The sequence below is a fragment of the Mytilus edulis genome, chromosome 10 (genome assembly GCF_963676685.1).
Source record: "Mytilus edulis chromosome 10, xbMytEdul2.2, whole genome shotgun sequence".
Lineage (NCBI taxonomy): Eukaryota > Metazoa > Mollusca > Bivalvia > Mytilida > Mytilidae > Mytilus > Mytilus edulis.
Window position 1 is genome coordinate 7,395,733 of NC_092353.1, and position 121,896 is coordinate 7,517,628.

At 32.3% G+C, this 121,896-nt stretch overlaps 6 protein-coding genes and 1 long non-coding RNA gene across 9 annotated transcripts; 3 read left to right on the top strand and 4 right to left on the bottom strand.

The window, feature by feature from the left end:
• Window positions 1–32,464: 32,464 nt before the first annotated feature.
• LOC139493267 (uncharacterized) lies at window positions 32,465–47,007 on the bottom strand. Of its 3 annotated transcripts, none has more exons than XM_071281500.1 (8): window positions 46,931–47,007; window positions 42,195–42,390; window positions 41,752–41,922; window positions 39,107–39,295; window positions 36,779–37,058; window positions 35,530–35,700; window positions 33,810–33,985; window positions 32,465–32,747 (listed from the first exon to the last, which is right to left on the bottom strand). In XM_071281500.1, exons 2-4 carry the CDS (start codon window positions 42,225–42,227, stop codon window positions 39,110–39,112), a joined length of 390 nt encoding a protein of 129 aa, XP_071137601.1. In that variant the 5' UTR covers window positions 42,228–42,390; window positions 46,931–47,007; the 3' UTR covers window positions 32,465–32,747; window positions 33,810–33,985; window positions 35,530–35,700; window positions 36,779–37,058; window positions 39,107–39,109. The 3 variants fall into 3 exon arrangements, with proteins under 3 accessions (XP_071137601.1, XP_071137602.1, XP_071137603.1); XM_071281501.1 differs by having other exon boundaries at window positions 46,924–46,961; XM_071281502.1 differs by lacking the exon at window positions 46,931–47,007 and adding an exon at window positions 44,678–44,801.
• Window positions 32,606–39,010, bottom strand: LOC139492300 (2'-5'-oligoadenylate synthase 1A-like). The gene is made up of 5 exons (XM_071280520.1): window positions 38,960–39,010; window positions 36,779–37,058; window positions 35,555–35,700; window positions 33,810–33,985; window positions 32,606–32,747 (listed from the first exon to the last, which is right to left on the bottom strand). The coding sequence occupies exons 1-5, from the start codon at window positions 39,008–39,010 to the stop codon at window positions 32,606–32,608; spliced, it is 795 nt and encodes a 264-aa protein (XP_071136621.1).
• Window positions 47,008–58,826: 11,819 nt separating the features above from the next.
• LOC139492332 (uncharacterized) lies at window positions 58,827–64,766 on the bottom strand. The gene is made up of 3 exons (XR_011656796.1): window positions 64,700–64,766; window positions 60,230–60,323; window positions 58,827–58,899 (listed from the first exon to the last, which is right to left on the bottom strand). It is a non-coding gene; the product is annotated as an uncharacterized lncRNA (long non-coding RNA).
• A 550-nt stretch (window positions 64,767–65,316) lies between these two features.
• On the top strand, window positions 65,317–97,276 carry LOC139492301 (ATP-dependent RNA helicase DHX58-like). Its single transcript, XM_071280521.1, has 19 exons — window positions 65,317–65,389; window positions 67,652–67,951; window positions 75,491–75,760; window positions 76,872–76,940; window positions 78,594–78,692; window positions 81,166–81,231; window positions 82,706–82,780; window positions 83,867–83,932; window positions 84,919–84,984; window positions 87,101–87,271; window positions 87,656–87,738; window positions 89,000–89,272; window positions 89,684–89,846; window positions 90,493–90,588; window positions 90,883–91,073; window positions 92,959–93,103; window positions 93,604–93,837; window positions 95,581–95,748; window positions 96,471–97,276. Exons 1-19 carry the CDS (start codon window positions 65,317–65,319, stop codon window positions 97,088–97,090), a joined length of 3,228 nt encoding a protein of 1,075 aa, XP_071136622.1. The 3' UTR covers window positions 97,091–97,276.
• Window positions 97,277–99,273: 1,997 nt separating this feature from the next.
• On the top strand, window positions 99,274–102,481 carry LOC139493268 (toll-like receptor 4). The gene is made up of 2 exons (XM_071281503.1): window positions 99,274–99,440; window positions 99,928–102,481. The coding sequence occupies exons 1-2, from the start codon at window positions 99,392–99,394 to the stop codon at window positions 102,300–102,302; spliced, it is 2,424 nt and encodes an 807-aa protein (XP_071137604.1). The 5' UTR covers window positions 99,274–99,391; the 3' UTR covers window positions 102,303–102,481.
• Window positions 102,482–107,504: 5,023 nt separating this feature from the next.
• LOC139493269 (toll-like receptor 4) lies at window positions 107,505–110,621 on the top strand. The gene is made up of 2 exons (XM_071281505.1): window positions 107,505–107,590; window positions 108,093–110,621. The coding sequence occupies exons 1-2, from the start codon at window positions 107,542–107,544 to the stop codon at window positions 110,465–110,467; spliced, it is 2,424 nt and encodes an 807-aa protein (XP_071137606.1). The 5' UTR covers window positions 107,505–107,541; the 3' UTR covers window positions 110,468–110,621.
• Window positions 110,622–113,576: 2,955 nt separating this feature from the next.
• On the bottom strand, window positions 113,577–119,624 carry LOC139493270 (tumor necrosis factor ligand superfamily member 11-like). The gene is made up of 4 exons (XM_071281506.1): window positions 119,105–119,624; window positions 118,683–118,746; window positions 116,398–116,478; window positions 113,577–114,685 (listed from the first exon to the last, which is right to left on the bottom strand). The coding sequence occupies exons 1-4, from the start codon at window positions 119,336–119,338 to the stop codon at window positions 114,246–114,248; spliced, it is 819 nt and encodes a 272-aa protein (XP_071137607.1). The 5' UTR covers window positions 119,339–119,624; the 3' UTR covers window positions 113,577–114,245.
• Between the last annotated feature and the right edge of the window lie 2,272 nt (window positions 119,625–121,896).

Below are 121,896 nucleotides of genomic sequence, written 5' to 3' on the forward strand. Positions count from 1 at the left end.
AATTCAAAATAAGCTATTCCTGAATGTTCTCGCGTATTTCGATATTTAGGTCGTTCGTTACTTCTCTAATATGCGTTGCAGAACTTGTTGAATGTAAACATTTTGTTCCCATCGAAATAAGCTTTTGAATGAGGTATAAGGTCTATAATTAGGGGCTAAAGGGTAGCAGCAGTCCATTCCATTATTCAAAATATCCATTTCATTATTCAAAATTGGCTATTTCATGATTTTCATGCGTATTTTGGCATTTAAGTCCTCCGTAATCCCTCTAATGGTCATTGCAACACATATCATTTATACTCAAGTTTTTCCTCTATCAATAAGCTTTAATTTGGTGAGAAAATTTGCATTATTAGGTTCTGAAGGGCTGTAGTAGTCCATTCCATTATTCAAAATAAGCTATTTCTTAATGTTCAAGCGTATTTCGATATTTAGGTAGTTCATTACTTCTCTAAAATGCGTTGCGGAACTTGTTGACTATATACATTTTGTTCCTCTCGTAATAAGCTTTCGAATGAGGTATAAGGTTTATCTATAATTAGGGGCTAAAGGGTCGCAGCAGTCCATTCCATTATTCAAAATATCCATTTCATTATTCAAAATTGGCTATTGTTTGATTTTCATGCGTATTTTGGCATTTAGGTCCTCCGTAACCCCTCTAATGGTCGTTGCGGCACATTTCGTTTATACTCAGTTTATTCCTCTATCAATAAGCTTTAATTTGGTGTATAAAATTTGCCTTTATTAAGGACTAAAGGACTGTAGTAGTCCATTCAATTATTCAAAATTGGCTCTTTTTGAATGTTCAGGCGTATTTCGATATTTAAGTCCTTGGTTACTCCGCTAATATGCGTTGCGGAACATATTGACTATATACCTTTTGTTCCTGTCTTAATAAGCTTTTAATCGAGGTATAATATATATCTGTAATTAGGGCTGAAGGATCCTGCTAGTCCATTCCATTATTCACAATATCCATTTCATTATTCAAAATTGGCTATTTCTCAATGTTCAGGCGTATTTCGATATTTAAGTCCTTGGTTACTCCTCTAATATGCGTTGCAGAACGTATTGACTATATACCTTTTGTTCCTGTCTTAATAAGCTTTTAATCGAGGTATAATATATATCTGTAATTAGGGCTGAAGGATCCTGCTAGTCCATTCCATTATTCAAAATATCCATTTCATTATTCAAAATTGTTTTTTTCTCAATATTCAGGCGTATTCCGATACTTAAGTCCTTGGTTCCTCCTGTCATATCCGTTGCGGAACACATCGACTATAAACCTTTTGTTCCTCTCTTAATAAGCTTTCGATCGAGGTATAATATATATCTGTAATTAGGGGCTGAAGGATCCTGCCAGTCCATTCCATTATTCAAAATATCCATTTCATTATTCAAAATTGGCTCTTTCTCAATGTTCAGGCGTATTTCGATATTTAAGTCCTTGGTTACTCCTCTAATATGCGTTGCGGAACATATTGACTATATACCTTTTGTTCCTCTCTTAATAAGCTTTTAATCGAGGTATAATATATATCTGTAATTAGGGGCTGAAGGATCCTGCTAGTCCATTCCATTATTCACAATATCCATTTCATTATTCAAAATTGGCTATTTCTCAATGTTCAGGCGTATTTCGATATTTACGTACTTGGTTACTCCTCTAAAATGGGTTGCGGAACATATTGACTATATACCTTTTGTTCCTCTCTTAATAAGCTTTTAATCGAGGTATAATATATATCTGTAATTAGTGCTGAAGGATCCTGCTTGTCCATTCCATTATTCAAAATATCCATTTCATTATTCAAAATTGGCTCTTTCTCAATATTCAGGCGTATTCCGATATTTAAGTCCTTGGTTCCTCCTGTCATATCCGCTGCGGAACATATCGACTATAAACCTTTTGTTCCTCTCTTAATAAGCTTTCGATCGAGGTATAATATATATCTGTAATTAGGGGCTGAAGGATCCTGCTAGTCCATTCCATTATTCAAAATATCCATTTCATTATTCAAAATATCCATTTCATTATTCAAAATTGGCTCTTTCTCAATATTCAGGCGTATTCCGATATTTAAGTCTTTGGTTCCTCCTGTCATATCCGTTGCGGAACATATCGACTATAAACCTTTTGTTCCTCTCTTAATAAGCTTTCGATCAAGGTATTATATATATCTGTAATTAGGGGCTGAAGGATCCTGCCAGTCCACTCCATTATTCAAAATATCCATTTCATTATTCAAAATTGGCTCTGTCTGAATGTTCAGGCGTATTTCGATATTTAAGTCCTTGGTTACTCCTGTAATATCCGTTGTGGAACATATTGACTTCATATCTTTTGTTCCTCTCTTAATAAGCTTTCGATCGAGGTATAAGGTATATCTGTAATAAGGGATCAACGGGTCACAACAGTCCATTCCAATATTCAAAATATCTATTTTATTATTCAAAATTGGCTATTTCTTAATTTTTAGCGTATTTTGGCATTTAGGTCCTCCGTAACCTCTCTAATGGTGATTGCGGCACATATAATGTATACTCAGTTTATTCCTCTATCAATAAACTTTAATTTGGTGTATACGATTTGCCTTTATTAGGGACTGAAGGGCTGTAGTAGTCCATTCCATTATTCAAAATAAGCTATTCCTGAATGTTCTCGCGTATTTCGATATTTAGGTCGTTCGTTACTTCTCTAATATGCGTTGCAGAACTTGTTGAATATAAACATTTTGTTCCCATCGAAATAAGCTTTTGAATGAAGTATAAGGTCTATAATTAGGGGCTAAAGGGTAGCAGCAGTCCATTCCATTATTCAAAATATCCATTTCATTATTCAAAATTGGCTATTTCTTGATTTTCATGCGTATTTTGGCATTTAAGTCCTCCGTAATCCCTCTAATGGCATTGCAACACATATCATTTATACTCAAGTTTTTCCTCTATCAATAAGCTTTAATTTGGTGAGAAAAATTGCATTATTAGGTACTGAAGGGCTGTAGTAGTCCATTCCATTATTCAAAATAAGCTATTTCTTAATGTTCAGGCGTACTTCGATATTTAGGTAGTTCATTACTTCTCTAAAATGCGTTGCGGAATTTGTTGACTGTATACATTTTGTTCCTCTCGTAATAAGCTTTCGAATGAGGTATAAGGTTTATCTATAATTAGGGGCTAAAGGGTCGCAGCAGTCCATTCCATTATTCAAAATATCCATTTCATTATTCAAAATTGGCTATTTTTTTATTTTCATGCGTATTTTGGCATTTAGGTCCTCCGTAACCCCTTTAATGGTCGTTGCGGCACATATCGATTATACTCAGTTTATTCCTTTATCAATAAGCTTTAATTTGGTGTATAAAATTTGTCTTTATTAAGGACTAAAGGACTGTAGTAGTCCATTCAATTATTCAAAATTGGCTCTTTTTGAATGTTCAGGCGTATTTCGATATTTAAGTCCTTGGTTACTCCTCTAATATGCGTTGCGGAACATATTGACTATATACCTTTTGTTCCTCTCTTAAAAAGCTTTTAATCGAGGTATAGTATATATCTGTAATTAGGGGCTGAAGGATCCTGCTAGTCCATTCCATTATTCACAATATCCATTTCATTATTCAAAATTGGCTATTTCTCAATGTTCAGGCGTATTTCGATATTTAAGTCCTTGGTTACTCCTCTAATATGTGTTGCGGAACATATTGACTATATACCTTTTGTTCCTGTCTTAATAAGCTTTTAATCGAGGTATAATATATATCTGTAATTAGGGCTGAAGGATCCTGCTAGTCCATTCCATTATTCAAAACATCCATTTCATTATTCAAAATTGGCTCTTTCTCAATATTCAGGCGTATTCCGATACTTAAGTCCTTGGTTCCTCCTGTCATATCCGTTGCGGAACATATCGACTATAAACCTTTTGTTCCTCTCTTAATAAGCTTTCGATCGAGGTATAATATATATCTGTAATTAGGGGCTGAAGGATCCTGCCAGTCCATTCCATTATTCAAAATATCCATTTCATTATTCAAAATTGGCTCTTTCTCAATGTTCAGGCGTATTTCGATATTTAAGTCCTTGGTTACTCCTATAATATGCGTTGCGGAACATATTGACTATATACCTTTTGTTCCTCTCTTAAAAAGCTTTCAATCGAGGTATAATATATATCTGTAATTAGGGGCTGAAGGATCCTGCTAGTCCATTCCATTATTCACAATATCCATTTCATTATTCAAAATTGGCTATTTCTCAATGTTCAGGCGTATTTCGATATTTAAGTCCTTGGTTACTCCTCAAATATGCATTGCGGAACATATTGACTATATACCTTTTGTTCCTGTCTTTATAAGCATTTAATCGAGGTATAATATATATCTGTAATTAGGGCTGAAGGATCCTGCTAGTCCATTCCATTATTCAAAATATCCATTTCATTATTCAAAATTGGCTCTTTCTCAATATTCAGGCGTGTTCCGATATTTGAGTCCTTGGTTCCTCCTGTCATATCTGTTGCGGAACATATCGACTATAAACCTTTTGTTCCTCTCTTAATAAGCTTTCGATCGAGGTATAATATATATCTGTAATTAGGGGCTGAAGGATCCTGCTAGTCCATTCCATTATTCACAATATCCATTTCATTATTCAAAATTGGCTATTTCTCAATGTTCAGGCGTATTTCGATATTTAAGTCCTTGGTTACTCCTCTAATATGCGTTGCGGAACATATTGACTATATACCTTTTGTTTCTGTCTTAATAAGCTTTTAATCGAGGTATAATATATATCTGTAATTAGGGGCTGAATGATCCTGCTAGTCCATTCCATTATTCAAAATATCCATTTCATTATTCAAAATTGGCTATTTTTTTATTTTCATGCGTATTTTGGAATTTAAGTCCTCCGTAATCCCTCTAATGGTCATTGCAACACATATCATTTATACTCAAGTTTTTCCTCTATCAATAAGCTTTAATTTGGTGAGAAAATTTGCATTATTAGGGACTGAAGGACTGTAGTAGTCCATTCCATTATTCAAAATAAGCTGTTTCTTAATGTTCAATCGTATTTCGGTTGTTCATTTCTTCTCTAAAATGCGTTGCGGAACTTGTTGACTATATACATTTTGTTCCTCTCGTAATAAGCTTGCGCATGAGGTATAAGGTTTATCTATAATAAGGGGCTAAAGGGTCGCAGCAGTCCATTCCATTATTCAAAATATCCATTTCATTATTCAAAATTGGCTCTGTCTGAATGTTCTCGCGTATTTCGATATTTAAGTCCTTGGTTACTCCTGTAATATCCGTTGTAGAACATATTGACTTCATACCTTTTGTTCCTCTCTTAATAAGCATTCGATCGAGGTATAAGGTATATCTGTAATAAGGGGCCAACGGGTCACAACAGTCCATTCCATTATTCAAAATATCCATTTTATTATTCAAAATTGGCTATTTCTTAATTTTCATGCGTATTTTGGCATTTAAGTCCTCCGTAACCCCTCTAATGGTCATTGCGGCACATATAATGTATACTCAGTTTATTTTTCTATCAATAAGCTTTAATTTGGTGTATATAATTTGCCTTTATTAGGGACTGAAGGGCTGTAGTAGTCCATTTCATCATTATAAAAGCTATTCCTGAATGTTCTCGCGTATTTCGATATTTAGGTCGTTCGTTACTTCTCTAATATGCGTTGCAGAACTTGTTGAATATAAACATTTTGTTCCCATCGAAATAAGCTTTTGAATGAGGTATAAGGTCTATAATTAGGGGCTAAAGGGTAGCAGCAGTCCATTCCATTATTCAAAATATCCATTTCATTATTTAAAATTGGCTATTTCTTGATTTTCATGCGTATTTTAGCATTTAAGTCCTTCGTAACCCCCCTTATGGTCATTGCAACACATATCATTTATACTCAAGTTTTTCCTCTATCAATAAGCTTTAATTTGGTGAGAAAATTTGCATTATTAGGTACTGAAGGGCTGTAGTAGTCCATTCCATTATTCAAAAAAAGCTTTTTCTTAATGTTCAAGCGTATTTCGATATTTAGGTAGTTCATTACTTCTCTAAAATGCGTTGCGGAACTTGTTGACTATATACATTTTGTTCCTCTCGTAATAAGCTTTCGAATGAGGTATAAGGTTTATCTATAATTAGGGGCTAAAGGGTCGCAGCAGTCCATTTCATTATTCAAAATATCCATTTCATTATTCAAAATTGGCTATTTTTTGATTTTCATGCGTATTTTGGCATTTAGGTCCTCCGTAACCCCTCTAATGGTCATTGCGGCACATATAATTTATACTCAAATTTTTCCTCTATCAATAAGCTTTAATTTGGTGTATAAAATTTGCATTTTTAAGGACTGAAGGGCTGTAGTAGTCCATTCCATTATTCAAAATAAGCTATTTCTTAATGTTCAAGCGTATTTCGATATTTAGGTCGTTCGTTACTTCTCTAAAATGCGTTGCTGAACTTATTGAATATATACATGTTGTTCCTCTCGTAATAAGCTTACGAATGAGGTATAAGGTTTATCGATAATTAGGAACTAAATGGTCGCAGCAGTCCATTCCATTATTCAAAATATCCATTTCATTATTCAAAATTGGCTATTTCTTGATTTTCATGCGTATTTTGGCATTTATGTCCTCTGTAACCCCTCTAATGGTCGTTGCGGCACATATCGTTTATACTCAGTTTATTCCTCTATCAATAAGCTTTAATTTGATGTATAAAATTTGCCTTTATTAAGGACTAAAGGACTGTAGTAGTCCATTCAATTATTCAAAATTGGCTCTTTTTGAATGTTCACGCGTATTTCGATACTTAAGTCCTTCGTTTCTCCTCTAATATGCTTTGCGAAACATATTGACTATATACATTTTGTTACTCTCTTGATAAGCCTTCGATTGAGGTATAATATATGTATCTGTAATTAGGGGCTGAAGGGTCATAGCAGTCCATTCTATTATTCAAAATATCCATTTCATTATTCAAAATTGGCTCTTTCTCAATGTTCACGTGTATCCCGATATTTAAGTCCTTTGGTTTCTCCTGTCATATCCGTTGCGGAACATATTGACTATATACCTTTTGTTCCTCTCTTAATAAGCTTTCGATCGAGGTATAATATATATCTGTAATTAGGGGCTGAAGGGTCCTGCCAGTCCATTCCATTATTCAAAATATTCATTTCATTATTCAAAATTGGCTTTGTCTGAATGTTCTCGCGTATTTCGATATTTAAGTCCTTGGTTACTCCTCTAATATCCATTGTTGAACATATTGACTACATACCTTTTGTTCCTCTCTTAATAAGCTTTCGATCGAGGTTTAAGGTATATCTGTAATAAGGGGACAACGGGTCACAACAGTCCATTCAATTATTCAAAATATCCATTTTATTATTCAAAATTGGCTATAGCCTAATTTTCATGCGTATTTTGGCATTTAGGTCCTCCGTAACACCTCTAATGGTCGTTGCGGCACATATCGTATATACTCAGTTTATTCCCCTATCAATAAGCTTTAATTTGGTGTATAAAATTTGCCTTTATTAGGGACTGAAGGGCTGTAGTTGTCCATTCCATTATTCACAATAAGCTATTTCTTAATGTTCAAGCGAATTTCGATATTTAGGTCGTTCGTTTCTTCTCTAAAATGCGTTGCAGAACTTGTTGACTATATACATTTTGTTCCTCTCGTTATAAGCTTTCGAATGAGGTATAAGGTTTATCTAGAATTAGGGGCTAAAATTCGTAGCAGTCCATTTCATTATTCAAAATATCCATTTCATTATTCAAAATTGGCTATTTCTTGATTTTCATGCGTATTTTGGCATTTAGGTCCTCCGTAACCCCTCTAACGGTCATTGCGGCACATATCATTTATACTCAAGTTTTTCCTCTATCAACAAGCTTTAATGTTGTGTATAAAATTTGCATTATTAGGGACTGAAGGGCTGTAGTAGTTCATTCCATTATTCAAAATAAGCTTTAATAATTTCTTAATGTTCAAGCGTATTTCGATATTTAGGTCGTTCGTTACTTCTCTGAAATGCGTTGCGGAACTTGTTGACTATAAACATTGTGTTCCTCTCGTTATCAGCTTTCGAATGAAGTATAAGGTATATCTATAATTAGGGGCTAAATGGTCGCAGCAGTCCATTCCATTATTCAAAATATCCATTTCATTATTCAAAATTGGCTATTTCTTGATTTTCATGCGTATTTTGGCATTTATGTCCTCCGTAACCCCTCTAATGGTCGTTGCGGCACATATCGTTTATACTCAGTTTATTCCTCTATCAATAAGCTTTAATTTGATGTATAAAATTGGCCTTTATTAAGGACTAAAGGACTGTAGTAGTCCATTCAATTATTCAAAATTGGCTCTTTTTGAACGTTCACGCGTATTTCGATACTTAAGTCCTTTGTTTCTCCTCTAATATGCTTTGCGAAACATATTGACTATATACATTTTGTTACTCTCTTGATGAGCCTTCGATTGAGGTATAATATATGTATCTGTAATTAGGGGCTGGAGGGTCATAGCAGTCCATTCTATTATTCAAAATATCCATTTCATTATTCAAAATTGGCTCTTTCTCAATGTTCACGTGTATCCCGATATTTAAGTCCTTTGGTTTCTCCTGTCATATCCGTTGCGGAACAAATTGACTATATACCTTTTTTTCCTCTCTTAATAAGCTTTCGATCGAGGTATAATATATATCTGTAATTAGGGGCTGAAGGGTCCTGCCAGTCCATTCCATTATTCAAAATATTCATTTCATTATTCAAAATAAGCTATTCCTGAATGTTCTCGCGTATTTCGATATTTAGGTCGTTCGTTACTTCTCTAATATGCGTTGCAGAACTTGTTGAATATAAACATTTTGTTCCCATCGAAATAAGCTTTTGATTGAGGTATAAGGTCTATAATTAGGGGCTAAAGGGTCGCAGCAGTCCATTCCATTGTTCAAAATATCCATTTCATTATTCAAAATTGGCTATTTCTTGATTTTCATGCGTATTTTGGCATTTAAGTCCTCCGTAACCCCTCTAATGGTCATTGCAACACATATAATTTATACTTAAGTTTTTCCTCTATCAATAAGCTTTAATTTGGTGAGAAAATTTGCATTATTAGGGACTGAAGGGTTTTAGTAGTCCATTCCATTATTCAAAATAAGCTATTTCTTAATGTTCAATCGTATTTCGATATTTAGGTAGTTCATTACTTCTCTAAAATGCGTTGCGGAACTTGTTGACTATAAACATTGTGTTCCTCTCGTTATCAGCTTTCGAATGAAGTATAAGGTCTATCTATAATTAGGGGCTAAATGGTCGCAGCAGTCCATTCCATTATTCAAAATATCCATTTCATTATTCAAAATTGGCTATTTCTTGATTTTCATGCGTATTTTGGCATTTATGTCCTCCGTAATCCCTCTAATGGTCGTTGCGACACATATCGTTTATACTCAGTTTATTTCTCTTTTCATAAGCATGAATTTGGTGTATAAAATTTGCCTTTATTAAGGACTAAAGGGCTGTAGTAGTCCATTCAATTATTCAAAATTGGCTCTTTTTGAATGTTCACGCGTATTTCGATATTTAAGTCCCTCTTTTTTCCTCTAATATGCTTTGCGAAACATATTGACTATATACATTTTGTTCCTCTCTTGATAAGCCTTCGATTGAGGTATAATATATATATATATATATCTGTAATTAGGGGCTGAAGGGTCATAGCAGTCCATTCTATTATTCAAAATATCCATTTCATTATTCAAAATTGGCTCTTTCTCAATGTTCACGTGTATCCCGATATTTAAGTCCTTTGGTTTCTCCTGTCATATCCGTTGCGGAACAAATTGACTATATACCTTTTTTTCCTCTCTTAATAAGCTTTCGATCGAGGTATAATATATATCTGTAATTAGGGGCTGAAGGGTCCTGCCAGTCCATTCCATTATTCAAAATATTCATTTCATTATTCAAAATAAGCTATTCCTGAATGTTCTCGCGTATTTCGATATTTAGGTCGTTCGTTACTTCTCTAATATGCGTTGCAGAACTTGTTGAATATAAACATTTTGTTCCCATCGAAATAAGCTTTTGATTGAGGTATAAGGTCTATAATTAGGGGCTAAAGGGTCGCAGCAGTCCATTCCATTGTTCAAAATATCCATTTCATTATTCAAAATTGGCTATTTCTTGATTTTCATGCGTATTTTGGCATTTAAGTCCTCCGTAACCCCTCTAATGGTCATTGCAACACATATAATTTATACTTAAGTTTTTCCTCTATCAATAAGCTTTAATTTGGTGAGAAAATTTGCATTATTAGGGACTGAAGGGTTTTAGTAGTCCATTCCATTATTCAAAATAAGCTATTTCTTAATGTTCAATCGTATTTCGATATTTAGGTAGTTCATTACTTCTCTAAAATGCGTTGCGGAACTTGTTGACTATAAACATTGTGTTCCTCTCGTTATCAGCTTTCGAATGAAGTATAAGGTCTATCTATAATTAGGGGCTAAATGGTCGCAGCAGTCCATTCCATTATTCAAAATATCCATTTCATTATTCAAAATTGGCTATTTCTTGATTTTCATGCGTATTTTGGCATTTATGTCCTCCGTAATCCCTCTAATGGTCGTTGCGACACATATCGTTTATACTCAGTTTATTTCTCTTTTCATAAGCATGAATTTGGTGTATAAAATTTGCCTTTATTAAGGACTAAAGGGCTGTAGTAGTCCATTCAATTATTCAAAATTGGCTCTTTTTGAATGTTCACGCGTATTTCGATATTTAAGTCCCTCTTTTTTCCTCTAATATGCTTTGCGAAACATATTGACTATATACATTTTGTTCCTCTCTTGATAAGCCTTCGATTGAGGTATAATATATATATATATATATCTGTAATTAGGGGCTGAAGGGTCATAGCAGTCCATTCTATTATTCAAAATATCCATTTCATTATTCAAAATTGGCTCTTTCTCAATGTTCACGTGTATCCCGATATTTAAGTCCTTTGGTTTCTCCTGTCATATCCGTTGCGGAACATATTGACTATATACCTTTTGTTCCTCTCTTAATAAGCTTTCGATCGAGGTATAATATATATCTGTAATTAGGGGCTGAAGGGTCCTGCCAGTCCATTCCATTATTCAAAATATTCATTTCATTGTTCAAAATATGCTATTCCTGAATGTTCTCGCGTATTTCGATATTTAGGTCGTTCGTTACTTCTCTAATATGCGTTGCAGAACTTGTTGAATATAAACATTTTGTTCCCATCGAAATAAGCTTTTGATTGAGGTATAATGTCTATAATTAGGGGCTAAAGGGTCGCAGCAGTCCATTCCATTGTTCAAAATATCCATTTCATTATTCAAAATTGGCTATTTCTTGATTTTCATGCGTATTTTGGCATTTAAGTCCTCCGTAACCCCTCTAATGGTCATTGCAACACATATAATTTATACTTAAGTTTTTCCTCTATCAATAAGCTTTAATTTGGTGAGAAAATTTGCATTATTAGGGACTGAAGGGCTTTAGTAGTCCATTCCATTATTCAAAATAAGCTATTTCTTAATGTTCAATCGTATTTCGATATTTAGGTAGTTCATTACTTCTCTAAAATGCGTTGCGGAACTTGTTGACTATAAACATTGTGTTCCTCTCGTTATCAGCTTTCGAATGAAGTATAAGGTCTATCTATAATTAGGGGCTAAATGGTCGCAGCAGTCCATTCCATTATTCAAAATATCCATTTCATTATTCAAAATTGGCTATTTCTTGATTTTCATGCGTATTTTGGAATTTATGTCCTCCGTAATCCCTCTAATGGTCGTTGCGACACATATCGTTTATACTCAGTTTATTTCTCTTTTCATAAGCTTGAATTTGGTGTATAAAATTTGCCTTTATTAAGGACTAAAGGGCTGTAGTAGTCCATTCAATTATTCAAAATTGGCTCTTTTTGAATGTTCACGCGTATTTCGATATTTAAGTCCCTCTTTTTTCCTCTAATATGCTTTGCGAAACATATTGACTATATACATTTTGTTCCTCTCTTGATAAGCCTTCGATTGAGGTATAATATATATATGTTCCAGACCGTATGAGTATTTGGACCGTACGCGTACGGTCTGGACCGTATGCGTACTTTTTCGAAATACTCATACGGTCGGACCGTACGCGTACGGTCTGACTAATATCAAGAAGTTGGTCAATTGTACTAGATACAAATACATATAACAGATCAACATAACTTAACTCTCAAATAAATAGAAAAAAATATCAATTGTAATTGAAATAAAAACTTTACATTTTAACTATTTAAAAAATTCACGCTAATTAAATCTGTAAATCTCTAGTATTTAGCAGGTAGATCAGTAATACATAATACACTAATAGTCCATCAGCTGGTAAGGTAAAATTTCAGTTCTGTGTTACACCCCAGGGTACCGCATTTTTTTTGCATAAATCTAAAGAGTAATGTCTGGAGAATATTTTAAGAGGTGTTAGACTTTTGAAAAAGTGTCCAAAAGGGGTTAAAAGGGGTCTTATTTAAGAGTATATCAAAAATTTTATTTAACACATTTATACAGAAAAAAGAAAAAATAACCAAGTATTTGGTACTTTTTCTCTTATTAAATTGAACAAATCATATCTTATTAATACGGAGGCTAATTTTTACTTAATTTTTAAATCGCATAGGACCAAGAAAAAAGGGGGAGGGTTATATCTAAAATCCATGATTTTGAATGAAACAAAGCATACATACTAGTTTTCTTGATAAAAAAGGTATATTTTTTTACATTGAAACATGGAGCATCAAGTAACTAAAGGCAGTTGAAAAAAATTCAAAGGTAAGATAGGGAACAAAACATGGAATCAATGACAAACACAAACATAAGCAATGTACATCACAGTCATTAAAAAACACACAGTACTAAAAAAATAAAAGATTTGTCAGGGTTTCAAGATCTATATTAAAGTTCTTTTAACAACAGAATCACCACATTTTAAGGTCATGAAAAAGGTCAATCCATAGAATGATCAATCATCTTCAATTTCGTCAATGCCATCTACCGAATTATCATCACCATCATCTTCATCATCTTCGTCGTCATCGTCAGCCATATCAACGATTTGATTATTCTTGTTGCTACAAGCATTCGTACATTTGCAGCCATCTGTCCAGGACAAACCTTGTCGAACACATGAACATCTTTTGGTGGCACAACCAGTTTTTCATGAACAGCTTATCAGTATCAATATAGCATCTAACGCTGGCAGTTGATCTAGCCAATGGATCAAATCGTTCTTAACAATCCAACCATGGTTGTTTGGCGATGGAACTGTGTTGTGTTGAAGAGCAGATTTCCAAATCTTTGCCTGAAAGTTGGTTCGTTTGATGTGCTTTAACATTGCATCTTTTGTTGGGAGCAATAAATGACAATGAATGTTTTTTGCATTGCAAAAAATTCTAAATCTTAATTCATTGATATTATTATTCTCGTAGCCATATATAGCACACAAAAACCTCTCGAGTGTTTTTGACAGTTCTTCGCCTATCTCTTCAAAAGTTTCACCAAGACGGTATAGACCTTCTGAAAACTCCACAGAACGTGTCAAAACGCCGAATGCTTTTCTTTTACCTTTACCGGACAAAGCACTAACTGAATCACAACCATTAAAAGCGTGAAGTCCTGGCAGTGCTCTACAAACATTCTCCCCAAATGTTGTGTCGGCTTTTCCCTGTTTGCTTTAAAGCTCAGTGCGCTTTACACTTGTCACTTTTTCATTTTCAATAGAAATTTTGTGGCACATACTTCCATGTGATACAAATAAATCAATTCCTTAAAGTGTAAATCTATAGGATTGTTTACTCAATTCTGACACAAAGAATTCAAATAGAGCAACTTTGTTTCTACCAACTGACACAAAGTTCTTCCATTGCCTAGGACACGATTGTGATGGTCTCGAAATTATTTTTATGATTTGCCCTCCCAAGGACCTGCGATCCCGTTTTAAATTTTTTTATGGATAATGTGGGATACTGATCAGTGACAAAATCAATGCGGGGAGCTCTTTTTGAAACTGAAAGGATGGTTTCAAAAACAACATTTGCCAAATCAGAAAAAGTACTTGGTATCCTTGTGATGGATTGAATGACTGCCATGCCATCAAATATCCACATGCTTTCCTCACGAATAGCTTGCATTTGTTCAACGCCCTTTTCTAAAAGACCAGCCAGGACAGATTTATTTGTCTTTACAGGTGTACTATAGCCAGACTATTTGCTGGGTATTAAAATGAAGATTCAAGTCGGTATAAAGTTTAACAATTTAATAAACGATCCAACAAGAATATAAACGATGTTACAATATTGAGTCCGGTGTTGACGGTTTAAGAACCTATCCAAAACTGAATATAAATTATTTTTAAGAAGTATATAAAACAGAATAATTTAGAAATACATGTAACAACGGATTAGGCAATTATTGTCCATTGTTCAGATAATCTGCTAAAACTGTCTTTGACACGTAGATACGAAGTCCGTTATCGGATTAGTAGAAACATACATTTTAAACCAAAGATAATTGTGTGGGAATGGCTAAAAATGACAATTGAAAGATATAGTAATTAAAGTCAGAAAGATGATAGTCCAAATAATTAGCATGCTTTTCGTCCGGTCATATATGCCCCTCTCGTCCAGAATCACGTCCACGGGATTTGAATTTTCATAACTAATATCTTCTTCCACGGTATTGATAGTTACGCCTGTTTTGATGATAATTTCCTGAATTTGTTCGAGTGTTGTTATTTAATTGTTCTAGTTCATGTTCGTAATTTTTGCAAATTGCCTTTAAATCAAGTTCACTTTTTCTAACTACATTGTACATTTCTGAAACATCACTACAATGTAATTTCCAATTTTCTTTTTCTTCTTTTATCTCAGTGATATAGTCTGTTATTTTGTCGTATCCCTTCTCATATCTTTGTACAGTGTTCTCCAGTTCGATAATTTTAGCGTCTCGAATTTTAATTGTTTCTCGAAGCTTCCGAGTATTTTCTAGTTCTCTTGTCAATTCCATTAATGTAGACGAATGGATGAAATTTTCGTCTTCCAATTGGGTTTTTAAAGTTTCAATTTGGTCCCTTAGAAAACAATCACTATTGATAATTACAATGAAGACAGCATTCCCGGTTTTGTTAAATGGAAGTTCCTGAAGTGTCCGTTTTCGATCAAAATAATCCTGAAGTCTTTTAGAATCTCTTTCCTTTTTCTTAATTGATTTCTTATTGTTACAATTTTCCGTTTGTGTCGAAATTGAAACAGTTTTAAGTTCATTCTTATGAATTTTAACTCGGCCAACACGAGTGATGCACTGTCGAGCAAAATGTCCTGGTTTTTGACATTTGAAGCATTTTGAATTTCAAGCGGCACACAAACTCTTGTTGGTATGTTGCTTTCCACATTTTCCACACATTCTGATAAACTCTCTTCTTTCTGGATTAACTCGATACGGCATATAATTCCACATCCATGCTGGTCTTAAGGAATATCCGTAATAATCCATTGTATTGATATTACTGTCCAAATATAGTTCGTCCGAAATATAATAATTCTGGGGTAAACTAGTCACTTGTCTGTAACTTGTCCTTGGGGAAATTTCGCTTGGCTGCGGAGGTAACGGAATCTTGTGTTGATCTATAAAAGATAACACTCACGAATCTCTAAACACCATGTATAGCCAGACTATTTGCTGGGTATTAAAATGAAGATTCAAGTCGGTATAAAGTTTAACAATTTAATAAACGATCCAACAAGAATATAAACGATGTTACAATATTGAGTCCGGTGTTGACGGTTTAAGAACCTATCCAAAACTAAATATAAATTATTTTTAAGAAGTATATAAAACAGAATAATTAAGAAATACATGTAACAACGGATTAGGCAATTATTGTCCATTGTTCAGATAATCTGCTAAAACTGTCTTTGACACGTAGATACGAAGTCCGTTATCGGATTAGTAGAAACATACATTTTAAACCAAAGATAATTGTGTGGGAATGGCTAAAAATGACAATTGAAAGATATAGTAATTAAAGTCAGAAAGATGATAGTCCAAATAATTAGCATGCTTTTCGTCCGGTCATAGTACCATCAACGTTTGCAAGAGACCATGGAAGAGAACCTAATTCAAACTGGAGGACCTCTCGCGTATCCAACTGTCTTGTTGGGCTATTACAAGCAGGCGACCAAAAATATTTCTATCTGCTTTCAATGTGTTATTGTCCTTATCAGCCATTAACTGCTTACCTTTTATTTCCTTTGTTGAAAATGTAAGCAATGATTGTCTTTTGATTGGTTTGAAAATGTCGATTGACTTTTGAACAAGCCGTCCACTGATAACATTGTCTGATGCCAACTTTCCCCTTTCATACGCGTTCAGAAGGTCGCACATTTTCAGAAGAAGCAACAGTACCCGAGGACAAGCCTGCTAACTGCTCAGATGTCTCAAATGGATTTGTCCAGCTTTGCAGTGTTTGAACCAATATCAAAACGTCAGTTTTATCTCGCTTCATTTGAGTTTTGCTAAGTTCTTTTTGTGTGGATGTTTCAGGGTTAACTTTTCCTGCCAAATCTCGACATTTTGATGACATTGAAGCTCTTTCATGTGCATTTAACAACCAACAATTAACAAAACTTTTATTTAAACTGAAACCAACAATGCCCCTCTTGTTTTTGTATCTCTGTTCAATTGTTACTCGATTTTTTGGTCAACTGGAGATCTAGAAAATCCATGATAGCTTCTTTGAACACAAAAAACAACTAGATGAAAGATATTGATGCGCATCAGGATGGGTATTTGGCAGATTTTGCATATGAAGCAAATAGACTGACATGTATCGGAAATAGTTTTAACGGTCATATGCAAAAAACTGAATGCAAACAAAGTAACAAAATCAGTTGACAATATGTGCAAAATTTATAAAACAAGACTAAATTCATTGAACAGTGAAGCAATAAATCCAAGTAAGAAGGAAAGAAAATGAGAAAAAACACTATCAAATGAGGAACAATGTATACATTACGAAAAGCAAATAAATAGTAACCAGATGGTATGTCAAATCGACATATTTTTGTGCCAAAGAAAGTAAAAAGTCTGAACAAATTCCCCAACTGACTATTAGACCTTCGTTCAAAGCAATGTTTGTCGATTGAATGACTTTACAATCTTAACTCAATCACCACATAACTAAAACACAAATTGTACACAAGCACACCTTTATTGAGTTCGATAGAGTGCACCCTTTCAGAACGCAAAAATTTAACCTTAATTTGTCATTTTTTCATAAATGTTTTTATTATACATTTACTTTATTAAATAATTTGTCTCACAAAAACAACATAATCGGCAATTCAATGTGTGTTTTCAGTTGCAAATTGATAAGCTTGAAGTGCTGATGTGTGCACTCAGGTATGAATATATTGTCGACTGAATCGAAGACGGTAATGTGATGATTTCCGGTATTTTACGAGTATTTGCACGTACATATGTTTTATTGAATAATTCATATCGTAGACGATATATAAATACTGCAAATAGTTTAAACATTGCATACTGGTCAATTCTAAAGTTTTATTCACGAATACGGGTAATTGTATTACGAATTTCTTTATGAAATGAGAAAATATGCATTAATTTAAACCAAAAAAATCGGATTGTTTGTAATGTAAATAAACATTTTTTTAAAACAAAAAATCGTCAGTGTTACATTAAATAGGATAGTTTTATATCTGTTTTAGTTGTTTATACCTATACTTTAATTTTTTTTAATCGCTTTATATTTAAAATATTAAACCAAAATTACTTAGTCGTGATAGCTAAATGAGGGGACCATTGAAAGGGACGTTTTCAAACTTCTTTTGGACACTTTTTTTTTAGTCTAACACCTTGTATTTTATCAATAAGATAATGAAGTTGAATTCTATCAAAAAAAATCGCGGTACCCTGAGGTGTAACACAAACTCCTTAACTAGAGCGCTTTTGAAAACTAGCTGATGGACTATAATTGAATTATGACAATTATTCTCACTGAAATTGAATGCGTATAATGTGGGAGGACAATTGCTTTAGAATATTTAGCAACTTTAAAAAAAAATCCTAATCGAAAGGAACATGCATGAACTGAAAATATGTAATATGAAAAATACACTTTTGGTAGCGAGTGTCACCTTTGGTGAGAGTTTCAAAATAGGATTCAGATATACAATTAAACAAATATCTAATTTAAATTGTTAGGCAGTTCATTTTATCCATCTTGTGTAATAATAACAATTTGTAAAACTAAAAATAAAGATTGTGATAAATGTTTGTATAGATGTAACCCATATCATCCAATAACATGTATGGTCAGCTCATACTGGACCATACGCGTATACTCATACGGTCCGACCGTACGCGTATGGTCGGACCGTACGAGTATACGTATACGGTCCGGACCGTACGCGTACGGTCCAAATACTCGTATGGTCTGGAACATATATATATATATATCTGTAATTAGGGGCTGAAGGGTCATAGCAGTCCATTCTATTATTCATAATATTCATTTCATTATTCAAAATTGGCTCTTTCTTAATGTTCACGTGTATCCCGATATTTAAGTCCTTTGGTTTCTCCTGTCATATCCTTTGCGTAACATATTTGCTATATACCTTTTGTTCCTCTCTTAATAAGCTTTCGATCGAGGTATAATATATATCTGTAATTAGGGGCTGAAGGGTCCTGATAATCCATTCCATTATTCAAACATCCATTTCATTATTCAAAATTGGCTCTTTCTCAATGTTCAGGCGTATTTCGATATTTAAGTCCTTGGTTACTCCTCTAATATGCGTTGCGGAACATATTTACTATATACCTTTTGTTCCTCTGTTAATAAGCTTTTAATCAAGGTATAATATATATCTGTAATTAGGTGCTGAAGGATCCTGCTAGTCCATTCCATTATTCACAATATCCATTTCATTATTCAAAATTGGCTATTTCTCAATGTTCAGGCGTATTTCGATATTTAAATCCTTGGTTACTCGTCTAATATGCGTTGCGGAACACATTTTTTGTTATGTCCCCCTGGACTGTATGGACATGTCTGTTTGGCATCTCTTAAAAAATGATATTTAAGATGTCTTCAGGAGTGGTTGGTTGCTCTATTATGAACAGTGTACGGTAAACTTATTTAACAGACCTAATGGAACATAAAAGAAGGGTAACAAAGCTGTAACCAAAAAGAAAACGTGTTCAAAGTAAAACTGAGTGTGGTGCGTTTGATTCCTCCGCCATTCTTAATATGTCACAAACAATAACAAACTCATCTTGTGGTAATGTGATGCCAACGGTCAATTTTGCATCATCACAGGATGCAAATCCATTTAGTATCATGTCTCATCATTATCCTTCACAGCATGCATCGCATACCGGAATGACCGGAATAAATTTGTACCCCCCTCCTCCTACATCGTTCAGCAGTCCACCCCCATGGATGTCCGACCTGATAAATAAAATTGACAATCTTAATTTGAGAATGAATTCCGTTGATGATATAAAGTCATCAGTTATAAGCATTGACTCTAAGTTAACGAACATGGGAGCAGTTGTTGATGGTCTTGTGAAACGAGTTGAGGTCGTTGAAAATAGTCAGCAGTTTATATCTGCAGGGTTCGAACAAAATAAATCTGACATGGTTGTCATTGTCGATGATATAACTTCATTGTGTGTTGTTAACAGGAGTATGGTTGATCAGCTTGAACAACTACAGTGTGAAAACTTGAGGGACAATCTGATGTTTTTTGGTATCGAGGAGGAGGAGGGCGAAGACTGTATTGATTGCATTAGAAGCATATGTGCCTTATCTCTGGACATTCGAGAACCAATCAAAATAGCATCTGCCTTTAGGATGGGAAAGAAATTCGTGAGCAAGTCGACTCGGAATGTGCGTAAGCCGCGCCCCATAATTGTCAAATTTATAATTCGTCAACAAAGGGACACTGTACGTCAAAACTCTCGAAAATTAAAAGAGTCAACCATTTCAATTTCTGAACAATTTCCGAAAGCTATACATGAAAAACGCAAACTATTATTTCCTGTGTATAAAAAAGCAAAGGAGGCAGGTAAACGAGTTTCGTTTAATAAAGATAAACTTTTTATTGCTGGTGAGCAGACTGTGGTTAAATCAAACGAGCTAGTCAAAATTACACGTCGTGATCAGTCAGGTGATAGAATGTCGGATACATCGTCGGGTCCAGGGTTTTCAGTGGCCAAAAAAACACCGAGCGTTTCAAGTATAAAACCTAGTAAATCTTCAGTGAGTGATGGCTCGTCTAGTGGATCCCGCTTTGAAGTGTTAGCAGATACGCACACAGGTCCAGACTAGGACACATCAAGAAGCATCTCCTTTATTAACTTTTTGTATTGGAACATTAATGGTGGTTTACATGATAAACTTATTAAGCCAAATTTTTTATCTTACATTAAAACATATGATATTGTTATTTTGTCTGAGTGTTGGATTGATAAGTCATTTGATGATATTGTAGATGGTTATATTTGTAAGCCAGTCCCATTACTAAAAAGTAAATATAAACAAGGCGGTGGACTATATTTGTTAATAAAAAACTGTTTTGCAAAGTATGTTGAAGTAGTTGATATTCAGAACGATACAAATATATGGCTCAAGGTGTCAAAGGATATATCAACTTGTGGGTTTGATTATTTTATTGGATGTGTATATTTGCCTCCTGCCTATTCAAATTATTATAAAATGTATAATTGTGATTTATTCTATGATTTGTTAAATTCTGTTGAAAAATATTCATCAGAAACGTCAAGGGTATTTTTACTAGGTGATATGAATGCAAGAACTGCTATAGTTAATGATTTTATAATAAATAACAATGTATGTGGCCCAATTTTTGATAGTTTCAACCATATTTTGGGGTATGTAAGTGACACATATCTACCAGTAAGAAGAAATCCAGATCAAAGTACTAATGAGTTCGGGTTAAAATTGTTAAATCTGTGTAGAAGCACTGGTCTACGTATTTTGAACGGTCGGCATAATGATGGCTTAGCTAATGACTATACATTTTGTGGTTCCCGGGGAATGAGTGTTGTGGACTACTTATTGGCTCCATATGACTTTTTACACATTATAGACTAGTTTATTGTGTGTAAAATCACTTCTTTTAGTGACCATGCGCCTTTACATGTTCGTTTGCGGTGCATATTGCACGATTCACAAGAGCCTGAGCGTAACAGTGGTACGCCAAACAACTCATATGAAAGTTACCGATGGAAGGAATAGCTAAAAGATCAGTTTTATGAGTCTTTAACTTTAAACAGTGGTTCACTTAGCCAGATAGTATTTTCTGATACTGAAAAATCCCAAGATGGTATTGACAATTATGTTGAATCGTTTACTTCCATTTTGTTGGACATTATTTCACCATTCTTTTGTAACTCACATATTTCAAATGATACTTGTGACCGTACCTGTAGTAAGACGACCCGATATAAAGATGACAAACCATGGTTTAACTACGAGTGCAAAAGACTTCGATCTATCTATACTAGTTCTTTGTATACATTTAATAGAGACAAAAATGTTGAAAATCATCAAATATTGATTTTGTCTAAAAGATAATACAAGCGTTTAGAAAATAAACTAAAACGAAAATATAAGCGTCAAGAGGGTGATATGATAGCTGCATTGCGTAAAAGCGACCCAAAGAAATATTATAAACTTTTTCAAAAGAAGAGAGCCAAAACTTCTGATGTGTCACTTTCTGAATTTTTCGAACATTTTAGAAATTTGGTAACAAATAATGGTATTAATGTGACAGTCGATACTCCAGAGTCCGTTTTCGACGTAACATATGATGTACTTGATCAAATTATTACACAAGATGAAATTTTGAAGTGTATTTTATACCTAAAACGTGGTAAAAGTCATGGTATTGATGGTACATTTAACGAGTTATTCATTGAATTTAGGGATATTCTGCTACCGTTCCTAGAGGAAATATTCAACAAGATATTAGCATCAGAACATTTTCCGAAATCTTGGGCACTCGCAGTGTTGATTCCTGTTTTTAAAAAAGGCGACTGTCCGATCGAGCGAACTATCGTGGAATCAGTTTAGTCAGTAATTTAGCGAAACTATTTACATCTATTATAAATTCAAGACTAATTAAATGGTCTGAGAATAATGATATTATTACAGATGCGCAATTTGGATTTCGCCCGGGTTGCAGCACTGTTGATGCAATTTATTCTTTGTTGACACTCGTTCAGAAAGCACTTTTCAAGAAAAAACGTTTATATTGCTGTTTCGTTGACTACAAAGCGGCATTTGACTCCGTAACCGGACTTAACTTATGATTGAAACTGTCAAGAGTTGGTATAGCAGGCAAATTACTGTCTGTTTTAAAATCAATGTATTCTACAGTAAAAGTATGTGTGAAAGTTGATGGTTTTTATTCTGAGCAGTTTACAAGTTCAGTTGGTCTTATGCAAGGGGAAGTTCTTTCTCCTATACTTTTTTCGTTATATGTAAATGACTTTGAAATGGAATTTCTACGTAATAGTAATATACCATATGAAGTGCAAGACCTGTCATTATTTTTACTTATGTATGCTGATGATATGATTTTATTTTCTGATTCATTTATTGGCTTGCAAGATATGTTAGACACATTATTATTATATACTTGTAAATGGGGTTTGACTGTAAATATTGCCAAAACAAAAATTATGGTATTTAGAAACGGAGGTTTTGTAAAAGACGAAGAAATTTGGTATTATGATGGCAATGCTATTGACATAGTGGATGAATTTTGTAGCCTTGGTGTACTGTTAAATTTTAACGGTAAATTTGTTAAAGCTCAAAAACATTTAAGTGAGCAAAGTAGAAAAGCTGTTTTTGGTTTAAAGTCGAAGGTTTTGTCATTATATTTGAATGTTTTTACATATTTGAATTTATTTGATACTTACATTAGCAGTATTTTATGTTATGGTTGTGAAATATGGGGCTTCCATAAAGCTCCAAATATTGAAAAAAATACAAATTGATTTTTGCAAAAACATATTAGGTGTCAAACAATGTACAACAAATGTTATGGTTTATTTTGAATTGGGTAGATATCCTTTGATATATTTTAGAATGTACAAAATAGTCAAGTACTGGTTAAAATTGTTATCCACAAGCAACTGTATTCTTAAAAACTGCTACAGGGAACAACTGTTTAATTTCTGTAATATTAGAAGCAGTTGGATTTATCAACTACAACAATTATTATTTAACTTAATTAGGTATAACCAAGACAATTTGATTATTGATACAAATTTATTATTATTTGTAAAAACAAGGATATATGATCAAGCCAAACAGACTTTGAATGATCAACTGAACGTTTCATCTAAGTGTTATTTACATAAATATATTGTCAATAATGTATGTTTACAGAATTATCTAACTAAACATATGAATTTTAGAGTGTATTTAACTCGCCTTAGATTGTCATCTCATAATTTGTCTGTTGAAGTAGGCCGTTATCATGGGGTAAATAGGTTAGATAGAAAGTGTACTCTTTGTACTTTGAATATCACTGAAGATGAATTCCATTTTGTTGTACAATGTGAAAGCTATAGAGACTTGAGGAGACAGTTTATTAAACCTTATTATTTAGTGCAACTTCTCAGCACTGAAAATGTAAAAGATTTGCATAATTTGTGTCAATTCTTGTTTAATACACTTAATCATAGGATCAAACTGTTATTGGTCAATACTTGATATTTATTTGCTTCTCTGATGTATTATGTCATGTAGTGTTATAGAAATGATGTATTTGTATTCATTGCACTGATAAGCATAATGTGCTTAAAGTAATACAGAATTGAATTGAATGTTCAAGCGTATTTCGATATTTAGGCTATTTCTTGATTTTCATGCGTATTTTGGCATTTAGGTCTTCCGTAACCCCTCTAATGGTCATTGCGGCACATATCATTTATACTCAAGTTTTTCCTCTATCAATAAGCTTTAATGTGGTGTATAAAATTTGCAATATTAGGGACTGAAGGGCTGTAGTAGTTCATTCCATTATTCAAAATAAGCTATTTCTTAATGTTCAAGCGTATTTCGATATTTAGGTCGTTCGTTACTTCTCTGAAATGCGTTGCGGAACTTGTTGACTATATACATTTTGTTCCTCTCGTAATAAGCTTTTGAATGAGGTATACGGTTTATCTATAATTAGGGGCTAAATGGTCGCAGCAGTCCATTCCATTATTCAAAATATCCATTTCATTATTAAAAATTTGCTATTTCAAGCTTTTGAATGAGGTATACGGTTTATCTATAATTAGGGGCTAAATGGTCGCAGCAGTCCATTCCATTATTCAAAATATCCATTTCATTATTAAAAATTTGCTATTTCTTGATTTTCATGCGTATTTTGGCATTTAGGTCCTCCGTAACCCCTCCAATGGTCATTGCGGCACATATCATTTACACTCAAGGTATTCCTATATCAATAAGCTTTAATTTGGTGTATAAAATTTGCCTTTATTAGGGACTTAAGGGCTGTAGAAGTCCATTCCATTATTCAAAATAAGCTATTTCTTAAAGTTCAAGCGTATTTCGATATTTAGGTCGTTCGTTACTTCTCTAATATGCGTTGCGAAACTTGTTGACTATAAACATTGTGTTCCTCTCGTTATACGCTTTCGAATGAGGTATAAGGTTTATCTATAATTAGGAGCTAAATGGTCGCAGCAGTCCATTCCATTATTCAAAATATCCATTTCATTATTCAAAATTGGCTATTTCTTGATTTTCATGCGTATTTTGGCATTTATGTCCTCCGTAACGCCTCTAATGGTCTTTGCGACACATATCGTTTATATTCAGTTTATTCCTCTATCAATAAGCTTTAATTTGGTGTATAAAATTTGCCTTTATTAAGGACTAAAGGGCTGTAGTAGTCCATTCAATTATTCAAAATTGGCTCTTTTTGAATGTTCACGCGTATTTCGATATTTAAGTCCTTCGTTTCTCCTCTAATATGCTTTGCGGAACATATTGACTATATACATTTTGTTCCTCTCTTGATAAGCCTTCGATTGAGGTATAATACATATATCTGTAATTAGGGGCTGAATGGTCATAGCAGTCCATTCTATTATTCAAAATATCCATTTCATTATTCAAAACTGGCTCTTTCTCAATGTTCACGTGTATCGCGATATTTAAGTTCTTTGGTTTCTCCTCTCATATCTGTTGCGGAGCATATTGACTATATACCTTTTTTTTTCTCTCTTAATAAGCTTTCGATCGAGGTATAATATATATCTGTAATTAGGGGCTGAAGGATCCTGCTAGTCCATTCCATTATTCACAATATCCATTTCATTATTCAAAATTGGTTATTTTTCAATGTTCAGGCGTATTCCGATATTTAAGTCCTTGTTTTTTCCTGTCATATCCGTTGCGGAACATATTGACTATATACCTTTTGTTGCTCACTTAATAAGCTTTCGATTGAGGTATAATATATAACTGAAATTAGGGGCTGGAGGGTCATACCAGTCCATTCCATTATTCCAAATATCCATTTCATTATTCAAAATTGGCTCTTTCTGAATGTTCTCGCGTATTTCGATATTTAAGTCCTTTGTTACTCCTCTAATATGCGTTGCAGAACATATTGACTATATACCTTTTGTTCCTCTCTTAATAAGCTTTCGATCGAGGTATAATATATATCTGTAATTAGGGGTTGAAGGGTCCTGCCAGAGTAGTAGAGAGAGAGAGCTGTTTGAGGCACCAAAAAAACGCTAAGGCGCTGACGTCATATGGACAGTATGACTCACGTAGAACTTTGCCAATTCCATGAGTCACGACGGATGGACGCAAGTCATATTTGGTCATACGCGGTGCAACCATGAATTTGACTCACTACATGAGTAATCAGGATGCAAGATCAGGGCAAAAAATCTAAAATTCTAATTAAATCAGTAAAGATAAATATAATTATGAAAATTGAATTTTAGCGTCACATAATGACTTATGTATTTTAGAAAATTAACTGAAATAATGTTGCATGCACATGTTTATGTTTGCGTGATAATTAAAGAATTGACCTTTCTAAGAAAAAAGTAAAATCACCAAAATATTGAACTCTGAGGAAAATTTATAACGGAACGTCCCTAATCAAATGGCAAAGTCAATGGACTGTCACATTCCTGACTTGGTACAGGCATAGTTTGTGAGATATCGACTAAAACTGGATCAGGTCAAAGGTCTAAGTCAACATTAAAAACCTTTAAAATACACTAAAAATCCTTTAAATAAAGTCAAAAACACATAATTCGCTATCTGGGTATTAACGTGACCTTGATCTTTGACCATGCGACCTTTGTCAAGGTCATTGGTCCCGAATGTGTTTTTGTCATTGCTGAAGACCCCATAGATCTAGGAACTTTGGTTATATAGTAAACGCTGATTATTTTTTTTAAGAAACCTAAAACAGGGTTATGCCCCTTACAGAAAGGTCAAATCTCTTCGGTCATTATGTAACAAAGTTGCGCATTCTTGACTCAAACATTTTCCACTATTCAATACTTCTGTAAGTATTAAGGTTGCTGAGATTATCTCATAACAAGGGTTAAGGTCAAAGATCAAGGTCAAGATACATTTGACCTTGAATTTTTTTTTCTTATTCACATGAATTGATAATGATTGGTGAAGATCCTAGGTGTCTACGACTTACGGTTTTTGAGTTTTGGTGGCCAACCAACTCTGGTTAAATTTTTAAAGGTTCATAACCCTCACAGTGAGTCGTTGAATCTTTTCGATCCAAACGTAACGAAGAACCGGAGTCTGGTCCTGAACAAACTTCACTCTTCGCTTTTTTATGCCCAACCTACGATAGTAGAGGGGCATTATGTTTTCTGGTCTGTGCATCCTTCAGTCTGTGCGTCCGTCCCATTTCAGGTTAAAGTTTTTGGTCAAGGTACTTTTGGAAGAAGCTAAAGTCCAATCAACGTGAAACTTAGTACATATGTTCCTTATGATATTTTCTTTCTTATTTTAAAACAAAATTAATCTTTTGACCCCATTTTCATGGTCCACTGAACATAGCAATTAAAAGTGTGAGTTTCAGGTTAAAGTTTTTGGTAAAGGTAGTTTCTAATAAAGTTAAAGTCCAATCAACTTGAAACTTAGTACACATGTTCCCTTTTGGTTGATCAATTTACTTTTAAGGCCAAATTAGATTTTTTACCCAATTTCACGGTCCATTGAACATGGAAAATGATAATGCGAGTGGGGCATCCGTGTACTTTGGACACATTCTTGTTTTCGAATATTACGGTTACGGTGTTGGAACGATAACAAGGCTTTTTGGTTTCGGTGTGATTACTCCGAACCGACATTTTTTTTTTCGACCCACAGGGTGAGTTCCAGACATTTTAATTAGGAGATTATAAAAATATGCACTTTATAACTACATGCAGGTTAATCAATTACATAATAAAGGAAATAAAAAGACGAAACAGAATATGAAAATAGGGGCTAAAATGTTCGGTACTGCAGAAACAACTACTTGAACTTATTTTCAAATAAGACATCTCCTTTATTTTGTCATAAAAACAGAATTACAAAATAGCGATAAGACTTAACTTTTATTTAAAAATGAAGTTATCATCCAGAAAACTGCGTTTGAAGATAAAAGATCAAAATATGTTTTTATTTATAACATGCATATTATGAATCTTTTATTGTTGATGCGTTTTTCTGTGTATATCGTCATTGTATCACTTTTTATGCAAGCTGCAGGAGTATTCCTGAAATGGAGCCGACATATTTTCATTTGATTGTGATAATATATTCTCACCTTTTAGACTTCATCTGGTCTGTATTTTCCCTTTACATTATTCTTTATAATATCACTGACATTCTTGATGACACTTTTAAATACTGTTCTGTATGCATCACTCGTTTCAACATGGTTTCTAATAAATACTTCTAAATCATGTTCACTCCGAATAGAATCCATTGGAACATTTGCCACTGCCATCGTGTACTAGATTTGTTTACATTGAAAAAGAAAACACGATAAAGATATAATACATTGATTTATATTATTATGAATAGTCGATTGTAAACGCCTGTAGTTTTTGCGCCGCTAAATGACCTTAATCAAAATTTCTCGGAAAGAAGATGTTATTTAAGTTTTACTTTAGATTTAAATATCTTAATATATACACAAGGTTACTTAATTTAAATATCAAGGTCGAGCACTAGGTTAAGAAAGAAACAAATTAAAGGTATACGTTGATCTATCTGCCAATATTGATCACAATAATATAAACAGCTGAAACCCTGCTCCAGGTGTTGGATTTTCTCTATGTCATTGTATGTGTTGAAGTCAAATTGGTGGCCTTCGGCTGTCTTATGCTTCATTTATGGGCATGATGTTTTCTGGTATGTGCGTCCGTTTGTCTGTTCGTCCGTTCATTCATTTTTTGTTCGTCCGACTGACACGCGTCAGATGAAAGTTTTTGGTCAAGGATTTTGTTTTAATGAGGTTGAAATACAATCAACTTGAATCTTAGTACACATGTTCCCTATGATGTGATCTATCTAATTTTAATGCCAAATTATATTTTTTTCCCAATTTCACGGTCCGCTGAACATAGAAAGTGATTGTGCAAGTGAGACATCCGTGTACTAGGGACAGCTCCTTGTTGCTCCTTCGTCAGGTTGGCGTCTCTTTGACATACTTCCCAATTCAATTCTCAATTTTATATGTATATTTGGTTGTGCCGATTGCTAATACCATTTAACAGCTTCGATCATAATATTTATATATATCGAACAACACACAATGAGTCTAGGGTACTTTAGAAATCGTTAGATGTTATGGTGATGTCGACTCGTCATCGTATCTCGGTTTTCCTTGTCTTTTCAGGTTTTAAATAACTTGTTCGTTTGTCTACAAAGTAGCAAACAAAGAGAAACTCAGTTAAATGTCCCCTGCGGAAACTACTTCACCATGTAGACATTCAGAAGATAGTTCACAAAAATGAGTATTCTATGAATTGTTAACAATACTTGTTTGCCAATAGTACGTGTAAAAGGATTTCTGATCACAAAGAAGCAATTGTGTAGCATTAGGGAGTACTTCGTTTTGTTTAGTTTTTCGTTATTTAATAACATAAACGGTACATATCTAAACAAGACACGTATGTCTCTTCAGTGATGCTCAAAACATTTTAAAAATCCAAAACTCATAGGAACGGAAGGGTCGATGTTTTAAAATGAAGTCGTATGATTGTCAATACTTGTAACACAACGATCAATAAAGATTAAAACAACAAAGATTAAACAATAACAGGTCAGTGTACTGAGGAAAACCAAAACCGTATAGTTATCTATAAATAGCAGTGAATGCAAATATTTAAAAAGAGAAAAACAAACTGACAGTTGTTAACCATTTGTTTCCGTATTGAATTTACCTTGGAGTTTTTGTGATTTTACTTTCTGATTTATTGTAAGAATCCGCTCATTTTGTTTAAGATCAGCGAAAAAACATTTAGTGACATTATGTTATAAAGTATCACCTCCAATTTATTATGGCCATGATAACATGCTTGACCTGTAAATGTTCTTTGTTAATTGCATGTAAACAGTTCATCAAAATTGTAAGATACCATAAATGCAGTCAATTTAGTTTGATACGGTACACCACGGCAACAAAACTTGAAATTAATTTCGCTTGCGATACATTCGCCAAATGATATATCACTTTATAGGTTGCATTTATGTAAATATTGGCAATGCAATTTCCCATAGGAACTCCTTTTACGGCTCAAACTGTACCACTTTTACTATGAAGTTTTGAAAAAAATCTTATCCTAGAATTGAAAATTCATTTGCACCACAATTTTTTCAAAGGTTAAAATATAGGGCTGTGTGGAATATTTTCAACGTTTATATGCCCTGAACTTCTCAGAGTTTAAACTAACACTAATTTTCTTAACTACCCCGACCTCGAATGAAAGGTTGCCAAAGATCTCAATGTTAACAATATGCACATGTAAATGTAATGGTAACATTTCCAAGTTATGTCTCTGTGAGATGGAACACAGAGAGCATAACTGGGAACCAGTATATAAACAAAATTATTTTTTTATGAATATTCAAGATCTCTCCAATAGAGTCGTATTTTGAGAAACAGCTGTATTTACAAAGTGCAACCTATACAAACGAATATTCAAATAGAAAACTCTCTAAAATCAGTTTTTTCCACATTAGTACTCATTTATTAGAATTATAGCCTGAAAGAAATCACTGCGTATACTCCAACTTTTTCTTTACTGTACATTTTATACCCTCTCCCCTGTTTCAATTTTTTAAAGAATTTGAAAACAAGACTTTAATTATTGCCAGCTTACCCTATTTGCATATTTTCTGATACAAAAATGCCTAGAACCTGTTTTAAACTGTTTTGATAACATATTGAAAGCATATTAGAATACTATAAACATAATGTTTAGCAGTCAATCATTACAACATTCAAGATTATATAAAGTGTACAATCCAGCCTCTGTCTCCAGTCCACATCTTACTGCATGCCTATTTGTCAATTAAAGTAAACATTTTCTGACTCAAATGGTCAATTTAGAATTATTGTCACAACAGTATCACCTGTTACCATACATCTGACACAATTTATCTAATATATATACTAGAAGTGTTCAAACAAAGCCATATTTTCAATAGTTGTATGTATGCAGATATCAGTCTGAGATATAAATTCACTTGATATGTTATAGAGATGACTGCTAACATCTGATTTTTGCATAACTTCCGAGCATAGTTATTGTTATCTATATCAAGAACTTTAAAAACATAAAATCATAGCATTTACAACTTAAATTATTTGTTTTATGACCCAGGGGTAGGCAACTTTCTAAGTTTTTTGCCCCTGGGGCCTCAAATTTCCTAAATCATTCTGCTTTTTCTAGCAATTGGGAATATTTAGTACATATTCAGGATAGAACACACTATTGTAAGTTTTGTTGAGATATTTTTGTTTTTCTAGCGTGTATTTATTATGTCGTGGTGATGAAAAAGCAGATTTGGGTGTTGTGGCTTACTTTTGGGTTATTGAAAGGACACACACACCCCATAAATAATATTCAGGAAGGATCTATTAATTTCAATGACTGCGAAGAGTAAATATAAGCACTTCTTGACAATTTAACTTACAAATATGCAAATATAATGAATTCATTTTGTATCCAGCACTTTAAGTAAACTATGCATACTGTAAACTGTGAATTTATGCTGAGTCATCATATGTAAGGGCCAGGATTCTATCAATCTTCATTAAATATTTATAAAACTTCATATTTGAGTTAATTTCTTTAACATCTGTGAAATAAAGCAAATTTGATTAAATTCTGAAGGTTCCCCTTTTTCACCCTATATAGGTTGCATTTCTGTAAATATTGACAATGCAATTTCCAATACGAACTCCTTTTACGGCTCAAACTGTACCACTTTTACTATAAAATTTGAAATCTTATCCTAAAATTGAAAGTTCATTTGCACCACAATTTTTTTTCAAAGGTCAACATATAGGGCTGTGCGGAATATTTTCAACGTTTATATGCCCTGAACTTCTTAGAGTTTAAACTAACACTTATTTTCTAAACTACCCCTACCTCGAATGAAAGGTTACCACAGATCTCAATGTAAACAATATGCACATGTAAATGTACTGGTAAAATTCCCAAGTTATGTCTCTGTGAGATGGAACACAGAGAGCAGAACTGAAAACCAGTATGTAAACAAAATTAATTTTCTATGAATATTTAAGATCTCCCCAAAAGAGGCGTGTTTTGAGAAACAGCTGTATTTACAAAGTGCAACCTATAGATTCGAAGTCAATTTATTAAACGGACAAACAGGACTTAGACAAGTTTAAACACATGCATACTAGGTACAATAATTTCGATAAAATTAAAATTTTAAGATTTTTTTATGTGATTTTACAGATAAAAAATAGTTTCATAACAAGTTTGTGTAATCAACTATTCCTATTGTATTCAATACATGTCACCTACACGTCATAGGAAGATTGCAAAATTATGATGTTGAAGTTGCTTATAGCATTGTTTGAGGATTTCTGTCTCATATACCAGATTTGGTAATGTATTTTGTCCGACATAATAATGTTTGTGTACAATCATTAATTGTCTTTATATATTTTCATACATATACCACAGACAAAAATTAATAACAAGTAAAAACAAAAACATTTAGTAATAATGTTTCATGTGCTTAATGATGTTTATCCCAGCAAAACGCATAAAGTCAATAAAATACAGAAGTTTAATAACATCTCTAATGACGGTTTCATATTACTGTTTTTTTTAAAAATCCATGTCATATGTTAATAAAGACAATTGCAGTTAGTAAAAATTCGAAGTAGCACTTCTCATCAAGGGTTTCTGTAAAAACTGGTTCGCCTCTCGACTTATCTCATCCCAGCGACATTTTGCAGCTTCATTTGAATACGGATTGGTAGGATCTATGATGTATGGCGCAGCATACCTACATATATAAAAGCATTCAATGGAGAAAACGACTGTAATCGACAATTTACCAGTTTCACGGTCAACATCCCAAATTGTTTGAGCGGTACGATAAGTTTGAGTGACTCTCCCTGATGATATTTTATTCGCAGTTTTTATCGTTAGAAACACACACGTGTGTATGATCTGTATTTTTTAAACGCATGTGTATTATTACTGCTTAAAAAATTTATACTTTGAGATGTATGCATAGTAGTAAATTCTTACCATGACGGCGTCCCTGTATCCAAATGACAGAGTAATTATATATTATGTTTATATCGTTTGCTTTTGACATGTTAGACAATGCTGAAAGCATTACAATATAATTGTTGCCAATATGTTAAAGGATTTTACATTTTCAAGACATTGATTAAACAATATATTCAGTACAAATGTGCTTAAACATGGTCGATATCATATAGAAATATGTGTTGTTGACCGATTTGCTTACAAACGCTTTCTTGTTAACAAAAAGATACGTATATGCTTCATTTCTTCATAACATTCCTCATGTACTTGAGTTTCAAGTTTTTTTGTATTGATTTTGTTTATTTCAATTGTCTTATTTTTCGATTTATAAATCACATTATCAGTATTATCTTGTACCTATAATTTGTGTGTGTGTCCTATTCAATGTCAATATCATGACATTATCTGTTTGTTTTTTACTTATCATAACTTTGAGCTTGAATATATATTTGGTATCCGTCCGCCTCTCTTTTATTTCAGATCAATGTTAAATATTGCTAAATCGGTGTGAAGAGAAAGATTTTCATTCCTAAATTTATATTTGATCTATATTTTTAAATATTTAAAAACAAAACATATTCCGTGCAATTAACCATGCTATTGTTAATTTGATAATAACAGCGTTGGCATTACTAATTTAAAGTCAACTGCCATTTTCCTGACTTGGTACAGGACATTTAAAGAAAAATGTTGGGTATTATCTGTTTTTTTATCTAGTCAAACTTCGCGCTTTTATAGCAATGTTAAATATAACACTAAAATGATAGGAATGTCATATAGCTGTATTTACCTTTGTTTAAACCCCTTGCTGTAATAATCGAAGAACTCAGCCCTTATGGCATTAGGATCAGCAATAGTTTCCATAACTTTTTTCAATGCATTTGTCAACTGGAATAGTCTAGGATCACCTTCCTGATTCCATAGATAAATGATCAGCAGTTCAAGTGCAAAGGATGATGGTGACTTCTGGGAATAGAATACTTTACAATCAATTTTAAATTTACAATAAATAAAATGGAAGCTGTATTTTTTGGGATCGTATAATGGTATGATGTCGTCGTCTGCGTCGTCTGCGTCGTCTGCGTCGTTTGCGTCGTCTGCGTCGTCTGACGACATGCGTCGTCTGCGTCGTCTGCGTCGTCGTCGTCCGAAGACACATTGGTTTCCGGATAATAACTTTAGTTTAAGTGAATAGATCTTTATTTCAGAAGGTTCAATACCAAAAAAGGAAGGTTGTGATTAATTTTGGTGATGATGGTTCTAACCGTTTAGGAATTAGGGGCCAAAAAGGGGTCCAAAAACAAGCATTTTTCTAGTTTCCGGATTATAACTCGTGTACAAGTATTTCAATTGCTCTGAAATTATACAGCAATGTTTAAATCACAAGTAAAAGGTTTAGATTCATTTTAGGGGTTATGGGGCCACAGTTTAGGAATGAAGGGCCAAAAAGGGGCCAAAACAAGCATTTTACTAGTTTCTAGACAAGAATTGTGTGTAACTGTATGGATCTCTCTAAAACTGTACCGCAATGTACCATATAACTAAGAGGAGGCAGGGATTAAGTTTTGAAATAATTGCCCAAAATATGTAGGAATTAGGGGCCAAAAATGGTCCAAAAAGAAGCATGTTTCTAGTTTCCAAACAATCATGACAATAACTTGTGTTAAAGTATATGGATCTCTCTGAAGTTATACTACAAGGTTCAATACTACAAAGGAAAGCATGGGATTGAGTTTCAGGGTTATTGCTTCAAGGGGATTTCAAAAAATTGGGGGTGGGGGATTTTTTTGTTAACCATTATTTTAAGAGCTTCCTTTTATTTCAAGAAGAAATCTTCAATTGTGCTGTATTATGCAATTGATTTGTTAGATCTTTGACCACTTTAATTTTGTGACAAAACCTATATTATGTCAAAATTTTTATCATAATCCAAATTCAGTATCAAGCTTGAATATTGTGACCAAATTTGCCCCAACTGTTAAGGGTTCGACTACTGGGGTCGTATAAAGCTGCGCCCTGCGGAGCACCTAGTTTTTATATCTGTTGTCTGTTTGTAATTTTCTTTTTGAGCCATGACGTTGTCAGTTTATTTTTTTTTTTATCTATGAGTAGTATCTTTCGCCCTTCTTTTACAAATCCTGGGAAAAAACAATTTGCATTCATGAGTTAGTACACCCCTTCCAATTTCAAAGATAACAGAACATTAACCTCATTGATAAACAACTGTCACAGGTTAATGCATTCATCTTATTACTTGCACATACATATCATTTTCATTTGAAAGTAAGGCATGTATTTCCCTCTTTGCGTCCATATCCGTCTTGGATTTATATCGTTGGTTCAGTTTATTACATTTTAAGTACACAGACACCTTCAATGTGCCTATTTGAAGAATAAGGTGCAAAAATAAAAGAAACACAATACACTTGTACATTGAAACTAACAGTAGTTTAATTTATTTCTTGAAAAACGAATGTTCGTCCAATACTTTGTTTTAATAATAATGATACCTGAACATTTTCATTCTTCCAGTACTTTACAAATCTGATTAGTTTTTTTCAGTTGCTCTGTTCTATCCTTTTTGATGAAATCTCTCTGCCATTTGGTTAAAGACGGAGTATAAAGATTACGCTTTGCTTCTGATGTTCCCCTCATTTTTGAGTGGATGCTCCTTATATCATCTGAAACCAAATCATGATGATGTTAACTAAGTTTAAGCTACAAGAAGTAAAGGAGAGACAAAAGATACCAAATGTTGTCCTGTCACACTCACATCCGCGGCTATAACGAGGATAAGCATAATCAATCTTACTATAGCACTACGGTGTTGACATGAATATCAATTATGTGGTCATTTTTATAAATTTCCTGTTTACAAAACCTTGAAATTTTCGAAAAACTAAGGATTTTCTTATCCCAGGCAAAGATTACCAAATTGGCACAACTTTTTAAAAATTTTGGATCCTCAATGCTCTTCAACTTTGTATTTGTTTGGTTTATAACTATTTTGATATGAGCGTCACTGATGAGTCTTATTTAGACGAAACGCGCGTCTGGCGTACTATCTATAACCCTGGTACCTTTGATAACTATTAACCCGCCAAAATAACATATTTTTCATGGAGGTAGAACAAGTGTTTAGTGGTAAAAATGAACAACTTTAACAATCAGTTTTATGATGGAACTTTTAAGAATAGAATTTTTATACAACTGACAATTCAATTTTTTAATTCTAATTTGTATCAATGACCTCACATCCTTGATCCATTCGGAAAGTTTATCAGATCTTAGTTATTTCAGCATAGAGTTAAGCAGGTTTTTTTTTTATTGTTTCAATGAATTGATCGACAACGACAACGACAACAAAAATACTTGTATGCAGTATAAACAAAAGTAATAGGTAAAAATATATAATTTCTTTAAATATATAAATTTACCAGATATACTATAACGGTACAAAGGTGAATTGTGTTATATAGTCTCTTAAATAATTTGACTCAAAAGTGATATATGTTTGCCAAATTTCATTATAGGTAAGATGATTCCATTTAAAATCCCACCTAAATGGCGTTTTTTTGTCAATGACAAAAGGGGATTGTACCAGAATTTTACCTTACTACAAATGAGTGGGGCTAAAACCTTAAGAAAGAAATGGACCAATCATTTGATTCTTAAGAAAAGTTGGTTCGGTATACTACGGAGGAAACATTTGTGTGTTGGAAAAAAAATTGTCAAACTAATAATACAAATCATTCTTACCATCTCCAAAGTTAACAGCTAGTAAAAGGTCAACATCTATAACATGGGCGTGACCAGCCCCAGGTTCCCTACAATCTATTTGGAATGAGACTGCTCTTTGTAGTACACGAACATTCTTGAATTGTGGACACGTGTTTAGTGCATCATTTATATCCCCCAAGATTGTTGGCAGGTCATTGTAAAAGTTATCAATATCTTGATACTCTGTTCTTGACAACAAAAACACAAGATCTACATCTGACTTCCCTTTTATGGCGGTTCCCTTTGCAGTCGAACCAGTCTAAATATATGAACAAGGATATTTGCATCAACTTAATATCAAGAACGATTAATAATATTTCAATTAGTACTAACAACATTTGATGTATAACAGATAATCGTGAATGTGAAACGTAGTTATATTTCTGAAGTTGTAAAAGCAAAATATCAAAGAAAACAAAGGTTTAGGGAGATGGGACTAGACAATTTAGAAACATTTCATTAAGCAAAAGTAATTGTGTTTATAAAACTTTGTCATTGTTAAGTAAGAAATGTAAAAAATATCGACCTATAAAACAAAATTATTGAATAAAAACGAAAATGCGTAAATCTATTAAAAAACAACCACACTGAAAGCATCAACCAGAAAACTGCGTTCCAAACTAAAGATCAGAATGTTTGCATTGATTAACCTTTAACAACAAAATTGCATTTGACCCTAACAAATAGCACTGCAAATTGTTATGATATGTTTACATTTGATCCCGGTTTAAGATGCAGTCAGTTTTTAAGTAACTAAGGTTTCCAATCATGACTGGTATCGTATATCATTTGTATATTATGTTATTCATTATGCAGTGAGAAGACGTTATTGCTGGAGTCAGATTATGAAATGAGGGCTCTTGCCGAATTCATGACACGCTTGCATACGTTATGATTGAATTGCAATATCAAAAGCATTATTACTGAAACAGCGAGTAATACAATATAACATTATACTGTATTCATACGGTTTGGTCTTGTCGGAGCGGGGGTGTCTAACGTATGCGGTACAATAAGACATTTCAAAGTTGTTCCGAAATTATTTGCTTTCGGTACAAAGAGTGTCGGAAGTAATAGAATGAATATGTACAAGAGGAAACAACATGTAGAGAAAATTTCAACTTCTGACAATAATTGTAAACAAGTCAAGTAGCTGCAATTGTTTTTTGTAATGTCGAATAACTCATATTAAAGATTAAACTTCATTAGCACACAAGAGTTACCACAGTCTAAATAGAATAATCTTGTAATGCAAAAAAAGACTAATTTCGTCAATATGTACTTGTAAATGAATGTCTCTTGTAGAAAACTCAGCTGTGTTCAAATATGTCGGTTTTTGTCAATTTGTTTATTTTGTTTGCCAACACATAGCAATAAACAATTCAAAGCGCATAAAAATTCATATAATGACATAGTAGTTTGTTCATTTTTAGATCCATCAAATTGTCAGTCTGTTATTTCTCAGTAATCCAATGTAACGTGAGTCAGGTAACAGAAATAAAGAAAAGTTAACTGTTTTATTTACAGCGCAGCTAATGAGTGTATTTGATGTAGGAGAAACAGGCGAATCGTCTAGAGTGGCACTTTGTAATCATGGCATCTCTAAGTGTTTTTAACGGATGATGCAAATGATGTCAGTTAAAGTTTCGGCTTCCTCACTGTTGTGTAAACATGAAAAAGCATTTATATGGTTCATTTTCCATAAATTATCTTAGAGCAAATGGTTAAAGTATTCGATATTAACTAAACCATATTTGGCACAATAATTTGGATTTAAACGCTTTTTTTGACTGAAGTTTTGTAAATTTTTACAACCACAGGATCGAGTTCCTCTGATAAGTTAAATGTAAAAGAACAGCGCGTATAGGGTACAAAATTAAAAGCCGTTTGTATTCGTTCTACATGCTATCACCAGCCTAGTTATCGAAAATTTTATTTTTACGGGAAATATCCCTGTTAAATAAATCTGAAAAGGAACCGTTATTAAACAATTAAGAAAGTACTAAGCTTTTTGTAACGAAGGTGTAGAATGTCTAATTTGTATTTAGCACAACTGTTCTATTTTTTGAAAGATTTAAGGCTTTTGAAAGTCGTCTTTGATTTGGTTTTTAATCAGATTTGCTTCGAATGACACCTATGTGGACGAAACGTGCAACTGACGTACATATCATTATACTTAAATCGTGGATGAGGTATTACTGCTAATATCATTATTTTATCCCTATTGAACTCTAGTTTCACTTAGCGTACGGTGTATTCAGAAATGAAGTTAATATCTTTTGCTTGATTGTGATTGCATATTCTCACCTTTTAGACTTCATCTGGTCTGTATTTTCCTGTTATGTTATTCTTTAAAATATCACCGACATTCCTAATGACACCTTTGCATACTCTTCTGTAGGCATCATCTGTTTCAACATTGTCTCTGATAAACATTTCTAAATCACGGTCATTCAAAATAGAATTAATAGAATCACTTGTTGATGGCATGGTGTGCTGGAATAAATTTGACACATTATTATCATAGTATAACATTATTATCATGTACAATCAATTGTTATAACTAACAGGTATATTTTTTTTACATATTTGAAGTTATTGACAGAAAAACGATATTATAGATTAAGTAAGAACTGTTTTATCTCTATATCCTCATCAAACCCTTTTTTGGTATATAATTTTAAAATCTGATACCTAGAATGGAAAGGACAAACACAAGGATGGACTCAAAGTTCTAAAATTATGATACATGTATCTCAATACAAAAATAAAACAAATAATCTTAACAAAACAGCAATGCAATATTCCATGCTTGTTTACATTTTTCTCAGACATACTTTTTTTCAAATTGAACGTCAATTGGTTGGCTGAACAAAACTCGTCAGAACACCAATTTTAATTAGACTTTGGCAAAGACTGATAGTAAAGGGTAATATTTGTGTGGTTTAATTTCCTCTAAACAAAATAAAACCAGTTTGGAATAATATATGAACAAGGACGTACTGGTGTCTGTTTATTGTTGTACCATCTGAGGGAACAGAAAAGAAATGAATCTCAATGTAAAGGTATGTTTCTTATTTCTTAAACATAATATGCGTATGACAATAATGTTTTCAGTTCTTGCTATGTCTTAAACTTATTCTCACATGAAACAGGTATGCCTCTACTCAGAGTAAATATGGTGGTGTAAACACGGTCATCATTTTGAATGCTATCTTATGAAACTTTACTTAAATCGCCCCGTAAGGATTGATCATTTAATCACAAAGTAATTGCATCAATTATTTCCTCAAATGATTGTTGTCAATAAAATTGGCCAAGAAAAAAACAGATGTGTTAAGCACATTTGTATTTTCATTAAAATCCTTACAAATTATGCGTTCTCAATGAACAAAACATCCATGATGCCATTTATCCACTCTGTCATGCTTCAATGCAATAAGCTGATATTTGAAATGTTGATTAAGTCTATTAAATGTAATTTAATGTGAAATCTCATTTTGACGTGTACAGTTGGGAAAAATTCATATATCTATTAAAATTTTGTTTTAAATAGTTCTACCACATTTCAGATTTAGTTCTATCCTTGAACTATTTTAAGGTATCAAAATCTGTTAATGGGAAGTACTGGCACGATCATCACTATGAACAGTAATAAACAGTTTCATGCTGGAACGGTTAAGAATCAATTTACTTGTCAAAATCAGTTCCTGGATGATTTTTTTTTAATTAACCATAGTAACCCTATGATCATATCTGACGTATTTTTGAACATGGTGAATTGATTCATTGGACAAATGAAATAACTGAGCAATCATTTGACAATATAGAAAAATGTATTGTGGTTTGGACTTGAGACATCGAAACTCGTGATAATTGTACTGTTATTGTTTTAGAGATAAAGTCCATATGGTCTCGTATGTAACTTTTCCTTCTTGTTCGTTACATGTAATATAAGTTGTCATCAAGTTGTTCATTGGTGGATTTCAAAAGTATTTTTATCAATATATATTATAGATTATCGTTTATTATATCAACGAGATTTATTTTCTCGCTACAACCGGTACGGCGAAAGCGAGAAAAGCAATCGAGTTGAGATGACCAATGATAATCTGTTTATCGCTATTATACCTACGACGACGTTGTTAATTTTATGTCAATTTCATTAGCAATTGCCTCCTTAGTTTCCAGAGATAATTTTCCATCTCAAGCCGGTAGCATGATTATCACAAAAAAAGATGAAACGAAAAATGCACAAAATAGCAACAAATATAATTACAAGTCTTTTATCTTCCTTCTATTGTAACAGTTAATTGTCTTTCATAAAAAACATATAAGTCATCTTTTTCTGCTGAGATGAAGCTATTGTTTCTAAATTTGGCGATTGACTGGAAATTTGACATTTCTATCAACAAACGTATCGTCTACGAAATATTGACCTGGTTTTAAAGGGAAATCCGATTTATTCCTTACTAATGATACATCATATTTTAACATAGTAAAAAACAATCTTGAAGTCACGGACGTCTGCAAACACTCTGGACTGATAAGATTTTAAAATATAAGGTAAATTGTCCAATAATAAATGTTTTTTACCCGGAGTAAGTGTTTAAAAGATAGGTGTACTATTTTTTGGATCAATTCGTGTTGGTTCTTTATAATTTAGTCTTGATTCGAATGTTAGGATGATTGTGGCTACATTTCTCTTAACAAATGTGTGATCCTCCTCGATTATATTTGAATATTTATGTACCATTTGTTTTAGTCATTACAATTACTAAATGTATTGGGCTTTTAAAGAAACCAATGGCCTCTATTTTATAATAACACCACGTAATAACACCCTCTTCTAAACACTGTAAATCAAAACAAATATGACTATGAATATAAACACATTCATTAATTAGATTATTATTCCTCTTTAAACCTGCTTAAGATTTTAGATGCATTACCGTTATGACTTCAACAGGTCGGTATATATTATCCCTCAGTGTACTTGTATCTTTGATACTTCTTGCAACAGGTTTGTATTCATTTCTATAATTCACATTGGGTAAAACTTTGGAACCGATAATGCTGTTGACTTTAGCCTTTCTCCTTCGTCGTTTCCTTGGTCTTTGTACCTATAGTTACAATGGGTTTAAACCAAGTTTTTTCGTTAAAAAAACAACAACATTAAAAAAAAAATATTAAAAAACATTTTATCTTTTTTTTTTTAATTTTAATTAGAAGGGATGCTTTGTGTCCTTCAACATATCCATTCCAGCCGACAACGCATGTTTATAATATTTAACGTGTGAAAAATGCTCCAAACTCTGATAACAACATGATTCATGTACCATAATAATATAAACTCAAACTATTCACACATAATAAATTTCTACTGGGTACCTACTGGCACAAAGTTAGGGTCATGTCTTTTTGTCATTTCATCGTGTCTCTGTTGGTCTTTTTCACTTTTAAATCTTCTGTCCTCTGTCCACAAATGGTACACAAAAAAGGGAACTCAGCTGGGTATGCCCTTCGATGTTTCCACGAAAACTGTCTCACCATAATGATTTAGAATGAAGCCGAAACGAAAGTAAACGTTTCTGAAAAGTGAAAAACAAGTTGATATCTTGGTAGATCAATAATAAAGAAACATAATGAAAATCTAACAATAAATATATGTTCATTAATCTGCACATGGGTCAGAGTTGCCTTCAAAGAATGTTTTACGTAAAATACATGCTATGAATATACAAAGACAAGATGCAGTTACAAATAATATTCAAACTTGCATACAAAATCACAAACGCCACGAAACACTTAAACGTATTAAAACTAGGAAGGTAAGTTTTCTGTTTTTGTCTTCATGTGATCAGGATGATTTTTACTCATTGGTGTACATTCCTCAAAAATTAAAATAGCAAAAATATTGAACATCAAGGGAAATTGAAAGCAGAAAATCCCTTATAAATGGCGGTTTCAAAGTTCTGTCGAAATACTAAACTAACATAACGATTTGTTTTTCAATTTATTTTTTAATTTCCTTAGAACTTGAAAATTTTAAAACGGACAATTTTAGAGAGGTTATCTAAATCATGGCAATTTCGAAGAACTGACTAAAGAAATGATGATACCCTCGAGGACTAATAGTCAATCAGCGGCAGTATTTGCCCAGTACTTGGAAAAAATAAAACAACATTGTATAGATGTATTGCATGTTACTTTGTACCTGTATAAATAAATTAACATTCGTTTAAAGTTAAAAGATAAAAATGTATATATAGAGAATATCGGTCATTTTATAGATATAATGCATGTAACTTCGTACCTGGATTAATGCAGTTACCCTTTAATGTGAAATCAAACATATATATTTAGAATATCTGTTAATAATTACACTTTAAAGTGTAACACTTTATTGTAATTAGGGAAAGAGGGAAACCTTTAGATGGAGCAATCGATACAGGATTAAGAAGTAAATGAGAACACCTTACATCTTAAAATTTTGTCGTGATGAACACTATATGAACGGCAGCTGTTTAGAAACGTTACGTGGATATCAAAGAATTTGGATGAATGTTTGAATTGATTGGTAGTGGCAGTGGAACTTATTGCATTCATGTTCAGGACAACAAAGATTTAAATATTAAAAACTAAATATGACATCTCCTTATTATAATTTTTATATAAAAAGTTGTCATGATATTCTTAATTGCAACATGACAAAAACCAATACAATAAATACAAATTATTAACTCCATATACTTACAGTCAAACTGTTTAAATCTAGTTTTCACCTGGAATGTTTACTTGTCGCTTAAGAGTTGTTATGAGATATTGAATATATGGCGGGTTGCAATAATTTATTTACTTAATAGATAACATAAAATAATCATACAAGAAGTCACGCATATGACTATTATTTGTAATGCAGGGTTCACACATTGCCGATTACAGATTACTACGGATCGGGAAGGGTCCGAATAGTTCGGCGAAGCACCCCGACAGTTAGGTGTGTCCCGTAACATTCGGGGAAACTGATCCGATTTTGTCTGGTCGGATTACAATCGTGCCTATGTCGTGACAGATTCTGCTGTATCTGATCAAAATCCTAACAATGTTCTGTGTATTCTTGACGGTGTCCTGTGGAACGGAAATGATCTGGAGAAATTTGCCATTGCTGTTTTTCTGCCGATTGAGTCCAGATTCCATCCAGATCTTGTCGATTGCGAACCGTTTTTGCCGAAACCGTTCCGGAACAGTCCCGTTGTTAATACGAAATTCGTCAATGATACCCATGTCAGAGTCCCGACATTTACAGAACACAGTACGACTGAGACCAGACAAAGCCGTTTACAATGCGATACAGCGGACCGTGGTAGGATTACGTTTCGACAGTACCTGATCATCCCGAGTATGCCGACAGTTTTCGAACGGATTACTTCCGTCAGCGTCCGTTCACTGTCTGGGGTCTGTCAAATATCTGTCGGATTACAGTCGGTAGAATCGGGACGCAGTCGTGACAGACTCGGTCGAATTTTACCAGGCGAAAGATACAAATTGGATTAGAAGCGGATTGAGAACGGAATTATCGGGATAAATTCGCTTGGAAACGGTTTTATTGGGAATATTGTAAAGAAAACAAATTGTTTGCTTTAAATAAATAAGTTGTAATGAGTGCAAAATATAATGTACCTCAATATCTAATACTGCTAAATAGTTTAAATCAGCTGTTTACTCCAGACTATAATTTGAAACTGACTATATTTTCTGAAAACTTTTGCAAGATCAAATCATTCAATATGCTTTAAACCAAAGAACGTGTGTTCACAAGTGAAAGTTAACCGAAATTACCTTCACGTTGAAAGGTAGGATTTGGATTATTCTTACCTTATATTAAAAGAATAAATGTGCATTAATAGGATGCCTGACATCATATCTCCGTAAAGTAATAATAAACAATCATTATCTATAACAAGCAACTGCGTTAAAGTGAAAGTAAGTATGACGTAACTTCGCAAAAAAATATATGCATGGAAAACGAATAAAATGAATGAAAGGAGGCTATTACTATAAAAACTACTGTCAATAATTGTGGTGCGACAGACGGACGTCTAAATTAGGTGTTGTTTTAATTTACTTTCAAGCAACTACTCGCAACTGTTAGTTCCGAATGCATTGCATGTTATTAGATATATATATAAAAATGTTAGTCAAAAGTTGTTAACCATATTATCAGGTACAATTTGAAATTAATTGTGATATCTAAAATTTTTGCAATACAGCAATCAGTCACATTACGTAGAATCGCACCGAAAAAGGCACTCTGAGTTCTAGAAGATTTTCCAGCTCAGCTTAAAAAAGAGATATAAATTGAGTTGAATTGCAGTTAAGTCAGAGGGCGGTTTGAGAACTGTTAAATCTCTCACACTGATGAAGTCGCCAGGGAGACGTAAGATAGGAAAAGAATACACCCAGTTATCAACACAGTAGTCACCAAAGCAGAGAAATCAGATAAACATAGCAGCTGCAAGTGTCTGGAAGAATCATCTGATACATCAACTCAAATGGTACAAGTGTTTCTGATGCTACATTTCACATGCAACCTTGCACGGCAGCCAACGGCAAAACATTCGGCCATCAAAATATCTTGAAGACTTCGAACGTCTGCTACAACTATGGCATACGATGACATTGACATTTTCAAGGTACAATCTTTAAGTATTTTCAAACATTTTATGAATATAATAAATAATTCGTTTGATATTTTCGTTTGAAATTATCTGTTAGCTTTTTAACAAATTTATCCTCTTGATTTCATTTTGAATTTATATTCATATTAGAAACAGGTCTGCATTTTTGTATATGTACAAGGGTATTACATTATTATAAAACATCATTGGAACAATTAACGAGACAATTATTTTCTCAAGAATTACTTTCCATCCCTTGTATATATAAATAAATTGTAAAGTGATACACAATGTACTTTGCTTCAAAGTATCAAGATAATTTTGAAAAATGGTGTCAATCTAATTTAAAATAGTAAAAACAACATTGTATCATTTTACTTGTGGATAGTCATGATATTCGAAAATCGTCCTGTTTATACTGAACGAAATTCGTCCGGTTTATACTGAACGAAATTCGTCCGTTTTATACTGAATGAAATTCGTCCGGTTTATACTGAACGAAATTCGGCTATTTTTTTTATGTAGGTAATACTAGTATATACATTGTTTATATAAATAAAACAAATAGAACTGGTATGGAATCATTTTACATTGTAAATACCCTCCGCATATTTTAAATTGATTTAGATGTTAGATAAACTGTGTCGTCTTTGATTATATCGCTTACAAATATTTCCAAAATGTTCATAAATTAAAGATACAGCTCATGATGTTTACACTTTAATAGTGTGAACATTTGCTTTGTAGTTATCGTAGGAACAAGTTAAATTTTATCAAAGATTTAAAGTTCTTATATTATATAAGAATGCCGACATTTATTGTTGTAAACCGTATGTTTTCTTTTCTTTAAATGTCTTATATCAACTTGAAATGTATATGATTTTATACGTTGTAATTGAATTTGAACTAAATTTAACTGAACAAAGCGTACAATATAGTATCTAGGTGTATCCCACCCTAATTGCTTTAGTTTCGGCCTGGAAATGAATGTATCACCATATCAAAATAAGCATTAATGAAATAAAGATTTATATGTGAAGGTTTAATGTGTCAATTGTTTAAGTTTATTAAGCTTTTCCACGATGTTATTATACTATATTACAATAATTTTCTTATAATTGTGGTATGATTGCAAATGAAACGATTATCTCCTCGAGTTGAAACAACGTAGATTTTGGTGTGCGATGAAACTCATTTTGGTATTATCATCAAACATGTCAAAATAGAGTATATTATATCTTTTTGGTTGAAATAACATTATTACGCCATCTTCCCTTTTCAAATATGAAGATGTGTTTTTAAATATTATATAAGATATCTTCCGTAGCGTTAATATTTACACTGAAAGAGTGAACTCATAACATAAATCTTTTGATGGTAAGTAAAGACAAAATGCAAGATATGATAGTAAATTAAATGTCTTGATTAAACATATGTGCTTACCCGTCACCCGTCACTTTGTACCAGGAACAATAAAATTTCACATGCATAATAAAATCTATATTTATAAATATAATACCAATCAATGACGTAATGGGTTTCTCCAGTTAACATGGTTAATGAAAGTTGATACCGAAACTCAATTGCAACTGTTACTTATGTGAGAGAGAGTCCACCATTGTTGAACACACACACACACACACACACACACACACAATTTTGCAAACATTTCATTCATCTTGAAAAATCTTTTGACAGCAAAGACATTTACAGCAATTAAATTTGAGACATTCTTAAACATGAAGACTACATGACTTCTTAATAATAAAACACTACCCTTTAAAAAATATATTTAAAAAATATTAACTTTATTATATCAAATCTTCCCAAAACATATTAATTCAAAAATTCATTATCTTAGATATTGACATATTTGTAGCTGTGTTAGTAGTACCCTATCAACGAAGGTTAGAGACTGAGGTTGAAGGGGGCAGTTAGTTTGCATTTAATCCATTCGCAAGTCTGACAAATCAGTTTTCATAACTTTATTTTTCGTGCTTGAAGATATTAATATTTTATAAACAGTTTTCTTTGGTTTTCTTAATATTTGGTTTCCTATGACTACAGTCAGATCAATTTTGATTTGTTTTGCAGTTTAATGATTTTCTGCATTGTTATAATCTTTGGAGTTTCTGCACTTTTTTGTTATGTTGAAAGTTATTAATTTGATATGTGATATATAAGTTTTTAATGACAAGTTAGAGATCAAGTGGTAATTTTGTATAGTTCAAATGATTGTAGTCCTGGGATTTCGAAAGTTAACGCAACACATTTGTTTTCACTACTATTGTTCGTCTCGTCATGCTTAAAGATCTTGCTTTGATATTTGTTAAATTGTAAACCCCTTTACAAGTTGTCAGTTCCATTACAATGCATTATAACCAGTATGGGACTATGTATTGCAATGAAAATACTCTCAGAATGCCTGTTCTAATAGGATTATGATTTCCTTACGGTACAATCAAAAGCCAAACGCAATGCATAATATATAACAAAGGAATTATATTGTATTTTCCTAACCCATACATTTGTTTTCAAACATTTGAAGTTCTTAAATAAGTAAACATGTTGTCGCTCTAAACGATAATTTCAGCAAAAACAAAATGTACACAAAGGAGGAGTAAAGGATACAAGAGGTTCAGTCAAACTCATAGATCGAAAATAGATTGACAACGCCATGGTAAAAAAGAAAAGACAAACAGACAAGTAATAGTACACAACACACAACATAGAAACTGACGACAAAGCAACACGAAACCCACCAACAACTGGGGATGCTTTCGGGTGCTCCGGCAGGGTAAACAAATCAAGCTCCACATGTGTTGCTCATGTGATGAAAAACCTGGTTAATGGTCTAATTCGGTAAGTCACATTCGTGAAAAGGAAAGGGGATTGTATTTACGAGATAAGAAATATATCAGATATCAGCTATAAAACAGTTATTCCATAACGGTCAACCAACTCGAATTGTCGTCCGTAAAATTTACGAAAGGATGATTAGTAGGCGATTTAACTCATCAGATAACCCAGAATTCTAATTAAGGAAGTTATTTTTTGAAGCGTGTATATAGTGAAATGCTACATATTTAAAAGTACGACTTAACATTATAAGACATTTTAAGTACACATAACAACCAGTTAAATGTATAAGTAATAACAATCGTTATGAATAGAGGAGCACCGTGATGATATATACTCGACACGGCGGTTATCGTATCCAAATAAAACAACGATCATAAAATAAAACTAAAGCTGAATCAATTGATTCGCGTGTTGAAACTGCATATTTCTGATGTCAACTTGTATTTGTTTCGTATATAAAAAATTATGAAAAAAAATATAAACAACACGTTATTAATTCTATGCACTCTTAAGATAGAAATAAATTTAAAAGCTAAATAACCCGTAAGACATAAAAAGTAGCCAAATCCATCTTATGTCAACTTCGCTTGAGGGCTTTGGAATGTTTGTTTCTTACAATTAATAATTTACTGACGGAAAGTTTTAGAAAGTTTGTTATAAATCATGTCAAAAATGAAGTATTGGTCTGATCAAACCTTTGGGACTGTTAAGCCACCAGCAGTAGTAACGCCCCAGTATTGTACAAAATGAAAACTACTTATTATGAATTCCCTGCGTCTGAGATGTTTTCTGGATTAACTATTTAAATATAACTTCCGTTAAGAAAACTAACAGAGGGCGATAAAATAACAGAACAGAAATTAATCTAACCTGAAGTTTTATATTTATATGCATTTTCAAAATTGTTAGGTTTGACCTTTTAACTTTAAGGGGGTGTTTACAAAAGGTCATTATTATGAACTGTGGAACTAATGCAGAACTGGTTAATTGTGTAATATGACTCATTGTAGTGTGAGAGATCGGAGTTCTGTTCCAGTTTATACGGGATCCGTGTTTTCCTTTGTCTGTACAGATGTAGTTTTTATTTTTCTTTGTCTCCTGGGTTGACTTTATAGCTCAATTTCTTTTATTCTTGACTGATACTTCGGGTTTTTACGGTCGAACGGAGTATACAATTCTGCGCTCTTTATGAACGAAAACAAAATTTAAGAAACCACGCTCTGTAATAAGGGTTTTGCCTTTTACTGTCTTTCTTAAAATAATAACTGGAAAGCAAATCGATATTTCCCTTATAATACAACATTTACAATCAAAACATAAGAGTTAAACTTAGCAGAATAAAGAAAATGAAATAAAATAATATGCAGTTTTCGGCATATCAGATATTTATTGAGCATACTTAAAGTTGCATCAAAACTCTGATATCATTTGATCAACTATGAAGACATCCCAGTAAAAGAAGACCAACTAGACTGTAGAGCTTTGTATGGGTTTGAACGAACGACAAATTGAACTCTAACACAATCTGTGATTAAACATTTTTCAAACTGGCCAAGTATGTGAAGTTATGTGAACTTTTTCTCTTTTTCAACATACATACACACAAACTAAATACTCGACCTTTGCCGCTAGGTAATTAGCTACACAGTAATATAAATGTTAATGTTATAAGAAAATGATAAACATGTTCAATATACTGCGAATTTCTTAATAATACAAAATATAACGATTGTATTCCTGTTTAAATCATTAAAAGTGAAATATGTAAATCTCAGCCTGGAGATACCTTTCACGTAACATGTCTAACAGATGACTTATACATAATCATAGAGCCTCCTTTTATTTTCAAATTATTAGAGAGGTATATTTAAAACACGTAAGATTTACTACATTTGGACGTGTGATCAACAAATTTTATGAAGGTAATTGATAACAGCTTTGACTTTTAAATATTTTATAAATTATAGCAGTTCAACAGTTTACAAGGCCAACGCTGACAAATACTGGAGAATGAAGCAATAACGTATGAACTTGTCATTTATCCAAACAAATATAATACTTTGGTCTGTTGTTTGTGATGTCCATTGGACGCAGCTCTGTTACATTGTTATTGTTCTAAGATATTTTTGTATTCTTGTCTTTAATGTTTGCTGATGTGCTTTTGTAGACAAATATGATGGGTTGTACTTATACATCCCATCATTGAGTTATTGTGATATAGTACGTTTTTGTATTCTTGTCTTTTATCTTTGCTAATATGCTTCGTCTATTTGCCTTTCTTGTGTTTCTTGAAAGACATGACGTGGCTCTGTACTTATAAATCCCGTCATTGTGTTATTGTGCTATAGTACATTTTATATTCTTGTCTTTCATTTTAGATAAGGTGCTTTGTCTATATGACTTTTGTGCTTCTTTGATACATATGACGTGGCACTGTACTTATACATTCCGTCATTGTGCTATAGCATTTTTTTTATATTATTGTCATTTAGCTACCAAATGTGTTTTATCCATTTGCCTTTTGTGCTTCTTTGTTACATTTTTTTATAGTGATTAAAAAAAAATTACAGACTGTTGATTGCTGTACCCCTATGTTTATTTTTTACCTTTTATTTCTGTTTGTTTAGTTCACACATCGTTGTCAATATAATGGAATGTGATGCGACTGTCATACAAAAGAGAGGTGTAGCTAGTTACATGGTTTAATCCATCATCTTCTAAATGAAAAAAAATGCCTTTACCAAATCAGGAATATGACAGTTGTTATCCATTCGTTTGATGTATTTGAGCTTTTAATTTTGTCATATGATTAGAACTTTTCGTTTCCCGTTTGAATGGTTTTACACTAGTAATTTTGGGGCCCTTATAGCTTGTTGTTCGGTGTGAGCAAATGCTCCGTGTTGAAGGCCGTACATTGACCTATATTGGTTTACTTTTATAAATTGTTATTTGGATGGAGAGTTGTCTCATTGGCACTCACACCACATCTTCCTATATCTATTTTCGGTTGGAATTTTTCTCGGAGTTCAATATTGTTGTGATTTCCCTTTTCTGAAAGAGAGGCGAAAGATACAAAAGGGTGTTCATTAGTCATTCAGTGATTAAAAGATAATAAACCCGGGTCACAAACAAAACCAGAGGAAAACAAATCATCTATTAGTCGAAAGCAACGGAACAACAGGAACACTGAACTGCTTCGAAAACAAACGCTAACATACATTGAAACGGACCCTTTGATAACTTCTGCCATATTTCTGACTTGGTACAGTAAATACACTCACCATTTTAGGGGAAAAGAGGGTTTAACCTGGTTTTCGTAGTAGGAAAAAGGGCGTTGTACCAGGTAGCATGGCTATCCAAACCTCACGCTAATATTGCAATGTTAAAAATACCGCTAAAATGACCACATTTCGTGACAGGAACACACATGATACAGTTCAAGGAAACTGACCCCAGATGCAAAATTGGAATGCGGTGATTTATTAACTAAAGTTAGGTCCCACGGTGACCTTTATTTTGACATTTGGGATTGTATACTTTACAAACACTTTAATTTCTTAACGTGTTTTTTTATAAGGACTGCATTTATTTTCACTCAAGTTTGAGCAGTCAAAAGGTTTGCAGTTAAAAATGCAATCATTACTGTCTTACCAGTATTCAAAACTTAGATATATATAGATATTTATCAACTAATATGAATTTGCGGGATATAGTTCGGCGTAACCTATATATTGTTGTTTTTTGTCATTCTAGAGGAGTTTCTGTGAATAATCTATTACTTTAAAAGAAACGAAATAAATCTAAATGATAGAAAATAATGCAATTTTCTGTTTTGTGATTTTTAACAATAGAAGACAGTCGAAATTTATATTTTAAAACTGCGCCTGTGAAGCTTTTGCTTAACTGGAACGATTCCTGATACTTCGCTGTTACTGACATAATTCTGTGTAACAGATGCTTACAATGATTTTAGTACATGTACAATTTCACTTATGCATATATTTTTTCTTCACAAGAACAAATTTATCAAATCCTGAAGAAAGTATGACGTATTTAGACCACCTTTGTCATCCGTATTCATACTTACGTAAATCTACTGCCGTATTTGTTTGTTACGACGCCATGTCTTCGTTTGTCAGCTTTCAGAACATGTAGTTTGAATGATGATGCACTTGGTGGTAGGCGTGACACGATGGCAATCGTTTTGGTTGGAAGTCTGATATTATGTAGCTTGCTCAAATTTTCTTGCTTAGACTTAAACATACTTATTTTGGGTTTCGGACACTTTAGAGTTTTCTTGCAGCACCGATCTACGTGTCAATATGAATTTTGTTTAATTTGTGATAAACCCGCGATGATTTCGATAGCATTAAAAGAGAGTTTGTTTTCTTATTAACAAAGATAGATGATGAGCTATAGAATCTGTAAGAGCATGAACTGCTGGTAAAGGTACAGTGGAGATCACTTCTAACCTCTCATTAGAACTGTCAGAATATTCTGTCATAGAACTGTTCTAACCTGTCCTAGAACAGTTCTAGCTAGAACAGTTCTACCCTAGAACTGTTCTAGGTAGAACTGTCAGGATCAGTTCTAGGCAGAACTGACTAAATCAGTTCTAGGTAGAACTGTCAGGATCAGTTCTAGGGTAGAACTGTCAGGATCAGTTCTAGGTAGAACTGACCAAATCAGTTCTAACCGTAGAACTGTCAGCAGAACTGACTAAATCAGTCAGGACTGTAGAACAGTTCTAAATGACGTCACTGCAGAAAGGGCAATTTAGAATTTAGAAGAAAAAATCAGTTCCAATTACTTTACTATATATAATAGCAGATTTTTCTATATTTTTTACTGATCAAAATTTACATATACAAATATCGGTGGATGGGAGGTTATCCAACTCATCGGAGAAATATTTTTATGAGATTGCAAATGAGACATCATTGTTTACGTTTCTTCGTTCCCCGTTTTTAACAGTCTCTTCGTAAATATAACTCTGCATTTAATTCAAGTAAATTTAATCTTAATTTACCTTGTTTGCCTTGGATTTACATTCATGATTTAAGATTCTGTTTGGACAAATGCTCAAACGAAAATTGTACAGTGGATGAATTATGGGATATCATAGTAATGAACACAGTGTTGTTAAACGCAAGAAAACTATGTACATTTGCACCTCGAGATTTGCACTGAGGTCTCAGATTTGCATTATCTCGTTGCCAAACTTATCCATAACGATAATGAATAATATCTGGGAGTCTGGAACGTCAGAAAAATATACTCGATCTGAACATGAATGAAATATTTGCCACTGGACGTAAGGGTACAAACAAAACCAATCATTTTCCTTCTTCAAATTATATTAACAGTATAGTCAGTATACCTTTCCAAGAAGAGAACTTCTCATACATGTACTTTTCATTTTAAAATAAAGTATATGAATCAGTGATGTGAGTGTTGGATGATGCCCTTAAATAGTTCTGTTTAAAAAAAAACCATCATGAACTACTGACTAAATAAAAATTCACTTTTTGTGATGGTTCATTATTTAATAATTTAAGTTTGGATGTAATGGGTCTTCTGTCGTTCTTGTGTTATCAGCGCCCATAGACATAAGTTAGTCATGTTTGTTCAATTTCCAATATTGCAGTTATTTATATATACTACAGTAAAAAAAATATAACCGAAGTACTGTTCAACTATATAGACTCACATAAAAAAGCAAATATGGTCAGTTTTGGTTGATGCGGTCAAAAGATTTTATTATACAACTCAGTCTGAAGTATGAAAACTACTGATATTTGTTTACGATTCAATACTTTGAATAAAAAGAGGATATACTGGCACTATAAATTCATGCGAAAAATTTTGAGATCATTGTTTTCCAATATTGCTGTAACTTGTATATTACAGTCCCTCTTGACCTAAAATTAGAACTGAATTACTGTGCAGTTTTATAGATTTGCAGAAAGAAAGAGAAAATAAGGTCAGTTTAGATTGATGCGGTCAAAAGATTTTATTACACGACTCAGTCTGAAGTATGAAAACTACTGATATTTGTTTACGATTCAATACTTTGAATAAAAAGAGGACATGCTGGCACTATAAATTCATGCGAACAAAATTTTGAGGTCTTTGTTATCCAATATTGCTATAACTTGTATATATTATAGTCCCTCTTGACCTAAAATTATAACTGAATTACTGTACAGCTATATAGATTTGCAGAAAGAAAGAGCAAATAAGTTCAGTTTAGATTGATGCGGTCAAAAGATTTTATTTCACGACTCAGTCTGAAGTATGAAAACTACTGATATTTGTTTACGATTCAATACTTTGAATAAAAAGAGGACATGCTGGCACTATAAATTCATGCGAACAAAATTTTGAGGTCATTGTTTTCCAATATGGCTGCAACTTGTATATTACAGTCCCTCTTGACCTAAAATTATAACTGAATTGCTGTACAGCTATATAGATTTGCAGAAAGAAAGAGCAAATAAGGTCAGTTTAGATTGATGCGGTCAAAAGATTTTATGACACGACTCAGTCTGAAGTTTAAAAACTAATGATATTTGTTTTCGATTCAATACTTTGAATAAAAAGAGGACAAGCTGGCACTATAAATTCATGCGTACAAAATTTTGAGGTCATTGTTTTCCAATATTGCTATAACTTGTATATATTAGTCCCTCTTGACCTAAAATTATAACTGAATTGCTGTACAGCTATATAGATTTGCAGAAAGAAAGAGCAAATAAGGTCAGTTTAGATTGATGAGGTCAAAAGATTTTATTACACGACTCAGTCTGAAGTATGAAAACTACTGATATTTGTTTACGATTCAATACTTTGAATAAAAAGAGGATATGCTGGCGCTATAAATTCATGCGAACAAAATTTTGAGGTCATTGTTTTCCAATATTGCTATAACTTGTATATATTACAGTCCCTCTTGACCTAAAATTATAACTGAATTACTGTACAGCTATATAGATTTGCAGAACGAAAAAGCAAATAAGGTCAGTTTAGATTGATGCGGTCAAAAGATTTTATTACACTACTCAGTCTGAAGTATGAAAACTACTGATATTTGTTTAGGATTCAATACTTTGAATAAAAAGAGGACATGCTGGCACTATAAATTCATGCGTACAAAATTTTGAGGTCATTGTTTTCCAATATTGCTATAACTTGTATATATTACAGTCCCTCTTGACCTAAAATTATAACTGAATTACTGTACAGCACCCTTTTTATGGAAGATCAATGCATTTGAATGAGGACAATAAATTTTAGTTGGACCACCCCCCCCCCCCCCCCCCTTTTTTTTTAAACTGCTGGATCCGTCCCTGGTGGTTTGGGCCGGAATAACGTATTACATTAAGGTCAGATAATTTTGTTATGTAAAACGAGTCATCCTGACTCCTCGAATGACAAATGTAAAATAAATGAAATAATAATGCCCCCCCCCCCCCCCAATATTAACGGCTTAATTTATGTTCAAAAAATGAAAGAAAAACAAATAATTTATGTAACACATCAACAAAGAAAATCACTGAATAACAGGCTCCTGACTTGGAACAGGCACATACATGCAGAATATGGCGAGGTTAAACATGTTCTCTTGCCGATTATAAATCTTAAATAAAACCGGCAAAATAGCAAAACTCTATATAATATTAATCGCTATTTTACCGAAGCCTTTATATTATGACAAATATTTCTTCAAACTTATAAATCAATTCTAGCCGTAGAATTTATAAATCAATTTTAGCCGTAGAATTTATAAATTAATTCTGGCCGTAGAATTTATAAATCAATTCTAGCCGTAGAATTTGAAATCAATTCTAACCGTAGAACTGTTCTAGAAGTAGAACTGACCAAATATCTGGTCAGTTCTAGCTAGAACTGTCAGGATCAGTTCTAGGGTAGAACTGTCAGGATCAGTTCTAGCTAGAACTGTCCAAATCAGTTCTAGGTAGAACTGACCAAATCAGTTCTAGCTAGAACAGTTCTAACCTAGAACTGACTAAAAGGTGTCAGGCTGACAGTTCTACATACTGTTCTAGAACAGTTCTCCTGACAGATTCTGACAGAATTTATGAGAGGTTAGAACTGATCTCCACTGTACATATATTTAATAAAAGAAACTATACATGCATAATAAATATGGTGCATCACCAACCATAATTCCCACTGGTTATGGAACTCGTAAACAGCACACATTTGTTCCATGTCTAGAATACAACGAAGTGATCCTCTGCCATTACTCCTCTTAAATTGTTAATCCGTACTTAGAATAAGAAGCCTAATGATATTATATTATAAGCTCGGTACCTTTGATAAGTATGATTAAAAGGACACTATGATATATGTATACCAGAGACTAAATGCTTTGAGATAAACAACTATAGCTTATCGTATGGCCTAAAACAAGAAGCAGTAGCCAACACTGTATAATAAGCTACAAAGGTTCTTAAACAATTTTAATTAGATACCCAATTTTAAAAGCTTGATTCATGCTCAAACCTACAAACAAAAGCAAAAATCATAAAAAGCAACTTACGACAATCATAATGAATAACAAATCCATTTGAAAGATATTAGGCATATGATCGATTGTTTACGTTAGACACGCATTTCGCCGCCATAAGACTCATTGGTGACGCTCGAACCAAGTAAAATGTCGAAGAATATTTAAAAACACGTAATCCTATTTAAAATACGGCGTAGGTAATATATACCCCCTGAGGTAGAACATTTATTGTATTTCGAATATCTATACGAAGAATTCAAAATTGTCAACTGAATGAATAGATATCCCCATATATTAATGTATTTATAGTATGTCAACATACAGGCTCTTTGCGTGGCCCTAGCACATACGCTATGCTTCCTCTAAAATATTAATCAAATTTGCACCATTTATAAGTCTACCCTATGCGATGGTTAAAACGGAAGGAAATTTAAAAGGTGGACATATCTCATGTTCAAGTTCATGGGGAACACATCAGATTTGACAAATTTTTGCGTACTTTTAGTTGCAAAACTAAAATGTGCATTGATCCAATTGAGAAAGAAGTATTTTTCAATAGTTATTCATAATCTCTGCTTTTTTTAAGTGCAAATTGACTAAGAACAATAAGATATTGGTTTTCTACCAAGAAAAAAATGTTGAAATCTCAGTTTCTATGGTCCTTTTAATTTTTTGTATATACTGTGCATAATATTATACCAAAAAAAATGCCTTCATGGCTATTCTTACTCTTTTTCGAAGCGTTTAGGTCCGTTAACTTGAGGGAAATTAACAGAGAAAGTGATTTCGGAAATTTGATTGGGGGAGTGTGTAAAAATGTATAAAATCCAGAATAATACAGTGATAACAATATGTTTTAAACAAGTAATGAACTTTTGAATAATACGAACATCATATATTTGGGTTTCAAGCCGAAAATATGAAAACAAAAATATGAAAATTGGCACCATTTTTATGAAAAAAATCCAAAATTGTTACAAAAAGCTTCTTTTTTTCGCAAAAATTACTTCTTTTATTTTTGAAAAGTATTTTTTTATACATTGACATTTTAAACGTACATAATTTTAGCATTGGGACAACAGATAATAAATCTACATGTTAATTTTTCACTCTTCAATACTGTTGGTCATTTTTCAATTTGGAATTATTTCTCGATTTTAATTCAATTTTTACAAAAATTGCACCGTACGAATGTTTTACGACCGACCAAAAAGGAAGTTCAGATATTATACTATAACATATAAAAAAAAATCAGCTTTGTGTTAGGTGGGTGAATAAAGTAACTAACTAAGCGTCTTTTCTAAAAATGTCACTCGCCTTAATTTATGACCTTCACCTGTCTGAAAACACAAACGAATTTGATTGCTTGTATGTTTAAACTATTCAATTCCCCTTTTGAAAAATATGATATCATAGGGACTTTCCATTGAAAGTGTTTAAGCCAAGAGAGGTAACTCTAATCTGTGTTTGTTCCTATCATGGAATAAATGACTCGTTGTTTTTATAGCCTGTTTCGTCAAATTAGTTCTGCAAAGATTAAAGGAAAGTATTATTTTATTGAAAATCATATATAATTAATTGTTTTATATATTGGAGAAATATCAAAATATGTTTTTAATAGATTGAGAAAAATGTGCTACTACTTTTATTTGTATAATATACATGCGTAAGTCAGAAATCTGATGTCAAGTAGTTGTCGTTTGTTGATGTTGTTCATAAGTGTCTCTCGTTTCTCATTTTTGTAAATAGAATATATCTATTTTTTTATGCACTTTATAGCTTGTTGTTCGGTGTGAGCAAAGGCTCCGAGTTGAAGGCCGTACTTTGACCAATAATAGTTTACTTTTATAAATTGTGACTTGGATGGAGAGTTGTCTCATTGGTACTAATACCAAATCTTCCTATTTCCATTATGTTGTAGTGCATTTTGTATTATAAACAAACATTAGAAGAAAATAGAAAGTCTAATTTCAACAGCCTGTTTAACTCTACTGAAGTTAATTCTGTTCGAAATGTGTAACCTGAAAAAGAAAAAGAAAAAAGTAAAAATAAAATATGAAGATTTTGATATAGAACAAAGGAGTATTAAGGTAGTGAATAAATTATATTTAATAAATTTGAGTAAAACAAATCTTTTCTATTCAAAGCGAATTATAAATTGTCAAAGGATAATAATGTTAAATTCGTTTGTAAAATATATAAGAAGCACACATTCAATACTTAGATTAGCCTCAGAAAATGTTTTTAATATTTTGCCTAACAGAAAAAGCTTTAAAATTAATGATTTTTTTCAAAGTGTGCACTTGAAAAAAACAGGGTACTATATATCACATGATTTTGTCATAAGAATCTTATATGTATATGTATACTATAATGTATGGACATTTTTATACCTATTAATACTAATGATATACTTTATAGTGATATGTATTGTGATCATATTATTCTATCATATTTATGATGAAAAGAGTACTGATAACTGCATATGGTGCCAAACAGTGCCTAAGTTTACATGCATTATTTTGTTGGTTAAAAAAGTTTGTCAACACGTGCTCGTGTATACATACAGTGTCACGTGGGCAAGCAAATATAGGTCATTCGACCTGGAACGGACTTTTAAATCAATTTCAAAATTCTTGGAACTAACAATAAGAGCTACTGACGAAAGTCCTAAATGGTTGTCTATTAAATTCTTTAATATAATTGATAAGGAGTGTAAATTATTAAAAAAATGGAAACAATCATCAAAATACGATATAGCCTTTAACACCAGACTCAGCAGAAGAGTTATTAATAACAGCAGGTTAAAATCTAGAACATACGTAAAGAGACAAACAAATCTTAAATACATAATGTGTCACAAACTGAGATCGAAAAATAGAATGTTCAGTTTTAAAAATAAAAATAAAGTGAAATTTATGTCAGATTCTAAAGACACAATACCGCAAGTAAATCATTGTTTATATTTCTGTGAAAATAAAGAACTCAAACTAAGAAACAGAAATAAATGTAGAATAAACCGTAACAAAACATTGCCGGCAGTAAAAGATATACAATTGTTTAAAGGTACATCGTTAAAATTTAAATCCGTAAGAATCAGTGAAGCGTATTTTGTAAACACTCGGGAAATTTACCTGTATATGAAAAGAAAAACCCATGTAATACCGTTCAGTAAACTTACATATAAAAGTAATAAAAATGATACATATATAGTAAAAGGTTTCTGCAAAAAAATGAATAAAAAACCAACTAAAAAAACAAGGTATAAAAAAGATATACAAATGTATAGCAACAGATGTATATTACATATGGAAAATATTTTTAAAACGATGATTATAAAATGGTACATACCAGGTAAAATGCTCAATCTATTTTTTTCTTTTTTAATCCAAAATGAAGAATATTCTACATATAAGCACGGTCAATGCCAATGGCCTGCAACAACCTGAAAAAATAAGTAAAATTGTAAGCTGGTCAAATCAACAAAAAAATGATATTCTATTCATACAGGAAACCCATTTTACAAATAAAATGAAGTTTACATTAGAAAAAGAATTTGGTGAAAATCTTTTTAGAAGCGACGGGACAAGCAATTCACGTGGGGTAGCGATATGGATAAAAGATAATACCAAATTCAAATACATAGATGAACATAAAGATTTAGAAGGGAGAGTCATTCTAATTAATATTGAAATCGATGAAAATATTTACACATTAGTTAATATCTATGCACCCAAGAGATTGAGAGAAAGAAATAGTTTTTTTAAAACAATAAAAGTGTTTATTAATAAATACGGACTCGGGCAAGTCATTCTAGGAGGCGATTTTAATGACATATGGTCACTGCTAGATACAAAAAATAAAACCAAATCTTCAAAAAAATTTGATAAACCTGTAACAAGTTTAAAAGGGCTTATAAAATCATGTAAACTTATTGATATTTGGAGAAACAAAAATAAAAATACGAGACAATTTACTTGGTGTAGAAAAGATCGAACAGAAGCGACCAGAATTGATTATTTTTTTGTTTCTAAAGAAGTACAAAAGAATTGCAAAAGTTGTGATATCAGACCTATTGTCCAAATAATAACTGACCATAATGCAGTGTCACTCAAAATAAATACTAAAAGAGGAAATAAAGGACGGGGTTATTGGAAGTTAAATGCTAGCATAATGGACAATGAAGAATATGTTTATGTTATTAAAAAGCTAATATCTAAATATGAAAAAGAATTGACCGACTGTGATGATTTGGGGATTCTTTGGGATAATTTGAAAATAGAAGTTAGAGATGCAAGTTTAGACTATTGTAAAAGAAAAGCTAAAGTAAGAAAAGATGAGATAAATGTTCTAGAAACAAAGTTGAACAAATTAAATAATGAAATAAATGATAGTACTGATATAAATAAAACATTACAAAAAGAAATAGAGAATGTTGCAAATAGGTTAGATAATATGTATAAAGATAAGATTAAAGGGCAAAAAATAAGGTCAAGGGTAAAATGGTTTGAAGAAGGTGAAAAAATAGTGCATATTTCTTGGGGCTAGAAAAGTGTCGTCAAACAAAAAAAGTTGTTACTGAATTATATGACGAAAATGGTTTGGCTACTAAAAATCAAAATAAAATTTTAGAGTTAGAAGTAAACTACTATAAAAAACTTTATGAATCAACTAATCCCTGTGATAATGAAGTTAAGAAGTATATAACAGAAACAGAAATATCAAAACAGCTAGATGAATCAGAAAGCAATCAATGTGAAGGGGAAGTAACGGAGAAAGAATGTACAGAAGCAATCTTTAAAATGAAATTAAATAAATCCCCTGGCCTAGATGGTCTGACGGTGGAATTTTATAGGAAATTTTGGAATAATTTAAAAAATATTATGGTTAAAGTATTCAATAATAATTATGAGAAAAAAGAACTTACCAATTCACAAAAAAAAGGTGCGATTTCCTTAATATATTAAAAAGATGACCCGCTTTCATTAAATAATTACCGTCCAATTACACTACTCGACATAGATACAAAACTACTGGCTTATGTGTTAGCACAAAGACTAAACAAAGTTTTACCATCTATTATAAGTCTAGACCAAACTGGATATGTAAAAAATAGATATATTGGTTTTAATATAAGGCAAATTCAAGACATAATTGACTACTCAGAGAGATTTAATATAGAAGGAGCAGTACTATTTCTAGATTTTAGTAAGGCTTTTGATTCTTTAGAATGGATCTTTATGACAGAAACTCTCAAAAAGTTTGAATTTAAAAGTAGATTTATCAGATGGATTGAAACTATGTATAATGATATTAAAGGGTGTATTTTGAATAATGGGTGGGTCTCAGGTCCATTTAAAATATACCGCGGTATTCGACAAGGGTGTCCGATTTCTGCTTTACTGTTTGTTATAACTGTTGAATTAATGGCCATAAGATTAAGAAAAAATAAAGAACTAAAGGGAATAACAATAAAATTAGACGGACAATCTTGTAATTTAAAAATCTGTCAATTAGCAGATGACACAACATTATTTCTTCAGTCTCGTAAAGATATAAGTCTGGCTCTCAGTATAATAGAGACATTTGGAAGTTTATCAGGGCTGAAACTTAATAGGAATAAAACAGTAAGGATAAATATGAAAATATAAACTGGACAAATAAACCAGTCAAAAGTCTAGGTATTTATTTTCGGTATGATAATAAGGAATGTCAAGCATTGAACATCGAAAAAATCTTGGATAAAATTACAAAACTTGTAGACAGATGGTCAAAAAGAAATTTAACATTGCTTGGAAAAATTTTAATTGTAAAAGCTCTTCTGCTACCCAACTTAACTTATTTTGCTACTAATAGTATTATTACTAAAGATAAGTTGCAAATTATTAACAATATAATTTATAGGTTTGTTTGGAATGGAGGAAAAGATAAAATAAAGAGGTCAATATTAACAAAAAAATATGCTGAAGGAGGCTTAAAAATGATTGATCTGGAGTCTTATATAATGTCAATATATATAAAATAGATTAAAAAAATAATACAATCAGAAAATGCTAACTGGTCGGTGTTGCCTAAACTATATCTGAATAAGTTCGGCAAAAATTTGCTAATCTTTAAGATAAATATAAGAAACATAAAACTGATTGATAAAAAAATATGGAACAATACACCACTATTCTATCAAGAACTGATAAAATCATGGATACAGGTAAATCTGAATGAAACTAAAAATAATAAAATATGTAACTTTTTAGAGATCAGAAAGCAAATAATATGGGGCAATAGTATGATTAAATTTAAAGGACAATGTTTGTTTTTTGATAAATGGATTGAAAGTGATATTCTATTTATAAATGACATAATTGACAATAGAGGACAAATATCAGAAAAAGTAATTAATTTAAAACTAAAAAATAAAAGTAATTGGATTGCTGAAATTTCAAAACTTAAAAAAGCCATACCAATTCACTGGGCAGATAAGCTTAAAACTGAGAGATCATTCAAAACTATAGTAAATATTAACAGAGAAAAAATTAGACTAAGAGACCATGAGGATATACTGGACATCAATAATAAAGATATTTATAAGATAGTGCAAAGTCGAATAAAAACAGAAACACCCAATGGTTTTTTGAAATGGGAAAAGATATTACATACAGGAAATATAAATAGTGAATTCAAAGACACTATAAAATTCACTTTTGAATATTTAAAAGATAATAAGATTAAGATGTTCAGGTGGAAATTAAGGCACTTCATCTTGGCAAATAAAGAGTTGTTATTTCAATGGAAAATTTCCGAAAACAGCCTTTGTTCATATTGTAATGAACAAGACAGCTACAAACACTTTTTCATTACATGTGCATATAACACAAACTTCTGGAAATCAATGAGAGATATATTTAACAAACTAGGTATTGACAAACATGTTATAAGCCTACACTCTCTAGTAATAGGATACAAGATTCATGATGATGCTTATTTTGGACTCAATCACTTGCTGAGCTTAATGTTTTTTTCAGTCTATAAATCACATTATAAATCCAATAATAAGACAAAAAAAAAATAGACATAGTGAAAATTTTTAAACATGAAATTTCAAGTACAGTTGAATTATATTGTACGGCCAATATAGAAATAAACAAAATGTTAAAAAAAGTGTTGCAAATCTTGAAATAAACAAAATAAATTTTGGAAAAAAACAGAATGTATGTTCTAGAATGTTAATATTGTGTACTTGTTTTCAATATTTAAAGTGGACCAGTAATGTTACTATAATATAAGTATATGTGTCTGTGTACAAAATATGTATGAAAACACATGTAGATACATGTACAATGTATGTGATTAATGCATCTTTCTGTAAAGGTTTATGTATGAACATGTATGTATGTATGTAACTATAGCATATGTGTGAACGAATATAGATGTAAGTGTGAATGCAGGTATGTAGGTATGTAAGTTATATATCCGTATGCATAAAAGTAAAGTATAAAAATAATTTGGAAAGAAAAGGGGGGATAAAAGTAAAAAGTTTTATGACAATGTTCAACTAGTATCCTATCATATCTGTACAACAAAGATTTTGTTCATTTTCATATATATGTTTAATGATGTTTTTCTTTTTTATGTCAAACTGTAGGAACATATTATATATATATATATATAAGAATAATAAAGAGTTAATTCTAATGTTTACAATATAAAGGTCAGACAGGTCACAGACTGTTCACAGGTATAATAAAATTGGGGTCAAATTTGTAAAAGCAAAATTTATGACGAGAGCTTATAAGAAATAAACAAAAATCATATTTTACTTACCATTCTTTAGTATTAACAAACACATCCTAAGAATTTTATAAATCCAACGGTATGAATTAACAAAAAAATTAACATTAGAAGAATGTAAATAAGTAAGTATCGATTCTTGCTGAATACATGTATTATATCTGCTTTTCATTTATTATTTTGTACATAAATCAGGCTTTTTTTTTTGCATTTTTATTAGTTGTTTTAATTACAAGTACCAATTAAAGACATCTTATCGCTTACTACAGAGTATGGGGTTTTCACATTGTTGAAGACGGTATGGTGACCAATAGTGGGTTAACTTGACAGCCTTTTGTCTGTGAAAGAGAGAGGGTTGTTTCATTGGCAATCATGCTACACCTTTTTATTTTTATATAAATCTAAATCTGCTAAAATGTTCAATATGTATTGAAACCATGTGTTAAAACCAGCAATTGTTTACATTTTTCTTACTTAATACAAATAACAAACAGTGTTTACCATGTACTGAATTGCGGTTCAATCTTTGGTTTCAGTATAATTAACTTTTAGAGAGTTGTACTGTTTAATTGATATGGTTTGTTATTTAAGATAAACCAGACCTCCACTGAAATAATCATTATTAAATAAGAATTGAGTGAAATTTATGGATGGATGCATACAGTCAGGATTCTACTCCGTCAAAATTATCTCCCTATTATAATCGTAGAAATGGAAGCCATTGTAGGGATGACGTGCTGCTCATTTTCTCTTGAAAACCGATAAATTTATCCTTATAGTACCATTACGATCCTTATATGTCAGTTGTATTTTAAAAGACAAATGCATCTACTAGGTAATGAGCATCAGTTAATGATCTTGTCTGGATTGATTCAACTTAAAACTATTGTCTGATCGGTTGTCACGTGGAATTTTCGAAAATTCTTAAAGATTTAGAAAAAAATCTAATTAAATATTTCGTGGAAGGGCAGACTAAGCACTTTCAGTGGTTGAAAATTATAAACCCTAGTTATCACACACAAAAAATTATATTTTTTCGGAGATATGCATTTTCATCATCCAACTCAAAAGACTGTCGTCAAGTACTTTTAGTAAAAAAATAGCTATTCGAACACATTTACTCCGTTTTTGTGATTCATTAGATAGGTATTTCACTTGACCCATATATTTCATCTTTTCGTACTGTGATTTTTGTTATGTTATAAAGTCATCCTGTAGCTTTGATATATGAAAATGATAGAATCTGAAGTGAGATGATATATCGAATATTATTGCTTTGTACGTTTTAATGGAAAAAAAACACCTCAAACACGCCCTAACATAAAAAGGTGTACTCGATTTTCTCTTTCGGTACAATTGTTACCCTATTTTTTGGAATTTTTTCTTGAGTCACATAATGGAAGAGCAGACACGAAAATTATTAAACTATTAGATTGAGATGTTCTCCGTCCGTGGTATAAAAAAAATCAGAGATTATGCATTTTCTACATCCAACTTGATAGATACCCATGTCGTCGACTTGATATCTAATTGTATTGCATTACTATGTAATAGATAAATTGAAAACTTATGCAAATGGTGTTTTTAAAATAAAACACTTCGTAATTGAGAAGAAAATTGTCGTTTTATTAGTTTCTATTAACTTTTGAAATTTGTGTTACTTTTTACCTTACAGTAAGCATTTATCACCTTCTCTTATAAAGAGCTTCGATTCTTTTGTTCTATTTCAACTGGTTGCATAAGTACAAGCTAGGCTGGCTTTTTTTAAACCATGACTACACATGAGGGTCTTGCAAGGACGGAAATTGTATTTTTTATCGTCATCGGGGACAGTTCAAACATCCGAGCCTATATCCATGACAATTAAGCATAATGACATGCTACGAGTATTTTTAGGATTATATACATCCATAAAAACCTCACTTTTTAACACTATCACCAATCTTCATTAATTTTAAAATGTCATGATGTTATATTTATATTATGAATTAGAAAATACGTTGAACCACAAACGTCAAAACTATTCAATCGCGTAGTGGAATGAACTATTTGAGGATTCTTATAAATTTTATATAACTTGTGGACTATTTTAAATCTCGGTCTATATCTGAAATTAATTTCAGATACATACTTTGGATTTTTTAACCCTGAATGCTTACATTGCTCATGTGAAATTTTGAGATTGTTTGTATATACCTTGAGCGACAAATATATGTGACGTATAAAATTTTCTGACGTCAGACACGCGAATCACTGAATGTGTTTGTAGATAGATGTTTTTGTGATCTGTTAAATTGTTCATTTTAAAATTGTTACACGATGATGACTGCTGTACCCATATTTTGACTATTTTATTAATTATGTCTGTTTTGTTCACGCATCGTTGCAAATATAACGGAATTTGATGAGACTGTCGTGAAAGTTAGAGGATTAGTGCTATAAAACCAGGTTAAATCCACCATTTTCTACATTTTAACATGCCTGTACCAAGGCAGGAATATGGCAGTTGTTTTCCATTTGTTTTTGATGTGTTTTGTCATTAAATTTACAGCAATAAAAAATATAGCCAAACAACCTGACATTTGGTAAGATAAATATATAGATGAGAATAGAATGGTCGATTCAAATATGTCGAGGCTAAATATAAAGGTTTTGACTCGTCGAGACTGGGTCGAGGCTAGTCGAGACGGAGTCGATATTCATATTTCCCACTGACTAAGTTGAACTGTATGTGAAGAATTGACATTAAAAATAATTATATCGTAACACTCGTCAGAAACAACGATTGTTTTAGTTTTTATCAGACTATTTCATTCCATCTATTTACCATCCTTCTCCTCTCCTCTCCCAAAAAATCATTAAATGCACTTCGTGTGTGTTTGTACATTTTGTTCTACATGTACATACGCTACACATATTACCTTCTTTTGTCATAGATTTCAGAAGAAGTATGAAGTTAAAATACTACTATTTCATTTTTTACAGATATACTTAATGTAGAGTTTATTACTACAGTTGCACAGAATATTGGAAAAGATTGGAAATTCTTTTTCATTGAGCTCGGATTTGAAGACGTGGATCTATGTCATTTTGAATATGACAATAAAGGCTTATTGAATATAGTTCTAGCGGTATTACATGTGTGGAAGGAAAATCCATTAATAGTAGACGAACGTCGAAACTCTCAATGTATTAAAGAAATATTTGATTTGATTATAGACATATTACGAAGACACGGATGCAATAATATAGCTGATGATCTCCCGTCAAAATTCCCGGGCTCTGGTAATATATATTTTTATATTTTTGAGATCAACAGAACATGTATAAATAAAAGTATACAGAATGTAAACTTCACAACACGGAAGTTTTAAATCAAAACCAACAATTGAATATTATTAGTTTCATAGTGTGCCTTATACAATGTATATGGTGTATGTCAATTCCATATAATGCGAATAAAAGGCTCGAAACCCCATATTGAATTTACGGACCCCATATATATCGTATAAGGTCACTAGCACACTAATTGCCAAATTTATTTTAAATACATGTGGTATTGAGACTAGTAGCCTATCAAAGTGATCAAGTTTTCAATACCTGTAATAAGTATTAATAACCAACTTTCAGTGTACTACATTTGTATGCAAAAACAAATGCGAACAAAAACTAATTGTTATTAAACTGAAAATGAGTTCATCATTTTTTTCGTCTGTAGCGATACTTTTTTTCGCCACCGTCTTGATTAATCAAGAAACATAGCAACACAACTAAATGTGTACTAAAATAAGCCCCGCCTACTAACATAATATGGAATGTGCATGGTCACCACGCGGTTGTTTTTATCAATCATATTCCTTGAAATATATAGAAGATATGATAAATAATGGTATTACCTTTTGCAAAATTTTGAGACCATTTCCTTGGTTCAAAGTCACTGTGTCCCCGAGGGTATCACCAGCCCAGTAGTCAACACTTCGGTGTTGACATGAATATCAATAATGTGGTCATTTACATAAATTTCCTGCATTGAAACCAAAATTTCACAATTAACATAACTTTTCTGCATTACCATATATTGATCAAAACTTACAATGTATACATCACCTTTAAAATAGAAATAAAAAAAGCTGATAAAATAAATATCAAAACCGAACTAATATTTGTAATGTTATTAAATTTTTTTGAAGGCTTCAGATATATTTTTTGGTTACTTGACAATTTAGTAACTCTTGTGAATTAATGGTGTCAGTTTTTGTTAATAAGGCAGTGAACTTATTTTTTATTAAATATATATAAAATGGTATACATTTGTAAAAAGCAACTAAATTGATTTAAAAAATGACATTTCATTTTGATAAACCAAGAGTTAAATGTATACACATGATAATAGAACTTATATAGCAATCCTTGATAGCGACGAAAGAAAGGAAATGTGACCCAAATTTTCAGTTACAAATAATTATTTTAATTTAAATATTTTTTGTTAAAATTAGAGACCTTGAATACAAGACGCAATTTAAAAAGGTTGAATGACCTCAGTACATGTGTGGTTTTTGTATTATTTTAATTTTAGTTTCGTGGGTACAATTTGGAAATTAGTATGGCGTTCATTATCACTGAACTAGTATATATTTGTTTTTTGGCCAGCTGAAGGAATTTCTCGCTACATTGCAGACCTAATCGTGACCTTCTGCTGTTGTTTTTCGTATGGTCGGGTTTTTGTCATTTTGACACATTCCCCATTTCCATACTCAATTTTATGTGAAGGTAAAAAAAACACCCTTTTGTTACCTCATTAAACAGATAATTATATAACCCAGGTTAAGGGGAGGGTTGGGATCCCGCTTACTTGTTTAACACCGCCGCAATCTGTGTGTATTTGCCTGTCCCAAGTCTGAAGCCTGTAGTTCAGTAGTTGTCGTTTGTTTATGTGTTACATATTTGTTTTTCGTTCAATATTTGTACATAAATTAGGCCGTTAGTTTTCTCGTCTGAATTAATTTACATTGACATTTCGGGGCCTCTTATAGCTGAATATGCGGTACGGGCTTTGCTCATTGTTGAAGACCGTAGAGTGACCTATTATTGTTTATTTCTATGTTATTTTGGTCTCTTGTGGAGAGATGTCTCATTGAAACATACCACATCTTCTTTTTTATATATTGTATGTAACCATGAAACCCATGTAGTTTGTATTTAGGAAATAAGAAAAACACGTGCCAAACAAGAAGCTTAACAAAAGATTAAACAAAAAACTAATTATAGGTGTGGTTAATAGGTGAAATAATTTTATTTTTAAGAAAACAATAAAAATTTCAAATTAATATACAAGAAAATTTAATTAAGCTAACTCTATTTGGTATATCTGTGAATCATGTGAGGATGTAAAAATCTGTTTGTATATATATATATATATATATATTGTGGCTGTTGTCATGTGAGTTAAAAAGAAATTTATTTTAACAATTAAAATTCATTATAAATAGAAGTTATTGGTTAGGTATGGTTCGGACCTTGGTCGAGTATAATTCAGACTAACAAATAGTTCGAGTACGGATCGTAAATAGATTAAGACTGTTTCAGACTGTTTGTGTGTTTGAGTACAGGTCGAGAACGGGTTAAGACATTATCAGACTTGTCGAGTAATAGTTCAGACTATTTTCAATGCCAAATATGAGGATCAAGTACAAATCGGTAGAGTCGAGTATGGTTAAGCCTAGGGTTGAGTTATGTCGAGTAACATGCAGACCAATTAAGACTTATCGAGTAGAAATTAGAACAATCGAGTACAGATATAGGCTATTTCAGACTTTTACTGGTTGTAGTGACATGAGTTTAGCTGTTGAGATATCTATACCACTTTTGATGAGTAAGATGAACATGAATTCACCATGGTATCAAGGGATTGTTAGAATTATCTTCCTTATACTATCCTTTACAAGATATGTGACAATTTAAAACAAGCTGACATTGTAAAATTATACATGTATGTACTCACACCACATCTTCCTATATCTATGTGAAAACATTAAATTTCAAACAAAATGGATTCTTATCTCAAAATCAAATATGAAGTCTGTTCTCGAAGACAAGTGCTGTTTTTTGTGTCAGATATTCATTATCTGGGAGATACATCAGAATATATTCTAATCAAATACATTGGATTCGAATAGAAATTTATTTTGAGTAAATTCAACAGCAGATATGTGTATAATTCATGCTGCGAATATATTTTCGAAGATCCTTTTAGTTATATAGTTATCATTTTACATGTAACTTTTACTGTATATAATGCTTGTAGTACGGTGGCTTTGTTAAAAATTGTGCACATCCTGCTACAAGCATGCAATTTGGCATAGACCTTCCTCAACTATTTCTCTTTCATTTCAGATAGGGAGGCATTTGAAAAAAAAAGCCTCACTTCCGGTAAAATCCAAAAAAGGCAGATATCATACTTAAATTCGCCCAATATCGAAGGCTAGTATGTGAAAAGGTGTTATTAACATGCTACTATCATAATGTTTGGTACAAACCTTTGTTTTGTACTACTTTTGGATATATGATATAGATAAGATGTTTTCAAAAATCCTACTTCCGGTAAAATCAAACATGGCGGATATAGTACTACAATAAGCTTATTGTTAGGGAGGATAATTGAAATGTGTTATAAAGTATTGCTACTATCATTATATTGTGCAGGAACCTTTCTTTTGTGCTTCTCATGGATACAATGTATAAGACATATGTCTTTAAAACCCTTACTTCCGGTAGTATTCAATATGGCGACATAGAAATATTGATAATTTTTTATTTTTATATTTAACCTTTTTCAACTGTAAATAAAATGCATTTTTTTGGGGTTGTCATTAAACTTTTGGCTTTAAGTCATCCTCAAAACCACTAATTCGATTCAGCTGCATATGTTTCAATACAAAATTAACACTTCCGGTAAAAAATCAATATGGCGAAAATTACAAAGATGAGTCCTCAATCCATATATTCGATGTAGAGTTTTGGATAGATTGATTAAAACAAAATAAAATCACTAAAGTTGTTAAACATCTTTAGAACGACTTATTTATGGCCGCATATATATGTTTACTCACAATCAGAGAGTTTATTTTCCAAATTTACAAAGATCGTGGTATTGTTTCCTACATTTATAATGTATAAGCTCCTGATAAGATTAAGTGGCCTCACAAAAGAGTTGTTGAAAAGTGTGCCATTGATAATATTTTCCCCTTCGCCATTCATAAGGGATGGACTAGTTGGGAAAAAAAACAATACCAAGCTTGTTACTCATTCACATCCGCCATGGTATATTGCACGTTTTACTTATTGAAAAAGACTAGACCGAGTCGGGGGAATAGCCTCAATAAGTATTTCCTCTTCCAAAAACACATTTTTTCTTGCTTCGTTAACCCCATCTGATAAGTTTGTTCGATCGTACAACAAAACCACGTATGGTTCTATCAATGACATTGTAAAATCCATATCTGGTGATGTTGGCTGATCAATCATCATTCTAAATGATAGAGTCACATCTTTAAACACCATCCATGTCACCAACGCATTTCCTTTTCCAGCAAACGTGTAATATCTCAATGCCTAGTGTATTTGAAAGGTCATGATTAGATATATATCTGAAGCTTTTCCCACTTTCAAATGCAAGCCAAAGTTTGTCTGCCCATAGGTCACTGAAAAGCGAAACATCAAATGACAGCAACGTCAGTATCGAATGGTTGAGTTATGACTCACTTAAGTCTGTGTTTCACTGCATCAGACACATGCATCTTGATTCAAGCGTCAGCCTCTTTCCGTGAACATGATGTTAAGCTTGAAACATCACCATGTGATGGATAGCCCAAAACATCCTGAGTAATTGTTGCTACAACTACCTTTTCCTCAAAATCTATTGAGCAAGCTGTTGCGAATGTAAACTCAAAAGTTCTTTCTTATTGTCGTAATCTTGTTTTGACTCTTGATTCGTCAGTGTATTGCCTTTCTCCTAAATGTAGCTCTTGTTTCTTATAACAAATGCTCAGGATGTTCTATCTTATCTACCTCGAGATGTATTTCAAGTTTATCACCATGTTCACATTAAGAGGCTGACAATATAATCATGGTGCATGTGTTTGATGCAATGAACCACGAACTTGCACGAGTCATGATTCGAATAGTCGTTATTGTTTTGCTATTCCGTGACAAGGGTAGACGAACTATGGATTGTGTTTGGGAGGGCAAAAAGCTTAGGATAAATATATTTACAAATGCACCTGTCAATGAGTGGTTACACACACTTATTGTGCTCCATGTTTTTACCAGTTGTGATATGGTGTTCTGATTGCTTAAAAAGGAAAATAAGACTGCGTGGGAGACATTGATGGCATTTGAAGATGTGACTTTGACATAAAGAATGATGTTTGATCAGCCTAAATCACCGAGGCTTAGCTGTAAGATCACACAAACTTATCAGATGGGGTTAACATGGTGAACGAATCAAGAAAATAACTATTTGTGCAAAAGGAAAGACTAATTGAGGGTAAAACGTGCAAGTACCAAGGCAGGTGTTTAGGGGAACGAGCTTCGAATTGACTCTTATGATACCCAGTTCAAGCGCTTTTGAAGGGACAGAGAGGATAACTTTTAAATAACTCTTTCTAAGGCCTCATCATTTTGTCACAAGCTTGTACATATTGTAGATGTACTTGGGAATGCGGTTCAATGCCAAAACATGCTACATTCTAAGCATCAGAAACAAAAGCCATAAAATCTACAGTTTAAATGGACACATACTACAACAAGTCAAGCATGACCCGTACCTATGCCTAGAAATTTCGGAAGACCTCAAATGGATCACCCACATATAAACGTGGCAAAGAAAGCAAATTCAACACTAAGCTTTCATGTGTGGGACCCCAACATTGGTAACAAACATAAATAAGCTAGAGAGGATACAACGTCAAGCGGCAGGATTTATCACCATAGGTTACAAGTCAAGAGAGGACGGGTGTGTCTCCAATATGTTTGCCAAACTGGAACTACAAGACCTCCAGACAATTGCAAGACGAACAAGCTAGAAGTTGATATTTATGTACAAAGTGGTTTAGGGGCTGACCCCCCCCCCCCCCCCCCAGGAACCAGCCGAATTTCTCCTAAAAAGCACGTCCTCAGAGAAACATAACTGCAAAGAATACCACGCAACTAATATTGTGGAAAAGCAAGTAAAGAATCACTCTAAGTGTTTTGACATTCCACTAAGCAAAACACCATAATACTCAAACTCATTCTTTGTAAAGACAGTGATCGCGTCGAATCAGCAAGACGACACTGTAGTGCGCACATCCAGCGTAAAGAGCGTCAAATCTGCTCTTACTCCTCGTTAATAAATCGGCGGCGCTCTCTCAAACCGTTATATTAAAGCCAGAATTGGTATTGACAACGCATTCATACAGATACAGACACAGAGATGTCGCGGTCGTTGTTAATATTGGAAAATCGGGTCTCCCGTGCACCGTTTTGTTTGCAAGTGGTGGTGACTTTGAATAAACATGTATTTTCAGCCAAATAGTAATAATTTGTTTTAGTACTTCAGTAATTCTATTTTGTTTTAACCAATCTATCTAAAACTCTAAATCAAAGATATGTATTCAGGACTCATTTTTGAAATTTCCACCATATCGGGTTTTTTTAATACAGGAAGTGTGATTTAAAAATTTACCTTAGAAAAAATTTAGTGGTTTTTAGGATAACTAGAAGCCAATAGTTTAATGACAAGCAAAAAAAAAAAAAACCAACAAAAAACATTTTCTTTATATTTTGAAAAAAGTTGAATATTAAAATAGAAAATTGATATTTCTATGTCCGCCATTCTAAATTTTACCGGAAGTAAGGGTTTTAAAGAGATATGTCTTATACATTGTATCCATGAGAGGCACAAAAGAAAGGTTCCTGCCCAGTGTAATGATAGTAGCAATACAATAAAACACATTTCAATTATCCTTCCAAAAAAAAGCTTATTCTAGTACTATATCCGCCATGTTGGATTTTACCGGAAGTAGGGTTTTTGAAGACATCTTATCTATATCATATATCCAAAAGTAGTACAAAACAAAGGTTTGTACCAAATATTATGATAGTAGCATGTTAATAACACCTTTTCACATTCTAGCCTTCGATATTGGGCTAATTTAAGTATGATGTCCGCCATTTTGGATTTTACCGGAAGTGAGGCTTTTTTTCAAATGCCTCCCTATCTGAAATGAAAGAGAAATAGTTGAGGAAGGTCTATGCCAAATTGCATGCTTGTAGCAGGATGTGCACAATTCGTCTGAAATATGCGTGAAGCCGCCGGACTATTGATATTTACCATTGATTGTAATGTTACTCGTTTAAAAAATGCAAAAAAAAATGTTGACTATAAAGAAATTGGAAAACAAAACGCACTCATCCCCAAACAGTAAATTGTAGTTTGGTGAAATCTAAATATTGAGAACGGACTTCTTCCCAAAAAGTGTAGGTACTGATATTATTTTGGAAAAATTGAGCTTAATTGACAGGTTATTAGTTCAACATTTTGCCATTTAATGAAAGTTTGTTTTAATCTTGTGTATTATTTACAGCTTACCTACACTTTTTGGGAAGAAGTCTTAACCCACACGCGATGTTCTTATACTATGAATCGTTCATCATGATGGTGAATGATTTTAATTCTAAAAATGTTTGATATATTTGACAAAGGCTACTCGATGAAAAACCTTTTCATTATACAATTTCATATGTACTACAGTCACTATCTAACTTTTGTTGCCTTTTGTTTAGATATCAACCAAATAATTGGGCATCTCAGCCGCTATTTAATAAACGAGGAGAGAAGTCTTGTGTTACGTTCTTTAGGAATCTCACACGAAAAGATTCTAAGCGCACCAAAACAAGGCCAATCTTTGAAGGAAGAAACAACGACCATACTTAATAATTGGTATAAAGACCAAACTTTCAAGTACTGGAAATGTCAAGAGCTTTTCACAGTATTTAGGAACAGAGGCGAGCTGTCATCTATAAAAAATATCACAGACAAGTTTATAATTTCAGGTATGTCAAACATTTCTCACATGCTTATTGTTAAGTATACAAGCGGTGATCACACAAGAATTATCAATGTCACCAAATTATGTTAAAATCGTATATTATAATAATGAAAAACTCTTGTTCAGAAAGACGTGATATAAAGCAGGCATGGCCTGGGATTAGGAAAACAAGTCGTCGAAACCATTTATGATCAACAGATGTAAACGCTTGTTTAAAGTGCAACTGTATAAGCCATGTATCTTTGATAAGTTATTAAAACTATTTGGTCGATACTACTGCAGGTGGACTTTCGTACTCGAAGTTACCACCAGCCATTGATATACAATAATTTCCCCGAGAGAATCGCCTGTTCAATAGTAAACAATTTTATGTTTCAAAGTCATTAAAATGCTTATTTTTAACTCTAGGCGATAGATTGCCGTAGCCTCATTCTTTTATTCTATTAGAATAAAGGATTTTCGATTTTAATGCTTCCCAGCAGCGTGTAAGATTATATCCTTCGAATGTTTTTCCCAGTGCAAGTGTTAAGTCTTATGTGGACATATCGACTGCCTTGCGTTAACATTCATAGCCGTGTATCTTCGTTAAATTGTCACAGTAAATGAATAATCGAGTCTACGACAGGCGTGTTTACTTCTGGGCTGCTGATATAATCTTGACGAAACGTACAAATGTATATGTATCTGCCAGAAGAAAACGGTATCCATAAGGAATTTACACATATTGTTTACAAGCATACATCCTCTGATTACATTCTGTTTTAGTTATCGTAATTGCTAGTTTTATGTATTGAAAAATGACTTGCAAAATGATCATTTGAAACGTATGGTTTTGAGGTACATACACTAGGTTTTTTGATTTCCAAATAAATTTGGCCGCGAATATCATCGATGTAACGTCAAGAGTCGAAATGTATACTTGTGCAGTACAAATTAAACCGTAATATACACCACTAATTTACTGGAGGAATTAAGGGTATTCCCCGCCTATATGAATATTTAAGTCGAATCATTCGTAACAGAAAAAAATACAATTATTCTCTTGATTACATAAATTGTGTTTTGCATTAAAACATATGAAACTAAATTGACTATGATATTAACATGTTTCACAGAGTATGAGGGAAATGAAGGGCATCAAAGATCGCTTGAAACATATCGGAGCAGCTCTTTAAATATTTCAGGTAATGTACTTATGGTTACACATCACGAGTTAAATTCTATACGAATGTGTTGACAAATTCATTAATTCTTATTATTAGGTCTTTCCACTTTTCTGTGGAAAGACCTATTGTTTTTCTTCTGATTATTTTTTTTTTTTTTTTCTTCCGCCTAATTTTGTTCTTGCGATAAACATTTGTTTCGCAATATGTCGCTTAGATATTTGGTATATGATATCGAACAGTTTATGCACTTTTGAAATTTACCCTGCGTAAAGGAATACTTTTCTTTGTAGGAGTTATCTCCCCAAACACTGTTTTCCTTGTTAGCGCATCTCCTTCGCAACCGTAAAAGATTATGACAAATTTATTTTACAAAATTGCTCGTTATATCCTTCGCATGATTTGTCCTATTTTGACCGAAGCGATATGACCGCTCCATATGAGAGTTATTTCCCCTTATGCATCTGATATAAGTGATATGAATTTCTATCTTATCAATCATAAATGATAGAGACCTAGGATCTTTTGATTTGAGGTCCTTGGTCCCAAAAAATGAAAATTAGGTCAAGGTCAAAGGTCAAGGTCATATTCTAATATTTGAATTTGGCTTATTTTCACTTATATCCAAAGACTGTATAAGATATCAACAAATTATTTTTACTAAATTGTTAGTTGCGACATGTCGTAAGATGTAAATTTTGATTGCAAGCGTACGTTGAATGTAAAAGGGAGTTTTCTCCCCTCTAGTATTTAAAAATACGCGTTTGGTGATATAACTCATTAACTAAATATAATAAAGACCTATGGTCTTTTGATTTAAGGTCCTTGGTTTATGACCTTGAAACTGATCTCAAGGTCATAGCTTAATTTGACGTTCTAGATTTTGACCTTTCTTTTATTCTATATGTATACATGATAAAGATATACAACTTTTAGAAAAAGATATCAAACCATTTAACCTTGTAAAAAACAACCGGAAGTGACCTTTTGTAAACCGGAAATAGCTATTTTTTTGTACTTTTTAATATAAAAGTATATAGAACCAGATATTTTTGGAATCAGTGTCAAGTAAATATTCAAATATAATCGGAAGTAACATTTTTCAAACCGGAAGTAACAAATTATCTCCCTTATTTAAAAAAAATGTATGGAAACAATATATTTTTGGAATCAGCTTACTAGGAGCTATCATTTGACGATTGAAATGACATTTTAAACTTAGTTTCACAACTTTTCATATCAAAATACATTGTTTTGATGGAAAGACCTTCAATTGTTCTCTGAACAATTGGTTTTTAATTATTTATTATTTTCCTTTCTACTTCTCCATTTTTAAGTGAAGTTTATTTGTAAAGTCTTTTAATTGTGTTTTATCAATGCTTTCATTTATCAAATTTAATCTTCTATGTATTTCATTATATGTAATAAAAAAAAGATCTTAATATTATAAACAAGACAAACATTGAAATACACAATTCTTTTGTTGAACCATTTAGCATGAATATTATTAAACGACTGAGAAACAGAACTGTGCTAAGTCATTGCCAAAGCTTCCATAATAATTATTTCAAAATGAAGAATGTACACATGAAAGAATTCCATATCAATTAGCTTTGTCCTACTATGCGGAAATATTTCAAAAACAATATGTTAGTACATTCCAATTCATTGTAGATGAAACACATGGCAGTAGAGTAAAAGCCAATGTTCAAGTTAATACAGCATTTTCCTCCCCCTTTAAACACAAAGACAATTCAAAGAATCGATTGGTTGGTAAGTGTACACACATATGAAATAAATAAAATTATTACATATATGTAACAATCTCAAACGTGTCAATCCTCCCAAAGGTGGCAGATAATCCTAAAGGTTGCAGATAATAAAAAAAAACATGGTTTTTACCCAAATGTGTCCTTGCTCCCAAATCCCCCAAACGTGGTCGATTTCACATCCCAAAAACCTGACCGATAATTGATATTCGCCAAATTGTGTCCACTTTAAAACTCCAGAACGTCTTAAAACTGTTATGTTCATTAGAAAAATTATCAAGGATATTAAGAGTAAACACAAGAATTGCAATTAATTAAATTCAGCGTTCACTGAGCGAATTCGTTTGTACAAATATACTGCGGTTATGTCGAACTACATGAATGTAGATATTGTACAGATTTTTATCAGTACTTCAAAGTATATACTGGTATAGAGTTTTTAGTTTTGTAATATAACCAACCTTTCAATTCATAAGCGTTTATTACCTAAACATGCTAAAGTTACTGTTAAAATACGTTAAAAAGAGTATACGTAAAATCCAAGATGTGAATGTAAGTCACTTCACATGTGAATTATCTTTTTAACTGTCACATTACGTTACATCAATTGTGAAAATTGAAATAAAAAATTACCGAACTCCGAGGAAAATTCAAAACGGAAAGTCACTAAGCGGTAATAAATCGACTAAAAAGAAATAATGAAATAATTGTGGTTTACTTAACGTTTTTTGACAAATACTCCATGCATACTTAACACAACATTTGATTTTAAACATATTTTATTCATTAAGATATGATAAGGATTGAGCAACAGGCACAGCCTATAAAAGCTCTCTCCATATTACATGTTCAAGGTATAATTCAATTATAACAACTGTATTAAAATAATGCAATATATATACATGTAGTGGAACATGCATGCTACTTATGAGCACACACGAGCAAGTATATGTTTACATTGTTACTTAATAAATGCAAAGTATATTTAAGTATATAGGCAATTACTCATTATGTATTCAAGAACCTTCAAACATGTAAATATCCTTTATAAGTCATTAGAAATATATATATATGTCTTGAAAGAGACACTAAGCTTGCTTAGTGGATTAAATGAATTAATGTTTAAGTGGAGGAAAAAAAAATAAAAAATAAAACTAAATGAAACAAAAAATAAGTTAGTTTCAAACAAAACGTTGAGTGTCACTGATATATTTATGAACAGATTTAAAAATAGCAATATTCATATTATATGAAAATAATCTGTTTCCAAAAAGTAATAATTTAATATTTATATCAACATTATCAGCAATGGAGTTAATGGAATCAAGAAGAATCTGTCTTACACCATTGTACTTTGGGCAAATGAAAAAGAAATGTTTGTTATCCTCAACAGGATGGTTACAGTACTTAACACAACATATTGATGAATCGATTGTTGGTTGCTTTACGTTCAGTGCTTATGCTTTATGTGGACACATTTAAGAGAAAGAACAAGTTTGGGGGGTTTTAAGATAGTTTTGGCACCTTTTACCATCCAGACACGGTTTGCAGTTCAGTGACATCATCTAAGCACGTTTTGGAGAAATTAATCACGATAAGGGGGATACAAACGTTTCTCAGTGTAACATATGTAGCTGAACAAAACTTAAATCACAAACAGTACACATATAATTGATAAGAATTGTTTCTGAACATTTATTGATTGAATGTTGTTTGCTGTGCACCGACTCAGCGCATAAAGGTTAGATCAAAGGGTGTGTTTATTTAAAACAATTTCCTGAAACGAATCTTTTTGTAACTGAGCTTTCCTTTATCAACAGTAAAAAAATCTATCCAAACGCAATAAAACAATTATGGTTAAGGAAGACACCGAAAGGCATAAATGGAGTGTCAACACCTTGGCCAAAAGCAACAGAAAAAAGTTCATTAACAAATCAATAAATAGAAAATGTATACTTGGGGAACACGACCACCATCGTAAAACTGTTTGCTCATCTGTCAGAAGATAATTCCTGTTGTTGTATTAAAATATATCCGAACCTGTAAACTGCAAAGTCATTCGTTGAGTGTCACTCGTAAATTAACAAACCAACTATACTATTTAAAACCACATGATTATCACGTATCAAGTCCTCAAAACACCTCTGTGAAAAACATATCATTGAAACGAGTGGATTTTTTAGGTGGTAGTTGCAATCTATTTTTTACAGTATATCCTGCATCCTTTGTTCTTATGTCATAATCATTGAAACCAATATCGATTGTCTACCACAAGGCATAGGTAACATTAATATGTGGCAACACGTTTTGAAATATTGTCTGGTTTTCAATGTATTTTAACTTTGAACGTAATGTCACATTATCAGCTTAATATCCTTCATAAGGTTTTTATCTAATAATACTGATGGTTTGAACTTGCTAATTAATAGTGCGCATTCTTAAGAAACGTTCAACCCAATGTTATTACTTATTTACAGAAGAATCTTTAGACGTTCAAGATTCAGGGAGTGAGAGGAAAAAATCAAAACATGGCGATGATATAGGTACAAAGTAGTAATATACTTTTTTTGTTAAACATACTGCCTTTTAACGCAACTATTTGAAACTAATCAAATATTGGTAACTAGCAACTGATGATTTGCATATATCATCCTTATAAACTTACCAATTTCTAAGATATTCATTTAAATTAGTTTTACATTTATTTGCATTGTTAATATTCGTAATTGCTAAATATATGTTACAACTTAGTTTTAACGTTATGTAGCAATAACATCGACAGTACATTTTTTATACACTGATGCGCATTTTGGTAAAAAATGTCTCTTCAGTGATGCTCGAGGCGAAAAAAGATGTAGAGCTGATTACCAAAAAAGGACAAAATATAGAACCAGAAACACAATAATCATTGTATTGCCAGACAAAAAAAGAAATAACAATTATTCTGAATATTCTGGATTATACTGATGAACTGTGTTGTGCAAAGTTATAAAGAATCGAATATTACGTTGAATATATATAAAAAAAATCTGCTTAATTGATACAATACACTACTAACAAAGTGACTTCTATTTATCTATTTATTTGGTATACACCGTATAATTCATTTGTGTCTTGTGCTTCATGCAGCAACACTACAGAAACAGCCAGTTCATAATCCGTTTATTAAATGATTTTAATTATTTAATCTAACTAAAAACATACAGTGAAGAAAATATCTGAATTTGTCATTTTGCATTCACGATTTTTGTCCTGTTGTCAGTTGTAATTTTGGATTTTTCGTCCAAGTACTAAGTCGTATGGTATTACAACTCATTTTTATCAAGCAGTATAAAGTAGCTAGGAAGAATAAATCAGACAGTTTAACTTTATTTACTCTAGGATCGTCTGCGCTCTGGTGATTGATCAACCGAAATGAAACTGAATATTTCTGTTGCGAAACATTACAAAAACTGAACAGCATTTAAACTTATTTAATAAAAGTAAATTAAAAAAAATATACAAATGTATGTTATGCATAACGATACGCCCAAAGTTCAGTAAGCTAAGGCGTGAGAAAACAAAACCCGAAAGTGAAGGCCCCTTATTAGCCTTTGATCTAATACAACTTTTTTCCGTATTGGCTCTGTCTACAAAACAGTATTACCTCTTGATTTACATCTACAAGGCAACGCCATCAGTATTGCATATGCAGATTTATCCGTATTAGGGCTGATTTGCTCATATCATTGAATAATACAAATTAAGAAGAGATGATAAAACAAAATGAACAAAACGTAGATACCAAAGATTTTTAGAGGATTGTATAAACATTCCTTCAATACGAATGAAATAAAATCGGAGTCAAACGTGTCAGTCATGTCATTTATGTATTCTTTTCAGTCACAATGGAAAGCTGATTTTCTTAAATTATGATTTCACTAGTCAGCTTCCATTAAAAACGAAAATGTATAAACAAAAATATAACATTATGAAGGTATACATATTTATCTACGTATCTTTTTTATTTTATTTTAGACGACACAAATATTGAAGTTAATTCATTATTAACAGTATCCACTGAACAAAAAGTCAATCCAAAACGATGCGCTGGTATGCATAACTATTTTTTAAACAAATACAAGTCTTACACACATGTAGTAGAAAACAAAATCAAAACTCACAACTAAAGGGAAACTACAAAATCAAAATGATAGTTCATTTGAGTGTGAATTCACATTACTATAAGACGTATTACGGTCCTTTTCTATCCCAAATTCATGTATTTAGTTTTGATGTTATATTTGTTATTCTCATCGGATATTGTTGTGTCGTTGTTCTTTTCTTATGTTTAATGCGTTTCCCTCGGTTTTAGTTTGTTATCCGGATTTTATTGCGTTTCCCTCGGCTTTAGTTTGTAACCTGGATTTGTTTTTTTTTTCTATCGATTTATAGGTTTCGAACAGCGGTATACTACTGTTGCCTTTATTAATGAAAAATATTGATTTAGAGATAAAACCAATAATGGAACTTTCCTTAACAGCGATTCAAAGTCTATAAGAAGCAGCAATACAGACAGCAATTTGACCAAAATACAAAAGGACAACATATTATCCCGAAGAAAAAATTGTCTACACAATTAAACGTAAATTTAGAAACACAAAATCAGTGTAAGCTATGTTTCTCTGAAGATTGAGTGATTGCTTTAAGACAGCTTAATAATTGTCAATATAGTTTACAGAACATGTGCTTCAAATGAGTCAGAAGCTTTCACTATACATGTTTCGCCTAATCCAGAGGTGACACACAGACCTGTAAATGTCAGAATGATTAAGTAAAGTCCTTATATTCTTTTTATCTTATTGTAACAATAAACCATTTTTTTAGACGTTTCGGCCATTGGCCTTCTTCAGTTCTTTATTTTTCTTTAAAAGAAAATAATGTCAGCCATGTAGTTGTGAAGAAAATGTGAAAGAAAATAATGTCAGCCATGTAGTTGTGAAGAAAAATAAAAGAACTGAAGAAGGCCAATGGCCGAAACGTCTCAAAAAATGGTTTATTGTTACAATAATATAAAGTTTGTTCCCTATTGGAATTTTATAAACAAGGATTCTTTTTATCTATCCAATGTTTAAATTAGCTTCGATTAAGAATGTATTCGCGAGAAACGCTAAGCTTTAATTTATTTCTTATTAACAGAAGAGACAATAGATGTTCAGGATTCAGCAAGTGACAATAAAAAATCAAAACACGTTGAAGATACAGGTAAGAAAAGTTATAATATGCTAGTATTATTTAGTTTTTACTTTATGAAACATATACTGCCGTATAATGTATTGTTATAGTTTGAACATATAGATTGAATTTAAAACAGTATTCAAATCACGACTTTATCAATTGAAAGCATTGCAACAAATACAAAGAAACCATACAACTACTGATAACAAGATATTTGTTAGGATTTGATATCAGCAAAATATTCGTTTCGTAATCAACAGATAAATCTTATCATCTTTTTCAATTTGCTAAAAATAATGTTTTTGTTTTTAGTTAAAGAACTTGTTTTAAAAGAACATTCGTTTAATTTGTAATTTTATCGAGTATGTTCTTATCCTGATTGTGAAATTATGACTCAGTTTTTATTGGTATGGCGGTTGGTGCATGCGTTGCAGAAACCTTTTATCATACTGACGCACCCTTCCGTTTTCTTACTCTTTTTAAAGTTCATGTGATGGCCTCAGTAGCTGTCACACTGATTGTCTTAATCAATATATGAGTTTGAACATCTACTATTACCTATATATATGTATAGGTAAATACTATGTTATCATCTACTATTACCTATATATATGTATAGGTAAATACTATGTTATCATCTACTATTACCTATATATATATGTATAGGTAAATACTATGTTATCATCTACTATTACCTATATATATGTATAGGTAATACTATGTTATCATCTACTATTACCTATATATATGTATAGGTAAATACTATGTTGCGTGTCGACGCACCCAATAGCGTGCTCAATGTTATTATCTGTACTTACTGGTTCTTAATTAGAAATAGGCTTTTATGTCATATATCAAATAATGCAAAATACTCTTTTCCCTCAGATGTAAAGATATTTCCACATTTATTCGTTTGTCAATTATGCCATCATTTCATATTAAATCGTATCTATCATTCTCTCATATTTCCGTCTTGTCGTTTACATCAAAGTTGAGTAATGACTTATTTACAGACAATAAATTAGATGATCAAGATTCAGCGACTGACAAGAAAAATTCTAAACATGATGATGATACAAGTAAGTCAAGTTAAAATATGTCAAAAAGAAGAAGTTCTTCATTCGTAAAACATACTGTCCTATATTTCATTGGAATACTTGGAATAAATAGAGTAAATTTATTAATTATTCAAATCAAATCATTGTCAATTGTAGGTCAAACAAAGGATAGGTATAACATATAATAAAACTTTGTAAAATACTGGGAACAAGAAATTTTGATTTATATCAAGATATTTCCGTTGTAATCAACAAACTGAAATCTTTACATTGTTTTCAATTTTCTAAAACACAAATGTATTTCTCAATTGAACATTATTATTATTAAAGATAATCTAATGCTTTTAAAAATCAAACGGCCGTCGAACTTGTAATCGTATTCAAAATTATGAAACTATGACTGAGTATTGATTTGCACATAGAGTTTGATGCATACATAGCTGGAAACTCTGCTCATGTCAACGCCCCCATATCACTCCTTTTTGGAGTTCATGCGATTCACTAAATTTTTGTTTGTTAAATTCATTTGTCTTCATCGATTTATGGGGTTTGAACATCAGTAAACTACAATTACTATACATGTGTATTAAAACTAATTGTGTTTCAACGCAATCTGTAGCCTATTCAATGTTATTATTCGTTTTTATTAAATCTTAATTAGATAGTAGCCATATAGTTGAAAATCACATTATGAAAAGTACTCTTGTCTATCATTATACGATTTTGAGCTAAGAAAATTTGTTGTGCTGTTTAATGAGCCCCGAGTTACCGAAAATAAACCTCTTTCTAAAATACACACTTTTGAATATTCCTATAAACTTGAAACATCGTTTTTTTTAAAGCCGAATTCATGAGTTTGTTTACATTGTGTAATGATTCAGCTATCAAAATTGTGTTCACCCTTCCAGAGCACATGAGTTCAACCCTGTTTTTCTTGGGATAAGTGTTGTTCAATCTTTAGCTTTCTATGTTGTAAATGGTGTGCTTTTGTTTGTTTGTTTTCCTGTCCTTTCTCGTGTTTCCTATGACATTGTCGTTTTATTTACATTTGATGAATTTGAATATACCTTTGGTATCATTCTCCTCTCTTTAACGGGCATAATAAATTTCTAAAGTGTATATACTGAAAAAAAGGTCTGGATCAGAAACTTTATATTTGTTTCGCATGGTTATGATTATTGAAGATTAATAAGTTACAAGTTCTAAAGTACAGTCAATTTAACAGAGTACATGTACCATATTTCCAAGAAATGAAAGTCAAAGATTCTTTTCGCAAAAAGATGTTTCAAATGCCATATCACAATATAGATCTTCAAGGATGGAATATTAAAAAGTAAAAACACAAAAATACTGAACTCCGAGGAAAATTCAAAAAGGAAAGTCCCAAATCAAATGGCAAATTCAAAAGTTCAAACACATCAAACGAATTGACAACAACTGTCATATTCCTGACTTGGTACAGGCATTTTCTTATGTAGAAAATGGCGGATTGAACCTGGTTTTATAGCTAGCTAAACCTCTCACTTGTATAACAGTCGCATCAAATTCCATTACATTGTCAACGACGCGTGAACAAAACAAACAGACACAATAGGTAAAAGTGTCAAAAAATAGGGGTACAGCAGTCAACATTGTGTTATCATCTTAATCACTATAAAAACAACAAATGTAACGAAGAAGCACAAAAAGGCATACATCAAATTTAACATCCTCATTTTGCTTATATTATACGATTTTATTTATCTATGTAAAGTCCACCCATACAGGATGGAAGGTTTTCAGTACTGGTGTAAAATTGAGAGTTTGCAAATCGCACAGGTAGACATAAAATAATTTTGTCGTTCAAAGTATGACGGCATACATAAATACAGAGTCAAGTAGATATAACAAAAAACATACTTGACAGTAAAAGTAATAATAATAAATAAAATAAGTGTGTGGTTCAAAGTATGACGGGATACATAAGTACAGAGTCACGTCAAATATATATCACAAAAAACAGACTTAACAGAAAAAGTAGTATTAATAAATAAAATAGTGTCTAGTATAAATAAATAAAATAGTGTCTAGTATTGATGAATAAAATAGTTGTCTAGTGTCTAATAGTGTCTAAAACGAGTCCAGTTCAAATTTTCAGAAAAAGAGGAACCAACTCCAAAAACTTACGGCGGACTTCGTAAATACCAAGAAGAGTTAGCAGAGAATGCACTTCAAGGGAAAAACACTATAATTTGTGCAGTGACGAATGCTGGAAAAACAATTGTTGCCTTCCATATAATCGATGAGCATATCAAACGAAATCCAAATGGTATTGTGCTTAGATTTATCACATTTGATATAACACTTAATATACTTGTTCATCTTGATTTCAAAATATTTTAAATATACAAGGTCATTGTACTACTTTAACTGTGGGTTTAATAAAAACAATGCAAGATTATTAAAATATGACAATGCAACTTCAAACTATAATTGTACAGTATAACCTATCTAAACAGAACCTATTTTGGGACATAAAATTTGTTTGGATTTATCTGTTTGGTTTATTCAGATTCATAAAACATAAAAATTGATATGACTAGTCTAAAGAACAAGTTTAGTTTAGATAGGTTTTTGTTTGTACAAGAAATCGGTGCAGACAGGTTTCACTTTAATATATTAAAATGATTGAATTATTTATTCTTTTTACTAGCAAAGGTTGTATTTTTGGCAAGAACCAATCCATTGTTAGATCAACAATACAAAAAAGCATGCGACATCCTGAAGCGTTTGCAGGTATAGTTTTATTAAAAACAGCCTTTGAACTATGGAAAACTATTACTGACTAGACATGTTAGAGAAACATTAGAAATTAGTCCAAATATATATTGAGAAATTTCAAACCGTCACTGCTGTTCATCTGAACAGGTTCCTTAAAAAACTGAAAAACACAAAAAATGAAAAGGCTAGGTAGATGGTATTTTCTTACATACATAAAAAGAAATTTAGGTTCCTATATCAATGACACTGTTATCAAACGAAACAAATTACGATAGGAGGTCAACACGACAATAAAAAACAAAAGTATATTCAAAATGTCAAGCTTCAAATCACTCTTAATCTAAATTCTCTCCCCTTAATAAGATAAACAAACAGGAGACATTTTTATTAATCACTGAAAGTAAGAGTGGAAACGAGGATGCGTCAAAGAGACAACAACCAGTTTTAAGTGCAGAACACAGCTCAAGGCCACAAATGGATCGTCAACACATATCGTGTCTTAGACCCGGACTTCAGCTTGCCATAAACATATAGTATCCGAAACATGTAAATGAACCAAAATAACAAGAAAATACGAGTGAAATATGATACTATCATAAAATATCCGATAAGATCATAATCCGAATCATGTCTTTGTATAGAATATAATCATAAAAGATGGGATGTGAAACATCTGAAAGTATACGATATCTGCACGTTGATTAATATGTATACCGTTGATGCAATCTAATTAATTTTTCGACAGTTTTGATATACATCGAGAATCCTGGTATAACAATTTGTCTGTAATACTTTCATTTGTTAAAAGCATATCAATATACAAAGTACAACATGTAATGTTTAAACCCCTCCCCCTTTTTGTTTTGTTATCTCAATCAGGGGGTTTACGAAAGGTACAAAAACAATTCGTAAGATAAAATACACAAACACTTGCATGTATCAATAAACATAAACTACTCCATATCAAAGAATGAACGCAGTTTGTTTTAGGACAATCATGACAAGTATTAAACTATGCTGTTCAACACTTTTAAATCATATTTTGGAATGACATGAATATTTGTGGAAGAAATGATCGTTTATAGGCCTGTTTAAAGGTTTAATGACAACTAATCACTTCCAAGAAAATGTCTAGTGTGCAGTCTTTTTTCTCTGGCCATTAATGTTTGAAAATAAGGTATTATAGATCGTTAGATCATCTTTAAAGAGAGGTCTCAGTATTTATAATTTAACATATTTGTATTAATAGTTTTTAAATGATGATGATATCCTTCAGAGAGATAACGACATCAAAAAATTTCTGGTCGGACAAGAAAGCACAGATGAGTCTGCACGACAGCAGTTTGACAATGGTCGTCTATTCTTTATGACGCCTCAATTGTTAATGAATAAAATGAAACTAGAAGAGAAGTTCCCTGTGCCAATAAATACATTTTCCATGTTGGTTTTGGATGAATGCCACCATGTTCATGGAAAAACACCATATAACGATATAATGGCTACTTATCGGAAAGCACAGAATGATGCACAGGATATGAAATTGCCGCAGGTATGCATACGATATTAGTCTGTCACTTTATGAGTGTAAATATTCCTTTCAAATTTTCCACCTCTAATTTTATAAAGCATTCTCTTATTTCTATTTTTCCTTATAAAACTGTTCCGAAAGACTGCACAAGTCCTGGTTTATTTTGAAATTCTTTAGTTTTCTTTTTCTTTATACTGTAAGAAGAAAATATTTCGCCTTTTTTTTTCATCTTTTGCAATGCGTTGACAATTAAACTCAATTTCAATACTTTTTTCCCTTTGGAATTTTTAGCCTGCTATTTCATATCTGAGAAAGTAACTAAATAACTCCGAAGTTTGTATCTGTATTATAATCTTCTACGATTCTATAAGATAGTTTTGGCCTTTCAATTGGCAGTACGATTCTGTTTATTACATGTATGATTCATTTCAGATAGTAGGTTTAACAGCTTCTCCAGGGACAAACAAAGCTAAAGATGAGACTTCAGCAAAGGAACACTTGATGAAAGTCATGACAAACATGGATGTTATACATCTGTCTACTGTCCGTAAGCATAATGAGAACCTTGAAGAATATACCACTGAGGCGGAACAAGGTAAACAAAAGTATATTTCCGTTTTTAATTAAATTTTGACCACGATTCGGTTTAAAGGTATAGAACCACTCATTCAGGTCATAAAACATAGCATATGTTTTTAACAAAATAGTTCCTACGCATAGCTGTATACTTGTCAATAGGTTACATATTTGGATGGAGTTTTGTATCAAATGAAAGCTTGGGGACTTTGGATAACCGTAGCGTTCATACCTGAAAGTGTCTTTTGATTAATAAAGAGTTATATCAAATTATAATAGGAAAGCACATTATTCCTGTTGTTCAGACTGAAAGTACCTGTTGTTGTACTATCAAATCTCCGACAACCAGTACGCCCTAATATGCAATCGACTTTTTCAGCACAAGGGAGGATACGGTATAGTTTTGATATGAATTGAATGCCACTTATTTTTTTACTTACGACAAAACAGCCATTATTGCTTAAAGTTGCAAATTAAACATAGAAAGCTATTCTTTTAAAGTTCAAGTTTATTTACACCAAAATTTGGGCTATGAATAAGTGGTTGTTTACCTAAAATACATTGTGAAATTGTGTTCTTAGTATTTAGATGATCTGAACAGCATCCCATATTTCGCATAAATAATTTCCAATAGAACGCTAATTTTTGGTAACATTTCATTTCAGTTGTATTACAGATGAAAGTTCGAAAACGAAATCCGATACAAGATAAATTAGAGTCGTCAATATCTTATGTTGAAAGGCAGTTTCAGTTGGGAAAAGGTAAATATTGATTACCTTGAACATGTTGAAAACAAAATATAGTATTCAACGAATGCAGAAATGGATGTATTTCATCTCGTTTTGATTATATATTTTAAATAATTTTCTTATTTATTCTCACAGTGGCAAGATTTTTACTATTGGAATAACAGGAAATAAATATTCAGATTCCTTAGTCGACACAAAAGTCGGTTGTCCTAAATTTCCTAAAATGTCCTAAGTTAGTTTTCTTTCATTAACAAATGTATTTGTTAAATTGAACATTAAGTCAAGCAATATATTTTAAAATTTCAGTTCAGACTTTCCTGGCTGTCAGTATGCAAGTCATACATGATGTGAAACAGAGCCTGCTAAATATTCCTATTCAGAAATTAGAGCAAACGTACATTCAGTGGATAACAGAAACTAGACTGAAGGTTGAAAATGTCTTGAACAAAGATGAATATGTTCCAAGACTGATGTTGACATACTTACGTCATTTAGAGGTAAGTAGTCATATAAACTGATAGAAAAACAATACTAGTATATGACTTTTCTACGTGAGAAACTACCTGTACCAAGTCAGGAATATGACAGTTGTTTTCCATTCGTTTGATATGTTTGAGATTTTGATTTTGCCATATGATTGTGTACCTACAGTTTTGAATATTCCTCTGAGTTCGGTATTTTTTGTTGTTTTACTTGTATAGGTTAACAAACCCATCGAGTTCTATGCAGAAATCTGTCCATGTTCCTTCTTTGTGTATGTCAGTTGGGCTATTGCTGTACATTAGCGTCCGTCGTTTTAGTCCTTCGTTCATTCACTTTGCATCTTATAAGCAAAACAAGGCAATGATTTGTTATTGATTGGTAAAACTTAAAAAAGATGTCTTTAAAAGTGAGGAGAAAGAATCATGAACATCAAAGGCACATAGTTTACATTGATAGTGGACTGGGGTTCAATTTTAGTTTCGATGAATACTATATTTGAATATAAGAAAGAAGATATGGTATGATTGCCAATGAGACAAGTCTCCATAAGAGACCAAATGACACAGAAATTAATAACTATAGGTCACCGTACGGCCTTAAACAAGGAGCAAAGCCAATACCGCATAGTCAGCTATTAAGTCCCCGAAATGACAACGTAAAACAATTCAAATGAGAACACTAACGGCCTAAGTTAGGCACAACAAATGAACGAAAAATAAATCTGTAACACATAAACATGTAACACATAAAGAAACGACAACCACTGAATTACAGGCTCCTGACTTGGGACAGGCACATACATACAGAATGTGGCCGGGTGAAACATATTAGCGGTCTCCCAACTGTCCCCTTAACCTGGGACAGTGGTTAAACAGTACAACATAAGAACGAACTATAAAAATCAATTGAAAAGAGCTTAACTCGTCAGATGGACAAAATACAAATACTACAAATTGAGTGGACGAGTCCGGGTACTAGAAATCCATTTGTCCCTCTTGCCTGTAAAATTGCAATCAAATATAGAAGGAATGAAGTGATAAAGATCTATGAAATGTTCGTCAGCATTACAGGTTTGTTTTTATTAACTGGACTTTAGATGTAAACTTTGATTATGACTCACTAATTTCGAAATGTTAATATTTTACTGCAAACATTGTGACAAATGATACCTTTGGATCATTCGAAAACTACACTTTTAGATGCATGATTTATAGCCTGACGTACTATTTGGTTTATTTGAAATAAACTAGTGAATAGAGAAAAATAATTATATGCTGTTAGGTGTGTACTGGTTGATGATTTAGTCTTACATGTAAATTCAATTTATTTAAGTAGATGTTATTGGTTTTTGACCTAGCTGTCAGTAACTTGGAGTACGCTCAGATCTATAATTAGTGTCTTTTTATTTTTGCAATGTACAAGTGCCCGCACACGTCCACTCTGTGTTTTTGTTTTATGTTTTTCTATTTGTATCCATGTGATAAGCTTGGCATTTTTCAACTGATTTTTTTAGTTCGTTAGTATGTTGTACTGTTACACTACTGTTCCAGGTTATTATGAGTGTTAGATCCCGCTAACAGCTAATTCAATTCTGAATGTTTTGTACATAAATCAGTCTATAAGTTTTCTCGTTTGAATTGTTTTGCATTTTTCATTTCGTTTTTTTTTTATAGCTGACTATGTAGTAAGGGCTTTGTTCCTTGTTAAAGGCCGTTCGGTGACCTATAGTTGTGAATTTCTGTGACATTCGGTCTCTTGTGAAGAGTTGTCTCATTGGCAATCATATCACATCTTCTTTTTTATATAACACCAAATTACTCATTTGAATTGTGCTGTTACTTATATTTGTCCCAAACAATCTGCGTTCTTGATGTTAATCTCATATATGTAATTTCTTAGATATATGCAGAATGTTTAGAAATGAATTCACTTCTCGACACACAAGCAGTTGTGGACTTGATAACCTCAAGGTCATCAGAGGAATCAATACAAAGTCAAAATGCCAATACAATAGAAGAAAGGGACATTTTGAAATATTTAGAGGGTGAGTTATGGTTTGGATATGAAGTGTTATCTCATATATTATATATGATGAATATGACATAAATCAGAATACATGTATATCATTCCATGATATTAACAAAAAATTGTTATCTTCGAAAATAGCAATGTTTTCTTCAATATTAAACGCAGATGTAACGTCAAAATAATAATTGAAATTTACCACAAAATTAACGTTATTCATATTTACTAACCATAGCTGATACATGTAACTGTTTACAAAACTATTAATTTTAAAACAAACTAGTTTTATCTTCAAAATTACATTTGGAAAAGAACCAATGTAAAGATGCGCCGTTGTAAATTACCTGGAAATACAAGACAAAATCATGACCCACTGCGCAAGTTCATGACGAATTTACTGATATATTTAGGTCAAAATTACTGCCTCAATGATCAGTGAATGTTTCATTCAATAAACGGATAAATTTAAGGGGTTAACAACTTTTCATGAATACAAAACTTGCAAAATATGTATTTCAGATGTGTGTAAATTCATGTGTTCTCTTGATCCCGAACAAGTTGAATGCAATCCGGATGTACAGGAAATTATCCATTGGCTACAGAGAGAATATGAAAAACAGGGAGACAATTCTAGGTTTTTTATATTCGTGAAGACAAGAGCTACTGCAAGGGCACTTGCTAAAAGACTTGAACACCTGAAAAATCTAAATTGTGAATACTTCACTGGGTCACAGGTTGGAATAGAAGATGGAGGTGAATATATTTATAACTGCTTAACAAAATCACTGTCTATTTGATGAATATAATTTTTCTTTATGTGATCCTATCTATCATCAAAGAAAAAGTTATATTTTGAAGTTAAGCTTTTGTGACCGTGAAAAATCACCGAAAATGGATATTCATGTGATGGAATTGAAAACAACAAGTGTGCAACTTTATAATATTACGATATTGTTAATGTATAAACTTAATATTGATGTAGAAATTGTATAATGAATTTAACATTTTTCAATTCATATAATATTCAAATCGAGTAGTAAAGGACACGGATGTCAATCAGACAGTAAAATAACTATACAAACACACAATGACATCAAATAGCTCCCCAAAAAAAAAACCATATATGCAGTATATAATAGACGCACTCTGTGAAAAATACTTTTAAATTAAATTACAAATCATAACCTTAATGATAAAAAGTTAACATTCTCAGGCTTTTGACGGCTTTGATCAGAAATACCCCATAAGAATTAACTTTTCAAGAATAATTGTTAATTTTGATGTTGAAAAATGTTCCATTTATAAAGGATCATAAAGCCTTAAATTTTATCAAAATATACATGTCAATTTGTCAAACCAAAACGACAATAAGCTTTATAACATAAAATAATCAGTTGCTTCGCCGAGCGCAGCTGGAAACGACTGCAGATGTCCTACCCTAAACAGTTGTGGCAAAAATGGACACAACATTCGCGCTTGATACAAGTCTGAATTTGGTCTGTAATCAAATATTTGACACATAAAAGGGTTTCTGACACAGTATAACTGTAGTAAAAGAACTTAGAATTGGTTATATTGTATGAATTTATATTCATTTTTTTGCAATACACTATGCTGTTGCAAACGACCCCCGCCCCCTCCCCCCCAAAAAAAAATGATACTGATTCCCCCTTTTTTTTGCTTTTGTAAATTTCCAATGGAGTTCGCAACCATTATTACCCATTTTAATACATCATAAAAGTCCTAAAATAGAAAATGAATATATGATAAACAGAATAATACATGGCAAAATCCGTATCGCATGATGCATCATCAGTCGACTAATATCAGCCCTCTTGACCTTCGGCCATCGGGACAGATATTGGTTTATTGTTTATTGTGGTGATACAGAATGCGATGCGGATTTTGTCATGTATTACTGAAGTAATTGTCCATTAACCAGGAAACCTTTTTTCCCCCTGTTTTTGATCTTTATTCCAAAACGGTTTTAGCCATAACCCCTCCCCCACCCTCACCCCCAATCTATTCCTAACCATAACTTTGTGGTATTGTATGCTCCTTTTTGGCCCCTTTTTCATAAATTGTTGATACCATAACCCCCCAAATTAATCACAACCCTCCTTTTGTGGTTATAAACATTGTGTATGAATTTCATAGATTTCTATTAACTTATATATATTAAAGTTATTGTCCGGAAACCAAATGAAGACGACGACGACGACATGATATACGACCGTAAACTTTTATAAGACAGTCTTGGTGATATATACGTCATCTAAACCCTTGCATTGTCGCCTTGTGGTGAATTTATACACCGAGTTGGAAACAGATCTTTAAACTTATCTATTGAATTTTGTTTTCAAATTTATATCATCGTACTTCAAGAATATCCTTCAATAGTAATAATAAAAGTAACAAAATCTAATGTAAGACTATTCCCACCATATGTTAAATGCGTACACATGCATAGTTATTATTTTGTTTTGTTATTACAAGGTCTTACCAAACATAAACAACTTGAAGTGTTAAATAAATTCAAATCTGGTGTACACAAATGCCTTGTGGCGACTGCAGTGGCCAGCGAAGGAATTGACATCCCTGAATGTAACATGATGATAAGATACCGGTTTACCGCGAATGAAATTACAAGTTGCCAAATGAGAGGTTAGTTTACAATTAAGCATTATTTAATATCTGATATTTAAGAACAGAAAAACAATGAAAATGAAAAAGTCAGAATTAGGAGCTTATCGTTCCTATTAGACAAACAGTATTACATTCTGTATTATTCAAAATTATCAGTAACTGTGTGTTCTACAAGAATCACCTTTCATATGGTCCGAGTACACAGTTATCGTCCTTTGCTTGACTTCATCAATATAATCATTAATGGAAAAATTAAACAATGATGGTGAAATTATACACCCTTGTTTCAAACCAGTTTTAACTGGGAACCAGTAGGTTAAAATACCATTTAACTTAATAAAAGACTGAAAATTATTATACAAAGATCTTAATGCCTTAATCATTTTAGGACTAACACCAAGTAACTTTAATTTGCTAAATAACAATGCTCTATTTATAGTTAGTATTGTATGCCTTGTTAAAGTCAATACAATCAGCAAAATTTAATGTAGACTGTTTATGTAGTTTTCTAGACTCTATTATACTTGTTATCGACATAAGGTGATCAATTATATTATAATCTTTTCGGAAACCGTTCTGCTCATCATGGATAATATTTAATTTAGATGCATGCAAATTGTCGGTTGTACATTTTAGTCCTTTGCTCATCAAACTTTGAACCAATGTTCCTGTAATACATGTATCTTTATCTCTGATATTCTTAATTGAAATGAACATATTTATAATTATATTGCTTTCAGGTAGAATAAGAACAGCTGGTGGAAAGGAGGTTATAATAGGATCCGAAAAAGAAAACTTACGTGAAACCATTAATGTAGAGAGGATGGTTTTGATGAAAAGAGCAGTAGATGCTGTAATTGCAATGAACGAGCATGAAATTAGAGAAAAGATAGATAAAGGAAAGCAACTCCTCTTTCAATCTGAAGAAGTTGAACGAAAGAAAGCGCTCGAAAGTAGCAAAAATAAAGTTGTCGAGCAATTCAAAGTTACTTGTAGAAAATGTTCAAAGGATATTGTTAAAGGACAAAATTTGAGAATACTTAAAGGTTCACTCCATGTCGTGTTTGATAATTCTATATTTGGTCGTATCAAACGCGAGCCAATAAAACACATCGTAACTGAAGACATAAAGCTGACTGACAAGGTAATTGGTGACTGTGGACATGAATGGGGACATTTAAATGTGTACAACGAATGTGAATTAGTTGTTTTGGCTCAGAAGTCTATCAAAGTATTTAATGTGGCAAAGCAAGTAGCTGTAAATGTTAAGAAATGGAAGGATGTTCCATATAAGATTGACACCGTTGATGACGATGATATACTTGCCTTTAAAGCTAGTCAGCTTCCGACTGCAGAATGACACGACTTGAATATAAGGAAGGTTACAGTTTTAAAATTCATATACTTTATGTTTCAAAGATCAAAAACTATTTCTTTCTGCTACAAACTTTTGGTAAGGAATCGCACTTTGTGTAGAATGCAGTCAAGCGAATACTTATAACTTGCATGCCATCATAGTTGTTAGATAAGATCAATTCTAAATGTTGTTTCTACATTAATCCTTTTTTCAAGTTTTGCCTCGTCATTTGGAAAGAAAGTACAGTCACCAATGTTACTTAGCAGGATACATGATGTCATATCATTAAGTCAAGTAATTTGAGCTTGATTGCTTTTAGTAATGTAAGCATGGCGTATGCATCTCTGGTTAAATATGGTTACCTATCAAGATGGTTAAATATATACAATGCGTTGTTGTATCCACTATACTGAAATGAGCAAGAGTTCAAACACGTATTAATTTAATGAATTGTTCTTGTTTTAACTTCATAACTTTCTTTGCAATTATAACCAACAAACCACAGGTTCCAAGTGTTAAGGTCATCATATACGGACGCCATATGCATCATGCGTTGGTTTACGCTATGGAATAGTGTTTTTTAAACAGATGGCGACAGATATGATCAATTGTAGACAAAACATGACAGTCATCTTCTCGAATAAGATTTATCAGCGAATGTGTACTTGCATGAGCAACATAACGCATTTGAAGTCAGGAGCACCTGGGATCACCTATTTTTGTGTTATATTTGAGTACCTACATAGTAAGGGCTGTGTTTTTTATGTTGGGGTGTGTTGATTTGTTGTCTTGTAGTCCTCTTTGCCATGGCATTTTCAATAGAAAATATGGAGATGTTCTATGATTGCCAATGAGAATACTATTCAAATGAAGCGGATTTTAATAGTGTTGTAACAGCACATAAATATCAACTGTAAAAATCGTTACTACTAGTGAAATAGTACCATGAATATAAACATTTGATGTGAAACGAACCCTTTTCCTGGATTTACCATCATCAGGTATCAGATCTATTTACCCTTCAGGAGCAAATGAGATCACCCCAGTTCTTGATGTTCTTCGTTTTGATTTATCTTTAGATTTCTATGTTGTGTATTATGTACTATTGTTTGTCTGTTGATCTTTTTCTTTTTCAGCGTTCAACTTGTTTATAGTTATCGACATCTGAGTTTGAATGTCTCCTGGTGTATTTCGCCTCTCTTCTCTTTAAAAGCATAAACAACAAAGCCTTAATAAAAGCAGCATAAAAACGTAAATAAAAGAATGGCAAAAAAATTATACATTTACAGCAGAATTTAAAAAAAAACAAAACAACGCCAAACCCATATTAAGTAGCAAACAGCTCGGCAAAATAAGAAAAACAAATTCAGTTAAAGCGAGAACAATTAAACGTTTACGATAAGATACACAATTCTTGCCGAAAGCTAGAACACTTGTGACTTAGCACTAATTGAAACCCGCATGCATTTTATTTGCATTTGTGTCCCAATAAAATTGAAAATGGAAATTGGGAATGTAGACAACCCGATCGAAGAGCAGAAAACAGCCGAAGCGAAAATCAGTTTTTCCGTGTAATTCTAACTTGAAATAATTCCTTCAGAATAAAGAAGTTTAAGCCAGATGATCTGTACATAGTCTTTATATAATGACAATAAAAGCGTCGCTTGAAATAACAATAAAATCTTGAGATAAAATAACCCTTGGTATGATCTATTCTGTGTTGACCTTTCCAAGCAATTATGCGCATTTGAAGGGGTTTGCCAATGTTTGAGAAGCGGACAGATTAAATCATTCACAAGTTTATAATATTAATACATCATTTGATTGCGTTGAAGCTTTCGTAAAACCTATTGGGATGGTGTGTGCTAAAAATAAATTAAAGTAAGGAAAGGAAAGGAAAAAGATATTGAAATGAAAGTATGTTACGTAAATATTTATATACATGTATCAATTTCAAGATTAAAACAACATTGGAAATTATCAACAAAACAGGGAAGTACAAAACCAGGTGAAGGTTGGCTAAATATTTGGCCAGTTGACGGAAATAAAATAAATGAAAAAATCAACTTCATTTTTTTCTACTAAAGAATTCAAACTTTTATTGATTAAGGCATTAAAAAATGTACTATGACATTTTATTCAACAGATAATGACACAAATCGATACAACTAAAAAATTCTAACTTGATAAATGATCACAAATTGACAGCTACAGGAAGAAAAAGAATTTCCGTTGTGCTTTGGTTTCTCCCAATTATATAAATTTTAACTTGCCATCAGATTAGCTGCATACAAATTATTAAGCATGACTGCTGCTGACAGTGGTTTTAGAGGTTTCATCTTGCTTATAGTCGGTGAGTTTTTTTCTGAAATGAATATGTTAGTTTTACATTTGTAATTTCGGGCCCTTTTAGAGCTAACTATGCGGTATGAGCTATGCTCATTGTTGAAGGCCGTCTAGTGATCTATAGTTTTTGTGTCATTTTGATCTCTCGTTGAGAGTTTTTCTCATTGGCAATTTTTGTTTATGTGTTAGCTAGCGGAGTTTGTTGTTTTTATCCTATAAAAATCCAATAATGTTAATATTTTCATTCAGTGGTCTTTGAACTGTGGCGTTGACCAACAGTATAATAGATAAAAAACAATATGATTGAGTACATGCCTTTATAACTTCATCACTTGTATAACTTAGTTAAATCAATAACTTAAATAAAAGGCATAGTTTTAACTGCCAGAAATTTTAAAGTTTACTCACAAAACAATTACATATAAAATGTCTGAATCATGAATTTGAGTAACAATGAAAAACAAAAATGTTTAAATTCCAATGAATAATTGTAGGTATCAGCCTTGCATCAACTACGTGCAGTCCAAAAACGTTTTCTATTTCAAAGAACATGTATGTTAATTATTCCAAGAGAAATTTGACAGAAATCCCGAGAAATATTCCACGTAATAGTACAATGTTAGACTTTCACATGAACATAATAACTGACATTCCATCAAATATTTTCCAAAACATGTCGGACGTCATATGGATAGATTTGTCCCAGAATTGGTTGAACCGAATTCGAAACGAATCTTTTGCTGGCCTAAAGAACTTAACAACGCTTAATGTGAGCAATAACTACCTGCACATTTCAGACCTTGAACACAATGCTTTTGTTCCTATACAGCAGCTGAGGACTTTGCGAATTGATCATTTAAAGTTTCTACCAAGGAGCAAGTTTCCAGAGCAACTTGTTAACCTTAAACAACTTGAAATCTTGGAACTAGCCACTTTTATTGGCATGAAATTTGATGAAAGATTTAATGCCTGGACATGTTTGCATACATTCATCTCAAAAAGTTCATATGGGCTTCATTTGCAAAACTATACATTTTCAGGTCTAACAAACTCACCACTAAGGACTCTTTCAATAAAGATTAAACAAGCTGACGCTGATGCTTTGGAACACCTGCCAAATTTACAAATTTTAAATTTATATTTTGGAGTTGCAACGGTGCAAAATACAATAGAAAATTCGTTCAAAATGGTGTCAAACTTCACAACTTTGACTAGGATACTAATGCAAAGAGTTAGTGCCAGAGCGTACATCTTTATCGTAACTGGTATATATCTGCATTATTTCGAAAACATATGTCTAAAAGAGCTTGTCTTTAGACACATGTATTTAGCAGATATTGATGGTACAAGCTTTAAGGAATTTGCTATCAATTCTGTTTGCCTTGAAAGTCTTGAGGTTTCAGGAAATATTGGTTATCCATGGATAACTCTTTTAGTCTTATTCAAAAATTTGAAACATCTGAAACTATCATCGATCGAAAACAACGCATTTTTAAAACAAGTGAGCATGCTCCATGCAATGACTACCAGCCTTCCAAAAAGCTTAGAAACCGTTGATTTACTAGGAATCAATCTTAAAATGCCGTTACCAAATATTACATTTATAAACGGAGATAACGTTTGGTTCCTCAACTGTAGAGCTTTCACCTTAATTGAATGTAACGGTTACGTAAGTGGTTTGAAGAATTTACGGTATCTAGATGTTTCAGAAAATCGTTGCGGTAATATGATTAATGAGTACATTTTTCAAGGTTTTCCGAAACTTGAGTTTCTAATAGCAACACATTCCGACCTTGGAACGGCTTTCAGAAATAATAACAGATTGGATATTTTACTGAAACCGCTAAAAAATCTCAAACATTTAGATTTTTCTTATAACAATTTTAGAAATGCTGACATTGCCAACTTAAACTTGCAGAATCAATACAATGTATTACAGTCCTTCAACTGTTCAAACAATGCTTTTAATCAAGTTCCGTCCTTTTTCCGGCATTTCACAAATTTGTCTTTTATTGATATTTCCTACAATAATGTTTCTACGTTCAACCGTGACGAAAGAGATATTATTGACTCTTTCATTGGTAAGGCAAAATTGGTTTTGGTAGGTAATCCTTTTAAATGTTCATGTTCAAATTTAGATTTTCTAAAATGGGCTAAACAAACAAAAGCTTACTATTTCGGACATCTTTATTGTCAACTGGAAAGCGGCGAGAACACAACATTTGCTGATCTTTTTGTATATCTGGATCGGTTTGAAAACCGTTGCCATGACAAGATATGGTTGATATTCTCGTTGTCGTTCACAACACTTGTTGTAATAATGGTGGTATTTGTTGTGGTATATCTTCGCTACAGATCTGCATTTCAATATTTTTATCTCAGAATTAAGCTTAGGTTAAAACAATATGAGGAACTGGACGGTGATTCTTATCTGTACGATGTCTTTATATGTTACAACCATAACGATGTTCCCTGGGTTGTAAATTTCAATCGCAGACTTACTGCAGCAAACTTCAAGACGTGCCTTGACGCAAAAGATTTTATTGCTGGAGAGGCCATTGCTGAAAACATTTTACGTGCTATTGATAGTAGCAGGAAAATTATCTTTATTATCACCGAACATTTTCTCCAGAGTACCTGGGGTAACTACGAAATGGAGTTAACCCGCATGCATGCTTTCCAGGTAGGGCGGGAAAACATGGTCATTGTGATTATGAAGGATGATTTATCAATTCATCAAATGCCTAAAGTCCTTAAAAGATTTTGGTATAAAGTTACATGCATAAAGTGGTATGACCAAGGAATACAACCATTCCAAACTGAAGAAATATTTTATGAAAATGTGTTCAGTTCACTTTCAATTGCATAAGTTCTAACTAGATTGTTTGGAATATTGGTTAACGTGTTATAATACAAAATTAAATATACAATGTTCTAGATTATATCCAACTTCGCATGAAATATTAACCAAAAACCTGTGACATTTTTTTAGTTAAACATTATTTACAGTATTACATGTATTATACAAATAAAATATAGTAAACATTTCTTCTTTTTTTGCGATTCTGCTCTTAGTGTTCGGCACACATTTTCGACAATGAGAATAGAATGAAGAAACATAACGCATCTATCGATGTTAACACACGACTTTCAATAATTAGACAATAATTATTATATATACAAATCCCGGAGTATCAAATTTTTTTATTAGTACCGTCTTTATAAGCACAACTATTTTCAACCGGAAGTAATTGGTATGCATACACCCAGATAAAGGATTCAAGTGTTTAAAACTAATATCCCTTATCGATACAAGTTATATTTCACGCATAACACCTGTTGTTGATTGGGAAGTGTGGTGCTTCAAAATCCAAACCGGAAAGTATCAGTTTCAGTTTCCTTTTGCCAAAGTGTTTGATTTGGGATATTCCACTTTAGCATATAATTATGTTCTATTTAGCAATGTTTTTTAACTAAATAATGCTGGTCCTAAAGGCTTCGTCTGATATTCATATAAAAAAGTAGTTGTGATATGATTGCCATTGAGAAAACTCTCCATAAGAGACCAAAATGACACAGAAATTAACAAATCTAGGTCACCGTACGGCCTTCAACAATCAGCAAAGCCCATACCGCATAGTCAGCCATAAAAGGCCCCGAAAGGACAATGCAAAACAATTCAAATTCATGCATGGTATTGACTAATGTTCCTTTCAGCTTTAGAAAGAGATCCAGAGCATGATGCCTGGTCATTTAAGTGCATAATGTTAATACCCCATGTACAAATGTAGACGTTATGGGAGGGGTTCAAAATGTTTTGAGTGCTGAACTCTCATCCTAACTTTGTACATGATTACAACATAGCAACAAACTGAAAAATCTGTTTGAAATGGAAATACAAGGTCAATCTTAAAGATGAAAACCAAATACTATTAAAAATAGATAATAAATAAATAATGGTTTCCAAGACTTAAAGTATTAATCAGTTCATTATGTGTACGAGACGTGTCTTTTCTAGAGGGTCATTACTTTGAAGTTCTTCGCACAATTTGATACGAGATATATTAAGTTAAACGTACACATGATATAACAGAATCACCATAACTTTTTTTTATGCAACAATATTCAGTCGCGATTAAAGCTTTTGTGACAATAAGCAATCAACAATCAATCACACACAAGTGACTCGTTGTCATTTTTGGATCTTATTTTTTTTTTAGTTTGTTCTGGTATTTTACTGTTGCAGTCGCTCTTTTATAGTAATTAAATTTTTTGAATTGTCTTTACAACAAACGCTATATGCAGTACATCAAAACTCGAGATTTTAACAACCTCATGATACATCGATTACTTCAAAATCTGTAACGTCATGAATGTCGTTATCATGAATTGATAAAAACACATATTAAATACACATTTTGGTAAATTTTATCATAAATTTATAAATCATAGATACATAATGACGTGTTCGTATGACCTCTTTCTTTCTCTTGTTTCATTTTAACACTGACAACATAAGGGAATGGACTTTGTTCATTGTTGAAGGTCTTATACGGTGACATATAGTTGTTAATGTCTGTGTTATTTTAGTCTCTTGTGGAGAGTTGTCTCATTGGTTAATCATACCCCATTTTCTTTTTTTAAACACTGAAGACATAAAGAGTCTTTTGTTTATGTGATATTGATGATTATATTTCAAACAGACACAAATCTAACAATAGTACTGTTTGGGATAAATTCCACGAATCCATAGAAAAAGCTTTGAGATATTCTCCAAATTTTGTAATAACTTGTGATGTAAATGTAGAATTTCATGCACATATTTGACATCATAAGACTATATGGACTTTTTTGTTGTACTATTACACCACTGTCCCAGGTTTAGGGGAGGGTTGGGATCCCGTCACATTCTGTATGTATGTGCCTGTCTTTAGTCACGAGCCTGTAAATCAGCTGTGTCGTTTGTTTATGTGTAACATTTGTTTTTCGTTCATTTTATTTCCATAAATTAGGCCGTTAGTTTTCTCGTGTTTCATCCAGCCACATTCTACGTGTGTCTGTCAAATGTTCATTCAAAGGCCTCTGACTCAGTGATTGTCGTTTTTCGTTTATTGTTTAAAAGAATTGGTGTGTTGTTGCTGTTGTGATTTTGCATCACTGACCAAGGTTAACAGAAGGTTTCGGAGACCGCTTAAATGGTTAACCCCTCCATATTCTGTATGTGTATGCCCACACACAGGGAGCCTGTAATTCAGAGATTGTGTTGCTATATATCATATTTTTCCATTTATTATTTTGTACATTAAACAAGCTGCTAGTTTTTGCGTTCGTCATTTTGAAGCCTAAATTATAGCTTGTCATCCGGTATGGGTTTTGCTCATTGAGAAACGGTTTCTAAGTTCAATCTCATTTGCTGTATGGTGGATATTCGTCTTAATGGGTTCTTATGTTTATACTTAAAATAAGGCCAACTTAACTGTGAGTCACGAAAATGGGATCGTATTATTAAAGCAAAACCTTTTCAGCTAGGCATTTACACTCTATAATTATTTCATTCAACAAATATAAAGCTTCGAATGATAATAGCTGGTACTATAACAAACATGCAGCAATACATAGGGCTCAGGTAACACAAAAAGTGTTATATCTTGCATTCTTTGGGAAAACTAGAAGGGATTTCTGATGAAGGGAAAGGGAAAATATCTGCGACATATTTTGTAATGCCAAATTGGAGTATGTTGGTAGTATAACAAATCAAGGAAGAAAATGGGTAAAAATGAACACCAACTATTGAAATAATAATGCAACAAATTTCATTCAGAAATACAAATTTGGGAAGAGTTGAAAACGTTTTGATATGTACGAATATTATTACACTTTCACAGATTGTGCAGAAGGATTGTTGATATCTCTTTAACGTCCCATGGCAAATTGTTCATAAATATTTAGGGAATGTTTAAAAAAAATTAAAAAAAAAAAGATTGACTGTGTTCAATGTTTGAATCTGGGACACTCTGGGACACTCTGGGAGGTGGTGCCATTCAATTCAAAAACAAAATCCTGGATATAATATCAAGCTTTAATTATAAAAAAGAAATTAAATGTATGTATTTTTGTGCTGGCTCATATACGTGTCTTTCATCATTATGCATATAGATCAATGTAGATCCGACATACTGAAATGAGCAAGACTTGAAACACGTATTGATTTAATGAATTGTTCTTGTTTTAACTTCATAACTTTCTTTGCAATGATTACCATCAAACCACGGGTTCCAAGTGGTCAGGTCATCATACGGACGCCATATGCATCATGCGTTGTTTACACTATGAAATAGTGTTTTTACACAGATGGTGACAAATATGGTAAATTGAAGTAGAAACATGACAGTCATCTTCTTTTCAAATTAAATCTTCTCGAATAATCCTATTAGCGACTGTGTACCTGCATGATCAATATGACGCATGTGAAGTCAGGAGCACCTCCTATGAAGTAAGGAGCACCTGGGATCACCTCCTATGAAGTCAGGAGCACCTGGGATCACCTCCTATGAAGTCAGGAGCACCTGGGATCACCTTTTATTTTTTGTTAAATGTTGGGGTGTGTGAATTTGTTTGTCTTGCAGTCCTCTTTGTTATGGCAATAGAAAATATGGCGATGTGTTCTATGATTGCCAATGATATACTACTCAAATGAAGGGGATTTTAATAGTGTTGTTACAGCACATAAATACCAACTGTAAAAATCGTTACTACTAGTAAAATAGTACCATGAATATAAACATTTGATGTGAAACGAACCCTTTTCCTGATGGATTTACCATCATCAGGTATCAGATATATTTACCCTTCAGGAGCACATGAGATCACCCCCAGTTTTTGATGTGCTTCGTGTTGATTTATCTTTAAGTTGTCTATGTTGTGTATTGTGTACTATTGTTTGTCTGTTGGTCTTTTTCTTTTTTCAGCGTTGTTTATAGTTTTTCGACTTTTGAGTTTGAATGTCTCCTGGTATAGTTCGCCTCTCTTCTTCTCATAAACAAAAAAGCCTTAATAAAAGCAGCATAAAAACGTAAAACAAATATGGCAAAAAGATTTCTACATTTACAGCAGAATTAACAAAAAAAAAAACGCCAAACCCATATTAAGTAGAAAACAACTCGGCAAAAGAAGAAAACGAATTCAGTTAAAGCAAGAACAATTAGACGTTTGCGATAACATACACAATTCTTGCCGGAAGCCAGAACATTTGTGACTTAGCACTGATTGAAACCAGCATGCATTCTATTTGCATTTTTGTCCCCCCTAAAAATGAAAATAAAAATTGGGAATCGGTCAAAGAGACAACAAACAACCCGACCAAAGAGTAGAAAACAGCCGAAACCAAAATCAGTTTTTCCGTGTAACTTGAAATAATTCCTTCAGAATAAAGAAATTTAAGCCAGATGATCTGTACATAGTCTTTATATAATGACAATAAAAGCGTCGCTTTAGATAAGAATAAAATCTTGAGATAAAATAACCCTTGGTATGATCTATTCTGTGTTGACCTTTCCAAGCAATTATGCGCATTTGAAGGGGTTTGAGAAGCGGACAGATTAAATCATTCACAAGTTTACACCTGTTCTACAACATTTGATTGCGTTGAAGCTTTCTTAAAATCTTTTGGCATGATGTGTGCTAAAAATGAAGTAAGGAAAGGAAAGAAAAAAGATATTGAACTGAAAGTATGTTACGTAAATATTTAAATAACAATTTCAAGATTAAAACAACATTGGAAATTATCAACAAAACAGGGAAATACAGAACCAGGTGAAGGTTGGCTAAATATTTGACCAGTTGACGGAAATAAAATAAATGAAAAAAATCGACTTAATCTTTATCTTCTAAAGAATTCAAACTTTTATTGATTAAGGCATTAGCAAATGTACTATCACATTTTATTTAACAGATAATGACACAAATCGATACAACTAAAAAATTCTAAGTTGATAAATGATCAAATATTGACAGCTACAGGAAGAAAAAAAATTTCCGTTGTGCTTTTGTTTTTCCCAATTATATAAATTTAACTTGCCATCAGAGTAGCTGGATAAAAATTAGTAAGCATGACTGCTGCTGACAGTGGTTTTAGAGGTTTCATCTTGCTTATAGTCGGTGAGTTTTTTCCTTAAATGAATATGTTAGTTTTCTCGTTTGAATTGTTTTACATTTGTCATTTCGGGCCCTTTTATAGCTGACTATGCGATATGGGCTTTGCTCATTGTTGAAGGCCGTCTGGTGACCTATAATTGTTACTTTTTGTGTCATTTTTGTCTCTCGTTGAGAGTTTTCTCATTGGCAATTTTTTTTTATGTGCTAGCAGAGTTTGTTGTTTTTATCTTATAAAAATCAAATAATGTTATTTTTATTCAGTCGTGGTCTTTGAACTGTCGCGTTGACCAACAGTATAATAGATTAAAAAATATCATTGAGTACATGACTTTATAGCTTCATCACTAGCATAACTTAGTTAAATCAATAATTTAAATAAAGCATAGTATTAATTGCCAGAAATTTTATAGTTTACTCACAAAACTATTACATATAAAATGTCTGAATCATGAATTTGAATTACAATGAAAAACAAAAATGTTTAATCTCCAATGAATAATTGTAGGTATCAGCCATGCATCGACTAAGTGCAGTCCGAAAACGTACTCAATTTTAAACACCATATATGTTGATTATTCCAAGAGAAATTTGACAGAAATACCCAGAAATATTCCACGTAGCAGTACAATGTTAGACTTTCACATGAATATAATAACTGACATTCCATCAAATATTTTTCGAAACATGTCGGACGTCACATGGATAGATTTGTCCCAGAATTGGTTGAACCAAATTAGAAACGAATCTTTTGCTGGTCTAAACAACTTAACAACACTTAATGTGAGCCATAACCACCTGCAAATTTCAGACCTTGAACACAATGCTTTTGTTCCTATACAACAACTGAGGATTTTGCGAATTGATGATTTAAAGTTTTCACCAAGGAGCAAGTTTCCAGAGCAACTTGTTAACCTTAAACAACTTGAAATCTTGGAACTAGCCGCATTCCTTGAAATGAATTTTGATGACAGATTTCATTCCTGGTCATGTTTGCATACATTCATCTCAAAAAATTCCTATGAGCTTTACTTGCAAAACTATACGTTTGCAGGTCTAACAAACTGTCCACTAAGGACTCTTTCAATAAAGATTAAACAAGCTGACGCTGATGCTTTGGAACACCTTCCAAATTTACAAATTTTAAATTTATATTTTGGAGTTGCAACATTGCAAAATACAATAGAACATTCGTTCAAAATGGTGTCAAACTTTACAACTTTGACTAGGATACTGATGCAAAGAGTTAATGCCAGAGCGTACATTCTTATCGTAACTGGTAAATATCTGCAGTATTTCGAAAACATTTGTCTAAAAGAACTAGTCTTTAGACACATGTATTTAGCAGATATTGATGGTACAAGCTTTAAGAAATTTGCTATCAGTTCTCCTTGCCTTGAAAGTCTTGAGATTTCAGGAAATATTGGTTCTCCATGGATAACACTTTTAGTCTTATTCAAAAATTTGAAACATCTGAAACTATCATCGATCGAAAACCACGCATTATTAAAACAAGTGCGCATGCTCCCTGCAATGTATCTAAGCCTGCCAAAAACCTTAGAAACCGTTGATTTACAAGATATCAATCTTAAAATGCCGTTACCAAATATTACATTTATAAACGGAGATAACGTTTGGTTCCTCACCTGTAGAGCTTTCACCTTAATTGAATGTAACGGTTACGTAAGTGGTTTAAAGAATTTACGATATCTAGATGTTTCAGAAAATCGTTGCGGTAATATGATAAATGAGTACATTTTTCAAAATTTTTCAAAACTTGAGTTTTTAATAGCAACACATTCCGACCTTGGAACGGCTTTCAGAAATAATAACAGATTGAATATTTTACTGAAACCGCTAAAAAGTCTCAAACATTTAGATATTTCTCATAACAATTTTAGAATTGCTGACATTGCCAACTTAAACTTGCAGAATCAATACAATGTATTACAGTCCTTCAATGGTTCTAACAATGGTTTTAATCAAGTTCCGTCTTTTTTCCGGCATTTCAGAAATTTGTCTTTTATTGATATTTCCTACAATAACTTTTCTACTTTCAACCGTGACGAAAGAGACATAATTGACTCTTTGATTGGTAAAGCAAAAGTGGTTTTGGTAGGTAATCCTTTTAAATGTTCGTGTTCAAATTTAGATTTTCTAAAATGGGCTAAACAAACAAAAGCTAGTTATTTCGGACATCTCTATTGTCAACTAGAAAGCGGTGAAAACACAACATTTTCTGATCTTTTTGTATATCTGGATCGGTTTGAAAACCGTTGCCATGACAAGATATGGTTAATATTCTCGTTATCATTCACGACACTTGTTGTAATACTTGTGGTATTCGTTGTCATTTATCTTCGCTACAGATCTGCATTTCAATATTTCTATCTCAGAATTAAACTGAGGTTAAAGCGATACGAGGAACTGGACGGTGATTCGTATATGTACGATGTGTTTATATGTTACAACCACAACGATGTTCCCTGGGTTGTAAATTTCAATCGCAAACTTACTGCTGCAAATTTCAAGACGTGCCTTGACGCTAAAGATTTTATTGCTGGAGAGGCCATTGCTGAAAATATTTTACGTGCTATTGATAGTAGCAGGAAAATTATCTTTATTATCACCGAACATTTTCTCCAGAGTACCTGGGGTAACTACGAAATGGAGTTAACCCGGATGCATGCTTTCCAGGAAGGGCGGGAAAACATGGTCATTGTGATTATGAAGGATGATTTATCAATTCATCAAATGCCTAAAGTCCTTAAAAGATTTTGGTATAAAGTTACATGCATAAAGTGGTATGACCAAGGAATACAACCATTTCAAACTGAAGAAATATTTTATGAAAATGTGTTCAGTTCACTTTCAATTGCATAAGTTATAACTGGATTGTTTGTAGTATTGTTTAACTTGTTTAACACAATATTACAATGTTCTTAATGATATCCAACTTCGCATGAAATATCAACCGTTGCAACTAGTTGTTACATTTATTAGTTAAACATTATTCACATCATTATTCTACAAATAAAATATAGTAAACATGTCTTCTTTTTTTGCGATTCAGATCATAGTGTTCGGCATGTATTTACGACAATGAGAATAGAATGAAGACACATAACGCATCTATCGATGTCAACACACGACTTTAAATAACTAGACAATTATATACTAGTATACAAATCCCGGAGTATCAAATCGTTTGATTAGTATCGTCTTTATTAGCACAACTATTTTCAATCAAAAATAATTGGCATAAATATTACATAAGATCACCCAGATAAAGGACTCAAGTGTTTAAAACTGATAACCATTAGATACGAGTTATATACATAACACCTGCTGTTGATCGGGAAGTGTGGTGCTGAAAAATTCCAAACCGGTATCAGTTTCAGTTTCCTTTTGAGAAAGTGTCTGATTTGGTAAATTCCAGTTTAGAGATAATACATAATTATATTTTATTTACCAAATTGAATGTTTGTTTAACTAAATAATGCTGGTACTAAAGACTTCGTTTAATATTCATATAAAAAAAGAAGATGTGGTATGATTTCCATTGAGACAACTCTTGTGAAGAGACCAAAATGACACAAAGATTAACAACTATAGGTCACCGCTTTCAACAATGAGCAAAGCCCATACCGCATAGTCAACTTTAAAACAATTCTAATTGATGCATGGTATTGACTAATGTTCCTTTCATCTTTAGAAATAGATCTAGATCATGGTGCGTGGCTGGTCAGCTGGTAGAACATTTAAATGCCAAATTTTAATACCCCATGTACAAATGTAGACGTTATTGGAGGGGTTCAAATGTAGACGTTATGGGAGGGGTTCAAAATGTTTTGAGTGCTGAACTCTCATTCTGAACATTACTACCCAGCAACAAACTGAAACATCTGTTTGAAATGGAAATATATTTTATCAATTTTGAAGAGCTAAATATCTAGATGAAAAAAGGCCAAATCCTATTAAAATATATAATAAACAAATAATGGTTTCCAAGTATTGATCAGTTCATTATACATGTATGTACGTACGAGACGTGTCTTTTCTGGAGGGTCATTACTTTGAAGTTCTTCACACAATTTGATACGAGATATATTAAGTTAAACGTACATGTACACATGAAATAACAGAATCACCATAACTTTTTTTATGCAACAAAATTCAGTCGCGATTAAGGCTTGTGTGACAATGAGCAATCAATCACACACAAGTGCTCGTTGTCATTTTTGGGTCTTATTTTTTTTTTAGTTTGTTCAGGTATTTAACTGTTGCAGTCGCTCTTTTACAGTATTTAAATTTTTTGAATTGTCTTTACCACAAACGCTATATGCAGTACATCAAAACTCAGGATTTTCAAAGAACCTCATACATTGATTACTTCAAAAACTGCAACGTCATGATGTCGTTATCATAAATTGATAAAAACACATAAATACACATTTTGGTAAATTTTATCATAAATTTATAGGTCATAGATACATAATGACGTGTTCGTATGACCTCTTTCTTTCTCTTGTTTCATTTTAACACTGAAAACATAAGGGAATGGACTTTGTTCATTGTTGAAGGTCTTATACGGTGACATATAGTTATTAATTTCTGTGTTATTTTAGTCTCTTGTGGAGAGTTGTCTCATTGGTAATCATGCCCCATTTTCTTTTTTAAACACTGAAGACATAAAGAGTCTTTTGTTTATGTGATATTGATGATTATATTTCAAACAGACACAAATCTAACAATAGTACTGTTTGGGATAAATTCCACGAATCCATAGAAAAAGCATTGAGATATTCTCCAAATGTTGTAATAACTTGTGATGTAAATGTAGAATTTCATGCGTATATTTGACATCATAAGACTATATGAACTTTTTTCTTATGTTGTACTATTACACCACTGTCCCAGGTTAAGGGGAGGGTTGGGATCCCGCCACATTCTGTATGTATGTGCCTGTCTTTATTCAGGAGCCTGTAATTCAGTTGTGTCGTTTGTTCATGTGTAACATTTGTTTTTCGTTCATTTTATTTCCATAAATTAGGCCGTTAGTTTTCTCGTGTTTCATCCAACCACATTCTCAATCTGCATGTGTCTATTAAATGTTCATTCAAAGGCCTGCGACTCAGTGATTGTCGTTTTTCGTTTATTGTTTGAAAGAATTGGTTTTTTGTTGTTGTTGTGATTTTGCATCACTGACCAAGGTTAGTAGAACTGAAGGTTTCGGAGACCGCTTAAATGGTTAACCCCTCCACATTCTGTATGTGTATGCCCACACACAGGAGCCTGTAATTCAGAGATTGTGTTGATATATATCATATTTTTCCATTTTTTATTTTGTACATTAAACAGGCTGGTAGTTTTTGCGTTCGTCGTTTTGGAGCCTAAATTATAGCTTGTCATCCGGTATGGGTTTTGCTCATTGAGAAACGGTTTCTAAGTTCAATCTCATTTGCTGTATGGTGGATATTCGTCTTAATGGGTTCTTATGTTTATACTTACAATAATGCCAACTTAACTGTAAGTCACGAAAATGGGATCTAAGTAAGCAAGACCCTTTCAGCTAGGCATTTACATTCTATAATTATTTCATCCAACAAATATAAAGATTTGAATGATAATAGCTGGTACTATAACAAACAGGAAGCGATATATAGAGCTCAGGTAACACAAACAAAGTTATATCTTGCATTCTTTGGGAAAATTAGGAGGGATTTCTGGTGATGGGAAATATCTGTCTATAAGAAATCTGCGACATATTTTGTAATGCCAAATTGGAGTATGTTGGTAGTGAGTATAACAAATCAAGGAAGAAACTTCATTTTTACTATTGAAATAATAATGCTACAAATTTCATTCAGAAATACATAAAGAACTTTTTTTAATATGAATTAATGAATTTAGAGATAAAGTAGGATATTTAGTGGGTGTAAGTGAACTTTGCCTTCTATATTAACCTCAAGATCAGAATCAAACAAATAAATTGTAAGAAATTTAACTTTATTTAAAGATACGTGAACAAAACTTTTAAATGAATAACTATTGTCTTATTTATAATCATTATTACAATATAAAGTAAAATTATATAAAAAGTTGTTAAACCACTTGAACACAACAAAACACTTCGAAATGTAAAATATAACTTGTAACACATCCGTGCGTTACATTTAAAACAAACTTTTGGAAACTAAACACGATAAATATTAAAAACTTTAAAACATCTCGTCCTTCTGTGAGTGTGAATGTTTTTTAAACATGTATTAAAAGCTTTACTCCCCTGTGTTTGTGTTTAAAAAAAATGTAAATATTAATCTCTGTGTGTGTTTTTAAAACATATAAAGCTTAACCCTCCGTTATCTGTTAACTCTCCGTGTGTGTTTTTGAAACATGTAAATCATAAAACGGTATGTGTGTGTTTTTATTCAAAGTAAATCATAACTCTCCGTGTGTGCTTTTGAAACATGTAAATCATAAAACGGTATGTGTGTGTTTTTATTTAAAGTAAATCATAACTCTCCGTGTGTATATTTCTGTTATTTGTGTAGGTCAATCATATATATTTTTTTATTGTTGTATAGAATGAAAACCATAACTGTCCGTATGTGTGTTTTATAGAGTCATGACCAGTACGTGCTTTCTCTTATTAACATGATTAAATCAAATGTATTCCAAAAACATTCTTTGGTGGACTTGAAGCATATGAAATGTTGGCTACTTTAACATAAATTTCTTCTCCTGCCTCCAGATGAATATCTGCGGAGATGTACGTATCGTATCTGGAAAATATTGCGTTTTCCGATCGCTCATATGGATGGTGGGTACACATTACTTCCTTCTCGCCACTTTTAGTTTCTTTAATGTTTGATTTATATATTGAATGAATTAAACATGAACTCTTGGACTGTACATCAATGGTATTTTGTGTTTTGTTTCGGATAAACTGGTAGTTAAAGTCTATGGCACTATATACATGATAATATCCGCTGACAGGAACACGGACACGGCCATTGTTTAATGTTACACCATTTAACAGCAAACAGTTGTTTCCCCTATACCACTTCCGTATTGGGAGAATGTTCTTGTTTATTTCATCTACAAAGAGAGTACGTAATACAATCATAAAATTGAGAAAGGAAATGGGGAATGTGTTAAAGCGACAACAACCCGACCATAGAGCAGACAACAGCCGAAGATTGAAGTAAAAATATGGCAAGCCGTTCTCGTCAAAACTATGTTTAAACCATTTTTAGGAAAATTTACACACTGAGAATTAAAAATTACACATCGAGATTTCATTAAGACGCACTGAGATTACAAAAATGAAAAACACACACTGAGAATTGAAAATTACACACTTAAAATTGAAAATTACACACTGAGATTTCAAAAACACACACTTAGAATAAATAAACTGAAAAGACACACTGAGAATTTGAAATTACACACTGAGAATTTAAAATTACACACTGAGATTTGTGCGCACTTTTTATGCGCACATATCTAATTAGCATACTTAATCTGAATCTATTACAAGCTTAAAACAACGAGGGAACAGAACTCGTTAGTCCTTCGATTTGGTTCCAAATTATTTATAAAAAACCTTTAGAAATACAAGAACAAGAAAAATGCCCACTTACTCTTTTTACAAAATATAACCAAATGGTGAAAAACTTTATCAAAATTATAAGAAAACATTGGAACAATCTGCCAAAAAACAAAGAATGCAGTGAAATTTTTACTCAAGTGTCTATTATAGCATATAAACGTAACAAAAATATAAAAGATTACCTTGCGAAATCAGGGTAACAGTTTGAAGACTTTTGAAAAGGGACTTATGCTTAAACGGTTTTAAGTTTAAAAAAAAAATACACTGGTAGTAATGATCTGAATTATAGGCAACAAACTTATGAATATGAGGGAAGTTAAGTCTTGAAATCTATTACGAAAGTTGGTTGAAGGAATTACATTTCATTATAATGACAAGAGTTCTTGAGATCAAGATATTAATCTGTTGAATTATTCATCTTGTGAATATTCATTAGTAATTTGCATATTAATCTCAGTGTGTATTTTTGAAATCTCAGTGTGTAATTCACAATTCTCAGTGTGTGTTTTTCAATTTATTTCATCTCAGTGTGTCTTTTTAAAACCTCAGTGTGTAATTTTGAATTCTCAGTGTGTGTTTTTTTATTTTTTCAAATCTCAGTGTGTTATTTAGATTTCTCAGTGTGCTATTTTAGGTTTTTAAATCTCAGTGTGCATTTAAGAAAAAAAAAAAAGGGTTTAAAAATGATTTTGACGAGAACGACTTGACATATAAAAGTACTAATTAAACTATATCATCAAATATATACACGAGTCTAAATAGAAAACAAATTTCAAACCTTTGATTACGTTGGATAAAAAATGCAATTTTTATTCGTGTGCATGCAAACAAATGTCTTGGTAGAGGGGTCTAAATACAGCACAACATTTTCCAAAAGACAAAAAATGTGAAAAAGTATATTTCAACAAAACGTATTTGACTAGCAGGTGGATTAACGGATGCTATAAACACTGCTGACTACCATGGCGATTGCCAATTAATATAAATATTTAAGGACTGTAACATTTTTTTCTGTCTATGAAGAAATAACATTTAAATGTGGTGCACACTGAATAACCCGCGTAGTATAGCTGCCTCTCTCTTTTTTATCTGACTAAATCTATTTTAAAACTTCTCATAGGTTAAAAAAGATTGGTTATTTGAAAGACACAAGGGAGTTTTCAAAGAAGACACATATTCCTGTAGTCCGTACACTAACCTGTGGCTGGCATGTCTCGATCCTCTCCAATCAAATGTGCAACCGGTTTCACGTCTCCTATGTAACCTTTGTGGATTTTAACTATAAAATACATCAAAAACTGTATTCTATAAAAACTTCAAAAAGAAGATGCAGAGCTGATGCATTTTTGTTATCAAGATATTTTTTTTACAAAAGGTATGAGGATTGTCTAACCTTTAAATTACACTTGGGATATCCGACTTGTTGAATTCTGCGAAGATTTCTAAATACTAGTTCACCACCGACACTAAGTCGTGTATTTAGCACATACTTACAACTTCTCGTCCAATCAAATTGCTTGAATTTGCCTTCTTATTTTCATAGTACATATTTTTTCCGTGTACTAAGTAACTACGCATGAATGACCACAAGAGTAAGATTTCATTGTATTGTAATCAAGATATTAGAACAAAAATTGCTACTGGCTATTTTGAAATAAATGATGTGTTCCAAATTTAACTAAATAGTTTGTAATAAGTTTTCAAACAAATTTTAACATCCTACTAATCAATCTTTTGATCTAAATTTTGTTTTGACAATTAAAAAAGTTTCTTTCATTTAAATAAAGAGTAATAATAATGGTGCTTTATACCTTGATTAAAGTACAACTCAATCTAAAATGTGTAATCCTTTATCTTCCATGCAATTACTTTGTACACAAAATGAGTCAACCATGAATCTTTTGAAGGGAAATTATTAATAAAGCAATTTGATATATTTAGTCATAAATTGGTCGATAATTGGTTGCCTAATGTCCAGTGACAAATATTTCATGCATATAAACTATCCACTAGACTACCTATGGGTACATACCAGGGGCAGATCCAGCCATTTTTAAAAGGTGTTTCAACCAAAGATGTGGGAGGGGGATCCAACTGTTTGTGATAGTTTTAGGTTTTATGTGAAATAAAAAAAATGTTTTCAAGAATGTAAAGCTTTCACTGCAATTTAAGAATTGTCTGCTCTTGGTCAATTCATTTTGTCATCTTACCATGTAAATAAGTACATGTATAGTAAAACAACGCTTCGTTCATATCAATAAACATACTTACACCAGCAGCTACCTTCTTTACATTCTAAAGTCAAGGGCCTTTTGAAATCCCATTTTTACAATGATATTATAGTGAGTAGATTTACAAAACTATGTAAATGAGCTACATCCAGTCAGCCAAAACATATCAATAGACTAATTACAGGATTACTCAAGTTGTAAATATGTGCTAAATTGGATATTGTATAGAAAGGTATATACTATGAAAATAAGAGCTTGGGGCAAAGCCCCTCGCTCTAATTTTCATAGTATATACCTTTCTATACAATAACCGAGACTTGTGATAAAAGTAAGAACCAGGTCATTGGTTGTCCTATGTATCATCATTAGTTTAATTCAATCATATAGTTTTACAAGAAAATGTGTGTGACAAAATTTACTGCAGTAGCGATGTTTTCGTTTTTGCGGTACAATAATAGAAAATATTTTTTTCTTTGTCTGACATTCAACACAAGGATGCGGATTTGTATACAGAAAACATTAAAAATCTATTTTTACGTAAACAAAGGAGAGGCAATTTAGGATGACAGCGTCCTTTCCAAATTAGACTGTATTACAAATAGTCATCTTTAACTAAACTTTTTTTCTGAATGATTTTTCTTATTCTACCTTTTTTTTTACTCATCATGCTCATATATACATGTATTTGTCATTTAGTTTATTTATGGAGCAGGTAATTTTTAAAATATTTGCTTTATTCCACAGATTCATGCTCTTTTACATTATTAGTTATTACATTACAAAATGTATCAATATGATTACATGTTTTTTTAATGTACTTGAACGATAACTTTAAACTCACTGATGACAAATGCTCAGTATATGAGATAGCTAAGTCTTGCTTAACCAGTGGAACATATTTCACAGACAAGGAACTTATTTCACAAGGTGAGGAACAATCTCAAACCCAGAACTTATTTCACCATGTAAGGAACAAATCTTACAAACCGATAACTTATTTCACCAAGTAAGGAACAAATCTCACAAATTCAGAACTTATTTTACCAGGCAATGGACACACTTGACCAACCCAGAAGTTATTTCACTAGGTAAAGTGTGGAACATATTTAATATATATAGGGATGGAACAAATTATATAGAAATTATCTGTGAAAAAAGTTCTCCCAGAACAAATTTCCTGTGTTACTAGGTCAATTGGAACCTTTTTCACAGGAACAAATCTTGGCTCACAAAATTATCATGTTAAACATACCAACTGTTCTTTCAAACATCGCTGAATATTCGGCAGAAATCTCATTGTGTTTTTCATCGAAGGTCTGAAATCGATAAAAAAAAGTATTAACATTATTTTAATGGTTTATCCATTTGCTAATGAGTTCAACAAAGAATATTTCAAACTATGATTATAACTGTTGGCGCAGGTAAGCGTGCTGTTTGTATTCCTAATGTCAGAAAATCAACCAGCGCATAATACATATAATAACTATGAATTCAACTGACCTAGATCATTCATTATCTGAAATTCAATATTGACATATAACTCCTTACAATGTTCTAAAAATAACTGGCCACACACTTCCTAGTAAACAAACAAATTGACATATTTAACTCCTTACAATGTTCTAAAAATAACTGGCCACACACTTCCTAGTAAACAAACAAACAGAAATTTACCTTTTCCATATAGTTTTGTAGGATGACATCTCGGCAACCACAACATATACCATTAGGGTCGGTCGTGCACTGCAGGCACATATAACCACAGTCCTCCCCGGGGGTACGGGGCTCTGGCATCACCCATAAAATTATTAAAACTATTATTAAGATAACTACGTCTGCTGTAAACACAAACAAAGTAATTCCTTTTGTCCTCTTCGTCAAAACCTTCTGAAATTCAGAAAGCGGCATTGTCACATAAATTCAGATCGTCACTAGGCAGCTTAAAAGCCTGGAAATTTAAACGATTCTTTGTTATCACTTTTGATTAATAGAAATATAACTAATAACTTTCGAAATTAACTTTTGGAGACGATGTTACAATTAATGAAACTGTCAAAAGCAAATTAGAAATCCGCAAACTAAGCCTGCTGCAAAAATGCAGCACTGCATAATCTGCCTTAAATGCTAGCTAATTTTTTACACAACTGCAATGGCTCCATAGCCCTGGTCGAAATAATTTTAACAAATAACCTACGCATGCGTGGTCTTTATATTATCTATTATTTTAAATTTAACTTTCACTTTCACTTTCAAAGAGATAACATAACATTGAGAAGTTCTAAAAAGTATAATAGGTATCTGAAAAACCTTTTAGTTTCATTTTCTAAATTAACACTTTTGAGAATTCACGTATGATAAATAAGACGTATTCCACGACCAGTGTGCGAGTATTGTTATACGTGTCATACGTATAGTGAATATACCCAATATTACATGAAAATTACAAAATCCTCGAGAAAACAACAGACTACTTATTTCAAAAAAAATATCCAATTAAAAAAAAAACAAACTAAAACTAATATAATGTGACTGTAATGTATTTCAGTGGCGGATCCAGGGGGAGGGATCTGGGGGTTGGAACCCCCCTTTTTTGGACGATCAATGCATTTGAATTGGGACATATAGTTGGAACCCCCCCCCCCCCTTTTCTCCTGGGTTGGGACCCCCCCTTTTTTTAAATGGCTGATTCCGCCCCTGTATTTATATGCAAACATGATTTCCTTTTAACTTGTTAAACGAAATTATAAACTGACCACAATTTGTAATATTTGATTTTTATCTAAAATATGAGAGTTTATTATGAATTTTCTTTAGAATTCCTCAAGCATTGTCAACCTACATATATTACCTAATTGAAAAGGGTGACATTCCTTTACAATGTATAAATGGTTAAATTATTTCTTTTTCGAGATTTTATGCAACCTAAAATTGTCAGAATAAGTGGGATGATCAAAATAAAACCGGCGATTCATAATGATTCAGTATCTATATATACACATGGAAAAAAGTATTGCAACACCTTGATTTGTTAAAACTTGAAAAATCAGCCTCTTTTTTTGGATGAAATATCATAAAATATGTGTATAATATTATTGAAACATAGTTTATGATAACATTGGCATTGAAACGAACAAAAAATGTTTGAAAAAAAATGATTTATATAACCACAATTTTAATAACAAAATGAAGTGTTTTTTGTACAAAAAAATGCATTTTACAACTTTTACTGTAGTTGAACTTTACAATGTCAGACATTTCAAAATTAATCTTCAGATGACTGTTCACATCATGGTTGATCGTTATATGGCAAAAAATTAGTACTTTGTGCGAAGCCTCCATTCAAACGGATAACCGCATCTTAACGTCTTCTGATTCCTGCCATAAATCGACTAATTTGTTGCTAAGGTAGCAGCAACCATTTCTGATGAAGGGCATTGTTTATTTCATGATGTGTTTGATCTGGGGTATCCTTCCGCGCACTTTCCGCCCAATAGTGTCCCATATATGCTCGATATGGTTCAAAGTCGGGCTACGATCGGGCCAAGGAAGATGAACCAAATTTCATTTGAACATTGGATCTTCCTCCACGATGCTAATTTCCAACTTTGGCGGGCTCTGCACTACATTAGATACGGAAAACTGTGTGTCTGTTCGTTAGCAGAGGTCTCCGAAATGGTCTTATCGCACGATTACCAGTAGCGATGAGTTGATCTCGAACAGTTCTTGTTAAAAGGCTCCTGTATGGCAACCACTGTCTTTTTAGGATTGTCTTGTATGCAATGGGTTTCCTTCTGACCAACCTTCATTATGCTTGATTTTCTCTAGCAAATGGTATAGGGGGTCTTCATTATCTCGGAAGGTCTTTAACAGCGTTTATTGCCTGATTTTTATTCTCAAAACGACTTATAGTGGAATGGTGATGACCAACAATACGTGCAGTTGTTACAGCGACATCCCTGCTTCTCTTATGCTGATAATCTGCCATCTTGCTGCAGTTAAGAGTTGTCAGGGACCCATTACAAGGTGTAAATCACATAACTTTAAAAACTTGGTTATTTAAAGTGTTGAAAACAATGAAGGTAAAACATCTGTTTTGCTGTTTACGGGTACAGTAGCTGCATGTGCAGATAAAAACTTATCGAGTCGATATTTATTGATTAAACTCAGGTGATACTTTAATAATGTTTAACTAGTTCTATTTTACCAAATTAGAAGCAAATTCATAACAGTGTGGTCGACGGTAACACGTTTGTTAGTAATTATACTGAAAAATTTACCTATAACTTGTTTGTCGTTGGCGATGATTTTATGCTCACTCAGTCTATCGGAGGCCTTCAAGTGGGGATTTAAATAATCACTTGTTACATATTTTAATACATAAAATGAAACTTGGTTTAGATAATTTTTATACCATCACTTACAACAGTTTCACCTTAAGAATATTAATGTTCAGAGCTGATATTAAT

What these genes read in the sequence shown, in the direction of transcription:
- LOC139492300 (XM_071280520.1), bottom strand. Translation starts at nt 39,010, where the DNA reads ATGATATTAGCAGTAATACCTCATCCACGATTTAAGTATAATGATATG. An exon ending in TTAAGTATAATGATATGTAC is followed by an intron (nt 37,059 to 38,959) that starts GTCAGTTGCACG and finishes TCATATATTTAG; the next exon opens with ACTGGTTCGACTGCAAAGGG. An exon ending in AGCAAGGGGTTTAAACAAAG is followed by an intron (nt 32,748 to 33,809) that starts GTAAATACAGCT and finishes TTATATATGTAG; the next exon opens with GTATGCTGCGCCATACATCA.
- LOC139493267 (XM_071281500.1), bottom strand. Translation starts at nt 42,227, where the DNA reads ATGACAAAAAGACATGACCCTAACTTTGTGCCA. An exon ending in ATGACCCTAACTTTGTGCCA is followed by an intron (nt 41,923 to 42,194) that starts GTAGGTACCCAG and finishes TTGTAACTATAG; the next exon opens with GTACAAAGACCAAGGAAACG. An exon ending in GACCTGTTGAAGTCATAACG is followed by an intron (nt 39,296 to 41,751) that starts GTAATGCATCTA and finishes AATTTATTCCAG; the next exon opens with CACACCATGCCATCAACAAG.
- LOC139492301 (XM_071280521.1), top strand. Translation starts at nt 65,317, where the DNA reads ATGGATGCATACAGTCAGGATTCTACTCCGTCAAAATTATCTCCCTAT. An exon ending in TACCACTGAGGCGGAACAAG is followed by an intron (nt 89,847 to 90,492) that starts GTAAACAAAAGT and finishes ATTTCATTTCAG; the next exon opens with TTGTATTACAGATGAAAGTT. An exon ending in TACAAGTTGCCAAATGAGAG is followed by an intron (nt 95,749 to 96,470) that starts GTTAGTTTACAA and finishes TATTGCTTTCAG; the next exon opens with GTAGAATAAGAACAGCTGGT.
- LOC139493268 (XM_071281503.1), top strand. Translation starts at nt 99,392, where the DNA reads ATGACTGCTGCTGACAGTGGTTTTAGAGGTTTCATCTTGCTTATAGTC. An exon ending in TTTCATCTTGCTTATAGTCG is followed by an intron (nt 99,441 to 99,927) that starts GTGAGTTTTTTT and finishes GAATAATTGTAG; the next exon opens with GTATCAGCCTTGCATCAACT.
- LOC139493269 (XM_071281505.1), top strand. Translation starts at nt 107,542, where the DNA reads ATGACTGCTGCTGACAGTGGTTTTAGAGGTTTCATCTTGCTTATAGTC. An exon ending in TTTCATCTTGCTTATAGTCG is followed by an intron (nt 107,591 to 108,092) that starts GTGAGTTTTTTC and finishes GAATAATTGTAG; the next exon opens with GTATCAGCCATGCATCGACT.
- LOC139493270 (XM_071281506.1), bottom strand. Translation starts at nt 119,338, where the DNA reads ATGCCGCTTTCTGAATTTCAGAAGGTTTTGACGAAGAGGACAAAAGGA. An exon ending in TACAAAACTATATGGAAAAG is followed by an intron (nt 118,747 to 119,104) that starts GTAAATTTCTGT and finishes TATCGATTTCAG; the next exon opens with ACCTTCGATGAAAAACACAA. An exon ending in TCGAGACATGCCAGCCACAG is followed by an intron (nt 114,686 to 116,397) that starts GTTAGTGTACGG and finishes CTCTCTTTGTAG; the next exon opens with ATGAAATAAACAAGAACATT.